At 47.0% G+C, this 141,047-nt stretch overlaps 3 protein-coding genes across 9 annotated transcripts in view; 1 reads left to right on the forward strand and 2 right to left on the reverse strand.

Annotated features, from left to right (window-relative positions):
* Positions 1-9,659: 9,659 nt before the first annotated feature.
* ANKRD16 (ankyrin repeat domain 16) lies at positions 9,660-22,377 on the reverse strand. 3 transcript variants are annotated; one of them, XR_007129380.1, is made up of 8 exons: positions 21,922-22,374; positions 19,113-19,333; positions 17,678-17,720; positions 15,077-15,185; positions 14,603-14,764; positions 13,689-13,767; positions 11,248-12,584; positions 9,660-10,026 (listed from the first exon to the last, which is right to left on the reverse strand). XR_007129380.1 is itself a non-coding variant. In XM_047740973.1 (7 exons), the coding sequence occupies exons 1-7, from the start codon at positions 22,239-22,241 to the stop codon at positions 12,427-12,429; spliced, it is 1,092 nt and encodes a 363-aa protein (XP_047596929.1). In that variant the 5' UTR covers positions 22,242-22,374; the 3' UTR covers positions 9,660-12,426. The 3 variants fall into 3 exon arrangements, 2 of the variants coding, with proteins under 2 accessions (XP_047596929.1, XP_047596930.1); XM_047740973.1 differs by having other exon boundaries at positions 9,660-12,584; XM_047740974.1 differs by lacking the exon at positions 14,603-14,764 and having other exon boundaries at positions 9,660-12,584; positions 21,922-22,377.
* Positions 22,378-22,951: 574 nt separating this feature from the next.
* Positions 22,952-72,203, forward strand: FBH1 (F-box DNA helicase 1). 4 transcript variants are annotated; one of them, XM_047740969.1, is made up of 21 exons: positions 22,955-23,107; positions 33,380-33,535; positions 35,707-36,308; positions 40,189-40,319; positions 40,425-40,560; positions 42,331-42,521; positions 45,021-45,113; positions 45,475-45,566; positions 47,523-47,691; positions 48,381-48,603; positions 49,285-49,372; positions 49,455-49,541; positions 50,250-50,386; positions 52,288-52,387; positions 52,481-52,602; positions 54,524-54,599; positions 55,203-55,400; positions 55,941-56,066; positions 57,943-58,049; positions 70,288-70,419; positions 70,753-71,239. In XM_047740969.1, coding segments are annotated over exons 1-21 (3,138 nt in total). In that variant the 5' UTR covers positions 22,955-23,106; the 3' UTR covers positions 70,924-71,239. The 4 variants fall into 4 exon arrangements, 3 of the variants coding, with proteins under 3 accessions (XP_047596928.1, XP_047596925.1, XP_047596927.1); XM_047740971.1 differs by lacking the exon at positions 22,955-23,107 and adding an exon at positions 31,603-31,621; XR_007129379.1 differs by lacking the exon at positions 22,955-23,107 and adding an exon at positions 71,773-72,203 and having other exon boundaries at positions 33,370-33,535; positions 70,753-71,098.
* Positions 72,204-92,546: 20,343 nt separating this feature from the next.
* Positions 92,547-141,047, reverse strand: part of IL15RA (interleukin 15 receptor subunit alpha) — a 50,881-nt gene continuing 2,380 nt past the window's right edge. Inside the window, exons 2-7 of one of the 2 annotated variants that reach the window (XM_047740980.1) lie at positions 110,657-110,851; positions 106,486-106,578; positions 104,118-104,312; positions 102,508-102,540; positions 96,175-96,247; positions 92,547-93,549 (exon numbers count right to left, since the gene is read on the reverse strand). In XM_047740980.1, coding sequence (XP_047596936.1) covers positions 93,378-93,549; positions 96,175-96,247; positions 102,508-102,540; positions 104,118-104,312; positions 106,486-106,578; positions 110,657-110,851 — 761 coding nt within the window. In that variant the 3' untranslated portion in view covers positions 92,547-93,377. The remainder of the gene's footprint in view (positions 93,550-96,174; positions 96,248-102,507; positions 102,541-104,117; positions 104,313-106,485; positions 106,579-110,656; positions 110,852-141,047) is intronic. The other variant, XM_047740981.1, reaches the window with a different exon arrangement.

The following is a 141,047-nucleotide window of genomic DNA, read 5'->3' on the forward strand; positions in this document are numbered from 1 at the left end:
AGTGTCAAGGAGGAAGGACGTGTTTGGGGCCCCTCTTGTGTGGCAGCAGCGGCAGCTCGGAGAGTCTGTAGGAAGTCACAGTTCGCTTCCTGCCTGGCCTCAGAGAAACGGAGAGAACAGTGGGGTTAGATCACCGCTCAGTGCCATCCTAAACCCACGTGAACCAAGTCAGACCCAGGAGGGACATAAAAGATTCTACCCTTGAGGAAAGCATCTGACAAAAATGAGAGTTTTTTGGTTTTTAGCAAGGTATTTACGCCTTCTACAAAGACTTCTATTTAAATTCAGCGGTAGATGACCAGCTGGACAGGCTTGCAGGGGACATCTTGGCCTGGCCCTTGCTTATCTTGTCATTCTCGCACAAGACCAGCCATGCCTGCTCCTAGCACCTGGCAGGCCCTAGCCCTTGGCAGGAGTGATTCCCAGAAGAGCTCCTGGTTCACAGAACAATGATTCAAACGTATGTGCGGGGCCTGGCTGGCTCAGTCGGTAGAACATCGGACCCTTGATCTCAGGGTCGTGAGTTTGAGCCCCACAAAGGGCGTGGAGCCTACTTAGAAAAATAAATAAATAAAATTAGTTTCAACAGGGGCGCTGGGTGGCTCAGTGGGTTAAGCCTCTGCCTTCGGCTCAGCTCATGATCTCAGGGTCCTGGGATGGAGCCCCGCATCGGACTCTCTGCTCAGCTGGGAACCTGCTTCCCCCTTTCTGTCTGCCTGCCTCTCTGCCTGCTTGTGATCTCTCGCTCTCTGTTAAATAAATAAATAAAATCTTAAAAAAAAAATTAGTTTCAGCAATTAAAAAAAAAAAAAGTGTGTGTGCAGAAGGGCACCGGCAGGGAAACTACACGAAAAAGTGAAAGTCATGAATTCATAGAATGGGAGCACAATTATAGCGAATCCCCTAAAACTGCCTTTCGGTATGATTAGGATGTTGTTGAGTAAAGTGTGGGTTAAAATATTCACCTGCAAGAAACCTCCATAGCAGTTAAAAGGAAAAAAAAAAAAGTACAAATCATGTCTAGAAAGTACTAGCACAGAGGGATGTCCCAGATACTGTGGGACAGTGAACGCCAAAGAGAAAGTATTAATAAATTCATAAAATAAAGTGTTAAAGAACAACCTTTTCTTTTGCAGTGCCCCTCCAGGTATTTGTTTGCATACGGATAAAAATCTAGAAAGCTGTCCACTAAGCCATTAACTCTGGTTGTTTCTGGGAAGAAGGCGAACAGGAACTTTGGCTTCTGTGTTCATGTTTTTATATTACTTGCTGTATTTACATGTATAGATTTCTATTTTAATAAACATTTGAAACCTATTTTTAGGCGTTTCTTCCTTCTTATGTTTTCCTACACTTGATCATATATTAACTTCGTAAATCATTCTTGAAGCTGCGCTCAATTTTTTTTTGTAATTTCATTTTAAAAAGTCTAATTTTTGCAACTTGGGTTCAAGCTGAGGCTTGCACACACCCGATTTCAAACCAGCACCGTAGTTCGTTTTCCAGACGTTCTTTCGCACGATGCAAAGAGCCACTTTTCTGTCAAACTCTCCTCCTCCCTCCCTTGGTGACAAGTGCAATCACCCAGCTATTTGCAGCTGCTGTCACGACGTCCATCCTGTAACCTGCCTTCTCCGTCTTCTGTTTCTCCTGTTTATTGCGGGAAGTTATGCATACTGTCCAGAGGGGACGATCCCATGAGGGGAGCTGGACTTAGTTGCTGACCTATTAAGAGTTATCACAGGGGCACCTGGGTGGCTCAGTGGGTTAAGCCTCTGCCTTCGGCTCGGGTCATGATCCCAGGGTCCTGGGATCAAGCCCCACATCGGGCTCTCTGCTCAGCAGGAAGCCTGCTTCCTCCTCTTTCTCTGTCTGCCTATCTGCCTACTTGTGATCTCTGTCAAATAAATAAATAAAATCTTTTAAAAATTAAAAAAAAAGAGTTATCATGGGAGCCTCTCTCGATGTGTGTTAATTAATTAATTATTTTTTAAAAAAACTATAGTGAGTCTGGTCACTCTAAGAAACCCTCAGTTTTGAGGCCTGGGAGTTGTCCGACCCAGGTGGGTCCCCCAGAGGGTACCACGCACTTTGGGGGGCCTGTTCCTCCCTCCTGGGAGACGGAGCAGACAGGATGCGCTGGTCATTTCTCAGGGAGCACCCAGTCAAATATTTGCTCTAAATCATAAACCTCACTGTACTTTTGTGTCCAAAGGTGTTTTTTGAGCCTTTCTATAGAACGAGGCATTCCATTCATCGCATAGCCTCGAGCGTACTACTTGCCAGTCTTCCGGGGGAACCATCCCTACTGTGTCTGCTCTGTGAAAATGTCCAGACCAGAGAAGGGGATCTTGTTACTTGCTGGAGAGAACCTGTGAAGAAGACCGGGTGTGAGACTTTTTGCAGGTGAACCATTTTGAAGGACGTGATCGGCCTGTGAAGCAAACCTCCTCCTCTTTGGGTTAAGAGGACGGGGGGAGTTATTGTGTATCCCTACGAGCTGGGAGAACGACTGGTTTCAGCCCCTGTCCCATCTTTGGACACTGGCAGATGGATGCGCCAGGCCAGCAAACAGGTCAAGGCCGTGGCAACAGGTCACAGAGCCGGGATTTCTGGGAAACTCACGCAGTCATGATTCTCTCTTTCTGAGCTCACGCTGCCTTGTCTCTGGGAAAACTACGGCAAAGATGAACTTTGGGCCACCCAAGCGGCCCAGGCGTGGCGCTTGGAAGAGCAGATCTGAGGCTCTGCTGCTGGGTCACTGAAAGTTCCGCCTCCTAAGTTCCCTTGCACTGGCAAAATGAAACCAGGTTAAAAACCCAAAAGGAAAGTGGGGGGAACTGTGGTCGGGCTGTTTCATGGTCTGTTGTCATTAGCAACCTGCTTTCCGCGGAGACTAACAGGAGACTAACGTCTGAACGGCTGGGCTGGGCAGGGCGGGCGGGGCCTGCGGAGGGGGACCCCGGCCCGCCCAGCCGTCAGGTGCGGGGCTGAAGCCGGCGAGAGGAGGTCGGAGCGTTTCCCAGGCTCTCCGCCAGATTCCATGGAGGCAACGCGAACGCATGGAGCAGGGACCTGGCCTTCCAGCAGGTTCCAGCCGGCATCCAGCTCTGATACCTGAAAGGGAAAGCACCCAGCTCTCCCGACTGCCGGAGGGAAGGAGCGAATGCAGCCGGACCCCTGCACGCGGAAATGTCCACAGGTGACCGTGTGGACGCGGGTGAGCGCCGCGCCCTGGTTACTGAGAGTGCACGGTGCCGGCTGGAGTTTGAGACACTCGGGGGTGTGAGCTCCGCCGAGTTACCAACGTGACTGAACCTCGGCTTGACTCGATTGGATGGTTTCTCAGATTTAAAACTTTAAGACAGGAAACACTTCGATACTACTGTTCGGCGTCGCTATCGGGAAACCAGCACCGGGCAGCAAGCCGGGCAGATAACTTACCAGGTGGCAAAGTGCCGATGCTCTAGACCGACTCTACCCTCAGAGCTTCTGCACTCGAGCCTCGGGCCTGGACAGCACTGCCGCAAGGGAGGTACCGTGTGGCCTTTCCACCAGTGAGAAAATTCTGGAACTTGATACCGAGTCTCATGCACACAGAAAGGCAGGGCCGTGATGTGAACAGAACCACATCCCTTCCATTATGGGCACTTGGCTTGTCAGCAGTGAGCTCGGGGCCCACGGGAAGACGACGTTTCCGGGCCCTGCTTGGATCTGGGTGGAGCCACCTATCTGGTTTTGCAACTGGGAAGATGCCAGCGTTGATGTGTGCCCTTTGCAAACCTGTCCACGGGAGAGCCACGTGACTCGTCGGGCTGCCCCTTCCCAGTTTGTGAGACCACAAAGGACTCCAGGAGGTGGCGCCACCGCTTAGGGGAAAACTGTCCGCGGTGGGGGGACCTGCCAAGAACACACAGACGATCCGTCAACGAGAAGCACACCTTTTTTCTGTCAAGCTTCTGAGATTTTGAGGTGGATCGTTCAGCAATGGAGGAGACGCTGGGCTCCAAATTCAGCTCACCTCATTTTTTTTGCGTGTTCTGCTAACAAGTCAAGTTCAACAAAACGGATTAAAGGACACGTTGTTTCCCCCTTTATAGAAAGAGGCCAAGTTGATACATGAATTAGCATTTTATTTAGGGTTGCCAAACCCTGCATACGAAAACACAGATGCCCAGTTAAGTCTGAATTTCAAACAAACAACAAATCCCATTTTTAGTGAGTGTGCTCCGTGCAATACTTGGGACACGCTTACACTCAACAGTCATTCATTTACCTGAAATTCCAATTTACTGCACTGCATCTGGCACCCCGGATCTCATTCTATCACATCCTTGCTGTGGACCCTGCTTGGAAAGTCGTTCCTGTCACCTCCACGAGCCAACATTACGCCCACTTCTGGTCCCGGCCCGGATGCCACTGCTTCCTGGAAACAGCCTCCCGCGCTCTGTCCCCGCAGCTCCCGAGTAGCCCTTGCCACCCCTGCGCCCACCATGCAGATCTCTAACAAGGCTTGCTTGTTTTTTTAATTAAAGATTTGTTTATGTATTTTGAGAGAGAGAGAGGAAGAGAGAGTGCGCCCGAGTGTGACTGGGGAGAGGGGCAGAGGGAGAGAGAGAGAATTGCAAGCCAGCTCCCAGCTGAATGTAGAGCCGGACTCGGGGCCCACAAGCCTGAGATCCTGCCCTGAGCCGAATCAAGAGTTGGATGGTTCCCCAGATGCACCACCAGACGCCCCAAGGGGTGTTCTGTTTTCAGATTTTAGATTCTTGAGGGTGGAGGCAGACTGTGGGTGTGAATGGAAATGACACACACACCACCTTAAAAAAGGGGCATGACCTCCCTTCGTCCTTGTCCCCGTCATAGGCGGGTAAGCCGGCCTGGACCCCACACAGGCCGCATGCTCGGGATGGCAGCAGCCCCAGGAGGGGCATCCGGGTCACCGACACCGGGAGTCTGAGCTGAGCTGACTCATCAGTGCTTGGTCTGGCCCAAGCTAAACCTGGGAGAGAAATGAGCTTGCTTTCTTGGCGTTTGGAGTGTGTGTCTCTGCTTGCAGAGGGGTTTCCGTCCACAAGGTCACTTGGGGAGGGAAGGGCACGAGGCCTGGGGCTCTGAGCCCAGGAGGGAGCAGCCCCCAGTCTGGAAATGGCACCAAGGCCTTCCGTGTCCATCCAAACCTTAGCTGAGTGTGGATTTTCGGGAAACGTGGGCCTACCGTGGGCCGCGCTGAGGGAAGCTCTAGAACTCTGGGCGTTGCTCTCACGCGGCCACACGTGGCTGAGGAAGCACAACGTCTCGCGTCCCAGCTGGGCCCCCTCTGCCACCACCCAGTGAGCCTCCATGGGTCCGCACCACGAGAACTGTCGTTTTTTAGACATCCCTTCTGTGGTGCTGCCTGATTCATTTGTCTTTACTTCCAAACATCCAGCCCACATTTTATTGTCACTATCTGCATTTTGTGGGAAGCTACTGCACATAAAAAGACTCTTACAAATCAGCAAGACAGAAAACTAGAAACAAAAGATAACGCAAAAGATTGGTTTCCATAAACGGCCCCCTCAAAGCCGGTCTGCCTTGTGTGTGGGCCGGTGGCCTCGCGCACTCAGGCTGCCCTTGGCTGCTTGGTCGCCGGGCCCGCTTTGGCTGATGTGACAGGGGTGTCTGCACGCACAGAGCAGACGTGAGGAACGCACTGAGTCGTCCTCCCTCCTTTCTTGGATCCCTGCCACTGTCAGGACCCTCAGGTCAGTGAATCCCAGCCAGCCGGCGCGGCCTGGCCTCTGACCCCAAACACATGAGTGAGCCCAGCTCGCAGTGGAGCTCTGCCAGGATCAGCAAAACCGCCCAGTGACCCGTGGAATTTTCTCTCTTTCTTTCCTTTTCTTTCTTTTTTTTTTTTTTTTTTTTTGGTACTAGAGAGAGAGAGAGAGAGAAGTAGAGCTCAGGTGAGCCAGCCGGAGGTGAGGGGAGGGGAGGCAGAGAGAGAATTCCAAGCAGACCCCTACTGAGTGCAGCGCAGAGCCCGACATGGGGCTGGATCTTGTGACCCTGAGATCACTACGTGCACAGAAACCAAGAGTGGGATGCTTAACTGACCGAGGCACCCAGGCACCCCACCTACAGACTCTTGAGAAATAATTAACGGCTGTTGCTTTAAGCCATGGAGCCCAATGTGGGGCTTGAACTCAGAACACTGAGATCATGACCTGAGCTGAGATCAAGAGTCAGATGCTTAACCAGCTGAGCCCCCCAGGGGCCCCTTGATGTAGTTTGTTACCAGGTAATAGCCAACTAATACAGATAAAAAATACAAAAAGTCAATAAGCAGATCTAAAAATCTTTTATCTGACCCATAATTAAACACAAGCCTGAAATAATGAGCTATTAAGCCAGGTTAGAAGAAATCAGGTGTGGTGACCCAGCTTTGCTGGTGGTGTGTTAGACTCAGACACTTTCGTGTGCGGGGGGATTCTGGAAGGTATTTTGGCAAAACCCAGCGTGATGGGTATGTGGCACTCCAGGCCCATCCCAACCTCCTTCTCACGTGACCTCATAGAGCACAGAAGCAGGAAAGTTATAAGCTACATCCCCTGGGCTCCAGTAGAGCCGGATTTCTGGTTGTGAGCTGGATTCTGCTGCTTGAGTTTGGGGAGGAACCGACACTCCTGGGGGCAGACGGTCGTCAGTGATTTGTTTCCAGGAGACTTCTTGACCCCTTCTGCATCCCGATGGTGGCCTAGACAGCACGTCTCTGCAGGGGCCGGTGCGGGGCAGCGGCCCAGCCAGCAAGGATGTGCCTGACGAGAAAGGTAGGACTTCTCGAGGCCCAGGTCTGCAGGATGGCTCTGGAAAGTCATTCCTCATGTTCGACCAAAACCTGTCTTTGAACCTTGCAACGTTCCCGCACAGCAGCCCACAACTGCAGTAAACCTCTAGCTCCTCACACCGGCTGCAACGTGTGCTGCTCTCAGGCCCTGCTACACCCCGCCACACACGACATTCACAACATGTCCTTGACCCACGTCTAGGAATTTATCCTCCACTTATACACAGAAGGACACAGAGATCCGCGATCACCGTGCTGCTGTTTATAACGGCAATTCTCAAAAACCCTGGGTGCCTCCTGAATGTCTATGGGCAAATGACGGAACACTGTGAATGACGCGGTGGGAGAGAGAAGCAGCAGGTCTGCGAGGACACGTGAGAAGCCCCGTCCAGGGTGCGCTGGTACATCACGGAAGTTGCACGACAGTAAGCACAGGGTCTGGTAGGTAGTCAGAAACCCCCGTCAGCCTCCGGTTGGAAAGTCCCCAGTAGCGTTTCCTTCAGGTCAGTGAACAGGGTGGGGGGGGTTATTTGCATTGTCTGGATTCTTTTTCACTAGGTGGGGGCTTGTTACTCTTATCATAAAAACTCATTAAAAATTAAATAAGATGCATGAGTGTTACATCAGATAAACTTATTTCAAATCCACAAAGAATTCCCTGAAGGTGCGACACGGGCCAGGCATGGGGCGCAGTGCTCCTGGGCTGTAGGAGTGAGACAGGCGCCAGGGTCGACTTCAGCAGGCCCGAGCAGAGCACACGCAGCCCCCACACACGGCAAACCACGCGATCGTAGCTACCAAGTGTGGAGCAGAGACGTGGAGGAGAGATGGGAGTCCGGAGGGGCCTGGAAGGACCAATCACTCTGGGAGCTCCCGTGGCCTCCTCTGGCCTTCGAGGACCTCGGACGTCTCCTGTTTGTCTTGCGCTTGGCACGCGCTGAGTGTTACACACAGAGACTCGGTTAAAGTTTCCGACGACTGGGGCACTGGCTCAGTGGGTTAAGCCTCAGCCTTTGGCTCAGGTCATGATCTCAGGGTCCTGGGATCGAGCCCCGAATGGGGCTCTATGCTCAGCAGGGAGCCTGCTTCCCCGCGCTCTCTCTCTGCCTGCCTCTCTGCCTACTCGTGATCTCTCTCTCTCTGTCAAATGAATAAATAAAATATTAAAAAAAAAAAGTTTCCGACAACTCCATGAACTTGGCATGTTATCGCCTCATTTTGCAGAAGGAATGAGTTGGAGAAGTTAAGAAGTGAGGTCAAGGCCATGGCAGGGGCGTGGGCCCTTACCACTGTGTGCAGAGCCGGGAGGGGGCCTCTCTCTGAGGGCGGGGGGCATCCGAAGGCAGGCAGGTGTGGGTACTGACAGGCTGGAGGTGTACACCATGAACTAGATACTGCGCTGAATAATCCTTTGCTCCACTTACCCCCCCACCTTTTTAAAAGATTTTATTTGTCAGAGAGAGAGAGAGAGAGAGAGAGAGAGAGCACAAGCAGGGGGAGCAGAGGCAGAGGGAGAAGCAGATTCCCTGTTGGGCAGAAAGCCCTATGTGGGACTCGATCTTAGGACCCTGGGATCATGACCGGAGCCGAAGGCAGTCACTTAACCAATGAGCCCCCCCCCCCGGAGTCCCCCTCTTAGCCCACCTTGAGAAAACCCAATGTTGTGCCTTCTCTGCAGGACGGGCTGTGACGGGCTTCCATCCTTCACGCCCAGCAAGTCCTTCCCGCCACAGCTGGGCCCTCACTTCCACCTCGTCCCGTCCATGTAAGGACCACATTAGCCTCCAGGCAGTGACGCCTTCCACACCCTTGCTGACTCCGGCAAGCAGTTTTGAAAAGTCCATAGGTACCCCAACTGTAAGTTAACACCAACACACGTGCTCCACCAACGCCACACCTGCCAGATACTGGTGCTACATGAGACACGCACGCAGTTGCCCTGGAAACTTCCCCCTCGTCATCCCGTCTTCTTTCTCGTGTGCACCCGATCCTGATCCTGGCATCCCATGCCCTGGGGCTTTCAGGCTCCCTTCCCCTTCCTTCCCCCCATCCCACAGAGCCTGGATCCATCAATGAACTCAGCCCTTATCTGAGCCTGAAACACTGGGGTCTCACCCTTTCTGAGAAAACCTGTGCTGTTCAACGGTCTTCCTACCTTTCCTTTCTTGTCACCACTCAGCAGCTCCAAGAGCACAGGCCTACTTGGACACAGCAGTCCCCTGTCACCACTGGCCCCTCCGACTCCCAGCCCCACACGGCCCTGACCTGGGATCAGACCTGAGCTATTGTCAGTTCTGACACCCCTGCCTCTGCTCCTGCCAAGTCCAAGGGCTGCACTGATGTCCCAGTTCTGCTCTTACCAAAGCAAAACAAGAATGACAGCATCAGAATAAATATGGCAGCAACACCGAGAAGTGTTAGTGATTAAAATAAAAGGTGTGCAGAGTTTTGCAGAGTATTAGCATATGCTGTTGACCTAAAGTTAGGGGAGACTGTGCACAGCGTCACAGGAGGCAGGAGGAAATAAGGGTTGTTTCTGGGTGGTGGGAAATAGGTGATTTCTGTTTCTCCTTCACCACTGGTACCTTTGGCGAGCCTTGCCAGCGGGCGGGACCCCACGGCCCGCTCTCAGGTCTGCCCCCTGCTGGCGGCCTCCAGCAGCGCGGGGCAGAGCGGGAATCACAAGTGGCCACCTGAGGTCCCTTCATGGAATTCTCCATTTTTGGCCTGACTTGTGTAATTTCTTTTCTGTTTTGAGATCTCCTTTTTATTTTGTCTTGTGAATATTTTCTTGCAAATTTTTTCCCAGTAATATACGTTAGGCTGTGACTATTTTCAAGTGATTACAATTTTTACTTATTTCTATCTCCTTCCAGAGGCTTCTGCCCCGATCGGTCTTAGGAACAAACCCTCACGCTGGGTCAGGGGGGCGTGCAGGACCAGTCAACAGCCCTTGAGGAGATGGGTGGGAAAACACGTCAGTGGTCAGTGCCCCGATCACCTTGGTGAGAGCTCTGGGACAGTCGTGTGGGGGATGGGGTCGAGGAGGGCGGGCCCAGGGGGTGGGGGCACCGTCAGCAGGCCGACACCACCATGGTCTGGATGATGGCCGGAGGGCTTGAACCCGGGAGTCACAGAGAGACGGTGAACTTCAGGGACGTCGATGTGGTGGCCAGTCGGGTTCATGTGCAAGCAGCCTGCGGAGAAAGTCGGTTTGGGATAAACTGGGTGTGGGAGGCCTAGAACGGGCCAGGGTCACAGGGGTGGAGTGTCCCCACAGAGGTGGGCCCCAGAACAGACCAGACGGCCAGGGACCACACAAGCAGGGGCACCCCAGCTTACAGGAAAAGCCAGGAAAACCCAGGCGTGTGTTATCAGCCGTGGCGGGGGCGGGGCTTCTAGAGGGCAGGAGGGATTCAGACCACTGAAGTGAGGGACTGTAACCGAGGGCTACTGATCCACCTGTCGGGTAGCGAGGCCCGGTCACCCCGCAGAGGGGCAGTGTGTGTGAGTTGGGGGCTGGTGCACAAGTCTGTCGGAGAAAGGGTGCCCGAAGTGGAGTCGAAACGGGGGGGTGGGGGGCACAGAGAGAGCATGTGGGTCCAGCACTCAGCACCGTGTCCAGGACACAGCACATGTTCCAGAAATACGAACCCCCACTCACACATCGACCACATAATAACTTAAACCCTGTTCCGTGTCCGGCACCGTCTGGGCCGTGTAGACAGCGAGTGAACGAGGGAGACAGAGTCCCGCCCCGGAGCTCACGCTCCTGTCTCGGAGACAGAGGAAATGAAGAGCAGGACCCAAATGTGTGGCTGGTCAGTGCTAACAAGGAGAAAACAGGCAGGGATGGGGGGGGGTATCAGGGTTTCAGATCGGGTGGCCTGGCGGGGCCTCCCCGGAAGCGCACTCAAGCTCCCACGATTCGGAAGTGATGGTGCAACTTGCTCCTAGCGTGGTGACCCCAGGGCCAGGCTGTTCCTGGACTGTCCCTGCCCCCTTCGCCACAATCAACACCACTGGCGTCAACACTGTGGTCCCTGGTCCTCCAGAAGCTTCAGCAGCCACGGTCTACACCACAGAACGGAGTCGGGAACGTGTGGGGAGCGAAAACGCAGCCTCATGCTGGTTCATGGGGCAGACACGCAGCTGCAGGCGTGCGGGGACCCCGCTCGAGACGCCGCAATGGGAAGCTGCGTGCGTGTGTGAGCGGGGAGGGTGGCCGGCGCCCCCACTGCCCCTCTGTTCCCCCTGCGGGTAGCAGGACCATCTTCAGACCCAAAGGGCAGCGACACGGGGTATCTCCAAAGCAGCAGGAACCGAAGCTCGGACTGGCGTGGGTTGCACTGGACGCCACCCAGAGGTCACGAGACAGAGGACGCCAGCAAGCGCTGGCTGTCGCACTGGGAACCAACCCGTGCTGTCCGCGATGATGGAGAACTGGAAAGTCTCGCTCCTTCCCCTGACCAGCAGGATGATCAGGCTGCGCCAGCGTGCAGTCAGTCCTGACCAGCTCACGACCAACATTAGTTCGAGTCTGGCCTGTGCCCGATGCGTGTCATTTCCAAAGACCACCTGGATTAACTATTCTTTGTGACCCAGAGAAAATGGTTTTTATCACTTTCCCCTAAAAGGAAAAAGGAAAAGAATCCGAAGGTCTGAGCATGCAGCCTCCCTTCGATCTGTTTAAACTGCTCCAGAACTTTTGGTTACAAAGTTAAGTGTCCTCAACACGCCCAGGCTGCAGTGGGCAGGGGCTCCGGATGGGAAGTGCATCTGGGGCTTGCAGAACAAACGCCATTCTTCCACTGGGACTCTCGAAGCTGCGTCTCTTAGGTGTGTTCATTATCTGAAGACAGCCCATGCAGAACCACTAAGTGAAAGTAACCTCGAGATTAAAACATAGCTCAGGGGCGCCTGGGTGGCTCCGTGGGCTAAAGCCTCTGCCTTCAGCTCAGGTCATGATCTCAGGGTCCTGGGATCAAGCCCCATATTGGGGTCTCTGCTCAGCAGGAAGCCTGCTTTCCCCCTTTCTCTCTGTCTGCCTCTGCCTCCTTGTGATCTCTGTCAAATAAATAAAATCTTTAAAAACACAAAACAATAAACATAGCTTAACCAGCAGCGCTTAGAATGTACAAATATTTCCATTATTTCCTTGTGTATGTCTGGGCAGGCGTCCCTTTCAGGCTACAAAACCAAAGCGAAACCACTGTAATGAACCAAGAGGCGAGGAAGGAAGGAAGGAAGGAAGCAGCAGGCCAGCTATGTTTCCGGCCCTTGTACCATTACCATCCTCGCCCTTGCCTCCCCCCACGACATTACTCACAAAACACGTGACATATTTACGTGAATTCATACTCTGTTACAGTCACATGGGCCACCTGCTTCCCAGAGGGCTCCAGACACCGACTCCAAGAACATCCCCTAACTCCCCTCAAAGGGCAGAAAAAGCCAAATCGGGATCACGAAAAGTCTCCGCGTGCGGGTCACCGGGCTTGGGAGTCGGCGTCCTCACGGCCCACTGGCTGGGGATCCTGACGACAGTAGCAGCAGGACGCGGTCACCATGCCTGTCGTCCTCGCTCAGAAGCACCCTCAGGATGCGGGGCAGTGGCCGAAGCACTGGAGGACGTCCGCGCGGTGAGCCAGCTGCCCAGCCAGGGCACCTGAGGCATCCGGAGAGTCGCTCAGCCCAGACTGCAGCAGGAGCCTGACACAGGCCGCGTGCTGGCCAGCGCAGGCCAGGTGCAGGGCTGCGGGGACACAGAAGCCACACGGACTTGGAGCAGGACCCCGTAGCGGTGCCCGCCTGGCGAGCGGCTACAGCCCCAAACCAATCCTCCTCCCATGTTTCTGCGATTCCTCTCTGTGCCCCTGCCTCTACGGGATCAGAGCATTTTCCTTTTTAACCTGACTGGGTTGGAAATGGCTTTAAAAATATCAACCAATGAGAGAATGTAAGAGATTTTTGTCTAAAGCAATGAAGCAGGTTCACGAAAAGGCAACTTTAAATGTCCCAGAAGCCATTTTAAAGGTTTTGTGAATTCTCCGCATCAGTAAAAACATTGCCATGAATGAGAATGACGTAATGAACAAACGGACACTTGCTCCCCTTCGGGAATCAGGGCTCCAGGTTCCTGGTGCTGCAAAGCCTAGGATCCTGCGTCCTGCAGACAGTCTCGTGTCCCTGGACGTAGGGACCGTCCTCGCAGCCTTGGACGGGGCTCCTGAGCATCACAGATGCCTGCCAGATGCCGTGGTGCACCCAACGTTTGCAGAGGCTTATTCTAACCCGAGTCTAAAGAATTAGCTCAGAAAAGCTTTCTGGGCCTCACGTTTAAGAAGTTATAGTGGGGCAGCTGGGCGGCTGAGTTGGTTATGCATCTGCCTTCTGCCCTGGTCATGATCTCAGAGTCCTGGGATCGAGCCCCCCATTGGGCTCACTGCTCAGTGGGGAATCTGCTCGGGATTCTCTCTCCCTCTGCACACTCCCACCACCTAAAATACATAAATAAATCTTGAAAAGAAATCATAGTGATTCTAGTTTTCAAACGCACTCCAAAGACAGACGGCCTCGGGAGAATCTGAACTAGGGGCCACTGAATCCACCAGCCAATGCTTCCAGGCGCACACGTCGTCATGGTGCAAAATGGTCAGAACAGCAGCGACCAGCACAGGCCCCGCCACTGCCATGGCAACAGCGACATTTCCAGTGCTTCGCAAACGCATTGGTTCAAAGACGGGCTGCCGAGCTGCTAGAGGGATCGCCTGAAGCCCGTGTGTTCCACAGCCAAGTCCCTGCGTTGTTCACATCCATCACTAGTCACTCCCCAGCCACACGGGACACGAAGCCGTACCTGATCGCTTCCTTTCATCTCTGGAGTTGATGTCGGCACCCAAGGACAGGAGCTCCTGGACTGTGCTCACGTGTCCTTCCTGAGGGTGAGATACACTTGTTATCCTGGGACGAGGACACCAACGAGCCCTTCAACACCAACTAATGCGTGTCATGTACTTTATGTAAAATACTCAGCTGCTACAATGGAATTTTCGCAACTACAGGAAGACCCATATGGCTCTTAGGTTCAAGTGTAAACTGTTAAATCCAGATCTGGGGGACATGTGGTTATGAAAACGCAGAGGGTCTACTCTGTAGGCCAAATTACTGACGACCAGTCAGCAGCAGACATCCCGAATCATACGGAACACGTGCTTCTAGAATCTCTCCCAGCAAACACACTCTTTGCTGGAATTTCAAAGCAAAGATAAACAGGGAGACCGTGACCCATCCTGGGCACTCGTCACAACACACATCACAGCACGTGTCACCTGACAGGATTCCTGTCCAACCGGCCAGGCTTCGAGGACCGGAGAGACAGGGAATCACGGTTGGGAGTCCCATCCATTCCCTCATGGCCTCTGCCAGGTGTGGGTCCCCTCATCTCTTCACTGCCTTCCTGCGGGACAGGAGAGTGCCACTCACAGGGAAATAACTATTCCTGCTGCTGGGAAAGCCAGTCGGGGCAGCCAGCCAGTGCGGCTGAAGATGACCCACCAAACACTCCTAACACTCCAAGCTGGGCTGTAAGCAGCGAGCGTCCGTGGCCGAAATGCTCCCTTCTGGAATCTAGTGTAAGGACAGAGCAGCAGGACTTTACGTGGGGGGAATCTTAGGGCTGCAAACAACGTTATTCCTGAATACGGAACAAGGGCGTATGCAAACTAAAGCTGGCACATCACGCGGAGGGAAGGTCTTCCCAGGGAGACAAACCTTAGCGGCGAAATGCAGCGGCGTCAGGAGGCTGGGTATGGCCCTGGTGTCCACATCGGCGCCCAGCTCGGACACCAGGAAGCGGAGGGCCTCGTTCTGCCCGGTGACGGCTGCCCTGTGGATGGCCTGCATCCCCAGGGCATCCCGCATGGCCCAGCAAGCCTGGAGGGCCGGGGAGAGGAGGCCATGTGTGAGGAGCGGGACCTTCCAGTGGAGCCCCACAGTCTCTCTGGCCAATCAAGGAGGATGCCACGCTCCGGCCACGGCACCCTTGGCGGGGTGGCCGGCAGTCACTCCTGCGGACCAGCAGCGTGCTGGGCCCTCCTCCTCCTAATTGCTCCCCGCACACCCCACATGGGACCCTCGCAGGGGCCCCAGACAAGGATGTCTGCCTCCTCCTCGCCCACCGTGACACTGACCCCACGTTGGCGGTGCTCCCTGATCTGAGACCCACGGGAAGGGCCGTTTCTGTACCTTGTGCTGTTCGAGCAGCAGCCTGGCCACGGCCGTGTGGCCGCACTGAATTGCGTCCATGAAGGGTGTGCAGCCGCACCTGTCCGCACGGTCGGCTCCGTACAGGCCCCTGCCGCAGGAACCCAAAGCGGCGGGTCAGACGGGTCCCCGCCGTACACACGCGCCATGGAGACCGGAGCGCGGTCCCTGGCTCCCAAACTCAGCCCCTCCTCGGACTTCCTCACTCCGCTTATGGGCATCGTCTCCCCCTCGTGACCAGTCACCAAAATCTCAGCTCTGGGTCCACTTCTCCCGCCATGGCTCCTGCCTTACTAACCCTTCTCACGGCCACCAGACCACCATGGTTACGGCCAGTCCTCCCTGAAACCTTTATCACCCAATCACAGAGGAAAATCTAAACCCTCACAACCCAGGGTCAGGATAATGCGGCATCTACTCGTCTCCCCACGCTCCTCTGGGCCACCTGCCTCCTTCCCGGTCCTCCTCCTCCTCCCACCTCCTTCCCAGTCCTGCTTTTCCCACCTTCCCTGTCCTACCACCCACCTGCCCACCTTCATCTCCATCCTGCCTTTTTCTTTCCCTACCTGCTCCACTGTCCTATCCTTCCTGTTCCTCCTTGTCCTTTTTCCTACTTCAGCCTCCAGTGGGACCGCCTTCCGTTCCTGCCTTCTTCACAGTTGCCCGTCCTGCCATCTCCTGCCATCTCCCTGGTCCTCCTCTCAGTCCCAACTCCACGTGGACCTACCTTCTTCCATTCTACCTCCTGTGAGCCTATCTGTCCTACTTCCTTCTTGGTCCTGCCTCCTACCTGACCTACCTTCTGCCTTTCCTACCTCTCCTCTCTTCTTCTGTTCTTCCCTTCAGGGTCCTATCCATCATACCTTCTGGGTCCCTCTTCCCACCTGTTCTACCTTTGTCATGGTCCTACCTCTCCCACCCTCTTTTTGCTCATTATCTTCTCCTCCAGCTTCCCAGCCTTTTGCTGTCTTTGCATGTGCTGATCCTCTCTGCTTGGAGCACTGTCCCCCACCCTTTTTAAAAAGATTTATTTATTTGACAGAGAGAGAGAGAGATCACAAGTAGGCAGAGAGGCAGGAAGAGAGAGAGGAGGAAGCAGGCTCCCTACTGAGCAGAGAGCCTGATGTGGGGCTCGATCCCAGGACCCTGGGATCATGACCTGAGCCGAAGGCAGAGGCTTAACCCACTGAGCTACCCAGGGGCCCCTGGTTCTCCCTTCTTACTTCAATTACAGCTTTCATATGACCTCATGGAGGCCTGTCTTCTCTCCACCCACATTAGGACCTTTGCTACCTCACAGCACTGCGTGAAGTCCTGTTCTCTTCTTACTACTCAGTATCTGCTCAGATAATCTCTTCTGCTCTCGTGAGTTCAGTCGTCATTTCTAGGTCCATGATGTCCTATGTTTCTAGGTCCATTTGCTTCTCAGCTCATACCCCTCCCGTGGGCTCTCGATCTTGTCTGCAGCTGGGCACTCGACATCTCTACGTGGGGCCTCGCAGGTACACGCAACTCATCGCATCCAAAAGTGAAATTATCATCCTCCCAGCAAACCTGCTCCTCCTCCAGTGCTCTCTGTCCCAGCAAATGGCACCAGCACCATCACTAGTTGCTCAGCGAGAAGCCTGTCATCCTTGACGACTCTTCCCTCATTCCCGTGATCAAATGATTCACCTGAATCCACTGATTCCACTTCTTAAAGACCTCCGCGGCCTTCTCTTCACCCCTACAGTCGGTGTCTTAGCCCAGCTACCGTCATGTCTCTCCTGGTGAACTGCAGCGGCCTCCCGATGTTCACGACACCCACTCCTGCTACCCCCCAATCTACTCTCTCTTTTCCAACCCGAGGATCTCTGAAAAATGCAAAGTTCTTATTACTGTCCGCCCTCCACTCTGCTTAAAACCCTTCCGTGGCACAGCGTATTCTCAACAAAATCTCGAGTCCTCTCATCATCCGGGTCCGCCCTCTGTCGGCCTTTGCTCACGGCGCCCTGTTCATCCTGTTGCTCCGGAGGCGCCCGCACACGCGGACCTTCAGTTTGCTACAGCACAGGCTTTCCCTTGGCTCCGAGCATTCACGGGGACTGTCACCTCTGTCTGGAATGGGGCCCTGCCTCCCCCTCTCAGCCTCCTTCAGATCATAGCTTGACTATCCCAGGGGCCAAGATTCCTCCCTCCCAGTCAAGTTGGGTCATCCTGGCACATGTTCCTGGAGGGAGCCCGTGACTCCTTGTTCTCCTCGGGCTCGCAGGGTGTGAATGCTGACTCCCGTCTGCCAGTGTGCGAGGTCCATGAGGGGACCCGTACCGGCCAGCCTCTCTTGCGGCCCGTGCATCCGGCATAGTGCTTAGTGGGTGCTGAGGCTCTGAGCATATGAAAACTGGCCGAATACACGGGTGATTTTTTCTTGTCTCATGTTACTCAGCGATGTTTGTTTTATATTCGTTGAGTTATGTCCTTTGTTCATCTCTCTTTGGGTGCTTGAGTTTCTTTCTGAGCTATTTTTCTGAGCTTTTCCTGTAGCATCGACATTAACTGTCACAATTAGTGAATCCTTTCGTCCATTTGCTGTTTTGTTCTTACCTCTGGAGAAGCACCTTCACCGCGTCTAAACAGCCATGCATCGCTGGGAGAAGAGAGCGGAGAGTCAGAGCGTTCAGAGTGTTCATAAAACTTCTCTCTCCTCCTCTCTCTGCGTCAGCCTTTTAGCTAGGACTTATGGGAAACAGTAATTAAATCAGGGACACTGTTACCATCCTAGAAAAATAAAAATTTAGCTAGGTAACTGGTAACGATGATGTTTTTACTTAACAGGCACTTAGCCAACACTCAACTATCTTGTCTTTGTGAGCACGTCCATGGCGAATTCTCAGTCCTAAACTCTCCTCCACTGTTGTGCTGCAAATCCTTAGGGCTGGTCAGTTTTTGCCCAGGAAATGTAAAACATATTAATAATGATCCATGGCAAAATAAGGAGGAATGTAATTCTCCTACTAAAGAGAACGACACTCAGTAATAAAGATTTCAACTATCTGTTCTCCACTCTCTTCCGTGAATGGCTAGGGGCTGATGGTTTCTAGGGGAACTGGTCAAACAACTCGTAGCAGAGAAAAGTTCTACTCACCCATCAAGATTTAAAAAGAATTCCTTGGTCCCTAACTGCTCCCTGGAGCTACAATATTTCCTAAACTGTATCATGTCACAGGTAGTGATGCTTTGAGAAACCAAGGCCCTGTACTCTAATTCAACGTACTATCCAGAAGGCTACAGATCACTTTTTATATTTCTTGACCTGGACTCCTGAGGTCTTTATCTGTGTTGTCTTCCATCACAGCACTTTCTGCTTTCCACTAATTTAAAACGATTTATGACTAGATAAATCAGATTTAAGGATAAGTAGTTGTATCCCACATTTTTATTGACATCATCACTAGATAAGTCAAAGACACTCAGGCAGGTACTCAATTACAAGTTCCTAGATTTATTTAAATGGATTAGCACTGTGGTAGGTATCGGTGAAGATACTGGGAAAGACTGTCTCTTTTCCTCCTGCAGGCAACAGTGACAACGTAAACATGATCCTGAAAAGAGCCACACCTGTTTGTTCTGTGCTCAGTGTGTGTCAAGGGACTTCGATACATCGTGTTCCGTAACCTGTACAGCGACCCTGTGACGTGGCATCATTGTCATCACTATTTTGGGGATGAGGACATTTGCTTAAGAGACTCAGTCCCTTGCCCAAGGTCAAAGACAGTGAAGAACAGAATGAGCTTTCCAACAAATTGGGGCGGACAGGACAGAGACACACGAATACGAGAAAGAGCATGTATGGGCCACGTTCCATCAGCCGCAGGAGCAAACTCTGCGCCGAAATACCCCAAAGCTGCTCTTATTCCTGGTCCGCGAGTTCGCAGACCCCTGCTGCCCTGTGGGTGCCCCTAACTAGAAGGCGTTCTGCGGGCTCGGAGGAGCGGCCTGCGCACCTGTGCCTGTGCCCCTGCAGAGCTCCCGGCCATACCTGCCGTGTGCAGTGGCGTTCTCCCGATTTTGCTCTCCGTCTCCCAGGCGGTGGGGCACACGGAGAGCAGGTACTGGAGGATCAGAGGGTCGCCTTCTCGGCTAGCAATGTGGAGACTGTTCCAGCCATCTTTGTTCTTCAGAAGTGGGTTGGCGCCATGTTCCACGAGGTCCTGGATCACCTCCAGATTCTTCCTTGTGCAGGCCATCATCAAAGGAGTCCTGAGGCCAATCAGGAGAAACTGTCAGACGGAAGGGCAGCTGAGACATTACAAGTGCGCGGCTGGGTGTTCAAAAAGGCACACGCCCTTGGCAGAGGTGGAAAACCTAGAGGACTCAGGGGTCTGAGAAGCAGCAAATCTGCGTGGAGCGGCAACTTTTCTGGCCACCATGAGGCTCTGGGAGAAATAAGAAAGGGAAAGAAATTAGGATGTAGGTGTGCCTGCAGGAGAGCATTACTGAGGAGGCGAACCTGCTTCCAGACCAGTTTAAACTATGGGACCAAATTGAGACAGAGACAATCTGAGTTAATGAAAACCATGGACAGTTTGTCCTGAATAATATATTTTTTAAAGATTTTATTTATTTATTTGGGAGAAAGAGAGAGCAGGCACAAGCGGAAGGAGGGGTAGAGGGAGAAGCAGGCTCCCCACTGAGCAGGGAGCCCGAGGTGGGGCTCTATTCAAGGACCCTGGGAACATGACCTGAGGGGAAGGCAGACGCTTCACAGGCTGAGCCCCTAGGCGCCCCGTCTTGAATATTTGTGTAAAAGTTACTCTGCTGCACTTACTCCATTCACTTTAATCAGTAATTGTTTATTAGTTAAAGTGTGCTGAAAAAAGGCTACAAAAGAACATTTGATACAGTGCCTACCCACGAGGAGCATACTTTGGAGACACAAATGGAACAGTGTGATTATAATAAGTTTCTGAACTGTCTTGTGTCCACAATTATGGGAATAAACTACATTAATAACAAGGAAAGTGTCTCTAGCCTTCCTTTTTTCATAAATGATCTTGGGTGAGACATTTCTATACCATGAGCTTCTGGTTTCTCATCTGCATATGTCTCATCCGAGACATAACTCCCGGAAAGCAAGGACAGGTTTTATTTACCTCCTGATTCCTGGGGTTAGAACCTGTGTCAGGCACACAGCAGGAACTCACTATACCTAGGAGACCTCACAGGCCGTATCTAGGATCTGTCTTCTAAGATTTCTATGATATTAACTAATTACCAATATTTTTGGTGGGGGGATGTAGTAAGGAGAGTGAATGCGAAATTAAGAGGGAGGAACCCAGATAAATGAAGGCTGGAATCTTCCAGAAGGACTTCACAGAGGGAATAAATCCTGAGCAAGGCAGGATGGTTAAAAAAACAGGGAAGGTATTGCAGAAAGCCAGAAAGGTGAGAACAGGCAAAAATATCTCACCGCGGGGCGCCTGGGTGTCTCAGTGGGTTAAGGCTCTGCCTTCAGCTCAGGTCATGATCTCAGGGTCCTGGGATTGAGCCCCACATCCGGCTCTCTGCTCAGCAGGGAGCCTGACCCCCCCCCCCCCGCCCCACCTACCTCTCTGCCTACTTGTGATCTCTCTCTCTGTCAAATAAATAAATAAAATCTTAAAAAAAAACCAACTCACTGCAATTACACCTCCCACATGCATACTCCAATGAACGTTGCCTCTTTAATGGTTTTTTGCAGAGGCCAGGCCCTTAGCCACAGAATTGTTCTGAGCCATGTATGAGGTCTTACGTCTGTTGGAATGGTCTTTAGACTAGTTCACCAGCAGCAGAAGAAAACCAGTCTTGTGCTCAATCAAGCGGGCTGACCCCCCATTTCCAGCAGGCAAGACAGCACATTACTTAACTATCTGCGTAGCCACTGGGGTTCATAGTGACATCAGATCAGAAATCACCTGCAGGGGGCGCCTGGGTGGCTCAGTGGGTTAAGCCGCTGCCTTCAGCTCAGGTCATGATCTCAGGGTCCTAGGATCGAGTCCCGCATCGGGCTCTCTGCTCGGCAGGGAGCCTGCTTCTCTCTCTCTCTCTCTCTCTCTCTCTCTCTGCCTGCTTCTCCATCTGCTTGTGATCTCTCTCTGTCAAATAAATAAATAAAATCTTAAAAAAAAAAAAAAAAGAAATCACCTGCAGGCAGGAACTTCATTACGTTATGACTCTTAGGATGTCATCACTTCCAGGAGCCCCACACAGTGGTACTGTCTCCCAAGTGACATCATGTCTCAACAAAAGTCTAACAAAGTGCAGTTGGTTTGCATGATGGTAACCGCGGAACGTCTGGTCTGTGGACCTGCTCACGCAAGGCTATCCGTGAGATAAAACCACACACACGTCCTGGAAGCGGTAAAACACACGGGTTGTGGCGATGTCGGCTCCTTCGTCTTGGTACTGCACTGTAGAGGTGTGAGACGGTAACTTTGGGGGAGACTGAGGGAGGGGCACACGGGGCTTCCCTGAACATTTCTTCGCAACCTTCTCTGAGCCTCTGCTCCAGAGGGACAAGTGAGAACAACGCTACTGGCAGAGTCATGCCCAGCCCGGCGCGGCTCGCTGCAGGCAGCCAGACTATTCACGGTGCGATCGCGTTCCAGACTGTTCCGTAAAGGGAAAGAAAGGGTTTCGAACTGGACTGGGAACAGTTAAACCCGCAAGGGTACCCCGCTGTTCGCAGAGGCTGATCTGTCCTCCAGGGCGAGGTTCAGACGCTCCGGTGTCAAGGCGGAAAAGTCCACGGGGATCCGTGACTCTGTGGGGAACGAGGGGGGGGGTCTTTGGGGAACCCGGCCACCTACCAGTCGGCTTTCTTGAGGCAGTCGACCGCGGCTCCTCTGCCCAGCAGGTAGAGCACGCAGTCCCGGTGGCCCTGCGAGGCGGCCTCGTGCAGCGGCCGCTTGTAGTCTCGGTTGGCGGCCTCGATGTCCATGTCCCAGGTCTCCACCAGATAGGCCAGCACGTCCCGGTGCCCGTGGCGGGCGGCGCAGTGCAGGAGGGTGTCCCCGGCGGGCCCCGCGCAGCCCGCGCGCCCGGCTCCCCGCAGCTCCTCCCGCAGGGCGCACAGCCGGCCTTCCTGCACCAGCCGGTGCAGCCGCCGCGGGTCCCCGCGCGCAGCCATGGGCGCCGGCGCGGGTGTGAGGGGCGGGGGCGTGCGGGCCGCCAGCCCTGCCCCCCGCGGTCCCCGGGACGCCCCGACCCCAGCGGCCCCGTGCGGGGGCGGCCCTCCAGCGGACGACTGGCCTCGCGGGGCGGACCCGGCCGTGCTCACGCGCCCCAGGCTCGTTCGCAGGCGGCCGCCCGCCCGGGCTGCATCTGGGGGCACCACACCAGGGGTGAGGGGTGCTGCCGCCTGGTCTGCCCGGGGCCGCGTCCGCTCCGCGCGGCGGCACGATCCGCCCGGCCCCTACAGACTCCCGCCGCGGGAAGGACGAGGAGGAGGGGGAGCCGGCGCCGGGCGGCACCCGAGAGGGGCCGGAACCGCCGCCCTCAAGTCTCGGGCAGCCGCCGGCCCTCAGGGAGGGGGGTGGGGCCCCGCGCGTCCCCACCCTCTGCCCCTCCCCCGCCCAACCTCCGCCGGCCCCCTCCGCCCCGCCGCGACCCCTCCTCCGGTCCGCGGGAGCTCGGAGGAACTCTGGGAAAGTTTCCACTCGCCTCCTCGGCCCCAGCGGAAGCACGGGCGGGGCGGGGCCCGCTGGCGGTAGCCGCGCCCCCTGGGCGCGCGCGCTCCTATTGGTCGCTGAAGCAGTCCGTCAGCACGCCCCCTCCGCGTGCCGCTCCGATTGGACGTGCGAGCAGTCCGTCTGCCCTGGCGGCGGGCTCTTCCCGGGGCTGCGGCTAGGGCGGAGCTGGCGGAGGAAGCCCGCGGCCTGCTTCGGCTGGCGCTGCCCTGGGGACGCTGGGACTGGGAGGCCGGGCAGCCCGGGCCCTGCGGCGGCGGTGGCGGCGGCGGCGGCGGCGGCGGGAGGCCTGGTTAGGAGCGCCATAGTGCGTGAGGCCGCGGACGTGGCAGGGAGCGCGCGGGCGGGGCCCTGCCGTGTGGACACTTAAGCTCTTGGTGTCCTGAGCGGGGGTCCGGCCTCGCGGGGCGGGAGCAGGTCCGCTGGGGGCGTGAGGGCCCGGGGCGAGCGCAGCGGTGCAGGAGTTCGGGTCAGCCGCGGGCGGCCGGGCAGGAGGGGCTCGGCGGGGCGTGCACGAAGGAGGGCGGGGGGCGCCCCCACACTGCGTCCTGCGGCGGGGGAAGCGGGGAGCGGGTCGTTCCCGGTCGGTTGCAGAAGGAGGCACGGGGGACGTGGCCTCGGTGGCTGACAAGCCGGCATTTCCTTTTCTACCCGGGTGTTTTGACCTTGGGCGAGTCATTTGATCTGTCCTCTTCCGACTCCCTCATCGGAGTCCCCCTTCTCTGACTATTAAGAAAATCAGGGTGATGTGGGAAGGCCTTGAGCTTGGCTTGTGCAGAGAACGTTGAGATCTCAGCAAGCTGAATGGGGTGATGGGAGGGACTAGGGCAGGTGCTGAATTCCTAGCCAGGTGTCACCGGGTGCAAGTCGTTCAGACCTCCTGGTGTTTTCAGTCCCAAAGTTGCTACTGTTGACCAGGCCGGGAAGCAGTTGGGTTTTACATTTTGTGTTGCGCTGTATGGTTTACAGAGTCGGTCATTAATCTGCAAACAGCCCTGCGAGGCATCATTACCGGCAGGGAAATGGATACCTCAAGAAGTTAGTGATTTTCCCATGGAGCTAGAGGTAATAGAGTCCTCTGGAACAAAGGACGGTGGCACCTAGTGAGTGCCTGCTGGGGTCTGGCACTGCGCTCCCGTAAATTAAGGGAGATAAAAGGAAAGGAGGCCTCTGGTGTGGACCCATGCAAACAAGCTCATTTCACTAATGAGCAGACTGAATTTGGCTAATTTACTGAGTAATATAGGTAGGCACTGGAGACAGAAGTGGGTCCAATATCAGCTTTGCCCGAATTATTGTTCCATTATATCTTGCCACTTCAGCGAAGGGTAGGCATAAAAGTATTTTGAAATGCATAGTTTTAGAACATGCCCAACATTGCTCTTACTGTGGCTGTTCGTTTGGTGCCAGTGGAAGCTGAGCATTTTGTAACTTTTTTTTTTTTTTTTTTGCTGCTCATGCCCCCCAACCCCATCCTAATTACAAAAGACCCCACCTTTTTTTTTGCCTTATGTCTCCAGTTCCCCTGTTTTTTAAAAGAAAATGGGGACACATGAGTGCACGATAAAGATATTTCAAATCCAGGTGATTGGTTACTTACCTGGTACCCTCAGTGAAAATCCTCTCCCGTGTTCTTTAGGAACGTAGCTTCTGTATCCCCTTTTAGATAACTAGATGATAACGTATACGCGTCTGACCATGGCCCTTGTGGTTTTTCTAGATCAAAAGCTTGGTGTGGAGCTGTACAGTGAGCTGACAGATGGAGCTGTGCTTGGGTCTTGCTGATTTCCCAGTTGGGCTGCCTCTTTCTTTTCTGCAGGCTTTTGGAATTTGTGGTCTGCCGTTTAGTGTCTCGTGGCTCGTGTAGTCAGTATTGGCATTGGGATTTGCTACGTGGCTGTGTTCTCTCCTTTCTCATACGCTGTATGTTGTGTTCCTGTAGCATTCAGCTACGGTCGTCGGTGTCTTGATTGTTGGTGTGTTTAGTGGTCTGTGAGTGTGTGAACACTGTTGGTATTGGTCATAGAACTGTGAGTTCAGTTTTGCTGCCATCATCTTTTCTCTGCTTATCATATCCCTCTACCCTTCGTAGGTGGATTTTATTTGAAAACTGAATTGGAGTCTGTCTTTGCCCTTCTGGCTTGGAAATCACTGACTCCTAGAAATTTATCTCCCAGCATCTTACATCTTACAGCCTCAGCTGTCACTCATGTGCCTTTTGAGGACCAGTCTCCTATTTCAAAGTTCTTCCTGGAGCTTAACCCGGCATCCCACTGATAAATTTAAAACGAAGCAAAACAAACAACTGCTTTCAAAACAGGGAAACGTTCATCTTCCCCTTCCAGGAAAAAGCAAGTAGAACAAAAACGCTGTCTCTCTTTGACTCCTTAATGTGGTTAATGACATGACCTCTGGGTTCCCGCAAGAAATGTCACTTACCTTTGTCACTCCTCTTCATCGTTCTTTTCAGTCTTGTTGAAGAAGATGTGTTGATCTTCCTGTTCCCCTTCTCTCTATTTCTGCTGCTGCTGCGGCTCTCAGGCCTTTCCCAACTCTTGTTTTGGTCCGGGAAGTGACTTTCTGTCTGATTTTCCTTGCGACCTCTGCGTCCACCCATCCCTTACCCAGCTCCCAGGAAGACCGCTGCAGAGCGTGAGTCTGATTCCTGTGTTAATGCTGCTGGTAAGCTAGGTGATGCCCCGAGTCGCCTACATGGTAAAGCCCACAATGTCTTTAGTGCTCTATTTAAGGACCTTTACAATCTGTGCCTTCAGATTCCTTTTCCAGCCTTGTCCCCGATCTGTGAACCTCTTATTCTAATGAAATTTGACTTTCCACTGCACCAATGCTGTGCTAGTTCTCTGTGTTTTGTACTTAGTGTTTCTTTTGCCTTACTGAACCCTGTTTGTCTTCTGAGGCTAAACTCTTCATGAAGTCTTTTTCAGCGTCCCTAATCTATTGCCTTTACTCTCAGCACTTCCTGTGTGTATCTGTGTAGCACATAGATTGCCTGATGTTTGGTGATTTGTGATTGTTTTGCTTGCCGCCACATGGGCAGGCAAAATCTTTGCCGTTTGGTGTGCGAGTGAGTGTTCAGCATATGACACCAGAGATACCAAGAGAGGAAGCCCTCATGGTGTTTATAATGAATCTACGATATTGTAACAACTTAAAAGTGGAGTGTGGAATTGACAGAAGGACAAGCCTTTCAAATATATAAAAATATACTCTAGGTTGTAAGTAACATTTTCTTGTTTTTCCTTTCTTTTCACCATTCTTATACTTGTGAGAAGCCCGCATTGTCGTCCTTGTGTGCTCTAAGCGAATGCTCTGTCTTCGGGAGGAGCGGGCGTTTGCAGGGGTGAGACGATTTGAGGAAGATCAGGCCTGCGAGGCTAGGCCTTTGGGGTTTCTAGACAAGCAGGATGTGGCCGTGGGAGGCACCTCCATCAAGGGAGCTGGAACCACAGCGTCTTTGTTCTGTGTTTATTTCTTGCAGTGCTAATGGGGACGCGATATTTTGAAGTTTTTCCATTTTGAGCTCACTGGAGTTAGTGGTGATTTTCCTCGCGGTGACGGTTTCGAAATACTCGCTTGTCATTAAGTCTTCGGTTATGACATTTCACAGCGATGAGAAAAAGTTACCTAGAAATTAAGCCTGACGTTTTCAGAGGCTGCGTTAAATAAAGCTTTCTGGATATGGGAGGCGGAATGTTCCAGGAGAAAGAACTCTGCCTGTGGGGAGTCAGAAACGCTGAGTGCCGTCGCCCCCAAGCAGACCTCCGATGAGCTGCGGTTCTAGCGTGGCCCAGTCGTGGGATCCAGTAGGTTCCAGGGAGGGTGTGTGCAGGAGCTCCTGGAGCCATAAGGCACTAAGGAGCTGTCAGGTCATGTAGGGTTTCGAGGCCAAGGAAGAACCCAGCTTCTGTGGAGGGAAGCGGGGGGGCGGTGTGGCGCTCGCTTGTCCGTCTGATCACCAGTGACCCACGGAGCCGAGTGTGTTGGGTGCTGGGCTGAGTGAGTCCCTCACTCCTGCCTCCTGCCGGGTGACAGAGCTTTCAGTCCAGAGTGGAAGACATGTGAATGCCCACACAGACAGTTGACGACAATATAATAACAGTAAAATACGCTCTAGTAATGTAATTTGCATATGGTGCATATTAAATACATAGTTTTGCGGGTAATTGTTACAAGACTCTCAGAGCCAGGCAGGGTGGTTTTGTTACCGCAGAGGGCTTCCCGGCTTGAGTGAATACTTTCTGCAGGGCTAAAGTTGGGAAATAACACACTAACTGGTTAAACTGGGCCCTTAGGTCTTATGGCCTGCGATGCGCCTGGATCCTTGCAGTGTTGGACCACATTGCCCCGCACTGCTGTCTCCATAGGAAACCCAAGAGGGAAAGTGCCCACTCGTCCGTCTTCGCAGAGCCCCTCCGAGAAAAGTGGGAGGCTTGTGGGGAACTAACAAGATGAGGTTAGGTGATTCAGTAAGTAAGTTAGCAAAACTGCCTTCTGAGGTTCTTACTAGGAGCAGTCTGTCTGGTCGGGTACTTTGTCCTAGACAATTACCTTGATTTCTTTCTTTCTTTTCTTCTTCTTCTTCTTTTTTTTTTTTTTTTTTAAGATTTTATTTATTTATTTGACACAGGGAAAGCGAGAGAGCGAGTACAAGCAGGCGGAATGGCAGGCGGGGGGAGAGGCAGACCCCCAGCTGAGCAGGGAACCTGTTGGGGTCCTCATCCCAAGACCCTGGGATCATGACCTGAGTCAAAGGAAGTTGCTTAACGGACTGAGCCCCCCAGGCGCCCCAATTTCTTTTTTTTTTTAAGCAGTTACTTAACAGTCTTTCCGTCTGGGAACTGTACATTCTTAGTGTCTCCATCCTGTCCGCTTAGGTCTGTAACCTGTAAGTTTTAGAGGACGTTTCGTTAGAGATTCTGACTAGCAATGATAGGGGAAGAGAGACATTTACTTGGTACCAATTTCCAGTGATCCTGAAATGCTTAGAGAAGGCTTGGCTATAGTAGCAGATAGATCCAAACATGTAATGACCATCAAAGTTCATGTCTCCACTTCAGGACAATCTAAGGTGGTTCTAGGTTGTGTGTTTGTGTGTGTGTGTGTGTTGGAGAGTAAGGGGGAGTGACCCTCTTTGAAGCAGTAATCCAAGGACCCAAGCGGCTGGAGGTGCTTCCGTTTTGAACGTGGGGCCTCTAAGGATGCCCTGGGGGGTCAAGTTCCCCATTAACTGGAAGGGGGTCAGAGGATGGAGGAACAAGCCCGGGAGGATTTGTGGGCCAGGCCTAAAGCGGCAGACATCCGTTTGTTTGCATGCCACTGGCTCGAGCTCCGTCAGTGACCTCCTAATTCCTCAGGCCAGAGACAGGCCTGCTGTGTGCTGCGGAAGAAGAGAAACACTGTCTTTGCCACAAAACCCAGAGCGCTCCGTTTCATTTTCTGTGACTTGTTTTGTAAGTTGTTTTGCAGTAATGATTCTAGAATGAAGCTGACTGACGAGAACAGAGTCAAGGAATCCTAACTGTGCTTCTCACTCAACCGGTGCCTCAGGCTCTGTGACTTGCAAAGTGTTATCTTAAGAGCTTTGGGGGATAAGGTGGTGAGACACATTCCCAGCCTTCTAGGGCCTTCTGGTCCAGGAGCGCTTGAGAACAGCTGTAGCTCAGGGGAGGCCTGAGCCCGAGGGCCTGCTGAGGCAGGGGTGGCCTGGAGGCCAATGACCGATGACGGCCGGTCATTGGCCGGTCATTCGCTGGTCATCGAGGGGAAGACTCGATGATGCATTACAGGAAATGATCACTGCAGGCGATCACCGTTTGAAGTCAGACAGGGTGGGAACCTGAGGCTCTGCTGGGCTGCTGAGCTGTGGGTTCTTGAAAGGGGGCCCAGCAGAGCGGGGGTCACAGAGACGTCCTGCTGTGAGAAAGCCCACACAGGGAAAGCAGTGTGATAATGGGCACAGTTTTGACCAAATGGCTTTCATGCGTCCTCAGTTTTTTCCAGTCCTGACACGTGAGGGGGATGACGCATTTCTGTTAGTCACTGTGGGACAGTCTCTTATAGGGTACAGAACACCCGCGTGGGTACAGAGGACATTCACGCCTCTGGGCCTCACGCAGCTCAGAAAGTGCACGAGGGACCCTGATCTCTTGCCGTCCCTTTCACCGCATGCTGACCACGGAGCCCGCTTCCCCTTTGCTCCCGAAGGGATCCCGAGAGCTTCCAGCGGCGACAGATGTTCCCCATGAGACTCCGTGCACTTGGCATTTAGGGGAGGGAGGGATGCTCCGTGGTCCAGGTGACTGGGGAGGAGGACGTCGCATTTGCGCATCTTTGTTTTGATGACATTACACTTGAACTGTTGGTTTAAAAGTATGTTCATGAGAGTAGAAGGGTGGTTAGCATGTTGCTGTACTATTTTTTTTTAATTTCACCGGAACATTCATGCTGTTAAGATAAAACTCATGCGCCTTCAAGGAAACACCTAGCCTGGTGGGGTGGACATGTCATTCTGACAGCGTGGCCCCGCGGTTCTCTTAGCCTCGATATGGATGTCATGAAGTATCTTCACCTGTATCGTCTCATTTCCGCCTCAGCCGTCCTGTGAATTCAGTGTGGTGGGTTATGGTCGTCCCCATCTTTAGTGATAAGGGAGTCAAGGCTTTAAGTGTTGAATACACCTGTCGAGCAGAGAACGAATGGAACCACAGTTCCGTGATTTGTGTGACTCCGGAGGCAGACGGACATAGGGCTCTGGCTCCCAGTTGAGTGCACGAAGCACTTCATCTCTCAGAGGTCTGAGACTCAGATAAAATGCAGTCTAGTTTTTCTGATCTCTTGCTGAAGTCGGAAAAGTAATTTTTGATATGGAAATCCAATGAAAGTGGTAGCTCTGCCTCCCAGGTCAGCAGTCACAGGTGGCTGAGGTGACACCACTTCAGGCGACAATACCCAGAAGCCAGATTGCTCAGCCTGGGGACCCCTCCTCCTTCCACTGTTAACCTTAGCTTGTTCCGCGATGGCTGCATGCTGGAATCCGTGGGAATTTACTCAAACACTCTGGAAGCCGAGTACTGTGTTCCGCACACTACTGTTATGCCTTTCTTCTGCTCCTGTGTCTTTGTAAGATTTCTGCAAACATTGCATCTTCTCAACAGAGATTTAAGATTCTGATGTATTTTGCAAAATAAATATGTAAGGAAGAGCCTACTCTGTCCATATAATTACTTTTCCAAAAATAATTCCTTTGGGCTGTTTTTGATGTTCTCTCTCTTGTGGTCTGCCCTTGCCAGTTCCCTGTGAAAGTTCTACAGCAAATTCCTAGCAATCTGGAGCTTAGGGTCCTGTACCACCCAGCCTTACCACGCTCCCTGCTCTCTTCTCATCCTTCTCCTCTCTTAGTGTTGGCTCCGCAGGTGCCATGTGTCCAGTACTGTGCTGTGTTCACAGGGTATAGTCAGAAAAGACAGAATAGTACCTTATCTACTTGGAGGACGCTGGTGGCCGACTGCTGGACTGGTGGGCATGTGGTTAAGACATTCCCACCCGGTTGGTGGTTGTTATCAGGGCCTCCCACGTTTGCATTATGGCTGACTGACAACCATCGCCCTTACGGATGGTTGGCTGAGGGCTGGGATGGGCTGGGATAAAGCCATTCTTACCTACTTTTTACGGAAAAAGTTCTAGAGTACGTGGCATCTCTATGAAGAAGTACTTCTTCTGTACACATCTGCTGTCAGCCACTGTCTTGTTTAATAGTTTGCCACAGCCAAATTTAGGGGTATGTTGTAGATTTGGGTGGGCATCTAAAACCTTGACTGACCCCAGTGTTCCTATTGGTTCTATGTCTCTATTGCCTTTTAGACGTCTTGTGTTCCCTAACTCATCCCAGTAAGCTAAGCAGGTCTGCACGGGCCCCAAGGCCCTGGGATTGTATGAATTTGAGTGGTTTGATGTTAATCTTACTCCTTTGTGATTTTTATCCACAATGGGTTTTCCTCTCCAGGCCAGTTTGGCAATAGACCTTCACCTTCTTTATTTTTTTTTAAAGAGTTTATTTATTTATTTGACAGAGAAAGCATAAGTAGGGGGAGCGGGAGAGGGAGAAGCAGGAGAGGGAGAAGCACGCTCCCCACTGAGCAGGGAGCCCAACGAGGGACTCGATCTCAGGAGCCTGGATCATGACCTGACCCCACCTCGGCGTCTCTAGACCTTCACCTTCCTTAAATAAGTGCCTATTAGTAGCTTTTTGCTATCTCCTGTTCTAATTCTAGATGTTCTGTTTGCCAGTTCTGAAATAGTTGGGGATATTTGAAGAGCCAGAGAAGCAAAGACCAGGCACGTATTTGGGATCTACAGTGTTAGTGGGTTTATTGGTTGGAATCCTGCAGCTGCTGCTGTAAGTTGAACCGCGTGCACTTGGAGCACCCGAATTAGGGGCCGGGATTTGTCGGTATTCTGGAAGGGTCACTGTAGCTCTACCTTATAACTTTTTGCCATTCTGACCTCCAGTCCCCATTCAGGCAAAATAGTTAGGTTGTTGACTTTGTAATACGAGGGGTTTGGAGCAGAAGTGGTAAAGTTGTGTCTTTTATATAAAAAGAGAATAGAGTTTAAGCTTTTTTTTTCAATGTAGAAAATTTCAAATACATTTTATTTTCTAATGTAGACAGAGTGCACATTCATTTTTTGCCTCTTTAAGTGTGAATAAGACTCTTCGTTTTTAGGGTCAAGGAATGTGTTCAACAGCAACAGAAAAATCAGTTACCAACCATTACACTGGAGGGGATATTTTCGGTTCATAGTAAGTAATTAAGATATATTTCCTTTTTTTTTTTTTTTTTTTTTTTTTTTTAAAAGACGTTCCCGGGAATACAGATGTGGCTGTGAGATTGGACTGCTGATGCAATTCATGTCTTCCCATTAGGTGGCATCTTTATAATTTGAAAGTTATTTCAGTGTTTTCTGTAAACAGGTCATATCTAAGTTTTGTTAAGCAGAGTGAGCAGAGGGGTGTATTTGGGTGGGGTTCTATAGTTCAGGGACTGTTGGGTGTATTTTCTCATTTAAGCGTTATAATGCCGCTGAGTCTTGGAGAAGTGAGTGAGCTGGTGGGTCCAGCAGGTGCCGTGTGGTGGGTGAAGGGCTCACACCAGGGCCCCTGCCTCTCGCTCCTCTTGCTGCCTTGATCCCTCTGGCCGTGTTTGTAGAAACAGCTCTGGCCCTGCACGGTTCTGTCTCTGCCTCTAGTTTCTAAATTCACGTAGTAGAAGGGTCTCTAGCATCCTTTTAGAGGGGCTTGTACAACTATTTTTGCATGTAGGAATCATTATTTTAAAGTCTTAAAATATTCATGAAGACTTTTTTTTCTCTACAACTTCTGTTTAAACCTTGAAAGAATGAGCTGAAATTTGGAAGGAGCATTTCTGAAGAAGCTAAGGGCTGAAGGGGTTCATGATTTAAAAAAAAAAAAATGTAAATTGTGCTGGTTATGCTCATCCACGACTTGGTCTTAGACATTTTCGTGTTGAAATGTTGCGTGAGATTCTGGCATCTGACACTAGCGTTGGCTCGAGTATTTTTAGGACTTGCGAAATCGTGGTACTGACAGGAATGGATTTTATTCTTTCTTGACCGTCTTCTGTAAAGGATGACTCGGATTCTGTTATAGCTGTTTTTGTCCTTCTTTACTTTTGCTTTCTTTTTTAAGTGTTTAATGTTCAGAATGTTAAACATGTAGTGTAACCTTTCTGTTTAATGCCATAAGGAGGTAGCTAGATCGTACATGTGTTCCCAGATACAGAAACACGAAGTCTTGGTTAAATATGAGAAGGAATTACCTGATAGAAAATGATGAATATAAAACTACATATGTCGGTACTCTTGAGACAGAATTCTAGGTACAGTTGCTGCTCTAATGTGTTGCCAAGGGAGGGTATGAAAATTCCTCCTCTTGAAGATCCTCGAGAGTGGATTTGATTCTCTTCTACTTGGGGGCATCAGTCCTGTCCCCTTACATCAGTGCCAGTACAGAGATGCCCTGGGGGCTGAGACGCGTACATGGGGGGCCCTCTGGGATTTTATAGGGACTGTTCATTAGTCACTGCGTTGTGCTTCTGAGACCTGGAGAAGCTAGTATATACCAGGGACGATGAAGGAGTTTATTTTTGCAAAGCTAAGCCAACCCTGAAATACTTACAGTTATTGTGGGAACATAAATGGCCTGGATAAAGTCAGAGAAAAGATCTTGGATCCCAGCTTAAGCATTAGTGGTAACCTTTTTTTGAATAAACAGTTCATGATCAGGGCTTCTAGGAGGTTTAGTAAAGAAAAACAATCATTTTAGGATCTTATTTTAGGATTTTTAAATTCTAAGGAGGAAATGCTAAGAGACTAGGAAATGACTAAAAGTGGGTAGGAATTTAGGGAAGAAGGAAAGGGCTGGCTGGGGTGGTCCAGAGTTAGTAGATTCCTGAAAATTAAGTATAAACTGTTGGCTCACTTGGAGAGTTGGTGATGACTAACGAGTGTCCCATTTCTTCTGCCCGTTGGTACCAAACAGTGAGACGGTTTAAGCGGAAGCACCTTACAGCCATCGACTGCCAACATTTGGCTCGGAGTCACTTGGCTGTGACCCAGCCCTTCTGTCAAAGATGGACCAACAGAGACCCGAACCATGGTCTCTATCCTAGACCCAGAACAAAAAGAGGGACTAGGGGTATGTCTTCAAAAATACCTTGCATTTCTGAATCTGTAGTGTGTGTGACCTTTGACTCTCTCCTGGTATTTGTAAGCATTGCTGCTGTGATTTTTAGTCCTCTTGCCATAGTTGGACACGTTTTTCATTATGTGTGAGTTTCCATGAAAATGGCATCCCCTGATAGCAGTTGGCCAAAGCCCCAGGGAAACGTGGCAGAACGAGTTGCATTGGCTTGCTTTACCACAGTGCGGTGGGAGACCTGCGCCAGTGTCATGGTCCTCCCTAGAGCTGTGTGATGTCCCTACTCCAATGGTCTGTCACCGAGCCCAGTAGTTTTCTGTGCCATTAGTTTTCTCCAGAATGCCCCCATGCCGTGCTTTCACGGCGGACTGTGCCCTTTGTCACCTCGTGCCCAGCTGTTGCAGGAACCCTTCTCCTTGTCTTCAGGTGTTACTCCTTCCAAATCAGCTGGAACATCCAGTGTCAAGTTAATATCCTTGCGTTCCGTTTTCTGACCCATCACTCAGGCACCTGCCGGGAAAAGTTTCCCTGTTACTGTTACGGACGCAAGCTTGGGCTTGCTGTCACATGGTATTTATTATTAATTACATGCAAATTCTACTTCTGGGACTTCGGTTTTTCTTATTACCCACTTAGGTGCCAAATGAATTCCTCCTTTTGTTAGTAATACCCATCAGGAGAGTCCTGATTGCCTTAGTTCCCTTTGATATATTTATTTATTTATTTATTTTTTTTTTTTTTTTTTAAAGATTTTATTTATTTATTTGACAGAGAGAAATCACAAGTAGGCAGAGAGGCAGGCAGAGAGAGAGGAGGAAGCAGGCTCCCCGCTGAGCAGAAAGCCCGATGTGGGGATCGAACCCAGGACCTGGGATCATGACCTGAGCCGAAGGCAGCGGCCTAACCCACTGAGCCACCCAGACGCCCCCCCTTTGATATATTTAATTTCAGAATCCAACTCAAATCTTACCTAGTCATCTGTAACTATCGTAATACATGTTTGTCACTTTTTGGAACTACTGTAACCCATGTATGAGGCAGTTTTAAACTCGGTGGTGGTATTTTGTTTGTTCTGTGTATAGAAGGCAGCTTCTCTGTGTCACGAGTTCATTGAAAAGGACTTGGTCAGCGTGTGCACGTTTCCGTGTGGAGTCCCGGCCCGGAGCACATGCAGGCTCCGTGGGTGTCGGTGCCATCGAGTGCCACAATTAGAGGGTATCAGGATCTCACCTGGCCTCTTGCCTTCAAGCCCTGGGTTTCGATCAGATTGCCCTAGAACCAGTTACAGTTTTTTTCCTCTAACATAGGAAAAAAAACTAAATCCTATGAATTCTGTTAGAGGCTAATCCTAGTCTTGTTCCGCTCTCTTATTTTCCGCAGTAAGCATTCCAGCGTAGCCACTTCGGGCAGGAGCCGTGTCTTTTGTTATATATGATAAGGCGCTTAAACACTCGGCTGGCATTGTACAGTAGGGTGTAAGAATACGGTGGTGTTGTGTGAAATCACCACTTGAACTCCCTTGAGTGCCTGAAAGTCTGAGATCAGGGACCGTACAGGCCGTTTCACTTTCAGTTTGTCTCAGAATCCCGGGTGCCGAAGGAAGGCCCATTGAAGGAATGTGTGGACGGGTTAGGTACCACCCGCATCATATGAAGAGAATTCTGACTCCCTTCTTCTTATTTTAAAATCAGTGACTGTGTCAGCTTCACAGGAGGAGATAAAAATAAGTCACAAGGGTTTTGAGGCAAAGAGTAGGTTTTCCTGAATCCTGAGAACCCGAAGCATTTTCGGGTTTAGATTTTGTGTTGTACGAGTAAGGCAGGAGAAGTGAGTTCTCGTAAGTGGGTGTGTCTGTGTGAGGAGTTGTTGACCTTCTGTCTGTCCATCCGGGTGTTCAGTTTGTACAGACTGCAAAGTAGACCGTGCTCCTCAGACCATCTGGAGACTGGTGTCTGTCTCTTCATGCATGTGTCTGAGTACGTGATAGAGCCAAATAGAAATACTTTTTGGATTAAGATATATATATATGAAATTAGTTGACTGGTAGCTATGTCCTTGTCTCTGTTCTCTATTAATGTACATAATTAAAATCAGCGTCCCTCCTGTGGATCAGCGGTGGGTTCATGGTTGTTCCCATCTCATTCACTGTGTTTGGGTTCTCCGTGCAGGTCAAGGATGTCAAGGGTACAACACTGAGTTCTTCGCAGCCGCCCGGCAGCGGCGCATCAATGACATGGCCAAAAGCAGTTCTGTGGGCCAGGACACCTCTAAGGACTCGGAGGGGGACATGATCTTTGCTGCAGAGAGCAACTGCGCCCTGCCTCAGGAGGGTGATGGAGAAGCAAGACTGGGCGCGGCAGGGTCCACTCTGCCTGCAAGGAAGCGGTCTCGGTCCTTTGAGGACGACAGGAATCAAGCTATAGGGACCCGTCAGTGGGATGGGGTTTCTAGAAAGACTCCACGGCATCGCTGGTCCCCGTCGGGCGGAAGACCCAGGGAAGCCAGGCAAGAAACCGAGGACTCTCTGTCATGGCGCTCCGCAGAGTCCGGAGAAGCCAGCCAGGAAGTGGAGGACGTTGGGCCCGATCCCATTCCTGACTCTTACTATGGGCTTCTGGGGACCTCGCCCGGCCAGGAAGCCCAGAGCCACATTTGGAGCCTGCCCAGTGAGGTCCTCCGGCACATCTTCGCCTTCCTCCCCGTGGAGGACCTCTACTGGAACGTGAGCCTGGTGTGTCACCTTTGGAGAGATATCATCAGTGACCCGCTGGTACGTAGGCCGCTCGTGGCTCCGCGGTACCTTCTCGGAAAGCGCCCAGGTTAGCTTCGCTCACAACAGACCTTAATGTTCCTCCAGAAATGGTAGTTTCTGTTCACCTCGGGAATAATACCCGAGTTCCCTGGAGGCCCTTACGGCTTTCCGTGTTTGCCCGAGGATTTGCCGAGAGCCTCCCTGCCCACTCCCCAGCATATCCCTATATTCTGCCCACCACAAGGGATTTTCTGGGTCCCGACCGTAGGCTGCATACCCCTTGCCCTCTGTAGGCTGGTCTAGCTCCCCGCCCCGCCCCATGTAAAGGGCCCCTCGTATCTCCCTTGACGTCTCGTCTTCAAGGCTTCACTCCATTCCTAGGGAAGTGAAGTAGAAATTTCTCCCTTTCTCTTCCTTGCGCTTTTGTAGCAATTTCTACCTCTGTTTGAAGCTTATCCCATTCCGTAATACAGTTTGGAGAATCTTCCGCCTCCTTTTAAAGGTTTTAATGTATTTGAGAGAGAGAAAGGGAAGGCAGTGTGTGCCAGCAGGGGAGGAGGAGAGTGGGAAGGAGAGGGAAGGGGGAAGAATCTCAAGCAGGATCTTGATCTCATGGCCCTGAGATCATGACCTGAGCTGAAACCGAGAGGTAGCCATCCAGGTGCCCACCTTCCTTCTCCTTTTAAATTACTGGCTCATGGACAGAAGGCTGCCGTTCCTATTTGTTTTCGAGTTCTCCATTGTGCCTCATGATCTTTTATAGACAGTAGTTGATTCATAAATGAGTCTTGCATGGAATCACCCTAGGTGTCCCTCTTGCCGTTGATACAGTGGGCAGCTTATGCTCTTGGAAGAGACTTCCTGGGGCGCCTGGGTGGCCCAGTCATTAAGCATCTGTTTTGGGCTCAGGTCATGATCCCAGGGTCCTAGGATTGAGCCCTGCATTGGGCTCCCTGCTCAGCACTGCTTCTCCTTCTCCTACTCCCCTTGCTTATGTTCTTTCTCTCACTGTTTCTTTCCCTCTGTCCATTAAATAAACAAGATCTTCCAAACAAAAAAAAAAAAAAAGAGAGAGACTTCCTGGTGCTGAGTCCATTCCGTCACTGCTCTGGCACCCTGCCCTTCTGTTGGTCTTCGATTACATATCTTCCCTCCCAGCTGCGGGCTCAAGGGTAAACCCACGGGCTGGGAGCACGTTCTGCTTGGCTTACGATATCCCTTAGACTAGCCATTGGGGATAAACCCTAGAAATGAAGATGAACTCTCCCTTCAGATATGGTGAAGTTTAGAAATTTAGGGATGGACGGGCGCCTAGGTGGCTTGGTTGGTTGGGTGTCCAAGACTCCTGGTTCTGGCTCAGATTGTGGTTTCGAAGTCATGGGATCTAGCCGCACATTGGTGTCTGCACTCAGCACAGAGTCTTCTTGGGATTCTCTCTCCTCCTCCTTCCCCCTCTGATCCTCTCTTACATGCTCTCTCTTTCTCTTTCAAATAAATAAATAAAATCTTTAAAAAAAATTTAGGGATGGAGGGCAAGATAGACATATGAAGACTTAATACATTTTTCTTATAAAAATGAAGGGTTTTGGATGAAGTTTCATATCACTCTTGCTTCATCCTTTGCTTGAGGTCTTGTTTTATACTTTCTGAGAACTGCCTTTCTGCCTTTGGTGTGACCTCTGTTTTGTGTCATAGTATTTCTACCCACCGAACTGAGATGCATCCCGTGTGACCTGAGTAGTCACAAATGGGGATAGTGAGTTTTCTCCATTCTGCTTGAGAAGATCTGGGGCAGGTTTTTCCAGCTCATATTTACCTCCTGAAATGTTAGACTGAGGCTGTTTTTCATCATCGCTTAACAAGGATGCGACATACGAATTTCCGGTGATCTGTTGTAGCTCTCATTTCCCTTTCATTGCTCTAGTATCTTTCTCTAACTTTGGTCTAAGGTTATGCTGGCTTCCTAGAATCAGTTTGGAGGTCCTCCGTCCTTGTCAGTTTTTTTGGAGTGTTTAAGAAGGATTGATATTCATTCTTCTGAAGGAATTAATGCTCAGTGGAATTCTCCAGTGAAGCCGTCTGGTCCTGGACTTTCCTTGGTTGGGAGGTCTTTGGTTACCAACTCAAGTCACTTATTATTGGTGTGTTCAGATTTTCTGTTTCCTCATGAGTCAGCCTTGGTAGGTTGTCTTTTCTTCTAGGTTGTCCATTTGGTTCATGTCCTTTTATTTCTGATATCAGTTGTAATGTCCCACCTTTCATTTCTGATTTCAGTTATTTGAATCTCCTCGTTTTTTTCTTAGTCTACCAAAAGGGTTGTCAATTTTGTTGATCTTTTAAGAAAACCAAATCTTAATTTCATTGATTTTTTTTTTTTCTTCTTCTCTCTTCTTGATTTCATTTATCTCTGCTCTGGTCTTTATTATTTCTTTCCTTCTGCTAGCTTTTTTTCTAGTCCCTGTAGCTATAAAGTTAGGTTGTTGATTTGTGGCCTTTCTTCTTCTTTAATATAGGTGTTTACAACTATAAACTTCTCTCTGAGCATGGCTTTCACTTTATCCCATTAAGTTTTGGTGTGCTGTGTTTTTTGTTTTCATTTGTCTCATGGTCTTTTCGAATTTCTTATGATTTCTTTTTTGACCCACTGGTTGTTTTAAGAGCATTGTTTAGTTTCCACGTACTTGTGGGATAGTGATCAAAAAGGATACTTTCTATAATTTTAATGTCTTAAAATTTGTTTTTTTCTTTAAAAAAAATTTTACTTAAATTCAGTTAACATATGATGCATTATTGGTTTCAGAGGTGGAGGTCAGTGACTCATCAGTCTTATGTACTAGCCAGTGTTCACTTCAACACGTGCCCATCACCCAGTTATCCCATCTCCCCAACGACTTCCCCTCCAGCAGCCCTCAGTTTGTTTCCTAGAGTCAAGAGTCTCTTACGGTTTGTCTCCCTCTGATTTCATCTTGTTTTTGTGGCCTAGCATGTTATCTGTCCTGGAGGGTGTTCCATGTTTACTGGAGAAGGCTGTATATGCTGCTGCTGTGGGGTGAAATGTTCCGGATCTGTCTGTTAGGTCCCCTTGGTCCACTGTTGTTTATATCCTCTGCTTCCTTATTGATCTTCTGTCTGATGGCTCTGTTCATTCTTGAAAGTGGAGCATTGAAATCTCCTGGGACTTCATGTCGCTGTCTGCTCCTCTGTTTGGTTTCGTGTCTGCTTCCTTCATTGAGGAGCTCTGATACTTGGTACATTTATACTTAAGATTATTAGACCTTCTTGGTGCGTTGGCCCGTTTATTATTATATAACCTTCTTTCTCTTGGAATAGTTTTTGATGTAGAGCCTTTTTTTGTCTGATGCTTGTATAGCCACAGGGTTTTTGGTTTTTTTTTTGTAATTTAAAAAAATATTTTATTTTTATTTATTTATTTGAGAGAGATAAGAGAGCATGAACCAGGGGGGAGGGGCAGAGGGAGAGGGAGAAGCAGACTCCCTGCTGAGCAGAGAGACTGATGTGGGGCTTGATCCCAGGACCCCAAGTTCATGACTTGAGCCGAAGGCAGACAATTAACTGACTGAGCCCCCCAGGTGCCCCAGCTACGGTTCTCCTATTATTTGATCTTCATTGAAACGCTGAGCTGTCAGTGTCCTGACCAGGGAAATCGCACTAGTTTTTCCCAGATTCTGTGTCAAGTTAGTGTTGGAACCAAAACCAAGACCCAGTTCTCATTTCCGGCCAAAACGTGTGTAATGTTTCTACCCTCCTTGCCCAGCTTTGGAATTGTGAGCTGTAAGTGCGTTTCAAGTGTCAGAAGGTCGTCCATAAGTAGTGGCTTAATCTGTTCTCACAGCCGCTGCCTGCATGTTATTGTGGATTTTTTTTAAAACCTCTTTAGTTCATTCCTTGGAAAAAGCTGTATCATCGCTACCTGATGAATGAGGAGCAAGCTGTGAGCAAAGTGGACGGCATCCTGCTGAGCTACGGGATAGAGAAGGAGTCCGACTTGTGTGTGCTGAACCTCATTCGGTGAGTGGCTTTTCTCCGGGGAGGAAGATGGAGTCTCCAGTCCTTTCCCGCCTTTTAGCACTTGGGGTCAGCTTTCTCACGGACTCTGCTGTGACTGTCGTACAGCTATGCAGCCACCAGTAAATGCTCCCCCAGTGTGGACCCTGGACGGGCCTTGTGGAGTCTGAGGGATCACCTCCTCCTTCCTGAGGCAGAGGCCTGCGTGCGTCAGCACCTCCCAGATCTCTACGTGGCTGCCACGGTGAGTGACTGCAGGCCGACGCCACATCCTTTCTCTTCCAGAAAGCCTAGTGGAGATGAAGTGTGGCTGAAGGTCATTTTAGATCTATTTTCAAATTCTTTCCTTTTTTTTTTGAGAGGGATTTGAGTGTGGCTGAAGGTCATTTTAGATCTATTTTCAAATTCTTTCCTTTTTTTTTTGAGAGGGATTTGGGGGGCAGAGGGAGAGAATCTTAACCAGGCTCCATGCCCAGCGGAGAGCTGGACGCCAGCCTCGATCTCCCCACCCTGAAGTCGTGACCTGAGCCAAAATCAAGAGTCTGGAGGCTTAACTGACTGTGCCACCAGGTGCACCTCAAAATTTTAATCTCTGCTTTGAAGCCTTAATCTCGTCATTGGTCCCGTTATGGAAATAACAGGCCATGTTGTTATAGATTCTTCAGTGTGGAAGGGATTTTAAAAAGCATTTAATCCAATTTCCCATTCTGTGGCGGAATCTTCAACAGAGGATGGTTTTCTAGCCTCTAAAAGCTTTGATTAATAAGGATTTCTTTATACGGTAGCCCATTCCATTGTCAGTAAGTGGGTTGTTTGAAAGAATCAGAGAAATGAAGGTTCTCCTACAGACACTCATGAGTCAGTGGGAAGCTAGAAATAGTCTTCAGTTTCCTGACTCAGCCTCTTTTTTTTTTTTTTTTTTTTTTTACAAAATATACTGCTTATATATAATAGGATGAAAAGATGCTGAAATGCTCACCATTTCCGTATCTTTGGGTGTTGATATGACAGATGACCTTTTATTCTTTTAACTTTTTATTTATTTACTTTAAGTTAAATTTTATTTTATTTAGATTCAATTAATTAACAAACAGTGTGATATTAGCTTCAGAGATGAGGTTCAGTGACTCAGTTGTACCTGACTGGGTCTTGTGGCTCCTTATCTAGATCAGCGATTCTTCCGTTTTGTCTTGGAAGCTCCGTACACCCTCAGCCCGGCTGCTGCCCGCAGAAAACCGGCAGTCCAGCCGTGCGTTTTCCTCTTTCTGCCTTCAATGACGTGATCGCTGGTGGTGGTGGGGTGTCATTTCTTTCACAGGATGGTTGGAGTGAGAGGACCCTGAAATTATAACCGGGATGCTTGTAGTAAAGTGAAGAATGAGAAAGATACTTTTCCAGTATTGGACTATTTCTGTGTTCCTGAACATTTTCTTAGATGCTACTAAACGGAGTATACTAAGCAGAGATCCATAATAAGACATTTTCAGTCATTTACGTAATGTTAGTTAAAACATCGAATTCGTATTAATTAAAAGATTAATTAAATAATAACACAAAGTAAGTAGTAGATTAACGTCTTAATGCCAGGGAATTGTCAGTGTTGGTTTTGTCCCTGAAAGACCACTGTTGTCTTTTGCTTCGCCCCTCCGTTGGCCTCCCAGGCCGGCACAGTTGCCCAGTGATCTTCTCGGACCCTGTCGAGTCGCTGTGGACAGGAGAGCTCACCCCGACCTGGAGAGGAATGCTGGGAGCTAGGTGTTCCTCTAGGCAGGGTGCTCTGTTAGATCCTCCTTTAATGTTTTTTAACTGAAGACAACTAAGGACTCAAATCCAGAAGCGATGAAAGGAAGGAATCCAGGGTGAAGGGAAAGGCTGACGTTTCTGAATGTCGCGTGGGCATTTGGCACTCGGCCCAGGCTGTCCGAGCCTTGGCTCTCTTCGCTGGTTGTCTGATGGGGTTTCATTAATCGTGTTCTGGTCTTTTCTCCCCTCCCCGGTCCGCTGCCCTCCACAGGGTGTCAACGTGTGGGCTCTGGTGGCGGCCATCGTCCTCCTGTCCAGCAGCGTGAACGACATCCGGCAGCTGCTCTTCTGCCTCCGGAGACCCAGCTCCACCGTGACGGTGCCGGACATCACGGAGACGCTGTACTGCCTCGCCGTGCTCCTCTACGCCATGAGGGAGAAGGGGATCAACATCAGCAACCGGTAAAGCGGGGGGAGGAAGAGCCCAGGCCCGGGCAAGGGAACGGCCCGCACTGGCTGCACCGCCCAGCTCTAGCCCCGGGCATGCCGTGGGTCTCCCAGGGCCCCCCGCCCCAAGTCCACAGCGGCAAAAGGCAGGTGCTAGGAGGATCAGACATGCTCTGCGGATATGAAGTGCCACCCCGATGGGAAATAGCGCTGAGGCCGGTGGATGCTCAAGGCTGTTGAAGCCTGACGTGACGTCCCCTCGCTAAAAGGAGCCTTCTGCCTTCCTGTGTGGCCTCATTTTCCTAGGGAAGCATTAAGATTCGGTTCCTCCATTTCTGTTTTGGGGTGGGAGCTAAACACTGTGGCCGAGTCTCGCCTGCCTTACCATCTCTAGGACGGAGGCGGTTTGTTCAGAGTGACTGTCGTGGTTTCACTCGCCAGCGCACGTGCACAGGGCAGCTGGCGGAGGGTCAGCCGCTGGTCCAGGCCTCGTGCACTGAGTTCCAGAGAGAGCAGACAGGGACTGCATAGGTGAGCACGCTGAACAAGAACATTGTAGTGAGCGGGGCGCCTGGGTGCCTCAGTGGGTTAAGCCTCTGCCTTCAGCTCAGGTCATGATCTCAGGGTCCTGGGATCAAGCCCTGCATCGGGTTCTCTGCTCCGTGGGGAGCCTGCTTCCCCCTCTCTCTCTGCCTGCCTCTCTGCCTACTTGTGCTCTCTGTCTGTCAAATAAATAAATAAAATCTTTAAAAAAAATTTAAAAGAACATTGTAGTGAGTGACAAGTGGTTCAGAGAGAAAGAAGGGGGAAGTGGGCAAGGGAGGCGGGGAGCGCTGCCTTAGATTAGGGGAGGAAGGGGCATCTGGGTGGCTCAGTCAGTTAAGTGTCTGCCTTCAGCGCAGGTCGTGATCCCACGTCGGGCTCCCTGCTCAGCTTCTCCCTCTTCTCCTCCGTTATGCTCACTTGTGCTGTTTGTCGCTCTCTCTCTCTCTCTCAAATAAATAAAATCTTAAAAAGATAAATAAAATGACATTTTAAGATTTGAGGGGAGAGCATTTTAGCAGAAGGAGCAGATAATTTCAGGGTCCAAAGACGGGGATGAATTTAATATATCCAAGGAAGAGAAGTGGTCTGTTGTGGCAAGACTGGTGAAGAAGAGGGAGACGATCCACAGTTACGTGAGGCCGGCAGCAGCCAGACGAGGAAAGCTGACGTGGACCATGGGGAGAAGTCAGCATGAAATCCAGGCTGTGGAGGACAGCTGTCAGGGCGCCCTAATCCCCCGCCTGGAGATGGGCAGTGTGCTACTGCAGCTGGTCCTGGGGAAGCAGAAGTCCCAGGGAGGATTTCCTTTCTCTGGAGTCCGTCAGCCCTTGGGGGATGCATGGCTGAGGGCACCCTGTGAGCTGTGGCCCAGTTATCCTTGCTGGAGTTCAAGGATGGAACACGCGTGCTCCAGAAATGTCAGAGTATTTGCTGTGTTTCTGAGTTACGTTTCAGTTTATTAAATGCCAGTTACGTTGTATCCCTACCGTGGCATTGAGGCACAGGACAAGGAGATTTAGGATTAACTGGGACAAGACAGATATACACATGGTGAATAACGTTCTTACGTGCAGATTCCGAACCCACAGGTTCTCTCCATCCAGAGAGGAGGAGTGGAGGGCACGATCTATTGGGTTTTGTTGTGTTGATGAATTTCTTCCTGCTTTACCTGGGAGGTAATATGACCAGAGATGGAAGTGTTGTGTCATTAAAGGAATTTGATGGTGTTCTCAGAGATCACTTTCCCCCTGGGGATGGGAAGCAGTGCGCTAAATGTGGACGGTTGGTGCTGGAGGGGGAAGAGTTTGGGGTCAGTGTGAACACAGAGAGCTTTGAAGTGGCTTGTAGCGGGGCTGTTTTCCCATTTCCGGGGCCTCTGCTGAGTGCCTCGTGTCGTCATGGGCCCCTCTCGGTGGCTTGGAGGCCATTCTGTTTCCAGTCCTTGGTAATCACATCTTGCTCTCTGTGTAACACCCTTCCTTTGGAACCTTTAAAAATAGAATGTTCTTCGTGCTTCTACTCCAGTTATCACCTTACAGGAAGCAGGGAGCAGAGCAAAGGAGTCTGAGAAAGACACGATGACATTAAGGTGATGTCGAACAAGGATCGCACTGCTCCGAGTAGAATTTGCAGTTGTTTTCAGCCGGTCTTGCTGCTTTTGTGATTGTTTGTCTCTTAGGATTACAGCTAGTGCTTTGGTCACCAGACAGCATGTCCTGGTCTCTCTCCTTCGCCATTACACACTGGAGCCAGGCACCTTCCCAGAGCTGGGCTTTCCGAGAGGGCTTTGGTCAGCTCTGGGTGTATTTAACATCTTTTCTTTCTTTCTTTTTTTCTTTTTCCCTTATAAAATGGTGGTAGCTATTTTCTTTTTTAGAAATGGTAAGGAGTCCAAATACATCTGAGAGAAAACAGGATAGAGATTGTTACTTAATTTGAAAATCTCTAAATCTGCTTTTTCCCTATTAGGATTCACTACAACATTTTCTATTGCCTGTATCTTCAGGAGAATTCCTGTCCTCAGGCCCGAGAAGTTAAAGAGGAACCATCGGTTTGGCCAGGGTATGTGTATAGGGTTGTGTGTGTGTGTGTGTGTGTGTTTGTGTGTGTGTCTTTTGTCTTCTGTTCTCAGTTCCTCCTTATACTTAGAGAGGAGGGGTGTTTTGTCTTAACAGTTTCATTGAGGTATAATTTACATGACATAAAATTCACCCATTTTAATTGTATAGTCCAGTGATTTTCGGTACATTTATTGAGTGTGCAACCAACGTCATAAACTAGCTTTGGAACATGTTTATCACCCCAAGGCGAGGCCTTTCGTTGGGTTAATTTCCTCCAGTCTGCCTGTTTGCTTCGTGACAGTCTGTCACCTGGTCTTTGGAATTCCTTTGTTTTTCTGATTTCTCTTCTATAATGATTATAGCAAGAAAACCATCCAGCTTACACATGAACAACAGCTGATTCTGAGCCACAAGATGGAACCTCTCCAGGTGGTAAAGATCATGGCGTTTGCAGGTAAGGGAGCTCACCGTTCCTGCACTGGAGCGACAGGTTCATGCCTCTCATCCCTGCTTCCCTTTTCCCTGCTGCCTGCCAGAATTTCTTTACCTTGGTCTGTTGTCCAAATACTGCAGTTAAATAATTTTATTTTTATTTTTTTAAAAGATTTTATTTTTATTTATTTGTCAGAGAGAGAGAGGGCACAAGGAGGAGGAGCAGCAGGCAGAGGGAAACCAGGTCCCTGCTGAGCAGGGAGCCCCATACGGGACTCGATCCCTGGACCTGGGATCATGACCTGGGCGGAAGGTGGCAGATGCTCAACGGACTGAACCACGCAGGCGCCCCAATTAAATAATTTTAAAAGCAGTTAAGGAATGCTTGATTTTGTTTTTGTTTTTGTTTTTTTGTTTGTTTTGTTTTGTTTTTTTGCCACTCCAGGGAGCATCCACATGGAGTTCCTGGTTGGACAGATGGTTCTTAGGCATTTGTTTGTGGGATGATATCAGCAGGACTGACCCAGCCTGTCATTTATCATTGTAAATGCTCAGGCACCGATTGCGCACGGAGGGGCGGGCCACGTTTCCGGAGCTCCCTGATTTCTGTTGCGTACAGTCTGGGAGTCTCTCCCAGCACCGGGTTCTAACCTGCATTCCTCCATGATGCGAGCTGTAGTTCTCCTGCCTCAGTCAGCTCATTGCACTTGCAGGCTCCCAAAGCACTTGGTTATCCTTTTGTCTGAGCCTTTGCTCATACTCTTTTCTACCTGGAATTCCTTCCTGTTTCTTTTCTGCCTAAATATCCTGCTACAGATCACAGCAAGGATTCGTTCAGTACCTGGCACGGTGCTGAGTGCTAAGGACGTTCTGGAAGGTTGGTTGGTTATCTCTGTTTTATGGATAAGGATTTGACGCTCAGAGAAGTTGTGATGACTTGCCCCAGGTTAGATAAACACGTAAGTGGAGGAGGTAGAATTCACAGCTGGGTCTGTTTCTCTCCAAGAGTAGCCCCCCAACCCCCACCTTCCTCCTCGCCATGCTGTCCCCGACTCATATCGGTGGAGGCTTCTTGAGCCGTTAGAGTCCTATATGACCTCTGAACTCTCGCTGCAACTGATCGTGTGTATGAACTGTTTGGCACCTGATTATTTAATAAGTATAGACAACACACATATTTCATAAACACTTCCGCACTGTGTCATTAGACTTCACAGTAGCCCTGTTAGGGAGGGAAAGAGGTACTATACCATTTTTCTACTTTTAGAGGTGAGATTTTTTTGTTTCCAAACCCGTACTCTTTTTTTGGTTTTCTGCGTTGTCATTATACTCTCATTGTGTTCTAATTGTTTCAGCTGTGTTGGTATTGTATTCCCGAGGAGATTATAGTAAAGGAATCTTCCTTTATGGTTTTTTTTGTTTTGTTTTTAGCATACTCCCAGTGCTTAGCATACAGCTGAGCGTGGAGTAGGTGCTCGTGAGTACTTGTTCAGTGAATGATAACTGAGTAAACGAACGGTGGAGAGGCAGGGCGTGCCGGAGAGCTCAGAATGGGCCAGAAGCATCCTTGAATCTCACCTGCACGCTCTTGCCTTTGGATAGTGACTGATGCGTAGGACAGCAGCAGTTGCTCATACTGAGTTCCCCTGCCGGGTGCCTCCCTGATTGCTTTATCCTGCCAGACCTGCAAGGTCAGCGTTACCCACACATGGCTGAGGGGCACACCCATGGTCAGTGAGGTCCCACAGCTCGGCCTTCATGCTCAGCTGGAGCCGGCTAGAGCTGAGAGCGAAGCCCAGGTTAATCTGGCTTAGAATCTGCTGCTCTTTTCACTGCCCCTTATCAGCATTGAGAAACCTGTCACTGGTCTGGTCTCTATCGGGAGATAAGGTAAGCATGGGTAAGACCTGATTAGAGCATCCTTTGGAACAGTTTTTCCTGGGCAGAGGGTCACCTCCTTTCCTCTTGGCTTCCCCAGGCACTGGGAAGACCTCTACGCTGGTCAAGTATGCTGAAAAGTGGTCCCAGAGCAGGTTTCTGTACGTGACGTTCAACAAGAGCATCGCAAAGCAGGCTGAGCTAGTCTTTCCCGGCAATGTCATCTGCAAGACCTTTCATTCCATGGCCTATGGGCACGTCGGGCGGAAGTGAGCATTGTGCTGCCACCGTCTTTGTCCAATTCCTGGTTTTCCCGTTGTGAGCGTCATGATGACATAGGAACTCAGACACAGCAACACTGGGAATATGGAGTGCTTTCAGCTCCGCTTACAGGCAGGAAACGGAAAGATACGTAGTGATTTGCACTTCTACCCTGTAAAGATGCGTTGTTTGCAGATGGTAGTGTCGTACTGAGGGGGGCGTTCTCATTTCTCTGGAACTGAGGTGCAGAAAGTCCGAAGGACTGGTCTGGTGCACAGGCTCTCACCAGTCTGACGGATGGGCTTCCCTGGGACGAGGTGGGGGGAGACTCGGCGGTCGTGCGCTCGCCCCGGGCTGCTGGGCCCTCTGAGCGGTCCCTTGGAAGGGAGGGCTTCAGGGAACTCGAGTGTCCCCTCAGGGACCTCTTGGAGTCTAGTCCACACTGTGGAGCCGTGGCATTTGCCGTGAGCCTCTTCCTCTTCTGGGCTGTCGTCTGAGAGTCCCTAAAAGCCGGGTGAAGCTGTTTCACATCCTGCATGGACCTTGCTCGACCTGTCTGGCTTTTGTTTTCCCCTAACCTGTTGTGACATTTAACGTGGCCAGGTGGTGTCACTGTAGGGGAAGGGGTTCGAGTTGGGGGAGACCTAAATGCCACGTTGTAACAGCAAATACTGTTCGTTCGGGCTGCGTGTTACAGGTACCAATTAAAGAAGAAATTGAATCTCTTCAAGTTGACCCCCTTCATGGTCAATTCTGTCCTTGCTGAAGGGAAAGGCGGGTTCATACGGGCCAAGCTCGTATGTAAGACCTTAGAGAACTTCTTTGCCTCGGCCGACGAAGAGCTCACCATCGATCACGTGCCGATCTGGTGTAAGAACAGCCGGGGACAGAGGGTCATGGTTGAACAGAGCGAAAAGCTGGTGAGTGCCCGGTCTCCTCCCGGCCAGGGATCGAGGATGGGGGAGAGCCGGCGGGATACTCCGTCCTGCTTGTCTTTCCTTCTTCCAAACTGCCCGCACGTCGCACTCCCGGACCGCAGGCCCGTCGCGCTGGCTGTGAGGCGGCGTGTTTCCTGTGAGGCCGACTCACACACCTTCTACTTAATTTGCACGCTGGTCCTCCTGATTCCACAGACGAGGCTCCTCCTACCCATGGCTTACAGGAGCGTGTCATTGGGTTCGAGTCGAAAAATAAGGGATCTCTTTGCGGATTTTTCTTGTCTTTTCAGTCATTGGCCATTCTTCGTACGGCTTAGTCGTCAGTCGCAAGTCTAGAGAGCGAATCCAGCTTTTCTGGCTCATCATATCTTGTGCTCTTCCCCCCTCCACTCCCCGCCCTCCCCACCCCCGCCCCAGATCTTGTACTCTTTGAGCGATGGTCTGTCCCTGGGCTTGGTACGGCCCCAGCTTCTTACTCATCTCTGCACTTGACATTGTTCTAAGGCTGTCGTGGAGCCGGAGGAAGGCTAGGGAGGTGACTGCCCCTCACCGTGTTGTGATGGTGCCTTTGTTCAGACCTCTGTATATGAGAATGAAAGTGATTTCAGGAGGTGTCTTTTCCAGGGTCTTAAACTGTGACTTGCCATATCACTTGCTTTCTAGAACGGTGTCCTTGAAGCCAGCCGACTCTGGGACAACATGCGGAAGTTGGGGGAATGCAAAGAAGAGGCTTACCAAATGACTCACGATGGTATGCCAGTGCTCCCTTCTTGACACCTGTTAAATGTGACTGCCCTGCCTGCGAGTTCTGACTTGCCGCTCCCCTCTTTTAGGCTACTTGAAACTCTGGCAGCTGAGCAAGCCTCTGCTTGCCTCTTTTGACGCCATCTTTGTGGACGAGGCCCAGGACTGTACCCCAGGTGATAAAGTCTTCCGGACATCAGTAGTCTCAAACACATAGAAGCAACACCATGATTATGGAAGGGGACACACATGTGACATGAGCCGATTATTCTTACTTGTCGTAAGGAAGAGGCACAGATGATAATTTAGTCATACACAAATCCTTTATTATTCGACTGGGAACTTCAGCAGTTGTCCTTCTCACCCCGCCCCCCAACTCAAAGCAGATTTATTTTTCTGTTAATGTTTTGCTTCGGTTACTCTTAAAATGTTGACTAAGCATAGTCCATCCGGAGACTGGGACCTGGACTCAGGTTGAGTGGGAAAAGCTAGTCAACTTAGAGCGGACAGTGTGTGCGTGTTTTTCAAGTGGCTGATAGAAAATAGCGTGCCTCCGTGGGGTCCTTTTTGAGCTTTGAGTTACAATGTTAGAGAAGACAATTTGCCTATGTGGTTTTTTTTTTTTTTTTTAAAGACTCCATCATTTATCCGGGACTAAAAATAATCTGCATTCCTAGGCTCAGAAGTGGTTTCTCTTGTCCCTTATATAGTTGTTTCTTTGCGTTGCCTGCGTATGCCACAGGGAAAGACAACTCCATTGTCCAGCGTGCCCTGGCTTCGTTTCATGAAGCATTTTCATCTTTTTCGGTCGTAAATATGGGTTCTTTGTGCTCTGTGAGTCGGCGTTCCTTCAGCTCTTTCACTGTCCCTCTTATTGGTTGCAGCTATCATGAACATAGTTCTGTCTCAGCCATGTGGGAAAATCTTTGTAGGGGACCCACATCAGCAGATCTATACCTTCCGTGGTGCAGTCAATGCTCTGTTTACAGTCCCTCACACGCACGTCTTCTATCTCACACAGGTAAGAGCTCTCTCTGCTTCCAAGTCCCCAGAACCGTAGAAGCAGGCTTTGCGCTTCCCCGCCCTCGCTTTCCCGCGGTTCCCCTGTGCCAGGCGCCCAGTATGTAGCAGATCCTTGCTTCTAAGCTCTGGTTCTCTGTGGTTCTCGGGGTCTGCAGAGTCACCTCTGTGTTCACAACACCTGCGTGTGCCATTGTCACTGTGCTCGCATTTGCACCGCTGACGCCTTCCCGGGGGTGGGGGCTGTGGCACCGCGTGGTGTGGCCGTCATCGTGCTCTTCCTGCAACGCACGCGGGGTCAGACAGACAGACAAGGGCGGTTTGCTCCGGGACGTCCTGCGGTGACAGCATTCGGACAGCATGGACTGCTGGCCCTTGGGTGCGTCTCTGGGATCCTTGTGAGCAAGCAGCCAGAGTGGCGGAAGCACGTCTGTGCACAGAAGCGTGTGGGCTCCCGGACCAGGGGCGCTCTTGGGTTTGAGCTGGGAGCTCAGCCCGCTGCGCTTGTGTGTCGTTCCTGTTGGTACGTGAAGGAACAGTTGACAGGCTCCGGTCTTTGGCATTTTCTCAAAAATGAAGGAAGTGAGCTGTGACTTCAAGGAAAACAACTGACAAATGTTTGTTGCCAAAGATAAAATTCTTGCTTTCAAGTGAAACGAGAATTTGGAAAACTTGTGTCTGCCACTGAGCGTGACAGCTCGGGGCGTCCTTGGCTGTCTGAGAAAGCTCTCACGATCCTCCCTTTTCCAGTACCTGTCTGTGGGAGGCTGTTGGGGTATCTGCATAAATTATGGAAAAATCCTCTGCAAAGAAGATTTTTATCTTCTCTCGCACTTACTTACTCAACCACTTCTTTATATCAGTGTGGACTCATGGATGTTTTATTTTGTGTTTTGGGTTATGGCTCACTCAGAGTGATCCTATAACCACACAGTACTGTTCATCCAAAGTCTTGTGTTTTCCTGAGTTTTATTGATGTTCACCAAAGCACATGGTAGTTTATTACTTTAAGTCATAAATGCATGGAAAGGGCAATAAGTACCATGAGTTTGGAGACAAATGGTATCTTTCCAGCTGCACTGGTCAAAGAAGTAGGGTATAGGGCCATGCTATGAAGGGTAGGAGACTGTTTGGCCCTGTGCCGAGGTGGGGGAGGGCCGGGAATGTTCAGGAAGGATGCTTGGGGCTGGCTGTGTGGGCAGCGGTTTTAAATTAATGTTGAGGGAGGTCTCTGAGGTGAGGGAAGAAACCCCCAGCCCCCTCCCCCCCCCCCCCCCGTATAATTTACACTTTTTCATTAGGTTTTATTGAGAAGGAAGGGTAGCTTTGCTTAAAAGAGAAGTTTTCCATTGGTCTTGGGGCAGGAGAGGAAACGAGGCTGTCCGGGCTGTGAGGCCTGTTCAGAGGCCGTGCGTCACCTTTTTCCCCCTGTGCTGCTCTTCCTGTCTTGTAGCGAGGGTGCGGCCCCATGAGAGTTTGTGGGAAAGAGTCGTCGGACAGAGGCGTAGAGACGCATCTGGCAGTGGGAGGGAGAGACCGAGCTGGTGAGGCGTGGAGTTCGGGTTGCTGAGCTGGGCTGGTAGCCGTGGTGAGAAAACCAGTCTAGGTCCCGCGGTGGGAGAATTGCCCAGATCAGGATCTGGGGCTAAGGGGTAAAGGAAGGTAGGTATCCCGAAGGTTCCGGGATGGCAGCTGCAGTTCCGAAAGCTTAGGAGTCAAGTCAGTGGTCATTGGATTGTGAGCGGGTTTACAGTGGGGACTTTGCAAATCCCCTTTCCAGATAGGGTGAGTCAGGGATCAGCAGTTGGGTTCGGCAAGGCTGGGACCTCGCAGGGGCAGAAATGTGCTAACCTGCTTCAGGGAGGGGTTGTTGACTCCGTTTGTTTTGTCGTTTTCCCACAGAGTTTCCGATTTGGCGTGGAAATAGCATACGTGGGAGCTACCATCTTGGATGTCTGCAAGAGAGTGAGGAGAAAGACTTTGGTTGGAGGAAACCATCAGAGTAAGGCTTTAGGTTCCTCTTCATTTATTTGTTCCAAAATTAGTTTTCCTGTTTATTGGGATTTGCCACAGAGTTTGTGCTCTCTCCCAAAAGGTGGCATTAGAGGTGATGCCAAGGGCCAGGTAGCCCTGTTGTCCCGGACCAATGCCAACGTGTTTGATGAGGCTGTGCGGGTGACGGAAGGGGAAGTCCCAGCGAGGATCCATCTGATTGGGGTAAGAGCACATTTCCGCCGGCTGCTTCCCGCGCAGACACAGACCTAGCTGGTGACAATAGTCGGCTGCATTCGGGTTGTGACGCAAACAAGCGTTTGGGGTCTGGGGCGCCATCTGCTCCGTGGCTGAAGGCGTTGTCCCGGCCGTTCTGCTGACATTAGCCCAATGTCCCTACAAAGACCCAGTGAGCACTGAGGATCCCTCTTCCACTCTTCGAAAGCACTAGCGCCCTTCTCCTCTTTGGTCTCCCTGGGAGGCTGCTGGCTGGCTGTCTGCGGGTGTGGTGGTGTGCGGTGCTCCTTGGTGTAGGAACGAGGGAGCTGCTCACATGGAGGGCGTGCACACCTGGGTTCTAGCTCTGGTTCTGTCACTAACTTTGTGTGGCTTGAGGCAAGTTACAGCTTCCATGTGCCGCATTCTCTCCATCTCTAAGACAAAAATAATGCCTTTCCTTTACCTGGTTCACGGGGAAGTTAGGAGGAAGTGACGCGTGTATGACACTTCTAACTTTTCAGAGCAAAGCAACACGACCAAAAGACAGTCACTCCTTTTATGAAAAACGGTGGGTTCTGAGGGCTTGCTCTGTGTGGGCACTCAGTGAACACAGTAATCAGAAGGCGGTCGGAGCTTTCTTTGTCTTACCGATGAAGATTATACAGCCAAGTTCCCGAAGTGCTGGAAATTAAAAGGAAAAAAAAATCACCCTTAATCTCAGGATTTCAGATAATAATTTTCCCTTTTGCTATTTATGTCTTTGTTCTTACAGACACACATTTCTGCATCATTGCAGTAACAGGGCACACACACACTTGTGCATTTTTTACTCAACACGTAAGCGTCTTCCCTTTTGCTGCATTCATGACTGCAGTATTTCATGTAGTGACCGTAGTGTAATTCGGGGACCTTTGTCATTGTAAGAAGATAGCACTCTTGGGTATGGTCCGCACCGGGCATGGCAGACAGTAGGCAGTTGTCCCTCCGTCACGCCCATGTGTCATCTGAAGCATGTGTCCACACTCAAGATCACTTCTGCTTTCCAACGCTACCACGTGTGGGCTCCTTTCGGTCTCTGTTTTATGTTAACGGTTTACGTGTCCCTTCCCCAAATGAGGACAAATCCTTGGAGTGTGGCGCCGTGGCGTCGTGGCCCCGGGCCAGGCTCACGCTTGCTTCTGGGTAGAAAGGGCTACACTGTGACCCAGGCAGGCCCCCTCCTGCAGGAGCTAACCTTCCAGAACATACAACAGTCTGGACCTGTAGACATTTTCTAGCGTAGTCCTTTCCTCCAGGGACACCGCGGTAAGTATCACATGCCACACGTTGTGTTCAGGTGTCCTCATGGCCTCCGTCGTGGCCATCGTTCTGTTCCTGGAAGGTGGATGGTTTCAGTTGCCCCTTTCAGGCAAGAAAGCAGCATGCAGTGGGTTCTTGCCACCTCCCCCACCTTTTTTTTTAGACAGAGGAAGAGGGGCGCCTGGGTGGCGCAGTGGGTTAAGCCGCTGCCTTCGGCTCAGGTCATGATCTCAGAGTCTTGGGATCGAGCCCCGCATCGGGCTCTCTGCTCAGCGGGGAGCCTGCTTCCTCCTCTCTCTGCCTCTCTGCCCATTTGTGCTTTCTGTCTGTCAAATAAATAAATTAAAAAGAAAAGAAATGTTTAAACGGAGGAAGAGTTTGAGGTAGCAGCCGAGACTTAGCGTCCGAGGTTCCTGAGCGCTCAGGCCGCGTGGTGGCTAGTGCTTTTGTGCTCGAGGAGGTCGCCTGCTGTGTGCTTTGGGTGCGATTGAGGTCCGTTTCCACGAAAAGACCTCATTTCAGAATCCCACCTCTACGTTTGCTTTACTTTGTTTTGTTAAAACAACAGTAACAAAACAAAATGGAAAACAACAAAAAAACCAAAAATCCCACCAAAAAACTTTTTCAGGGGATTAAATCATTTGGATTGGACAGAATCATTGATATCTGGATCCTTCTTCAGCCGGAGGAAGAACGGAAGAAACGTGAGTAGCCTCCTGGCCGGTGCAGTGGATCGAAGCGCGCTGGTGACAGGGATGGGGGAAGGCTCGGGCTCACCCTGTGTCAGCGATCTTACTTTCCTCCTGGAGGAGCGGGGACCAGTGCAGCTCTCTTCCTATCAAGAGTGGGATGCCCGAGGCCGCCTGTCACAGAGATCCTGAGAGCACTTTCCAGACCCTTCTCTCAGGAGTCTGCGTTTCTTCCTATTGTCAGTCCCTTAGGCTGTCTTCCCTCACCATCTTTCTGCCTGCCTGGGCACCTTTATCCGCCGAAACCTCTGCATGAGCCCCAGATGGTCATTTCTAACATCCTATAGCATAGTTCTTTCCCGCACTGCGCTGTTTCACATCCCTGTGAAGTAGGTAAGGCTGTCGAGGGTTGGGCCCTCGATCCTAAGTTTGGAGACGGAGAGGCTAAAGCACAGGTCCTCTCTGAATTGCCCAGGGTCACACAGCAGGTTAGTGATGCAGTTGGGACTAGAACCTGGATCCCCCGGGGTTTGTGCTGCTCTTGGCTAGGAATGTGGAGCTGCTGCCGCGTAGCTTAGTGTTACCTGTTGTGTTAACCCGAGTGTGTGTTCTCCTCAGAGAACCTCGTTATTAAGGACAGGTTCATTAGAAGATGGGTGCACAAAGAAGGCTTTAGTGGTTTCAAGAGGTACGTGACGGCGGCCGAGGACAAGGAGCTGGAGGCCAAGATTGCAGTCGTGGAGAAATACAACACCAGGATCCCAGACCTCGTGCGAAGGATCGAGAGGTGCCACATAGAAGACCTGGACTTCGCAGGTGAGGAGGACAGGGGTTCCTCACCTCCCGGTGGGAGGGCGGTCCGACGGTCCTCTTCCTGGGGGCCTCCGGGGGGCCCAGCGGGTTAAAACTCAGGCACCCCTGCCTCAGAGCCTGGGGGATGGGGAGCAGAGCTGGCGCTCTTCCTTACGGGCCTTCAGTTCTGTCGTGGGGTCTGCCCCGGGTGGGACTGCGGACAAGTGGCTCAGGGCTCCCGTGGCTCCGTCCCTTTGCATGCAGACTGCAGGGCTGGGCCAGTCCCCGCCAGCTCTGGAACGTGATTCCCCGGTAGTGGCCCGTCTGTGCTGAAGTTGCTCCTTCCCCGTCTTCTCATTTTTCTCTCCCTCTCTTTTTCTTTTCTCCTGTCATTTCCTGTCTCTCTGCCCCCACCGCTGTCCCCAGAGCAACACGTGGGCAAGGAAGGGTCCTGGCTGCGCCATTGCTTTTAGGAGCGTGGCAGGAAGAGCTCGCTTTTCTCTTCCCTCTCCTTCCCTTCCCTGCCACAGCCCCACCTAACCGTGCGCTCTCTTTTGAACACAGAGTACATTTTGGGCACTGTGCACAAGGCCAAAGGCTTGGAGTTTGACACCGTGCACGTGTTGGATGATTTTGTGAAAGTGCCATGTGCCAGGCACAACCTCTCGCAGCTGCCCCACTTCCGAGTCGGTGAGACACGTCCGTGTGCCGCCCGCCCGCGGGGCTCCCCTTGTCGCCTGCTTTCTGCTGGGTGTGGCGGCCTCTTGGCAGGACCCTTCTAGAAGGAAAACAAAGACACCTCCTAGCTCCCAGTTTTTTAACCGTCACACTGTGTGTTTGAGGAAAGCGAGTCTCGTGGGTCCGCCCCTCCCAGGCTGCGGGCGTGGCGGTCCGGTTTCAGCTCTGGGTTTTTCGTCACAGGTGCTGGCTGCCCAGCCTCACAGGAGCTTTGACACAAGTCACCTGCTCCCCACAGGTGTTGCTGTTCAGACTTTATTTATCTGAGAGAGAGAGACAGGCAGTGTGCAGGCACGTGTGCGGGGAGGGGCGGAGGGCCAGAATCTCGAGCAGACTCCCCGCTGAGCACGGCCCCTGACTCGGGGCTCGACCCCAGGACCCTGAGATTGTGACCTGAACTGAAATTAAGAGTCAGACATTTAACCGACTGAGCCACCCAGGCGTCCCCAAAGTGTAGTTTTTTTTTAAAATTAATTAATTTTTAAAAGATTTTATTTATTTGACAGAGATCACAAGCAGGCAGAGAGGCAGGCAGAGAGAGACAGGAGGAGGAGGCAGGCTCCCTGCTGAGCAGAGAGCCCGATGTGGGACTCGATCCCAGGACCCCGGGATCATGACCTGAGCCGAAGGCAGAGGCTTTAACCCACTGAGCCACCCAGGTGCCCCCCCCCCCAAAGTGTAGTTTTTTAAAATTAAATGTCCTTTTTACTTAAAGAGGCCAGGAAGTCATAAAAAAGTAAGCACTTTGTATCATTTGTTTGCTTTTATGTAAGTTTATTCTCAAGGCAAGTTATTATGTTCTGGGCATCTGTGCAGTCATTTTGGTTTTGAATCTTAGAATTAAACCATGTAACGTTTTTCTGCAAACAAACAAACATTCTGCTGACTATGGACTCAGAATTTGGGGTGTAGCCTACATTGGCAGGCTGTGAGTAGAAATGGTACAAACTCCTGGTCTCTGATGAATTTATTCCTAACATAGAGAGATGTGGTGCTGAAGGTAGGTTAGAGCAGAGTGGGGCAGCGGAGTGGCCCGAGGCAACAGCGGCTCCATATTGGAGAAGAAAAGTTTATTTAATACATTACTACCCTTTTTTTTCCCTCGCTGGCCATTGCATGTTTACATATTTTTATATTTTGTTTTATAACCGCTTTATCGGGGTCTGATTCACATACCATAAAATCTGCCCATTTAAAGTGCACAGTCTGGTGGCTTTTAGCATGGTCACCAACGAGTGGCTCAGGGCCACGTTCTCACCACCATGCTGGTGTGGTGACTGTCAGGGGCCAGGCTTCCGGGACACAGTAGAGGGATGTGTGTTTCTTCTCTGCTTGTCATATGACAGCCCAAGACATTTCCAGAGAGAGAGAGACAGAGAGAGTGTCAGGAAAAGGGAAGAACATGGGCTTTGGAGACAAGTAGCCTTGGCTTCTACTCACGGACCCTTGCTCAGCTTCGGCCCGTGTGTCTGTGTCTTGGCCTCTGTGAGCCTCAGTGTCCCCGTCAGTCCCACACAGCTGTCATGAGGAGATCTGGGGGGATGAATGAGAACCTCCCAGGTATCAAACGACCTGTGAACGGGCTCTGGGATTTACCAGTCGCAGCAAAGGTTAAAACTCAGTATTTCGTGCCACTAGTCTATTCGGTTTTGTATGTTTTGGGAGTTGGTGTTTGGAGGAAGAGTTTGTGTGTGCAGCCAGCAGGTCTTGAGAGGTTTTCCTTGGTGGGGGAGGTGGGGGCAGGGAGGGGTAGTGAACGTGTAGAGGAGAACACACATTTTATCAGCAGGCTCTGAGCTGAAACCTTTCTTCCCTTCACTTTCTTTAGAGTCGTTTTCTGAGGATGAATGGAATTTACTGTATGTTGCAGTAACCCGTGCCAAGAAGCGTCTCATCATGACCAAATCCTTGGAGAACATTCTGACTTTAGCTGGGGTAAGAGGAATCAGTAGCACAAGTTACTTCAGCAACATTCAGAGTTCACTGGGTTTGAATAAGGGATCAGTCTGTGACCTGGGAAGGCCTTTGGTTCAGGATCCCAGGCTGGCAGAGAAGGGCTTCTTTTGGGGCTCATGGCTGTTGCAGGAAGCGTTGTGATCAAAGAGACAAAAATGCGGGTTTTCTTAATTCTTTCCTGATTCAGTTTTACAAGTTCTTTTTAAAATCTCCACTGTTGATGTGTTTCTTAATTTCTCCCTTGCTCACTTTGTGCTGAACAGTCTTGGGGAGACACCAGCAAGAATGTTTCCTGTGTCTGCACTCTCTCCCTCCCTTTCCCCAGTTCATTTTGAACCGGCAACTGCTGCTACCACCAACAGACTTCTTCCAAGGAAAATGTCCTTGGGGAGGGGAGAAGGAATATTCAGGCACCAGGCCTCTGGTCAAGAGCTAAGTTATAGGGAAGGGTCGGCGCTCACTCTTTATTCCCTACAAACCAACGTGCTCCCCCCACTTATATCCAGTCCTCTCCTGCCCTTCACAGGTCGGGATGTAAGCCGGTTAGTCTTTTCAGTTTTGTTGGAAACGAGAACAGAAGTCTGAGCTTACAGTGGCTACTTGGTCCATCTTTCCCTGAACCAAAAATACTTAAGCCAAAAACAAAAAACTTCAGTGTAAAAGTTACTGTAAATACTCTTTCTTTCTTTGTTGTCTTGAGAACAGAAAAGACTGTGCAGCCGAAGCACTATATTTCATGCTCTCAAGGAGGTGGGACTGTTGGGAGCTGTGGAGTCTGAGCCGTGAACGCCAACAGCTTTGCACCTCGGGGCGGGCTGCTGGTGTGGGGCAGTAATGGGTTTTTAGTACATGGTCTGGAAGTCCTAGCGTTGTTCAGTGGTGGTGACACAGAACCCTGATGCTCAGAACAGAACAGCGCCCGTTTCTAGGCCCCGGAGGTGACATGGCGGCCAGAGAACGCCTGCCCTCCCCCAGCCTCCATTCCAGGCGCAGAGCTGGACGATGACCGAGACAACACACAGGATTTCTCTTCCCATATTTGAGGAAGATGGTCTGAGAGCCTCCCAAGGGGAAGCTTTGCGGACCAGTACTCCAGGACCCGTCCCAAAGCAAAAGCTTCTTGCATGAGACTGACTTCCCTGCGTGTTGGTAGCACTTTTTTCTTCTAAGCTGCTCTTAGACGGGCCCATCTGACCATAGGTTGTTTCTGGAACTTGAAATCAGCTACGTGTTTCGCCTGGAAGCTTTGCTTTGCTGGGGCCTCACCATGGGCGATGGCTTTTGTGTCAGATCCCAGAGCCAGAGCCCCTTCTTTGGGTTGTGTCCTTACTGGCACCTGGGTCACCCAGCGGTTTCCAGAGAGGACTTAGAGCAGAGCTTTGCAGGCTTTTTCTTGAAAGGGCCAGACAGTAAATGTGTCAGGTCTCTGTTGCAGGCCGTATGGCCTCTGGTGCATTGGCTTAACGCTGCCCCAAGAGTGTGAGAGCAGCCGCAGGCAAGTCGTTAATGCGTGAGTGTGGCTGTATCCCAATAAAACTTTAGTGACAGCGGCAGGGGCTGGTCTGGACTTGGCCCCATGGTTTAGAGATAAGAGTAGCTGTTCTCAATCTCTGAGCTAGGACCCCAGGGTGGGGGGAAGTAGAAATACAGTTGACCGTTGAACATCGGGGTGAGGAGCCCTGAACCACACCCACCCCCTCCCATACCGTACCTCACCGTTGACAGCCGGTAGCTCTTGACTCCCCTAAAACTTAACTAGTAGCTGACTGTTGTCTAGAAGCCTCACCGATAGCACAAACAGTCGATTAACACATGTTCCGTATGTTGGATGTATTCTGTCTGGTATTCTTATGATAAAGTAAGCTAGAAAGGGAAAATCATAAGGAAGAGAAAATACATTTACAGCATTGCACTATAAAAAAAAAATCCGTGTGTAAGTAGACCCATGCATTTCAAAATTGTTTGAGGGTCAACTATAATTTTTACGCATGAACAGTCTCTAGGTAGAGATTACATGAGTTTTGTATAAACTTTGACCGCAAGTATCTTTTTAGAACCTGGAGTGTGGTTTTCTCTAGACTTGGTGCTGCTCTGGGGGCTGGATTCATCACAGAACCGAGCTGCCGCATTGGTGACTTGTAGCTGAGGTATTGCGGAGCAGCGTTCCGCTTGGCTCAATGGGACTTTTTCTAACTTGGGAAAATTCTGAGATATTTAAAAGTCAAGAAAAGAATAAATTGAATTACTACATACAAATAATACCTATATACAGTTGGAATATATATCTCTAAAAAAAGGGGGACTCCACCCCATAATTACAGTGCCGTTACGCTGTAAAATTTATAATAGTTCCATGTGGCCTCTGCTACCCAGTCCATATTCATACTTTTGTGATTGTCTCAAAAATGCCTTTTTTGAGTTGTTTTGTTTAAGTCAGGGTCCAAACAGAATTGTGAAGTCTTGTAAGTTTCTTAATAGAGAGCAGTGTAAGACCCCCCCTCCTTCCTTCTAATGCGCTCGTGGTGGAGTGAGTGTGCTACAGAATGCACCACGCTAGATTTGCTTTCTTACGTGGTTGTGTAGATCTCGGTTCCTAACGGTACTTATTGATCACTTATTTACACTCTTCTACTGAAGAAGTAGTTACAAAGTAGTACCAGTATTCCTGTAAGCAGAGTACTGAGTGCAATTTGAGATTTCCTGACAGCCCCGTTTCTCCATATTCCACTAGGACGTGTTGTACGAGTACCATGTTCTGAGGGCTCTTGAAGTAAGTTCTTTTTCCTCTGGGGTTAGATCCGCCAGTGTAATTAAAGAAGATAGATCTGGGGCGCCTGGGTGGCTCAGTGGATTAAGCCGCTGCCTTCGGCTCAGGTCATGATCTCAGGGTCCTGGGATCGAGTCCCACATCGGGCTCTCTGCTCAGCAGGGAGCCTGCTTCCCTTCCTCTCTCTCTGCCTGCCTCTCTGCCTACTTGTGATCTCTGTCTGTCAAATAAATAAAAATCTAAAAAAAAAAAAAAAAAAAGAAGGTAGATCTGTTTGTTTGCTGTCTCTACAGGGATTGCTTTGCTTCTTTGTGACTTAATTATCTTTTTTGAATGTATAAGATTTATGTTTATTTATGTTATTTATTTATGTTATTATGTTTTCAACGTCAGAACTTTGTATCTCATTCTGTCTTTGTCCCCTTCAGACTCTCTCCCTGCACCATTGAGAGCTATTTTTTAAAAATTTGTGTTCAATGTATCCTTCAGTATTTCTTTTTGCAAGTATCAGCAGATACGTATAAATTTTCCTATGCTCCTTTTTCGTGAAAGGTGACATTCCCTAGCTAGCATTCTGAACCTCGCTTTGTCACTGGGAAACGTGTGTGGAGATCACTCCCTGTTAGTCTCGCGTGCAGCTCTTTCTCATCCCTTCGGACCGCTGTGGAGTCGTCACTGGGTCCGTGTATCATGGCTGGTGTAGCCCCTCCCTGATGGCCGCTGGGCCCTGTCCAGTCTCTTGCCTTGAGGAGTAATGCCACGAGGCATCACAAGGCACACATCGTTTTCTGGTTCGCCAGTGCGTCCTGGGGTATACGTTCTAGAATCTCAGTTTCTAGGTAGAGGATAAATGGGTACGTGATCTTTCTAGATGCTGCCAGGTTTTCCACGGAGATTGTCTACCTGAGAGTCCCACCCCACTAGTTACATAGAAGCGTCTGAAAGGCTTTTTAAAGCTAGTTGGAAGCTCATCAGTGGGTGATCACCTACATTTTATGGGGAACATGAATTTTCCCCCATGTAGAAAAGGGTACGGAATTGAGAGAAATACTTCCCCCTTGCTGAGGCTGGGTTGGAAAACATCTGTTGCTCCCATAAGGGCCCTGAGGGAGCCCCGGAAACGTGGCCCGTCCGTGTGAGCTGAAGTTTGGGTCCGAACGCCCTTGCGTGAGAGGAAATACTTCTGCTTTTTGTCACGGCCAAGGCCTCTGTTTGGAGACATCCTCTTTGGAAGTGGCCAAGCCCCCGCTCTGCTGGGAGAGGAAGGCTGTGGGGTGTTGAAGGCTCCGGGCAGGGGACTAGGATAATGAAGTGGAGAACATGAAAACACGTGAATGGGGCAGCCCTGCATGCTGAGGCTTTCGAACAAAAGGAAGCCATTGTTCCTGCAACCCAGAGTGAGAAGCCACTGTGGTGTCTGTGACCAGGAGCAGGTCAGGCAGCCTCCTTCTCTCTCACCGCCTTAGAACATCTAGCGAATCCCCAGAAGCCCTTTGGTTCCTTTGTTTCCTTAAGTTTTGAGGAAGTGAAGAGAATCACTGCATTGTTGAATGCAGTGTCGGGAAGTCATGTGGTTTCTCAGAGACAGCTTCTCGGCCTCCCAGAATCCACGAGTCTTAATCCACGTGGCACAGGTGTATCCTCAGCACAGTGCCTAGCACACTGTTGGCGCTCGGGAAGGGTTTGTCCCTGGATGAGGGCGGCCCCCGTCCCGGCCTGGGGCTGGACCAGGCCCGATTCTGGAGGCCCTGGTGGTCCTCGGCGCACAGCTCAGTTCTCCCGGCTGGACAGTTTGTGGACAGGTCACTCATCACTCTGTGCACCTGTGTCCTCATCTGTGATGCTGGCGCGGGCTGGGGGTGCAGCTGGGGCTGCACCTGCACCGAGAGGAGGGGTTAGGGAAGGGTCCGGGTGGCTTGACGGGGTAACTGTCGGTGCGTTGGGAGAATGCGGGCTGGGGGTCCTCTGAGGTGGTTACTGGTCTCGAGGTTACTGGTCGTCGAGATGTTCGGCTCTAGGAGGGAGGTATGGGGGAGGGGGGCTGGCACCCGAGGAAGACGTGGGGTCGTGGCTCGCATGCACTCATTCATTCGGCACCTCTCGTGGCGAAGCTCTGTCGTCATGTGCCTGCTTGTCCTGGAATCCTGCAGATTGTGGGAGAGGGGGAGCCTCACTGTTGCTTGGTGGTGAGAGAGCGCAGGTTCTGGACTTAAACCCAGGTTGGAGCCCCGTATCTCCTGTGGTCCCATCTCTCGGACGTTTGCATAAGTGGCCTCTTTCTCAACTCTTGTGCTCTCCTCTGTGCAACAGGGACGAGGACAGGATCGCCCCCAGGAGGTGGTGGGTGAGGACTTAGGAGCTGGGGACTTGACGGCTGGTGAGGACCAGAGCAGCCTAGAAACGGTTAAGGAAGGGATGCAGAGGTAGTGGTGTCAGGTGCCTTTGGGTTCCTGAAGCCTGAGGGTTCAAGCGAAGCTTTGGGGTAGGTTTTGTTTTCCTTCCTTGGGATAGCGTTTGCTGTGGCTATGTGGGTCCTCCTGCTCACACTTGACTATGACACGAGCCCTTTGGCAGTTCCCTGGACGATGGTGTTTCCCAGCGGCTCCTGTCTTCACACCTGTGGCACTAGCGGACCCCCAGGACGTCAGGGAAGAGTGGAGGTGGCTTGATTAATTGTCTGTTCCTTCCGTTGGCAGCCCCTGTGCCGCGCCTAGCACTGTAGTTAGCGCTGGGCAGTACAGGTGACTAGACAAGTAACACGCTCCATGGCCTTGTGGAATTTAGAGTCTGGGGGGGAAGCTATTAGGCAGTTTTGGATCCACCAGCAGGGTTTTGGGGACTGGGAGAGTCTGCCACTTTGACACGTGCTGTATAATCGTGCCTTGGGCCAGGTGGCTGGTCGTCTCAATGGCCAGGGCAACTGAACAGTTGTCTCAACTGTCCTCTCACTGCACCAGTGCCTGATTGTCTTCAAGCTAATTGTAAAGGAAAACTTATTTTTCCCATGATGTTTGGGGTTTTAAAGGTGTGGTTGGTTGGTTTTTAGCTTTCAGAAACTGTTAGACCGTGAAATGATTCATTTGCCCAGTGGGAATCCGTCCGCATCTTAAAGATCCTGGTTACAGCACGGGGCCTTAAGCAGAGTCCCTTCCAAGGGCCGCTCTTACTGGAGGCAGAGCGGCCAGCACGGCTTCAGTCCGGCTGAACAGGCAAACTGATCGCTCAAAGACTGTTCATTCAGAACTAGAATCTAACACCCACGAAGGTGTGTTACTGGAACAGTTTTTCTAAAATCGCCCTCATTTTCAAAGGTAGCCAAATGAAGACTCATTTGTTTGTAAAATAAGGCCAGTTTTAACAGAGTTGGCCTAATTGTTCACATAAGCATGGCAAGAATACTAATTGCCCCTCCCCGCGCCCTTTTTGGATGAATTTGCTCTGCTGGGACTGTTCGTAAGCAATTTCACATTCACCTTCTAACAGCCTCTTGAGGCGAAGAAGACAAAGCGAACAGTTGGCACCAGACATTACCTACAATACTACAGATTTCGGTGAATTCCTACCTTCGAGGTCCCCAAAATATCTTGAGGTCCCTGCACGTGCTGGGAGGTGACCTCCTTTACTCCTCTGGTAAGGCTGCTGGGAACCGTATAAGCAAGGTACCAGACTGATTTTTCCAAGGGGTTTCGTTGGTTCCATAAAGTCATCCTTAGTTCCTTGAAACTGTCTGGTCATATCTGAGCCTATGCACGTGTCCCTCAAATAGGACATTCCTGTCAAAGCCTTGGTAACATAACCACTGTTTCCAGTTGTGTTCTGTATAAGACCAGATTCTCACCAAACTTATGCAAATACATACAGTTCTATAAAAATAAGAATAGTCAGAGTTTCTGAATTCTGGAGGGATCAGATTGGGAGAAGAAGGTAAGTGTTCGATATTTGTTTCCAAAGGAATATTTTACCAAATTTCTCTAAGTCATAGCCTTAAATCTGGAAGAGCAAACAGAGAACCAGGGATGGTTCAAGCAAGAATCTGTTGGAATGCACTCTTCGCCTTAGTTGAAAGTCTTCGTCAGGAATGAGGGACTCCCAGCGGCAGGAGCGCTGCCCATGGTCCTGCCTCATAGGACCATCAGGGATTGCCTTGACCGAAGACAACTCCCTTGCCAAGGGCATGCCCTCGACGCACATGGTCACAAACCAGGACTCTTGCCCCCGTGTAGGATGCCCTAAAGAGTAATCCAACTTTTGGAACTCCGCAGAGAACCAGCTGAGGTTCCTGTTGATACCGAGTCACTGTTCAACTCGTGTCTGATCCCGCGCGCTTTCACTCCCTTCCCTTCCCCACACATCAGTCGCTCCCTAATAGACTCTTTATATAGTAAGTCTTCGTAATCTTAGTCCTGACCGCGCACAAAACTCCTTTCCAAAGAGTCCCTTCTCACAAAACTTCTACAGCTTTACAGACTTGGTTCCCTTATTTCTAGTAAACCAACAACCTTAAATTAGCTTTTAATTCCAAGTATTTTCCAAGGTCACAGGAACTTAAACATTTGGATTTCTATCTTTCTGAATTTTATAATTGTAAAAGATTTTATGTATTTGTGAGGCAGTGTGAGTAGAGATCACAAGTGGTGGGTGGGTAGAGGGGCTCAATCCCAGGACCCCGGGATCATGACCTGAGCCAAAGAAGACGCTTAACCAACTGAGCCACCCAGGCGCCCTATCTTTCCGAGTTTTAGAATGCCCAGTTTTTACAAGTTCTTGCCTTTAAACTAGAGCTCTTTTATAAATTAACTTTAGCAATATCACACAAACAAGATGGAAACAAAATCTTAAAGGCCCAACTTCCAAAGATCTCCCTTTTACAAAACCCAGTTGCAAGATGGTATTGTCTAATTTATGGATTTGTTAGTTGGTCATTTCTGTCCAGAGTCTAATGACTATTGTGGCCAAGCAGTGTTGCCAAAAGTGTTTGCCCAGTTTTGGAGAATGGTCCAGAAGGTTGCATGTGGGAGAATCAAAGTGTCATTTCCCAGTTTCCAAGTAGAACGTGTCTGGTTTTACTCAAAGATATCAAAAGCTATAGCAACAGACAAACCAAACTAAGCCAAGAGTGACTCTGTGACCATTGGTTCCTCCCTGGAAATCAGGGCGGGGAGTTGCGGGGGGAGTTGCTTCACGGACTGAACCAGACAGCTTCCCTGCCAGCCTTTTCTGAAGCAAGAAAGGAGGCTAAGAGGCAGCTGAACAGGAGGAAGAAATCTGAGAGCCAAACCAAATGGGAGGAAGAAATGAGCTCTTGTGCATTCAGCTAGGTACTCACCAAGAGACGTCTGCCCCAATCGAACCCCAAAACTGTTTCCTGCCACAGGAGTTAAATTAAGCCCCGAAGGTTGGCTGCACCCAAGCAGAAAGGGGCTCCAGGGACAGACCCTGCGACAGCCCAGGCTGTCGGCTGGGACTGACCACAGGCCCTCAGGAAGGAGCCCCTGGCTGGCTCACTGGATCTGACCCGAACCGAGCTCATCTGCCTAGAGCACAGCGAAGACCGAGACATCAAGTATGATCAAGTTTATGCCACAGGAAAGGGTTTGTTGGGGGCAAGCCTCAGATCCACCTCCCGGACGGAGGAGAGTCAGACAAATTGAAGGGCGCATGAAGAGAGCCTGCGTAAAGAGTTGCAGCCGTGTTTCTTAGTTCTGTTTAGACCTTGGCTGCCGTGCTCTGTGCTATGTAGGACACCAGGATGTCATCCGCCCTTCTCAGTGCTCTGAGAAGCGCACGGGGGGAGTTTTCTAGAGGCCACGGGACATGTGTTGTCACCACAGGCTGAATGCAGAAGCAGTTGTCTTCCAGCAAGCCAGACATGGAAGCAATGTTACTCTTCCAAGTCTTTTTTTTTTCTGAAAATACAGTTGTTTTTGATAAAAACATTAACATGTGATAGGTTTAATTGTTATTAAGAAGAGTAAGCGTTTTTACTTCTAAGATTCATGAGTTGTCCTTTTGTATGTCAGGGCGTCAGTCTGTTGTCATTGATCTTGGGAGAGGTCCTCTCTGCCTCTCGGACACGAATGCGTTTCCTTCCCCAGATAGGGAAGTTCGCAGCCATGATTTGCTCAACTATGTCTTCTAGACGCCCCCTCTCTCTGTCCACCCCCTCAGGGATCCCAATAGACATCCATTCAGACATTGGAATGTTTCATGGCATCATTTATCTCTCTCAGTCTGATCTCTTGGGCTTTAAGCTGTTTTTCCCATGCCTCCTCGGTTTCCTTCTTTTCTGTCGTCTTCTGTCTCACTAATTTGTTCTTCTGCCTCCTTTACCCTGGCAGTATCTAGTTTAGACTGCATTTTGTTGATACCATTTTTAAGTTCGGCCTGATTTGATCTCATTTCTGCCCTTAGAGACTCTGTATTGTCACTAATACTTTTCTCAAGTCTAGAGATCAGCTTCATAATTGCTGCTCTAAAGTCTACCTCTTACATCTTGCTTATATCCATATCCCCTTAGGTCTGTGTCAGAGGCCTCTTCTCTATTGAGGGGTGGTTGAGGGGATGTACACATGCGAAAGTATTAACCACGACCCAAGCAAGATGCACCTGTTTTATAGGGAGAAGATAGTCGCAAATGACACTACAGATAAAGGGCTGATACCCAAGATCTGTAAAGAACTTCTCAAACTCAACACCCAAAAAACAAATAAGTCAAATGGGCAGATGATATGAGCAGACACTTCTCCAAAGAACACATACAAATGGCTAACAGACACGTGAAGAAATGTTCATCATCACTAGCCATCAGGAAGATTTGAATCAAAACCACATTGAGATACCACCTTACACCAGTTAGAATGGCCAAAATCAACAAGATAGGAAACAACATGTTTAGGGAGGATGTGACACTGTTGGTGGGAATGCAAGTTGGTGCAGCCACTTTGGAAAACAGTGTGGAGATTCCTCAAGAAATTAAAAATAGAGCTTCCCTATGACTCTGTAATTGCACTGCTGGGTATTTACCCCAAAGATACAGATGTAGTGAAAAGAAGGGTCACGTGCACCCCAGTGTTCAGAGCAGCAGTGTCCCCAATAGCCAAACTGGAAGTAGCTAAGAAGCCCTTCACCAGACAAATGGCTGAAGAAGATATGGTCCATATATACAATGGAATATTACGCAACCATCAGAAAAGATGAATACCCGCCATCTGCGTCAACATGGATGGAACTGGAGGGGATTGTGCTGAGTGAAAGAAGTCAAGTAGAGAAAGGCAATTATCATATGGTTTCATTCATATGTGGAACATGAGGAATAGCACGGAGGACATTAGGAGAAGGAAGGGAGAACTGAAGGGGAAATTGGAGGGGGAGATGAACCACGAGAGACTATGGACTCCAGGAAAGAATCTGAGGGTTTCAGAGGGGAGGGGGATGGGGGATGAGGTACCTGGTAATGGGTATTAAGTAGGGCACATGTTGTAATGACTACTGGATGTTATACACACACAATGAATCATGGAACACTACATCAGAAACTAGTGGTCTGCTACTGTATGGTGACTAACATAATGATAAAAAAAAGAAAAGCATTCTAGAATTTCTTGGCTTAAATTTCTTTTTTTTTTTTTTTAAAGATTTTATTTACTTATTTGACAGATAGAGATCACAAGTAGGCAGAGAGGCAGGCAGAGAGAGAGGAGGAAGCAAGGTTGCCTCTGAGCAGAGAGCCTGATGTGGGGCTCGATCCCAGGACCCTGAGATCATGACCTAAGCTGAAGGCAGAGGTTTTAACCCACTGAGCCACCCAGGCGCCCCTTTCTTATGTAGTAAATAGTAACAGATCAGACTCACGTAAACAAACCTCCTTTGGAACCTGTCATGTTTAGTAGTGTCAAGGGGTTCCAAGACCAATGTGTTTGAGAACCGCTACTTTGGAGCTGTGCTTTTCCAAGTGTTGGTCGCAAGCCATTCATGATTTATGAAACGAATTTAGTGGGCTACGACAAGTTTTTTAAAAGCGAGGTAGAAATAAAATCTGAAAGAGAAAGACTGCGCTGCACTTAAGGTTAAATTCTGTTTTATGAACCTGTTCTTTCAGCCTTTGATGTACGCACGTACGTGTGTATAGAATTGTAGCGCTAAGTGAATTTCTTGGTGTGCATTGTGCTCAGAAAGTTTGTAAACGCAGGAACCCTTGCGTGTGTGGGTGGGAAGCTGTGTACAAGCACGTTGGTTGCTGCCTTGTGGACAGTAATTTAGAAACAACCTGAGTGTCTGCTCGGAGGGAACGGCTGAATCAGACGTGAAAAGAGCAATGCGGTCCTACCCGGTGTGGCACTTCTGTGAACTAGGTGGGAAGCAGCCCAAAGTATAACATTTATGTCAGCAAATACCTATAAAATGATACCTAGCCTTCTGGGTTGTATGTGTAAACTTAAAGCCCTTCTAGGATGGATCAAAATGGGTGCACACCAAATTCACGGCACTGGCTACCCCGGGGGATGGGAGTAGAGAGGACAGAAAAAGGGAATTGCAGCAGAAGCCGTTGTTCTGTTTTGGAAGGATTTCCTGGTTTCATTGTCCCTCGGTTATTGGTGGGAACACGAGTGTTTATGTATTTTCTGTTCCGTTCTGCAGCGGGCAGACAGATCCTGTAAGAGAGAAAGCCAGATCCGTCCAGACACTGGATACAGGTTTTGCCACAATTAGATCAATAGCCCGTTGGGATCCAGAAAACAGGAAATCATGATTCCTCGGTCAGCAGATATTTGTGGTTTTACTTGTCTGCCACAACTGTGTTAAATTCCGGGCACAGCAGACCCGACACTGGTCCCCGTGCCTCCGGCTTTTCTGGTCTGGGAGGTTGTTAGCGTTTGGCTTGGTGTTCCCTGCCTGCCGGACCCTGAGCACTTAGCGTGTGTGTGTCTCCTCCTCCCAACAGTCAGACCAACCGGGCGCTGCTGCCGCATCTGACAGGTGAAGAGACAGGCTCGAAGAGGCCAAGCGTTTGCTCACTCGCTTAGCCACAAGCCCGGGAGGAGGGGTCAGGCTGGTCCCTGTGGGCACATCTTTTAAGGCCACCTATTTCAGCTCGCCTGGCTTGCAAAGGCGAATGCAAATGATTTTTAGTGGTTCTGGGATGGCTCGGCGTGAGATAAAAGTCCAGATGCAGTCCTGAAATGTCATTATTTCCTGTTTGCCCATTAAGCCCTTTTTTTTAAACTGCCCATTCTGTCAAGACTCTGGCCAAGCCGCTCTAAGCATCCGGTCTTGCTGACGGCCTGACCGGCAGGGGACAGCCAAAGAGCCGAGGGCACTCGGACGGTTGGTGCTTGTCTCCCGTGAGGACTCTTCCGTGTCCGAACCGCATTTTCTGCTCCGGCACCGGCGGAGTTTCCGAGCTGAGTGCGGTGGAGACAGGCGGTGACCCTCTTCCCCCTTTGTGCGCAGGAGTACTTCCTGCAGGCGGAGCTGACCAGCGCCGTTTTGAAGGCCGGAGTGGTGCGCTGCTGCGTGGGGCAGTGCAACAACGCCATCCCCGTGGACACCGTGCTCACCATGAGGAAGCTCCCCATCACTTACGTATGTGGTCTCAGCAGCCTGGGCTTTCTGTCGCGTTCCATTCGGTCGTGGGCGTCTTCTTAGGTGCGAGATGGCCTGGCAGGTGGGGCTGTGGCCCGGCACTGACAGGACCACGGTTTCCCTGGAGGGCCCGCTCCAGTTCTCCTCGGCTCTCCTCCCCGTGCCTCGATCAGTTCAGGTTGCTGCCCCCCGGGAATCTGATAGAGTCGAGTTGACCCTAGATGGCTGTGTTGCATGTCTGCAAACATCAGAATGCTAACGCTTCGTCTCTTGGGGGAGAGTCCCTGCTGTCTGATCGTCCCCCTGACCTCTTTTTCTTCCCCCTCCCTGCAGAGCAACAGGAAGGAAAACAAGGGAGGCTACCTCTGCCACTCGTGTGCGGAGCAGCGCATCGGGCCCTTGGCCTTCTTGACGGCCTCCCCCGAGCAGGTGCACGCCATGGAACGCACTGTCGAGAACATAGTGCTTCCCAGACACGAAGCCCTGCTCTTCCTGGTCTTCTGACAGCCGAGAGGCGCTTTCTCCCCAGTACCGAATGCCTTGTGTGGACTCGAGTTGCCTGAAGAAAGCCCGTGTGGGGTAGGGTCGTCACTCACCTGGGACTCTGAATTCACGCACAGAGCATCTTCAGAGGAGGACGAAGCCGAAGAGAGTTGGACGTGCCGTTTCTCCATTCCCTGTAGGTAGCCAGTTTCCGCTGCCCCTGCTCTGTGCACATCAGGCTGGGGGCGTGGGGGATGTTCTTTTGATAAAAAAAACATTTTATGTATTTAAACTTTTATTACAAGGTTTCAATTAAACAGGCACTATAGCACTGGCATACCTCTGTGTGACCCCTGGCCGCAGCCCTGTGGTTTTTGAACCTTCTCTGACTTTCTCTCTTTCCTGCTCACTCTTTCCCACACTGGGTCCCTGCTCACATGGTACACCAAGCAGAGTGTGAGACTTCATGGCCGGGCCATGAGTGACGGATGGAAACACAAGGGACTTCTGTGCCGTAGGGATTCACACATGAAGAGACATAGCATGTGCCTTCCTCGTTACACGGGGGGGCACAGTCTCAGTGGGGGAGCAACATAGTACACGAAATGACAAGTGCAGAGTGACAGCAGCCAGACTTCTGTGTTTCCCAGCCGTAGAACTGGGGATCAGAAATGCTTGACGGAGAAGTGGAGCTGTCTGGCCCCTGTGGGGGGGAGGGTGGGGCCTAGGGAGAGATGGGGGCTTGGAACCTGGTTCGCTGCCCGGGGATGCCGGGTGGATGTAGTAAGACAATTCTTACAGAAACCGATGACAGAACTGCCATCGTCCAGATGTACATGGATCTGGTATTTCTACGTTTTTGCCACACAGCACGTCAGGGACGCAGATGGCAGGTGGGGGAGTTGGCGCGGCATTGCCCAAAGAGCTCTGCACATCTAGGCCCTGAGCCCACCAAGCGGCGTCCAGGAGCGGGCCTCGTAGCTCCCGTTGTCACAGCCTCCCCTTAGCCTCCTCCGGCAGCCTGGTGGAGCTCAGAGTGCTGGCCGGTGAGTAGAGCAGCGCTGTCGGGGGGGCCAGGGGTGCTCTCAAGGGCGAAGGCCGAGTTCAGGTCTGCGCATCGAGGAGCGAGGAGCGTTCACACGATGGGAATCCGAAGGTGGACGGGGCAGACTTTAATGGTGGTGGGATGGGGCTGTTTCATCCGCTCAGCCAGGATTCCTGGCCTCGCCTTACGTAATGCTCAGTGGATGACCCAGAGTAAGAGAGCGAGTGGAAGGAATGTGAATCTGGGTTGGTCACAGTTTTCACTGTCCTTCCAAAGCGGGCGTGGGGGGAGGGGTAGTAAACAAGGGTTCACCCACGTGTTTTCTGGAAACGAAGTTGTGCCGCCAGAGGGGAACCGTGCATTTGCTGGAGAAGTCATCAGGTCTCCGAACCGTCCCGGACCGCTGGCTCTGGGGCACATGCTGTGTGTGGCCCCGCTCCCGGAGACCGCAAGCGCGATGGTAGCGGAGGTGAACCGGGTGCGGGGGGAGGGCTGCACCGGCGCCAGGGACGGCCGTGCGTGCTGAGCCCCAGGGCAGGTCGGAGGGCTGCCCCATAGCAGTGATGCTGGAGCTGCGTTTACCAACAGGACAGGCAGCTACCTGGCAGTTCAAGACTGGGAAGCTTTTCTAGGAGGAAGGGACAGCAGGAAGGACAAAAGGATGGCATGGCCAGAGCACAGGGTCAGGACTAGCATTTTGGTACTAGTTTTAAAAAATAACAAAATCTAGGACTGGTAATACTGGTAATTTCATTTTTCAAGTGTTAAGGTGTTTGGTTTTTTTTTTTTTTTGAGAGCATGCCTGAGTGTGGTGGGGGGAGGGGCAGAGGGAAGGGGAGAGGGAATCTTGGTTTTTAAATTTTTTAAAAGATTTTATTTATTTATTTGATAGAGATCACAAGCAGGCAGAGAGGCAGGTAGAGAGAGTGGAGGAAGCAGGCTCCCCGCTGAGCAGAGAGCCCGATGTGGGGCTCGATCCCAGGACCCTGAGATCATGACCTGAGCTGAAGGCAGAGGCTTTAACCCACTGAGCCACCCAGGTGCCCTGGGGAGAGGAGATCTTAAGCAGACTCCCTCCTGACTGTGGAGTCCCATTAAGGGTCTTGATCTCATGACCTTGAGATTGTGACCTGAGCCGAAATCAAGAGTCAGACGCTCAAGCGACTGTGCCACCCAGGCACTTCTCAAGTGTTAAGAATTTTTTAATAAAGGAGTGAAGCTAAATATTTGGTGTGTTTCAAATAGAAAAAGAATTTTTACATGGCAGTAAAAATATAAGTTTAAAAAATACATTAAATATCCATCATCATTTCAGTAGGAGTGATTGGATGAGAAAAATAAATGCATTACTCAAAAACATAAAACACCACATGAAAATGAAAATACATTCAGTTTCTTTAAAAGTGGAGTCTTTAAAATAAGAGGCTTTCATGATTTTATTGAGTTGTGAATGGTTTTTTGTGGTCTTTTTTTTTTTTTTTTGACCCACAATAACTGGGTAAAGAGTAAGAATTTTTTTTTTTTTGGCTCATTAATTTTTTGTTAATTTCTCTTATTCGATACTCAGGGGAGATCTTTTTGACTTTTTTAAGAATCTTCAGTCTGTTGCTAGCCAGCTCTAGCGTTTCGTTTCAAAGAAAGCTTCGGATTCGTCTCCACCTTCTCTGTGTTGATCGTGTGTGTAGAGATTCTGACGTAGTTGCGGATATAAACACGAATGCTGTCATGTGTGGAAGGTATTTGAAATAAAATAAAAATTATTCTTGCACTATAAGTATCAAAATACCTCAGCGTATCCTAGCCTGGGCGTTAATTTGTTCTTCTCATAATTACTCTCAAGACATATATCAGATTTTAAATTTCTAAGAAGATAATGAGGTGATGGTATTGGGGTAACCTATAATACTTCTTGATAGGTGTTTTCAAATATCGCATCATAGCAACAGCTGGACGTGCCTGTGAAGGTGTGAGGCAGTGGGACGTGCTTGGGTCAAGAGGATAGTGTGTATGGCTGGGGTCCAGTGCGCTCACAGTAGCCCCGGGCTTGCAGGGGGCCAGGCCGGCCGTCCAGGGCCTCGAACGGCAGGCCAGGGCATCTGAGTGTGATTTGGAAAAATTCTGGGGAATCATTGAAGATTTTAAGACCCCAGATTGTCTTTTGAGGAAGAGAGCATGGCAGTTGTAGATGGGAGGACGTTGTACAAAGGTCGGGCAGATTAAGGTGTTAGAAGCTCACCATGGGGGTTGTTGCTGGACTGGGGGAACCGCAGTGGATGGTTAGGAGCGCTGGCGACTAGACTAGTGGTTCTCGGAGTGTGGTCCCAGATGAGCAGCGCCGACGTCACCTGGGAACTTGTCAAAAGCCAGATTCTCAGCCTGGATCACACAATGACATCGAGGCCCAGCCGTTGGTGCTTGACAAGCCCCATGAGCGATCCTGTGGCACGTGAAAATTTTGAGAACTCTTGTTCCTGATGTTAAGAAGGTAGAACCACCGGGACCGTGAAAGTGCTGAGATGAGGGTGGACAGTGACAGGATCTCAGCGGGACCCCCGGTCGTGTGGCTTGTCGGCCACAGGGTCTGCGTGGGGCTTCTGTTGTCTGGCTTCTCGCAGGGTAGGCGAGGGCACCGTCCACGGAGGCGGACCAGGGGGGATTTCATAGACTTGTGAACGCAGGGATGACCTCAGTGTTTCCCATGTTGAATTTGGGGTGTCAGTGTGGCGTGTCGAATTTGGGGTGTCAGTGTGGCGTGTTGAATTTGGGGTGTCAGTGTGGCGTGTGAATTTGGGTCGCTTAATTCCAAGTAGATTTGTCCTGGAGGCTGTTGGGGAAACGCATCCATACTTCGGCATGCTGCTTCGGGCTGCAAATAGAGGTCTTAGGGTTGCGAGTATGTAAGCAGCGGTTAAGGTCGTTCAGTTTAAGGGTCTTGTGCTTTTTCCAGTGGAATAACAGGAATGAGAAGAGCAGAGGCATAAGAAGGCGCCGGAAGCCCAGACTTGCGGTGGAGTAAGGGAGAGGATTTGTGAAGCGAGTGACAACGGATTCCGGGAGATTGAGTTGCCACTGAGGAGGAGAGGAAGGAGCTTAAACGGAAGTGGTCGTCAGCACCCAAGTCAAGTGAGGGTGGAACGGTGTTCGTCTCTCGGACCCTCTGAAGTCCGCGGCGGCTTAGTGCGCGCTGGTTCAGTGAGGCCAGAAGCCAGTGGGCGGTCGGGGGTGGGTGGGGGACTCCAGGTGACTGGGTGGACAAAACATGTCTTCTGAAACCCCACGAAAGCGACAGTAAAAGGCTATATTTTATTTTTATTTTTTTTTATTTTTTTTTTTTTTTCTCTGTCATTTATTTATTTTATTTTTTTTTTAATTTTTTTTATTTTTTTTTCAGCATAACAGTATTCATTATTTTTGCACCACACCCAGTGCTCCATGCAATTCGTGCCCTCTACAATACCCACCACCTGGTGCCCCCAACCTCCCACCCCCCACCCCTTCAAAATTCTCAGATCATTTTTCAGAGTCCATAGTCTCTCATGGTTCACCTCCCCTTCCAATTTCCCTCAACTCCCTTCTCCTCTCCAACTCCCCTTGTCCTCCATGCTATTTGTTATGCTCCACAAATAAGTGAAACCATATAATAATTGACTCTCTCTGCTTGACTTATTTCACTCAGCATAATCTCTTCCAGTCCCGTCCATGTTGCTACAAAACTTGGGGATTCATCCTTTCTTTCTTTCTTTTTTTTTTTTTTACAGCTTTATAAACATATATTTTTATCCCCAGGGTCTGCGAATCGCCAGGTTTACACACTTCACAACACTCACCATAGCATACACCCTCCCCGATATCCATAACCCCACCCCCTCTCCCAACACCCTCCCCCCATCAACCCTCAGTTTGTTTTGTGAGATTAAGAGTCACTTATGGTTTGTCTCCCTCCCAATCCCATCTTGTTTCATTTACTCTTCTCCTACCCCCTCGACCCCCCATGTTGCATCTCCTCTCCCTCATATCAAGGAGATCATATGATAGTTGTCTTTCTCCGATTGACTTATTTCGCTAAGCATGATACCCTCTAGTTCCATCCACGTCGTTGCAAATGGCAAGATTTCATTTCTTTTGATGGCTGCATAGTATTCCATTGTGTATATATACCACATCTTCTTTATCCATTCGTCTGTTGATGGACATCTAGGTTCTTTCCATAGTTTGGCTATTGTAGACATTGCTGCTATAAACATTCGGGTGCATGTGCCCCTTCGGATCACTATGTTTGTATCTTTAGGGTAAATACCCAGCAGTGCAATTGCAGGGTCATAGGGTAGTTCTATTTTCAACATTTTGAGGAACCTCCATGCTGTTTTCCAGAGTGGTTGCACCAGCTTGCATTCCCACCAACAGTGTAGGAGGGTTCCCCTTTCTCCGCATCCTCGCCAGCATCTGTCATTTCCTGACTTGTTAATTTTAGCCATTCTGACTGGTGTGAGGTGATATCTCATGGTGGTTTTGATTTGTATTTCCCTGATGCCGAGTGATATGGAGCACTTTTTCATGTGTCTGTTGGCCATCTGGATGTCTTCTTTGCAGAAATGTCTGTTCATGTCCTCTGCCCATTTCTTGATTGGATTATTTGTTCTTTGGGTGTTGAGTTTGCTAAGTTCTTTATAGATTTTGGACACTAGCCCTTTATCTGATATGTCGTTTGCAAATATCTTCTCCCATTCTGTCAGTTGTCTTTTGGTTTTGTTCACTGTTTCCTTTGCTGTGCAAAAGCTTTTGATCTTGATAAAATCCCAAAAGTTCATTTTTGCCCTTGCTTCCCTTGCCTTTGGTGATGTTCCTAGGAAGATGTTGCTGCGGCTGACGTCGAAGAGGTTGCTGCCTGTGTTTTCCTCGAGGATTTTGATGGATTCCTTTCTCACATTGAGATCCTTTATCCATTTTGAGTCTATTTTCGTATGTGGTGTAAGGAAATGATCCAATTTCATTTTTCTGCATGTGGCTGTCCAATTTTCCCAACACCATTTATTGAAGAGGCTGTCTTTGTTCCATTGGACATTCTTTCCTGCTTTGTCGAAGATGAGTTGACCATAGAGTTGAGGGTCCATTTCTGGGCTCTCTATTCTGTTCCATTGATCTATGTGTCTGTTTTTGTGCCAGTACCATGCTGTCTTGATGATGACAGCTTTGTAATAGAGCTTGAAGTCCGGAATTGTGATGCCACCAACTTTGGCTTTCTTTTTCAATATTCCTTTGGCTATTCGAGGTCTTTTCTGGTTCCATATAAATTTTAGGATTATTTGTTCCATTTCTTTGAAAAAAATGGATGGCACTTTGATAGGAATTGCATTAAATGTGTAGATTGCTTTAGGTAGCATAGACATTTTCACAATATTTATTCTTCCAATCCAAGAGCATGGAACATTTTTCCATTTCTTTGTGTCTTCCTCAATTTCTTTCATGAGTACTTTATAGTTTTCTGAGTATAGATTCTTAGTCTCTTTGGTTAGGTTTATTCCTAGGTATCTTATAGTTTTGGGTGCAATTGTAAATGGGATGGACTCCTTAATTTCTCTTTCTTCTGTCTTGTTGTTGGTGTAGAGAAGTGCAACTGATTTCTGTGCATTGATTTTATATCCTGACACTTTACTGAATTCCTGTACAAGTTCTAGCAGTTTTGGAGTGGAGTCTTTTGGGTTTTCCACATAGAGTATCATATCATCTGCGAAGAGTGATAGTTTGACTTCTTCTTTGCCGATTTGGATGCCTTTAATTTCCTTTTGTTGTCTGATTGCTGAGGCTAGGACTTCTAGTACTATGTTGAATAGCAGTGGTGATAACGGACATCCCTGCCGTGTTCCTGACCTTAGCGGAAAAGCTTTCAGTTTTTCTCCATTGAGAATGATATTTGCGGTGGGTTTGTCATAGATGGCTTTGATAATATTGAGGTATGTGCCGTCTATCCCTACACTTTGAAGAGTTTTGATCAGGAAGGGATGCTGTACTTTGTCAAATGCTTTTTCAGCATCTATGGAGAGTATCATATGGTTCTTGTTCTTTCTTTTATTAATGTGTTGTATCACATTGATTGATTTGCGGATGTTGAACCAACCTTGCAGCCCTGGAATAAATCCCACTTGGTCGTGGTGAATAATCCTTTTAACGTACTGTTGAATCCTATTGGCTAGTATTTTGGCGAGAATTTTTGCATCTGTGTTCATCAAGGATATTGGTCTGTAGTTCTCTTTTTTGTTGGGATCCTTGTCTGGTTTTGGGATCAAGGTGATGCTGGCCTCATAAAATGAGTTTGGAAGTTTTCCTTCTATTGCTATTTTTTGGAACAGTTTCAGGAGAATAGGAATTAGTTCTTCTTTAAATGTTTGGTAGAATTCCCCCGGGAAGCCGTCTGGCCCTGGGCTTTTGTTTGTTTGGAGATTTTTGATGACTGTTTCAATCTCCTTACTGGTTATGGGTCTGTTCAGGCTTTCTATTTCTTCCTGGTTCAGTTGTGGTAGTTTATATGTCTCTAGGAATGCATCCATTTCTTCCAGATTGTCCAATTTGTTGGCGTAGAGTTGCTCATAGTATGTTCTTATAATTGTCTGTATTTCTTTGGTGTTCGTTGTGATCTCTCCTCTTTCATTCATGATTTTATTTATTTGGGTCCTCTCTCTTTTCTTTTTGATAAGTCTGGCCAGGGGTTTATCAATCTTATTAATTCTTTCAAAGAACCAGCTCCTAGTTTCGTTGATTTGTTCTATTGTTTTTTTGGTTTCTATTTCATTGATTTCTGCTCTGATCTTTATGATTTCTCTTCTCCTGCTGGGTTTAGGGTTTCTTTCTTGTTCTTTCTCCAGCTCCTTTAGGTGTAGGGTTAGGTTGTGTACCTGAGACCTTTCTTGTTTCTTGAGAAAGGCTTGTACCGCTATATATTTTCCTCTCAGGACTGCCTTTGTTGTGTCCCACAGATTCTGAACTGTTGTGTTTTCATTATCATTTGTTTCCATAATTTTTTTCAATTCTTCTTTGATTTCCTGGTTGACCCATTCATTCTTTAGAAGGATGCTGTTTAGTCTCCATGTATTTGGGTTCTTTCCAAATTTCCTCTTGTTATTGAGTTCTAGCTTTAGAGCATTGTGGTCTGAAAATATGCAGGGAATGATCCCAATCTTTTGATACCGGTTGAGACTTGATTTAGGACCAAGAATGTGATCTATTCTGGAGAACGTTCCATGTGCACTAGAGAAGAATGTGTATTCTGTTGCTTTGGGATGAAATGTTCTGAATATATCTGTGATGTCCATCTGGTCCAGTGTGTCATTTAAGGCCTTGATTTCCTTGTTGATCTTTTGCTTGGATGATCTGTCCATTTCAGTGAGGGGAGTGTTAAAATCCCCTACTATTATTGTATTCTTGTCAATGTGTTTCTTTGATTTTGTTATTAATTGGTTTATATAGTTGGCTGCTCCCACGTTAGGGGCATAGATATTTAAAATTGTTAGATCTTCTTGTTGGACAGTTCCTTTGAGTATGATATAGTGTCCTTCCTCATCTCTTATTATAATCTTTGGCTTAAAATCTAATTGATCTGATATAAGGATTGCCACTCCTGCTTTCTTCTGATGTCCATTAGCATGGTAAATTCTTTTCCACCCCCTCACTTTAAACCTGGAGGTGTCTTCGGGTGTAAGATGAGTTTCTTGTAGGCAACATATAGATGGTTTTTGTTTTTTGATCCATTCTGATACCCTGTGTCTTTTGATTGGGGCATTTAGCCCATTAACATTCAGGGTAAGTATTGAGAGATATGAATTTAGTGCCATTGTATTGCCTGTAAGGTGACTGTTATTGTATATTGTCTCTGTTTCTTTCTGATCTACTACTTTGAGGGTCTCTCTTTGCTTAGAGGACCCCTTTCAATATTTCCTGTAGAGCTGGTTTGGTATTTGCAAATTCTTTCAGTTTTTGTTTGTCCTGGAAGCTTTTAATCTCTCCGTCTATTTTCAATGATAGCCTAGCTGGATATAGTATTCTTGGCTGCATGTTTTTCTCATTTAGTACTCTGAATATATCATGCCAGCTCTTTCTGGCCTGCCAGGTCTCTGTGGATAAGTCTGCTGCCAATCTAATATTTTTACCATTGTACGTTACAGACTTCTTTTCCCGGGCTGCTTTCAGGATCTTTTCTTTGTCACTAAGACTTGTCAATTTTACTATTAGGTGACGGGGTGTAGACCTATTCTTATTGATTTTGAGGGGGGTTCTCTGAACCTCCTGGATTTTGATGCTTGTTCCCTTTGCCATATTGGGGAAATTCTCTCCAATAATTCTCTCCAATATACCTTCTGCTCCCCTCTCTGTTTCCTCTTCTTCTGGAATCCCAATTATTCTAATGTTGTTTCGTCTTATGGTGTCACTTATCTCTCGAATTCTCCCCTCGTGGTCCAGTAGCTGTTTGTCCCTCTTTTGCTCAGCTTCTTTATTCTCTGTCATTTGGTCTTCTATATCGCTAATTCTTTCTTCTGCCTCATTTATCCTAGCAGTGAGAGCCTCCATTTTTGATTGCACCTCATTAATAGCTTTTTTGATTTCAACTTGGTTAGATTTTAGTTCTTTTATTTCTCCAGAAAGGGCTTTTATATCTCCCGAGAGGGTTGCTTTAATATCTTCCATGCCTTTTTCAAGTCCGGCTAGAACCTTGAGTATCATCATTCTGAACTCTATATCTGACATATTACCAATGTCTGTATTGATTAGGTCCCTAGCCTTTGGTATTGCCTCTTGTTCTTTTTTTTGTTGTGAATTTTTCCGCCTTGTCATTTTGTCCAGATAAGAGTTTATGAAGGAGCAAGTAAAATACTAAAAGGGTGGCAACAACCCCAGGAAAATATGCTTTAGCCAAATCAGAAGAGATCCTGAATTGTGAGGGGGGAGAAAGGGGATAAAAAGGGGTTCAGAAAGAAAGAAAAAAAAAAAACTATTAAAAAAAAGAAAGCCGATAAAGAAAAAAATATAAAAAGAGGAAAAAATATATATATATTAGATAAACTATTTAAAAAACGTTAAAAAAATGGTAAAAGTTAAAAAAAATTTAGCAGAAGAAGAGAAAAAGAAAAAAAAATTGAAAAAGAAAAAAAAATTAAATTAACTGCAAGGCTAAAAAATCATGGGGAGAAAGCCATGAGTTCCGTGCTTTGCTTTCTTCTCCTCTGGAATTCCGCCGCTCTCCTTGGTAGGTGAACTTGGTCCTGGCTGGGTTTCCTGTAGATCTTCTGGGGGAGGGGCCCGTTGTAGTGATTCTCAAGCGTCTTTGCCCCAGGCGGAGTTGCACCGCCCTTACCCGGGGCCGCGCTGAGTCATCCGCTCGGGTTCGCTTTCGGGAGCTTTTGTTCCCTGAGCGCTTTCCGTAGAGTCCGGAGGACGGGAATAAAGATGGCGGCCTCCCGGTCTCCGGCCCGGAGGAGCCGAGAGCCCGGGGCCCCACTCCTCAGTGCGCCCTCAGAGAACAGTGCCAAATGACTCTCGTCACCCTGGCCTCCGGCCGCGCTCCGAGCCGACCGAGCCTGCGACCGGTTCAAGGCAACCCCGAGCTGTGAGTCTCTCCTCGGCTCTGTCTCTGCAGCCGGCTTCCCCGTTCTAATACCGGTAAGCTCTGCGACACTGAGACACCCCCGATCCTTCTGCGACCCTGCGGGACCTGAGGCCGCGCTTACCCCGCCTGGGCTTCACCCCAGTTAAGCCTCTGGAGCGATGTCCCTCAGCAGAACAGACTTTTAAAAGTCCTGATTTTGCTCCGTTGCTCCGCCGCTCGCCGGGAGCCGGCCCCTCCCCCCGCGGTCTATCTTCCCGTCGCTTTGGATTCACTTCTCCGCCAGTCCTACCTTGCAGAAAGTGGTTGATTTTCTGTTTCTGGAATTGCTGTTCTTCTTCTCTTCAATCTCCCGTTGGATTTGTAGGTGTTTGCAATCTTTAGATAAGCTATTTAGCTGATCTCCCGCTACCCGAAGTAGTCTCAGCCTGCTACTTCTCCGCCATCTTGACTCCTCCCTCCCAAAGGCTATATTTTAAAGGCATAAACCTGTAAGGGCAAAGAAAACAAAATGGAGGTAAAATTGTAAAATTTTATAAAAGTTATAAAATTTTGGAAGTTGGAAAGAGGTAAGTGAGTGGTAACTGACTTAGCTCATCGAGTAAATGGAGTCCTAAGCCCAGGAACTGTCAGAAGATGTGGGGACTGGTGGGGACTGGTGGGGACTGATGGGGACTGGTGGGGACTGGTGGGCACTGGTGGGCACTGATGGCGCTGGGTTTTTCTGGAAGAAGAGTGTAAAGGTGGAGCAAGACCCAGAAGACTGGTAGAAACGTTTATTTAAAAGTTTATTTAAGGGCGCCTGGGTGGCTCAGGCGGTTAAGCGTCTGCCTTCGGCTCAGATCATGATCTCAGGGTCCTGGGATCGAGCCCTGTGTAGGGCTCCCTGCTCAGCACGGAGTCTGCTTCTCCCTCTCCTTCTCCTCCTCCCCCTGCTCATGCTGTCTCTCAAATAATAAAAAGTCTTTTAAAAAAGAATTTCTAAAAGCCAGCTAAGGAGCATCTGGGTGGCTCGGTTGGTTAAATGTCCAACTCTTGATCTCAGCCCAGGTCTTGATCTCAGCTCAGGTCTTGATCTCAGGGTCACGAGTTAGAGCCCTGTGTTGGGCTCTACGCTGGGAATGGAGCCTAGTTTTAAAAAAAGAAGAAGAAGAAAAGGAAAAGAATTAAAAATCGTTTAAGTCCTCAGATTTCTGGGAAGCTTTTCATGCTTGACCGTAGCAGAAGACCAGAGGCTTCACCTCTGGGTGGACCGTTGTCACGTAAGAGACTCGGAGTAGCTGAGGGCAGGGCCAGAGTGAAAACAAGGCCATTGTTGCCTCACTGTGCTGGGGTGGCTATAGCAGGAGGCCACGGCTGGGAGGCTCATGAACAGACGTGTATTCCTCAGGGTTCTGGGGGCTGGAGGTCCGAGATCAAGGTGTCAGCAGATCCCAGGTCTGGTGACATCCTGCTTCTTGGTTCATAGATGTCCATCTTCTTGCTGTGCCCTCATCTGGTGGGAGGGGCAAGGGCGCTCTCCGGGGTCTCTTATAAATACTAACCCCCTTCGTGAGGGCCCCGCCATCATGACCTAATGACCTCCCAGAGGCCCCAGCTCCTGATACCATCCCTTTTGGGGTTAGAATCTCAACATACGAAGTTTACACACACACGAAAACATGCACGTGCGGGCACACCTAGGCTCCGTGGGAGGGGGCCGGTTCCTTCACTGGGGCGTGTAACCCGCTTGAGCAGAGATGCTGACAGTGACATCAGGGCTCCCTAAGGACATTGGCCAGCCAGATTACCCAGTACCAAGAGCTTACGGTCTTCAAACCACCCAAGTCCTCAGATTTTCAAACACATTTTTAGCGTCTCACTCTTTTATAGTAATAAACCAAGACTTGCCAAACATCTGAAAATTTGTAAGGTGAAGGTTGGATTCAGTTTGTTTTGATATCCAACCTTCATATGAAAACAAACCGAATCAGCTTGGAGAAAACAGCATATGCAGGGAAAAGGAACCAGCTAAATTTCTTAAGTGTATTCAGAGAATAAAAGAAGACAGTGCGTCCATGAAACAATAGGCTCAAGATATATACACACAGACATCTGTGAATATTTGAACATCATTGAAAGTAAAAAAACCCAATAGAATTGTTGGAAAGATAGAGAAAATATCCAGAAAGCAGAGCAAAAACAAACTGAAAAAACAGGAAATACGTAGTCAGAACCAATGTAAGCAGCTGAGTGTCTGAATAATAGAAGTTTCAGGAAGAAAGAGACAGAGGTTGGGAAATTTTTTTAAAAATCATCAAAATTGCCCACAGCCAAATACACGAGTTTCCAGATTCACGTGCTCAGTAAATGGTCGCCAAAATGGATGAAAACAGACCTACAGTGAGTTTGTTATAGTGAGATTTTAGGAACAGCAGAGGCAAAGATCCTACAAGCTCCCAGAAAGAAAAAAATCATCTGCAAATCAAATGTCTTCCGATTCCATGGCCAGCAGCACGTGGAGCTCGCCCTGCAGAACTGACGGGAAATGATTTCCAGCGCAGAATTCTGAACCGAGCCAAATGAGCAGTAGCTAAGGGCACGTTGGCATAGACATTTTGTCTACCAAGAAGCTTCTAGAGGATCGAATTGTACAAAGTCAAGAGCAAACCAAGCAGGAGGAGGGCTCCCTTCCAGGAAACAAGCCATTGGAGGCGGAAGGGAGCAGAGGGCACCCCTCCTGTTCCGGAACCTTGGGAAGTACTTCACAGAAACGGGCAGAGTGTTCAGGCTGGAGTTGGTGATAAACACCCTGAAAACTAAACCTGTGGGGCAGAGGAACAAGGACATGATTAACTCTAATAATTAAAGCAGCAGGTTGTGTAGACGGGAATAAGGAAGGCAGGTAGTTTACTGCCTCGCTCAGTTGCGCACGGGTGTGTTTGCGTAGGCTTCCTCGCCTTGGCAGGGGGTCCGAGGTGGGGGACGTGGGTTCAGAGGGGGGTGTGTTTGACCTTCAGCTTCCATTGTAGGACGTTGGCTACCATGCCTAGAACGGAGAAATGGAAGTAGATGTCACTAAGAGCGTATCTAGAGATACAGGACACACACCAAACATCAGCTCAAAGATTCTCAAACAGCCTACTCCCCGCGGGGGGTGCCTTTCGCGAAAGGTCTCTCATGTCGCGATTGGCGTGGACTCTGCCCGTATGACAGACCTTTAGAGTAGGGGTGGGAAGTGAAAACCAGACACTGTGCATATAGACGAGGCTCCAGTGAGGCTGGGAATGGGGAGGACAGTGGATGGGGGGTGACATGGCATCAGGGGAGGTCGTCTCAAAAGTGCAAAACACATGAGCGCGCCTCCGTGTTGGGTGGGAGATCGCAGAGGGGCTGGTGGAGGGAGGACCCAGGCGAGAGGTGGCTGGTGGGGGTGGCAGGGAGGGCGGGGTTGGAGGGAGACAGGAAAGCCCCTCTAATGGCTAAGGAGGAAGTTTCAGGTGCTGTCACTCAGTCATTTTAGCATGTTTGTAGTGAAGTCGCCATGCGGGTCCCCCAGAGAGTGTGGAATGTTTGAGGCTGATGTGAGGGGACACGCAGAGGTGGACAGCACAGGCTCGACCTCAACACCACGCTTCTAGTGGCTGTGTACCCTTCCCCCAGCTGCCTGCGCGACAGCAGAGAAGGCCAACGGTTAGACCCACACGCAGTTATAGGCCCTGAACACACCAGTACCAGGGCCTGGGGCGGGGGGGGGGGGGGGGGTAGGGGAGCTCCCCCTGCCGGGAAAGCCCCGTCCGCAGCCTGTGTGGCAGGTCCTGCTGTCCTGTGGTGGGACCGGTCTGCCTCTGGGCCGGCTGCCTGCATCGGAAGGGGCTTGGACGCCCCTGGAGACCCCTTGCTGTCTGATGCTTTTCCTCCAGCCGGGTCTTTGCCACCCGTCCTTCCCAGCCCCCCTGCCCCGCTGGGCTTGAGGAATGCGGGGTACACCGGGGACTGCGAGCCGACTGCTTTGCATTGCCAGCGAATGGGTGCGGTAAAGCCGGTCCCAAATGAGGTGGCCGGAGTCCCTCCAGACCCTGCCCCTGACAGATGAAGACCTCCCCTGAGGTCTTTCAATAAAGGCCTTCCCCTTAGGCTGCGAGGGGCTTCGGAGCCTCTGGAGGGAGCTGCCTTCCTCCCGGGGCTGCTTAATTGCGGATTCTCCGAGTGAGCCCGGTGGTGTTGGCCCCCACATTCCCCACCACCCGTGGTTTCCCGTTCCTAGTGGTTTGGACTGAGAGGTGGAGAGAGAAGAGTTTCAACCCTAAGTGCCTCGGCCTGCTGACTCCATGGGACGGTTTGGTTCTGTCTCAAACATCCAAAGCCGCTCTTGATTTCCTCCCCCGCCCGGCTGGCTCCTCCCTGCGCCTTTCCCCACATCAGGAAAGAACCAATGAGCATGACCTCCACGAATCTGAGTCCCTGCATTTCTCTCATCATCCGCGCTCTTGAACCGGCGCTCCCGTCTGGCCCGGCCTGTGGCCGCTCTGTGCTTTTGCCGCTTCATCTGCTACTGTCCACGAGGGAAGCACACAGTGTCTTCTTCGGCAGAAGAGACGTCTGGTCTACCTCCAACCCAAGCTCATGTTCTAAGGGCCTTACTGAAGGCCCGAGAAGTAGCCAACACAGTATCAGCACCCCAGTTTCGTGTTCCTTTCCTAAATGTCCAGCTCAGCGGTTCTGGATCTTTTTAAGTCATCACTTTCCTCACAGTATGTTTTCCTAATCTGGACCCCCAGTAAAACAGGTGACATTTTAATCCGTTGCTTTACGACCACGTAACAGAGGGGCCCCGGCATCCTAGCCGAAAGCCGTAGGGACCTTACCACCTACCCTCTGTTCTACTGCCTCTGCCCAGCCAGTTCCCCATTTTAGGGTCTGTTAGGATGTCTCCCATTTTCTCTTAACAAATTCAGTATCAGATTTTGTATCACTTTTTTGGCCGTAACCCAAAACAAAAACTCCAAAGGGCATTGAACGATAAACGCTACGATTTTCCCTAGGAGTGCGAGGGGGACAGACTGTAGGGCAGTGACAGCGGCCGCTCGGCACTGCTGTGGAGAAGCTGGGTTCTTTTGCCTCTGCCCTTTGCCTGGCTGACTTCCCAGCTACAGCTGTTGGCAGAAGTTTGGGGCACGGCATCCAGAAGCGCAGTGGCAGTGAGAAGCCCGTCTTCTGCGGCTCTTAAGAGCCAGGACACTTTCCTAGAAGCTTCCCCACCTCCACGGTGACAGTTGGGTCCTCTGTCCATTCCTAAGCCAGGCGCTGGTGAGGGCTTGGGTTCAGTTACTCAGAGTCTCCTTTCCTGGAGCTTGGGTGTCCACTTCCTCTGATGTGCATGGCTGCGTGGAAGAGAAGAAACGCCCAAGTGTTGGGACTTGTTTGAGAAGGAAGGGGAGGGGCAGGTAGCCGCTGGTGGCCGATTCTCCAGTATATAAACAGATCTCATTTTGGAAATGCCTCCTACACAGTAGACACACTTAGCACTTCATGTCCCTTACGCCATGTGGTTCCCCCAACAGAGCTGGAGAAGCAGGTAGTAGAAGGCTCTAGAGTGGTGGGCCCAGGCCACTGTGCTCGACAGCACGTAGATCAGAGCTCGGGCCCCACCTCCCGTGCCATCTCCAGACCCACGGTATTTGCACTGCCCCCATGGGAACCCTTAGAACAACGACTCTGCAAATAAACAAAAAACAACTGCATTTCTTAGGAACTGAGTGCATAGAAGGCTTTCAGATGTTCTTAGCCGTGACATTCTTCACACATGACTCCTAATTCAAGAGCGAGGCAGCTCTAATTAGTCGGGACTCAGGGCAGCAACTAGAGATCCTTCTCAGCTCCCCACCCTGGATAGCACCCAAGTGCTTCTGGGAGCGAAGGCTTCTCGGAACACGCTGGCAACATGGACAGCCACGTACAGCCATGTGGCCCCGGACCACTGGGTGCAGAGCCACTTGCGTGCCTTCTAGATCCCCTTTCTCTCAAAGGGGATTTTGAAGACGACACGCTTCTTTTGTACTTTGTGCTTTTGGTCCTCTGCCCAAGGACTGAAGAAAGAGCCCTGGGAAGGTGACCATCTCGGTTCGTGGTGACGGCACCTATCGGGCTGTTGGTTGGAGCCAGGGATGTGGCAGAAGAGCCTAGGTCCAGTCCCTGTGAGACCTTTGCTCTTGAAGCCTCGCTCATTTTGGTCTGTTTGACATGCAGTTACCAAGCAGTCATGCTGCGGCCCCAGCTCGCAGCCTGCCATCTGCCTTACTCTCCTGTCCGTGTCCTTGCCTCTGTCATTGTCCCTTGGAGAACCCTCCCTGCCTGTTTCTGTTTGCTTCGATCTCAGCCATGCTTCTTTGTAAGTCCCACCACATCAGAAAGGACTCCCCACATATCTAGGCCGTTTAGTGGTTTCTTCCCTCCTTTCCCAGACTTCTGCGACATTCCTTTGTTCATGACCCCGGTGGCATTTGTATTGACTAGACTGGTCATAAGAGCTCTTTGTTTTGAAAGGTTCTTTTTTTGGCCGGGCTGTAAGCACCTCAAGGATAAGTCCCAGGTCTTCAGTTTCAGCATCTCCAGTGTCTAGAGAGAGAGGAGAGACACATACATGCCAGTCACGGAGCACTTTCAAGTATCCCTCTTGTTCCTCACCTCGGTGGGAGGGACCATCCATCTGTCACTTCCTCTTTAAAGATGGAATGCCAGGGTGTGTGACTTCAGGGATTCTTCCAAGCTGACGAGGCCAGAAGGAAAGCTTCTAAGCTTTCCCAGGTCTTCTAAGTCCTGCGCTCCTTCCACTGCACAAAGGTAGTTGTGAGCAAATGCCACAGTTCCAGCGCACACAGCGAATGTTCTGGGAGCTCAGAGCCAGAGGATTTTGTACTTTGGAATAGTTACTGAAGGCCGCCCGGAGAAGGTAGAAACCAAGCTGCCTCTTGGAGAGTGGACTGGGTGCGGAGAGGATGGCACAGAAAGGACCCATGAGCTGATCAGGAGCAAAGTGCTTGGCCCGCACAAGACAACAGGATAGTCCCTGGGAGGCAAAGGCAAGTGCAGTGAGGGAGGCAGCACGGAGTGAGGCTCTGGACGGCCTCTGTGGGAGCCGAGTCTCTTTCTTCCCTTGCGGACCCCGAGTCCGGAGGTGGGTCACTAGGAGAGCAGGCTTCCTCTTGCGAAATTACTCCTGAACCCAGGAAATAGTATTACCTCGAAGGGAGGAGCTGCATTACCAGACAAAACTGGAGGCTGATTCTGAGGACAAGGTTGGGTAAATGTGGGAGAGGGGATCCTTGTGAGCCCTGCACATTTTCCCCTGGATCTTCATTCCAATATTGCCCAGTCAGTGTCAGCTACGAAATCTGGCAGGCTGTGAACTCGGTAATGTGACTCAACAGCGGGAGGACTCAGACTCTCAGTCTGGGTTTGCAGCCCTCTTGGCTCTGCTCTCCAAAGGATGAGCTTCAGCCTTGGGCTTAGAAGTCTCTAGGCTTCCATCTGTGGCTTGAATTGAGACCTTCAGGATTTGAGCTTGTTACTCTCTTTTCTAAATTGTTCACTGCCGTTAATAGCAGCCACCCATCTACGGCCTGGACTTTCCTTACCCGTGATATTTTAGGATGGCGCAGTGCTGTCTCCCAGAGCTGGGCCTTCACAGTGGGCGTGCCGTTCCAGGTAACTTTCAGGGAACTAATTCCCAGCCTGCCATGGGCTGCTGGGTTCCCATCTCAGAGTATTAGCTGGACTGTCACTGCTTCCTACCCTCTCCCTCAGACTATCACAGCTAGTCCCCATTTCCCTACTTCTCTCATTTGCAATATGCTCTCCTAGCTCCAAATTCCCTGCCAGTTGGGAACTTTTCAGTGACAAGTAATGGAAACTGGGTGGAAACTGGAAAAAGAAAATGTTCTGAAAGAATGTTGGGAGCTCACAGAATCATGGGGAGTTGGAGGATTCGGTTTGGATGACGGAGACAAACCAGAGCCAAGAAACAGTATGACAACCTTCTGATGGTTTTGAAGCATTGCTGGGTGCTGCCGTATCAGTTCCGTTGTGTTCATTCATTCCAGAGCCACAGCATAGCTTCTGAGTTCTAACTGGGTGAGGGTATCTGATGGGTCAGGTAAAATAACGAGAGAGCGGAATGGCTGGATTTTCAGAGAGGCTCGTAGGGGAGAAAGGAGCCAGAATTCCATATAAAGGTAGTGTTGTAACTTTATAAATTCTAGGAAAATAGCTGCACATTGAATTCCTGTACTGTTTGAATCTGGCCTGGTCTTCAAGGAGCATAGGTTTGTGGGAAAACAAACAAACTCAGGATTCTCTTTTATATTCTCGACATTCTGAGGCTAATAGTAAAAGGTCATTCCTTGAGGAAGAAAATGGATTGGATGGTTAGAAACACGGAGAGACCCCTAAATGCGTCTCTTCGGTGTCTGCTCCTTTCCTAATGTCCGAAAGATTGAAAAAGATGATAATTAAGTGTTACTTATGAGGCAAGGGAAAAAGCAGACCAAAAAGACAAAGAGCTATTGGGGAGGGTATGTGCTATGGTGAGTGCTGTGAAGTGTGTAAACCTGGCGATTCGCAGACCTGTACCCCTGGGGATAAAAATATATGTTTATAAAGCTGTAAAGAAAAAAAAAAAAGAAAAAGAAAAAAGAAAGGATGAATACCCAAGTTTTGTAGCAACATGGACGGGACTGGAAGAGATTATGCTGAGTGAAATAAGTCAAGCAGAGAGAGTCAATTATCATATGGTTTCACTTATTTGTGGAGCATAACAAATAGCATGGAGGACAAGGGGAGATGGAGAGGAGAAGGGAGTTGAGGGAAATTGGAAGGGGAGGTGAACCATGAGAGACTATGGACTCTGAAAAACGATCTGAGAATTTTGAAGGGGTGGGGGGTGGGAGGTTGGGGGCACCAGGTGGTGGGTATTGTAGAGGGCACGGATTGCATGGAGCACTGGGTGTGGTGCAAAAATAATGAATACTGTTATGCTGAAAAAATAAAAAATTAATAAAAAAAAAAAGACAAAGAGCAATCAGTTTTCTTTGTGGCAGATGTTGTGGATGACGGGAAACGAAGTGGAGAAAACAGTGTGAATTATGTAGCTCTCAGCCAGCTGACAGATGCGGGCTAAAGGTGTATCCGCAGAAGAACTTTCAAATCCTTATCCACGAAAAGAATAAAAAGATGGACCCAGTCGCCCCCACAGGCACCCCGGGATCATTTTGCTCATTCAGCTGTCGGGACTTTATTGGCATTTACCGAGGGCCAAAGATCGGAGCACAAATTGCGTTTCTCTGATGGCCCCAGAAAGTACTGTGGTAGAGAGTCTCCAGAGATAGTTTCCACTGATGCCTTTTGTTGTTCCCCCTCCCCTTGTATCCGGCTGCCTGGGGACTTGCGTGGACCAATAAAATGCAACAGAAGTGACGTGTGGCGGTCCCTCCCCAAGCCTTCAAGGGGCCCGGGAAGCCCAGGCTCGCTCAGAGGCTGCTGAGCCATGGGAAGAGCCCGGGAAGCCTTCTCAGACCTTCGGCTCAGCCCAGCCACGCTGGATGCAGTGCCTGTTTGCTTCCAGGTAGACACAGCCGCCCGGCTGAGCCCAGCTGGGCCGCCGAGACCCTAAACAGTGGAGTTTCAAGCTGCTGTGTCCATGGTGGGGTCTGCAGCAGCAGACAACTAGAGCAAGGAGCGTCGCTCCGGCTCAGTCGGCAGGACCCTGCCTGGGCTGAAGAATCAGAGGCTTTCAGGTAGGAGAGGGGAAGGCGGTGATTCTGGAAAAACTCTGGCGCGCAGCCTCCTGAGAGCAGGGAGACAGGAGGGCCGAGGAAGGGGCCGGGGTGCAGCCGGAGCGTGTGCCTCCCACCCCTGCCTGCTGCTCACTTGCCCGTGGAACGCACACCCGCCTTCCCCCTGTGGCTCGTCCCTGCTCTCCGCGCCCTCCTCCTCACTTCCGGGCCCTGTGTCCCCCCAACAAGACCCTTTGGCATCAGCAAGTACTGATGGGGACAGAATGCGAGGTAGTGCTTGGAATTGTCAAGGCAGCCCCGAAGTGGGCCCCCCCAGGTTGTCATATTAGTTTTCCAAAGATGATGGTAAACTAGACGCTCGAGTCCGTGAAGTACCCCTATGACTTAACACTTTGACACCCAGGAGAAGCCTTGCAAAATTCTGGTTTTACTGGACGCATTTGTGTGTGTGTGTGTGTGTGTGTGTGTGCCGAGTTGTGTCTTCTGTGAAATTAGTTTTTGAAATCACAAGGGCCAAACTTTTAAAACTTATAAAGAACAAAATGGATCCAGTTAATGGTAAACTCTAGAAACGTAGGAGCAAACAGCTGAAGAGGGAAGCAAGACATTTAGCTCATCAGGCAGGTTCAGGTTAATGGAGTGATTAAACCCACAAATACAGCGGCTCCGCTCATGTGTCAGCAATGAGTTTCCTCTCGTTGGGCAAGAATTTGCAGGCAGGGAAAGTGGGCGTCGTTCTAAACGCCCAACACCGGCCGCGGGAAATTCGTACCCTTCCTCCGATTTTGATGAAACCGTAGAGATTGATGATGTGAAGAAGTTAGTAGGGAATGGCCCTTGGCGAGCTGAGCCTGCTGGTGGCATGTGGATGGTCGCCGAGCCGGGGTCCCACTTTGCAAAGGCCTGTGAGGGGCCCTGACCATCCCCCGTCCCCGGCTGTGCGCGAGGCAGCTCACGGCTGGGTTCTGGCTGGGGCTGCGCCTCTCCCGCCCCATCGCCCTTCCTAAATATTGCCCAGCCCCGCATTAACTGAGCCGTGTGACCCTGGGCAAGTCAACCTCCATAGACCTCAGCTTCCTCATCTATAAAATGAGGAGGTGGGATGAGGCCCCGATTTTGTAAATAAATGTTATTTAAAAAAAGAAAGAACAGTGCAGGGAAAGAGACGGTGTGTGTGCGAGGCACCCCTCACCCTGCTACTTGTTGCTTCTCACGTGGAAATCTTATGAGAGATTCTCCAAAACTGTGATCGGATCCAGTTTTAGGCAAGATTCTTATTTTATTATTTTATTTTTTAAATTATTTTTCTCCTTTTAGAAAAAGAGCCAAACTCAGCCATTTTGGGACTCTGCATTCCCACGCTTTCTTCTTTTTTATTTGTCACACATTTCTTCTCAGTGATTCTTTCAGTGATTTTTTTTTGTATTGAAAATAGATATTTTGTTTATACAAGGCAGAGTTTCAAAATAACAGTTATGTAAAATATGTAGATATAATGGATAGGGAGTATAAATAGAAATGCATATACATGGGAAATGTCCCCGTGTTCCATTTCCTTCCTTCTGGATCCTTAAATTGAGTGGATTCACACAGCACGATACCTCTCTGCTTCCTTCCAGTTCATGCTCGCACCTCAATAGGGGGATAGCGTTTTGGAGCTGCCAATGCTCTTGTCATCCTTGTAGACCTCTCTTAAGCCAGTAGGAGGGACCTAACTGTCTTAGCGTCTCAGGCGTTTTTCTTTTCTCTGTAAACTTCAAGTCAGGATGAGGGGCAGAATGGTCAGGCTGCTCAGCTATCCTGCATAAATGTCACATGAAAGAAAGGGAAAGCCGAGGCTTTCAGCCACTGCCAGGAGAGCTTCAGCTGCTGGGATCAGGGGACGTCAGCCCTGCACCCGAGGCTGGGCTGGGTGGGTCCCGAGCATCCATCCTGAGACTGGACAGCCTAGGAGGTGTCTTGGCTGGGTGCCATCGATACAATGATGCCAAGACGTCTGCCTTGTCATCCCGACGGGCTCTCTGCTGGCACCCAAGATCTTGAGTTGTTTCCAGGTCCTCTTTGGCTAAGGCAGGGTCGGTGCCTTCGCTCCAGCCTCTGCTGCCCTCAGTCTCTCCCTGGAGTGTCCTAGGTCGTGTGGGTAGTTTTCTGCGTCCTCCTCTCTGCCATTGGTTCCCCTAGTCATTGGCATCTCTTCCATGCTTTCCATTTCAACACTGGGTGTCTGCACAGTGTGCCTGTAAAGCAGATCATTCACAGGTTTTGAAAAGAGAGGGTCGCCCTCAACACGAGTGAACAGACGGTTCCTGTTGAACACTCAGATGGGGAAAGCCTAGCTCACCTCCATTCAGGGCTGGCATTGAAATCTTACTTTAGTATTTTAAGCCACTCATCCATCAAAGATTCCCCGTGCTGTCGGAGCAGCATACCCCCTCTTTCCCAGTCCTCTGCTAAAAAGCAGTAGTTCAAATGGTAGGAACAAAAAGGAGAGAGTAACCGGGAGCCCGGCAAAGCCAGACACGACCATCTTGCTTTAGCATGATGTAATGGTCATAAAGCTTTTAAAACAGTTCTTGGTACTTGGTATGTGTTTAAAGAAACCAGTTTATTAACCAGTCCCTGAGCAACCAAGGTGGTGAAGGCAGAGCATCTTAATACCATGTGTCTCCCTGTCACTGAAGGACTCGTGCTTTTAGGCCCCAAGTATCTGGGTCAGCAGTTTCTTCCTTGGGTTTTGTCATCTACCTCTTGAGTACAGACAACTCTTTAAGACATTTCAAAGTAAATACTTTGAAGCCCAAGAAAACAAAACCACCAATTGGAAGAGAGAGCCGCTCCCCCATGTTCACTGCAGAGTTATTTGCCCCAGCCGAGATGTGGAAGCAAACTAAGTGTCCATCAATAGAGAAATGGATTAAAAAAAAGAAGTATATATACAAGATAGAATATTACTCAGCCATAAAAAATAATGAGATCTTGCCACTTGCAACAACATGAATTGACCTAGAGGGTAGAGTCCTAAGTTAAATAAGTCAGACAGAGAAAGACAAATAGCATATGCTCTCACTCATTTGTGGAACTAAAAAAAGAAAAATGAACAAACAAAACAAGCCATACAGAGAACAAACTGGTGATTGCTAGAGGGGCGGGGCTGGGGGGCAGATGAAATGGGGGAGGGATTCAGAGGCACAAACTTCTGGTTGCAAAATAAGTAAGCCACGAAGCTATCATGTACGTCACAGGGAATATAGTCAATCGTGGTGTAATAACTTTGTGTGGCATCTGGCAGTAATTAGCCTTCTCATGGGGATCATTTCGTGATGCATGAAAATGCTGAATCAGTGGGATTTACACCTGAAACTAATATGCTCCTTGGTGTCAGCCCCCGTCAGTTACCATGTACATAAACTCCTTGAGCTTCAGGGAGAGAGAGCTGAACTATAGTCGGGACTCTAGGCCAGTGTACTGAAAATGATTCGCTGAAAGCCAATCTTTTGAATGACCAACCTACCTAATAACCCATCTGTAAAAAAGAAGTTTACAGCAAAGAATCGATTCACCAAATGACCAAGTACTGCTTTTCAGGTTTACGAATTCTTAAGGGTATATTTATCAATATTTCTTTACTATAGTCAGTGAATATTGTTATTTTCATCTTATCAGCATATTTATTGGCCAAACATACCAAATTTACAAATTCTTGTAAGATGCTACTTTTAACATCTCGTGCTTAAGAAAGATGGTGTGCGTTTTTTTAAAATCAATGAATATAGTCACTATAATCTCTTAAGAACATAACTCCAAATACAACATCTCATGTGGAAATTTAGTCAAATTTAGTCAAATGACACTTTGAAAGTCCTTATAAAAGCCATTTTTTAATTTTGCTAACATTTTAGCATTTGGGGGACTGTTTTCACAGATTTCCAAGTCACACATCAACCTTAGTGTGTTTGTTTCTAAATGATCTATGAGGTTTATGGCATGTCTTTCAGTTGGGATGGAATTAACAGTTTTCAAAAGGGGATGTGAATTTTTAGATGACTTTTTCATTTCGGCTTCACAGTGGCATTTCATGGAACATTCATTTTGCCGAAGTGAGGCTTGAAGAAGGGTATCATCCTTATACTGGTATGTTTAGAAAAAACTTCTTTATAACTAGCAACTAAAAGTTTTGTTTCAACAAATCGGATTTCTGCTGTTCATTGTACGATGCTGAGAACGGATCCGGAACAGCCATATGGACACAGAATGCTGGTTACTGGTTTCTAATTGGTACAAGCATGAAATTAAGGCTAATATGTCATTTAAGGCTTTAATGAAAATGATAAAAATGCCTCAAGATTAGAAAAATAACAAAAACTGAAATTTTAGCAAGTGGCGGACACGGTCTTCTCATCACCAGTGGTGAAGGAAGAATTTCAACGATTAGAAATACAAAAGTCAGGCCGACATGAATGAGTGCATAAATAAGAAAGTATCCCTATCTTTAATGATGAGTACGTTCAAGAAAATATATTGATGGTTGTACTGTAGCAATTGCATATCCATCACATTGGTTATTGGGTAGGTTCTTTCCTTCTGAAAAGGAAAGAAAATTTGGTTCATTCTTTTCTTTCCTTGAGGTAGAGCAGCCCCTTGTCACCAGTTAGGTTCTGGCTGCCCTGTCTCCAGGGGGTGGCCTTGGAGGGCCTCCCAGGGCCGGCTCTCCCTTTGGTCAGTACAGGAGAGGGCGAGCCTGACAGCCAGCCTCAGAAGCCAGGAAAGAGGGTCTTGCTTCGGTGGGACAGCGGAATCATGATGATGCTCTTTTCTGGGAAGGAAGGAAGACTCCCATCCAGTGTGATTCTCGCACTACTCACCTCAATTTTCGGTAACAGACCACAATTACCACCACCACTGCACAGACCACAGCGAGTATGCTCCCGATCACCTCTGCAAGAGAACAGAACTGAGCTGTCACGCAGGTGGAGAGTCCCAGCAGCAGGAGTGAGAATGTCTAAGAATCTGAAAACTCTTCACAGCTGACAGTCTTGCAGAGCGATCCACAGGCCCTCCCAGCCAGCTGACTGTTATTAACATTTCTGGAGGTCCACACAGTCCCACTTACTACTTCTGGGCAGAAAGCTCATTCTTCTCCCACCGATACCGCCAGTTCAAACCATCCCCTTTCAGGTCATACCACGTCCCACCCTCCTAATCCATCCTTCCTGGCCAGGGTGACACGGGGAAGGGACAAGAGGGGAAAGTAAAGGTCTCGGAGTTCACAGGCTGGGGTTGGGAGTGTGTGGATGGGAAACCAGGTCCGCTGCTAAATCCAAAGTCAGAAAATAATTGTCCGTGGTCAGCCTCCCCCTTTCCTTCAACTTCACAGAGTCTCGATTGAGAAACAATAGCATTCGGTGCCATGTTTCTTCCGATTTCATCTTTTTTGTTTCGTTTTGTTTTTTTTTTAAGTAGGCTTCATGCCCAGCATGGAGCCCAATGCAGGGCTTGAACTCATGACTCTGAGATCAAGACCTTAGCTGAGATCAAGGGTAGGATGCCTAACCGACTGAGCCACCCAGGCATCCCCATCATTATTAGTTTTTTACTGGCCACTATTTATGGCGGAGGAAGAGTGGTAAGAAGAGAGAGGAAGTAAAAGGTGTTAGGGATAAGAGGAGAGTAAGGCAGTGTGGCTTAGGAGAGGGGAAAGATTCTGTTTGGGTTCAGTTGAAAGGAACAGCCTGGGGGTGCCTGGCCGGCTCAGTGGGTTAAGCCTCTGCCTTCAGCTCAGGTCATGGTCTCAGGGTCCTGGGATCGAGCCCTGCATTGGGCTCTCTGCTCAGCAGGGAGCCGCTTCCCCCTCTCTCTGCCTATTTGTGATCTCTCTCTCTTTCTGTCAAATAAATAAAATCTTAAAAAAAAAAAAAAAAAAGGAAGAAAGGAACCGCCTGGAGGGGTGGGAGTACTTGCATGTAGGAGGCCAGCAGCTGCAGGGCATTTGAGATTAGACAGGACAGGAAGCATCTCTGTGTGGAAGCCAGAGGGCTAGCCTGCAGGCATGGTGAACCTATTTCGAAAACATTTGCATCCTAATGAGCTCCAGGCAGAGTTGGCCAATTTGCCTCCCTATTGTGAAATCTCCTTGCAGACAAACAGCCACCTGCTCTACGCGAGAGATGATGACCCTGAACATCTGGGGACTGGGGTCTGACTGTGGTATAGTTTTTCTCAAGGGCAGTTGACAACATAAACCGACAGCTTCCGAGAAGACCACACCCATTGACTCTCTAGTCCCACTTCTAGGGATGGATTCCAAGGAAATGGGCAAATACACCAGGCGTTTTCACGGAAGTATTGTTTCAAACAATTCTTAAAATGTTAATCTCAATCTCTTATTAATAGAAAATTAATTAAACTGTAGTCTGCCCATACATTGGACTATCATCCAACTTTTAAAAATTATAAAATGAATATATTTATTAACACAGATGTCTCCAATATCTTAAGTGAAAAAAAAAAAAACTGAGAGAAACATGAACCAAAAAATAATCTCCAGTAAACCATGCGTGTGCCCGTAGCACAGGGCAGCCTTGAAGAATAGATACCAATGTATTAAGTAATGGTGGGCTTGTAGATAATCTTTATTTTCTCTTTTAGAAAGTTTGCTCTTTCTCTGATATTTTTGAAGTGGTGCTGTCACCAGAGGAAAGAGTAGAGTTGTCAAGATGAAACTACCTGTGCCTAAGAAAATATAAACACGAATAGAAAAGTCCCAAAGGAAATAACAAGGAAGCATGGCAAATTAGTGAAGAATGTTTTTGAGTTTTTAGACTTAACATTAGTGATCATTATGACTAAAAAACAGAAATACTTCCTAGGAATGGTGTACCCTTGGGTAAACAGTATCTTCCATTGACTAATCAGCTTGGTATGCGTTTACTGTTCATGGAGGGATTTATTGGAAAAGGCTGGTTCCTGTCAACTATAGTTTTGCTTTCATAATGCCTCTTCCTGTTTCTCCTGAATGAGAACCAAGCCTGCAGGCTCCCGACTCCAGAGAGAGGAGGGTTCCTGAGCCAGTGATGTGAGGGAGCACTTTGAACCCAGGGGCAAGCTCATACCTTGGCCTCCTCCTCCATTACATCCAGGCAAACTGAATAAAGACGCTGAAACCAAAATCACTAAGATACCAGGTGAACAAATCAACTGGCAAGTTCCCCACCCCTTTGTGTTTCCCAGGGGAGGCATGGGTTGGAGAAGGAGGAAGAGAGAGAGGTTTGGTGAGCCAGAGGAGAACATAGGAGGATTCGAGTCTGGGGGGAGGAAGGAGAAAAAATGGATTATTGCTCAGGAGGGCGAGAAAGGTCAGTAGCTCTCCACCTGGACTTCAACCCGCCATATGTGTTGGGTCTAAAGCAAAGAAAGTGGCCGAGTCAGTTAGTGGCCACTGTTCAGTGTGAACGATGAAAAGGTCCTCTGAGAACATGGCGGCGGGGGTGGAGTGGGGTGGGGGTTGGTGACCATTTCTTAGCAGTACTGTAAACTAGGTCAGCCAGGGAGTGCTGTTTCTGAGTGCTGGAGTGCCTGCCTCTGGAGAGGCCGGTTTTGAAGTAAGAGTATTGCTGTTCCTGGGCAGTATTTCTTGTCTGTCTCTTACAGCACTAAGCACATCGTAAGTGCTGGGTTCTGAGTAGGTACTCGGTAAATACCTAACTGATTGAGCGAAACCATTCACAGCCCATAAGTTAAAGTACATTTGATGGGCCATTTGCTTCTCAATGAGAAATCTTCATTTTGTTGCAATTTAGAACCAACCTGGCCCAGAGTGAGAACTCTACTGAATAAACAGATGAATGATATAACATAGAACTAGCTCCTATTAAAGACTGAGCATATCAACTGCAGCAAATTTATTTCAGATATGAAAGATGAGAAGTATAACACAGTTTGAAGAATTAACTCTCCTCTCCTAGTGTCTTAAATGAACATGGCAATGTAAACACTGTCACAGGTGACTTTCTGGCCTTTTACTTTACAGCCAGGAGTCCTCAGGAGTAGCTCTAGTCAAAGATCAGAGAGCGGATATTGGAATCGTGGAATGAAATTATTGATTAAAGGGGCTGCCAGGGACACTGGGTGGCTTGGTTGGTTAGGCATCTGACTCTTGGTTTCGGCTCAGGTCATGAGCTCAGGGTCATGAGTTCGAGCCCTGTATGGGGCTCTGCACTCTGTGGGAGTCTCTTCCGATTCTTTCCCTCTCCCTCTCCTCTCTGTTCCTCCCCCTGCTCATGCTCTCGCTCTCTAAAATAAATAAATAAAATCTTCAAGAAAAAAAAAAAGGCTGGCAAGCAAGCCTGTAGATACTGAAGACATCGAAATGATGAATCATACTTCCTAAACCTTTATTAAAATGTTGAAGTCCTCAAATTGATGTATTCATTCGCATGCTCATTTACTATTTATTGAGCATCTACTATATACCATTTTCTGTTGAACTAAAAAAAAAACAACTTTTAGTAGTTGCGATAATCATTCATGTGACTCATTTTAAGAAATTACATCAGTAGTTATCAATGGGCTGATGAAAATATTAAGTTAATTAACATTTGCTGAGTGATCACTATGGTAAAGTATCTATATTTGCTTACAAACATGGTCCACTGATTGCTTATTTATGCAGAAATGGCAGCACCTGCAGATGCCCAAGGAGCCAGCCCATGTCTCTGCTGCTTGTACCCAACAGGGGCAAACTCTTGGGTCTCAGGTAGCCAGGACTGTTATGACATAGTTGGCAGACACTATCCCTAAGTGTTTGTAGAAAACTAGCATGATTTTAATTTCAGTTTACACCTTCCTCGCTGATAAAACTTAAAATAACACCTAATGAAATATAACTCATCTTTATTTTTTATTTCTTTGCTAACAATGACTTGATCTGTCTTTTAAGGTAGGTACTAACATGTTTACCTTGAAGCACCCTGGAGAAAGGAAATCTTATTTATGTAACAGGAAAGATTTAAAGTTTTTTGTTTTTGTTTTTTAATCTTCATATTTCTAGTTTCTTGCACAGAACTATCTTTGCCTACTGCAGGTGTTGAGTTAATGTTTATGACATCATACTTCAGAATTTGGGAGAGAGTTTCTGATATTTTAATCTAGTGAAAGTCATGAGCTGGAGAAACATTATAAGATGATATCCCGTAATAAAGTCGTTGTTTAAATCTATTTAGAAAATGTGGCCCTCCAGATTTCAGGTGTAGAATTTTATCCTACAGATATACTTGCACACAGAAAAATGATAGGTGTTCCAATTAATCACTGGAACATAGTCTGTATGTCTGTATGTTTACACAGAATGTAAAGAGTCACATGTCCAAAGAGGGGGTTACATAAATTGTGGCAAATCCATCTGGTAAGATATTTTGTAGCTATTTTAAAGAATGAAGTGGTTTTAATGTATCAATAAGGAAGGATTTCCAAGAGATACCACTAGGTGAAAATGAACAAAGTACAAAACAGTGAAAACAATACCCCTCTAGCATCATGTATCCTCTGTGAGCTGTTTGCTGCTTGACTCTGAAAGGATACACAGAAATCTGGTAGAAGAGGTTGCTTTCTGCCTGCAAGCGGATTTTCAGTCTGAGATGGGGCTTTTCGCTCTATATCTTTTTGTAATTTGTAATTTTTAAACCCTGTGCAAATATTACCAATTCAAAAAAATGAATAAAAAATGCAAACCTTTGTAGAAAGCTGAATGTAATATGCGACATAAGGAGAAAAATTAGGTCAGCTACTGTATTCGCTGGTTGCCTCTTTTTTTTTTTAAGATTTTTTATTTATTTATTTGAGAGAGAGACAGTGAGAGAGAGCATGAGTGAGGAGAAGGTCAGAGGGAGAAGCAGACTCCCCATGGAGCTGGGAGCCCGATGCGGGACTCGATCCCGGGACTCCGGGATCATGACCTGAGCCGAAGGCAGTCGTCCAACCAACTGAGCCACCCAGGCGTCCCCGCTGGTTGCCTCTTAAGTGATAAACATATTAGAGTTTCAGTGTCCTTGTCATTAAATCCCACAGTTTCTCCATGAAAATACTCTCCAGAGGGGCTTTTTTTTTTTTTTTAATGTCTTGCCTTTGCATATACATTTTGATCATTTAAAAACCGTTCTAATCAACTAGCGGCTGAAATGACCGAACCCACTTGGTTGACTTTTTTTTTTTTTTTTTAGAGAGAGCGAGAGAGCGCGAGAGCATGAACACGCACATGGCGGGGGGGGGGGGGTGTGCGTGGTGCAGAGGAAGAGGGAGAGAATGTTGAGCAGGCTCCCTGCTCAGCACAAAGCCTGATGTGGGGCTCCATCCTGTGGCCCTGAGATCATGACTTGACCTGAAACAGTCGGACGCTTAACCGACTGAGCCACCCAGGTGCCCCTAGATGACACATGATGCAGATCAAATATAGCCACAAAATGAGTTATTCTTCAGTAGGAAAACTAGTAAATAGAAAATAGATATGATTTTTGTCTGTACAAAGTTATGGTGGTTTTTTGGTTTTGTTTTGTTTTGTTTTGTTTGCTTATTGAAAACTTATCAGACCAAAGTCTTAGATTCTTTCTTACGATTGCATTTCCCTTTCCCTTCTTTCTCTTTCCTTCCTCTCTCCTCCCCTCTCTTCCTCTCTTTCTTTAATTCTTGCGAATCCTCCTCACACTCCCTGGCCATTCACCTTCTCTCCAAGCCTTAGTGTTGTGTACATCTTCTGTAAAAAGAAGCGTTTTCAACTGAGAGCTCTGACAGTCTTGCTTGAAGCGTGTCGTGCTAACACCATGTGAAAGCTGAATGCAATTTGTGACAGAATGACAGCATCATTGCAATGACAGCAGTATGTGCTCGTGGCTCTCTGGTAAGTGTGGGATGCAAGTCTAGCCTGGCTTTGTGGAAGGAGGCCCTTTTGTGATGCGCCAGCTCTCTGGTTCCCACATCAGCAGCCTGACAGTGAAGAGCTCCCAACAGTGAGATAAGCAGTCATGTTAGAATCCCATACATAGGAGGATCCTATAACTTACTACCTAAACCAAGACACCCTTTAGAGTGGCCAGGCTGGGGCAGCATATAAACCAGGACGGTCCCACCCCCTGCAATGGAGGTCCTCTGGGCATAAACACTGCTAGGACAAGAAAACAAACAAACAAACAAACAAACATACTTACCAGTCATACTTCGAGAGTGGTATGAATATGTACCTGCAGAGAGGAGATTACAGCTCAGTTATTGCTGTAGTCCTAAAGGCATTAATATCTCATTAAGCAGGAAGAATTTGGGGCAGTTTGGCTTCCATCCTAAAGCCTTGAGAGATGCATGGCTGGCAAAACCAAATTCCCTTTAGCAGAGAACAAGGGTAATTTATTTAGATGCTGGGTCATGCTTAAGAAGCAAATATGCCCTTTCTTTGCACAGCGAAGGAAACCATCCACAAAACAAAAAGGTGACCTACTAAATGGGAGAAGATATTTGCAAGTGACATATCTGATAAGGGGTTAATATCCAAAATGTGTAAAGAACTTATACAACTCAACACACACGAACACACACACACAAGCAAATAATCCAATGAAAAATGGGCAGAGGACCAGATAGACATTTTTCCAAAGAAGGCACACAGATGGCCAACAGGCACACGAAACATCAGGGAAAGGCAAATGTAAAACCACAATGAGATATTTATTACCGTACACCTGTGAGAATGTCTAGAATCAAAAAGACAAGAAACAACAATTGTTACGGAGGATGTGGAGAAAAGGGAACCTCGTGTACTATTGGTGGGAGTGCAAGCTGGTGCAGCTGCTGAGGAAAACGGTATGGGGGCTCCTCAAAATACTAAAAATGGAAATAGCTATAGATTCAGTAATTCTGCTGAGTACTTACCCAAAGAAAACAAAAACACTAATCTGAACAGATACATGCCCTCTATGTTTATGGCAGCATTATTTATAGTAGGCAAGACATGGAAGCAGCCCAGGTGTCCATCAGGAGATGAACGGGTAAAGATGTGGTGTGTATGTACACAGTATTACTCAGACACAAGAAAGAATGAAATCTTGCCCTTTGAGATAACAATGGATGGACACAGAGTGTATTATGTGAAGTGAAATGAGTCCAACAGAGGAAGACAAATGCCACATGATTTCACTTAGATGTGGAATCTAAAATATGAAATCGATGAACAAACAGACAAAAGCAGAAACAGACCCAGAAACGCAGAGAACAAACTGAGACAGCCTGAGAGGGGAGGAGAGTGGGGGGATGGGCAAAAAGGGGGAAGGAGGGTGGGAGGTCCAGGCTTCCAGGGACGGAATGATCGAGACACGGGGATGAAAGGTACAGCATGGACGATATATCAGTGGTATCGCAGCAGAGAAAAACATGCCACAAAGAATCCGATAGGCCTTTCGGGAAGATGTGGATTACCGAGAGCTTTTCCATCCCATAGATTGTGATTCCAGATTGCAGAAGGCTTCCGCTGTCCCCCATATTGGGAGAAAGCAGGTGCTACTCAGATTGGCAAAGCCTCTGCCATGTAGGTCAAGACAGTGAGCCTTGTCCCATCCGGGAGATGGACTTTCTTTTCCAGCTGGGCTGAGCCAGGGCAGAGGACAGAGGTTAGAGAGCAGAGCAGCAGGCAGAGGGTTAACTGAGTCGTCCGGACTTTGGATCCAATGGTATAATGCCGTGCAGTCCGCGTCCTCCAGGTCTCTACCCGCCTCCAGAAGCAGCCCAAGGCCGGGTGACTTCTCCTAGTGCACACAAAGCCGGTGCTAACCTGGCGTCTCCTGGGAGGCAGAGGGACTGTGCTCCAAGGCCTCTGCCGTTGTCTGAGGTGGGGCTTGGGAGGGCTCAGGACTGATCGGCCCCGTGGTTCCTGCCGCAGGAGACTTTGATGGCGTCAGCCCGGAGCCCGGCACCATAGTGGACTTTGTGGCCACTGTGGTGTCTGACTTGGAAGTGAAAGCGGGCTCTGTAGAAAAGTGCAAGATATGGAGAACATAAATGTTTAGAATCATGTCTCTGCTCAGCTCCAGAAGAGAGCGGGCTTAATACTTGCTCTAGTGAAGTCCTTCATGGACCAGCCCTCCCCCAGCGAACTCCTCCGTGGCTTTTTGGGAAAAATCCCTTATGTGGGTAAAACCTACTCATCCTCCTGGAATGGCCACAGGACTTTCCAGAATGCTAGAGGCTCTACCGCTGTTTATCGTGGTGCACCTGAGTTAAAGACGCCATGGGTTTGAGTAGATCCGGGCTTGTGTTGTAGAGAAGGCTCTGGAGGCACCGTGAGAGGCTGTTCTCAAAACCCGAGTGTAACTGTATTTGCCAAAGACATCCGGGGTGCCAATTTTCTTTATTTTTTTGCATGTTTGCACACGACTTCTGAATAAGGGGAAGCCTGAGGTTCGGCCCGACCGAATCTTAGCACACTTGAAGGAAGGGTCCCCCAGAGCATTTCCGCCCACGTGCCCCTGGCCACGTCACCCCGAGTCAGAGACTACACTCCCACGCCTGAGATCCTGACTGCACAGTTTCACCTCATCAAGTGTTCGATGCACAAAGGCAAGGCTGGGAGAGACCACTTGATCATTCTCATCAGTTGGTGAACAAACCGTAACTTGGGTCAAAGGGGTTTTGGAATTACCCCAAACTTAAATGTAGCCAGCACTCAACCACATCTTCCTGTCTGTAGTCAACGAACTACCTAACTAAGCATGAGGAAACCTCCTTCTGGCCTCGTCATCTCCCCTTCAGTGTTGGTTCTCAGCTTTGGCTCCCTAAGAGTTACTTGGGGAGATTCTAGAACCCTAATTCCCAGACTGCTCCCCAGATCACCAGAGTTCCAGGGAGATCCCCGTGTGCATCCATGGTTCGGAAGCCGTGCCGTAAGGAAGGTGAGCGGGAGCAGTGCAGCCCGTGGCCGCAGGGTGACTGTGACTGCACAGGAAGGGAAAGACGGGGCAGGGGAAACGCCACACTGGATAATGGGACACAAAAGATCAGGAGGTCAGTGTGAAGTAAGGGTTTCCTAGGATGTAGGGCACACTGTCCCAAGATATTAGCATCTACTACTTCAAATTTTCTTAACATGAGGTCAGTGCTGAGGCAATGGGGATAGAAGATTAGCTGAGACCCTGGAAATGGGTAACATTGGCAGCGTTGCCCAATGCTTCTGTACCAGAGCGATCACAGTTGGGACCGTTGGGGGAACAGTTCTGCGTGGGTCTCTCATGCTTCTGTACACCTTGTCAGCAGAGGCACTGGCAGCCCTTCCTGGGACTATCTTTTCAAAGATGCTCCTATAGCCTTGGAAAGCGGAGACAGCACCTCTCCTTGGAGCAAAGGGCAGACATGGTCAGTTAGTTATAAAAGACTCCAGTGTCTTGGGGCAGCTGGGTGGCTCAGGTGGTTAAGCGTCTGGCTCTTGATTTTTGGCCCGGGTGGTGACCTCAGGGTCCTGGGATGGAGCCCGTCATTGGGCTCTGTGCTCAGCATGGAGTCTGCTTGAGATTCTCTCTCTCCCTCTGCCTCTCCCCCACTCAGGAGCTTTCCCCTCTCTCAAATAAATAAATAAATAAGTAAATAATTCTTGAAAAAAAAAAAAAAAAAAGACACGAGTTCCTTGAACTCAGCCTTCCTCTGCTAGGAAGCAGCCCGCTGGATGTGTGGGCATCTTGGAGACCCACCCCATTGCCCCTGTGGGGCACAGAGATGAGGGAATTGAGGCAAACATGCCGACTAAGTCAGTAAGCAAGCAAGTAAGAACATCCTTGGTCTCTGGAGGAGGAATGCCCTGTTTTCCACTGGCACCCATGAATGTTGGCAGGCTAACGTGCAGGGCAAGCAAATCTGCAAATCCTCCCCAGTGTTGATGAGGAAGTGCGTCTGAGGCTGATCCGGTATATTTGGAGTGGATTTTGAGTCATCATTAATTGTGTGCAACTGAAACCTAGCTATCAAGCAACTTTGATTTAAAAGAGAAAATTAAGCTAATGTAAAATTTAATGTTGATGTTAATAAAAAGTGGGTTCTGTTGCTTAAGTTGGCCATGGAACTCCAGCAGTGGTCCAAGAATCTGAGGGACTCAGAGGGACCCGTGTGGTCGCAGGGAATGGGAGTCCTTAAAAAGTTTCCAACATCCCTACCTTTTCCAGAAAGGGAGGTGCTCTCTGGCTCTGGGGTCACCCCTGCCGGCACTTCTGTGGAGAACGGCCTTAGGTGAGTCAGGGAGGGGTCTCCTAGAGAGAGGATAACCACATGGCACTCATGAGCCTGGGGGTGGAAACTGGAGTGCTTCACAACCACATGTAAATAAAAGAAAATATATAAATTTAAAATAGAGCTATCTGGCTTCCCAGGATAGGTCAGAAGCATAAGAAGTAAGAAACAGTGTTTCCCAATCTGTAATTCCCATGCAAATGCAAACAGACAGCAAACTTTTTCTAGCCTTTCGAAAAGACTGCACACATATCTAATGTCTTGTTATTTTCAGTTAGAATAATATCAATGAGATTAACTCAGTTATAGAATACTGTCTTTTACATGGGAAAATAAATGATTACTCAGTACATTCCGTTGTTTTGTAAGGGGGAAAAAAAAAACAAAAACGCATTCCAAGCACAGGAGGTTAGGAAAAGTAATAGAGGGAGTTATAAATGGTAGAAGGTGAGGAATCTTTGGGCTACACAAAACCTAAAGATCTCTAGTCTTTAGGTTCTAAAAGTCTAAAAGTTCTAAAAGATCCAAGGTCTCTCCCCTTTGCTTCCCCCCACCCCCAACCCAATTTATTCAGAGCCTCCAACTCTTCTATATTTTGGATTCGTTCACCCAAAGGAATTGGGACTTTGAAGAAACAGTCACTTTGCCGCTGCTGGAAAGTCCTTATTTTTGCCCCTGGATTACGGGTACCAGTGGGTGTCCAGACTGGACAGAATAAGATGTCCACTGTGTGTCTTTGCCAGAGTGTTATTGCTCATACCTGTCCTCACCCGGCTAGCTCGTCACTTCAATCCCACTTGATGTCATGTGGCTCTGTGTCCCCCAGCTGAGCGATTCCTTTGCAACAAACAGAAGGCTTCTTCCTTGCCCTGCCTCTGATGTCTGCATGATGTCATCCAGGTGCGGGAGACAGGTGCACAAAATCAATGAGAAAGTCTGGCTCTTCAAGGAATCTTACAGCAGAGTGAGTTTGCTCTAGAACAACCCCTTTTGTCCACTTCCCCAGTGAGGAGTTGAGAATTTTCACATATATGAGAAAGTATCTAGCTTGCAGTTGGACACGAACCAAGTATGCAATAAACCATGAGTTAATCTTTATTTTACTAGACTAAGGGGCTTAGTATTCCTAGAAATAACTATTGACTTCCACTCCAAGATTGCTGGCTTCTGACATAGTCATCCAGTTGTGGCTGGTTCAAAGAAAAAATAGATTCTGAAAACCATCCCTCACGTGGGCTCTGGAGTGCTGGCTGGACACCGGACATGGGTGACCAAGTTAGGTAGCCCCCATTCCCCTGGGTAGATAACAACAAAGAACACTAATAATTTCCGTAAAGTCTTCTAGGGAGAAACTGGGAAGCTCTCTGGGAAGCAAGCATGCTGTGAGCACACACCCTTTGTAGCCAAATTCTTGCTACCATAATCTTAGAGGCATACTTCAGAGATATTGTGCGTTCAGTTCTAGACCACCACAATGAAGTAGATGTGGCAATAAAGCAGGTCGAATGAATATTTTTATTTCTAAGTGCATAGTAAAGCTATGTTTGCACCATACTATAGTCTATGAAGTGGGCAATAGCCTAGTGTCTAAATAAATCTCTATAATTATATACCTTAATTTAAAAAATAGTGCTAAAAAACGCGAACCATCATTTGAGCTTTCAGTGAATCATAATCTTTGCTGGTGGAGGATCTTGCCTCGATATTGATGACCGCTGACTGATGAGGGGAGTGGCTGCTGAAGCTGGGGGTGGCTGTGACAATTCCTTAAAATAAGACACTGATGAAGTTTGTTGCAGTGACTGACCCTTTCACAAATGATTTCTGTGTAGCAGGTGGTGCTGTTTGATAGCATTTTACCCATAGTAGGACTTCTTTCAGAACTGGAGTCCGTCCTCTCAAACCCTGTCTCTGCTTTATCAACTGAGTTCATGTGATATCCTAAATCCTTTGTTGTTAACTTAACCAGGAGTAGATTCCATCTCAAGAACCCACTTTCTTTGCTTGTCCATAAGAAGCAACTCCTCATCTGTTTGAGTTTGATCATGAGATCACAGCAGTTCAGTCCCATCCTCAGGCTCCACTTCTAATTCTGGGTCTCTGGCTCTTTCCGCCTCCTCTGCAGTGACTTGCTCCACTGAAGCCTTGAGCCCCTCAAGGTCACCCATGAGGGCTGGAATCAACTTCTCCAAAACTCCTGTGAAGGTGTGTATTTTGACCTCTTCCCATGAATCATGAATGCTCTTAATGGCATCTGGAATGGTGACTCCTTTCCAGAAGGTTCTTAATTTACTTTGCCCAGATCCATCAGAAGAATCACTCTCTCTGGCAACCATAGCCTTATGGGATTTCTTAAATACGAAGACTTGAAAGTTGGAATGACTCCTTGATCCAGGGACTGCAGCAGGGATATTTTTTTTTAGCGGGCGTGAGAACAATATTAATTTCGTTTTCATCTCCATCAGAGTTCTTGGGTGACTGGGTTCATTGTCAATGAGCAGCCATATTTTGAAAGGAACCCTTTTTTCTGAGCAGTGGTTCTCAACAGTGGACTTGAAATATTCAGTAATTCATGTTGTAAACAGATGTGCCGTCATCCAGGCTTTGTTGTTCCCTTTATAGGGCACAGGCAGAGTAGATTTGGCATCATTCTTAAGGTTCCTGGGATTTTCTGAATGGTCAGTGAGCCCTGGCTTCAGCTTCAAGTCATCAGCAGCATTATCATTAGCCCCTAACAAGACAGTCAGCTTGTCCTTTGAAGCTTTGAAGCCAGACACTGACTTCTCTTCTCCAACTGGGAAAGTCCTAGATGGGCTCTTCTTCCACACTAAGGCTGTTTTGTCTACGTTGAGGGTCTGTTGTTTAGTGTAGCAACTTTCACTAATTACCTTAGCCAGATCTTCTGGACAACTGACTGTTTCACTTTGCACTCACGTTATGGAGATGGCTTCTTTCCTTGAAGTGCATGAGCCAACCTCCATGAGCTTCAAGAGTTTCTTCTGCATCTCCCCACCTCTCTCAGCCTTCATGGTACTGAGGAGAGGGCCTTGCTCTGGATGAGGCATTGGCCTGTGGGAGTGTCAAGGCTGGTTTGATCTTCCATCCAACCACTCAAACTTTCTCCATATCACCAGCAAGTCTGTTTTGCTTACTTACCTTTTGTGTTTTCTCTAGAGTAGCAGCTTCAATTTTCTTCAAGGACTTTTCCTTTGCAGTCATAACTTGGAACAAGAGGCCCATTTTTTGGCCTATCTTGACTTGACATGCTTTTTTTCTCTAACCTATTCATTCCTAGTTTTGATTTGAAGAGGAAGATGTGATTCTTCCTTTCACACAAACCTTTAGAAGCCATCGTAAGGCTATGAATTAGCCTAATTTCAATATTGTTCTGTCTCAGGGGATAGGGAGGTCCGAGAGGGGAGAGAGAGAGAGAGAGACAGGGGGACGGCCGTGGAGCAGTCAGGATACATATACAATATCCATCGATTCAGTTAACCGTCTTATGTGGGTGTGGTTTGTGGTACCCCAAGGGAATGACAGCAGTAACATCAAAGGTCACTGATCCCAGCTTCCACAACAAATATGAGAAAGTTTTAAATGCTGTGAGAATTACTAAAATGTGACACAGAGACACAAAGTGAGCAAATACTATTGGGAAAATGGCGTATGTAGACTCGCATGAGGCAGGATTGCCACCAACCTTCAATTCATAAAAAACACAGTTATCTGTAAAGTACAGTAAAGCAAAATGCAACAAAATGAGGGATGGCTGGACTTAATATTGACCAGGTTTCACTTTACACAGTGTTCATGTTGGGTTCATTTTCTAGATGAGGGACAAAGACATCCAAGATGGTAAGACCCTTGCTCAAGGAAGCCAAAATGGTGTGACCCTAAAGCCTACGTACGTCCAGCTCCCAGGGATGTTGTTTAGAGGCTACACAACATTTTGAGTCGTTTAGAGGTCTGTTTAGTTTCAGACCTTAACACAAATATCTTGTCCCCCAGAGATGGGCTCACTGGGCTTCCCACACTATAGTTGGGCTCTGTGTGGCTTTGGGAAGGGGCATGGAGAGACTTGCAGGGATAGCTACTTACTGATGCACTTGAGATTGGGAATTGTCCAGTGGGCAATGTTCGTGGTCTTGTTGAACACGCATTGCGTCAGGCTGGATGTTCCTGCTTTACGCTTGAAGCCAGAGTTACACGTGTACCGCTCCCGGGATTTCAGGCTGTAACTCTTGACCCGGATGTCTGCATGTTCGACCGACGTGGGAGGAGGGCATGTGACGCCTGCAAGGGTGCAGATAAGACGGGGATGAGCACATTTCAGCTCGTTCAGAAGGCGTTCTCCAGGGCGACCTGGGCGGCACTCGGTGCCTTTTGTAGCCAGGGTCTGGCTTTGTGAGGTGCCCCTTAGGATACACCCCAGATTCTAAGCATGTGGAAAATGTTCAGTAGGGGCTCTCATCATTTAGAAGCCTTCCAGGATTCTTATCTTAAGTGCTCACCATCCAGCACGGCTAGGGACTGTGCAGCCATCCATGGAAATCCCTCTCCCTTCCCTTCCCTCCCCTCTCCATCAGTCTCTCACCATCTCTATCTCTTTGGAGCCACCCGGCCCGGCTTCTGCGCTCTCTTGCCTGAAAGCAGCAATAGCCTTTGAATTGGTCTCCCCTGCCTGTTCTCCCCAAAGCCTTTGATTTACTTCCTTAATACAGCCGGTCATCTTCAGAAATGTGCACTGGATGACTCACTCCTTCCTGGTTGCCTGCTGCTCTTAGAATAAAAGCTAAACTCCTCAAGAAGTCTTCAAGGCTCTGCTGGACCTGCCCCTGCCCCCCAGCTACTCTTCCCCTGGTCACTCTGGTCTTCAGTGCCCCCCTCCCCGCCACCTGTGCCGCTCACCATGCCCACTGCTCTCCCCAGCCCATCTCCTGTCATCCTTCCTAACGTGAACATGACTTGCTCAGGAAAGCCTTACCCCCCTCCCCTCCCCACCCAGTCAGCCAGGTCCCATAGCTCTGTGTTCTCTCCCTGTGCAGTCAGCCACTCTCGTGGTTGCGTATGAAGACAATGAGATGCTGCGGTGGCTGTGTTCGATCATTGGCACTTTGAGTGGTGGAGGGTGGGGACCACATCTGTCTCACCCAACACTGGATTCTCTGAGCCTTGTACAATAGCTGGCAAGTGAAGGTGTCCAAGAAAGAGTTGTTCAGACAATGATGCTTATTTTGAATGTGCCCTTTGCCCCAGCAATTTCATTTCTAGGAACTTACCTTACAGATACACTGGTGTATTTATGGAGTGCGTATGTACAAAGTAATAGCCAGTACAATCGTAATAGCCAGAACCTGTAAATTACCTTGTATGTGGTCAGTGGAGACTAATTCAGTAAATTACAATACAGCTACCCCGCGAAGAAGTACCACCAGCTCTTTACAGAGGAAGAAACCTCTCTGTGCACCGGAGTGGAAAGATCTCCAAGATGCACGGTTAAGTTAGGAAGAAAAGGGACAGAACCCTATGTTTTACATGATACACTCAGTGAAGAAAGAAGAAATGGTTCTTGTACACAGTGTTTGTCTATACATAACATCTCTGGAAGGACTCAAGAGACCATTAACACAGGAGATGAGGCAGCTAGGAATACACTGCGAAAAACTTGTTACTGAATGCCTTTTCATACTTTCTGAATTTCTCATGGTGCAAATGTTTTACCTGTTAAAAATGCTTTCGAAGGGCGCCTGGGTGGCTCAGTTGGTTAACGTCTGCCTTTGGCTCAGGTCATGATCCCAGGGTCCTGGGATCGAGCCCCGCATCAGGCTCCCTGCTCAGCAGGAAGCCTGCTTCTCCATCTCTGTCTCCCCTCCCTTCCCTGCTTGTGCTCTCTCTCGTACTTAACAAGCAGATGCTGACCGGTCAGAACAGTTGAAGGTGATAATTGGGACGGGGTATGGGGGGGATGACCACTGGCCCCAGATGAAAGGCCACACGGAGGAAGCCGGCAGAATATTAGTTGTGCCTGTATGTTATACACTGGTTTAAATATACGAAATACTGCATAATAGAAAGGCAGGGGATGGGAGATTTTTTTTTTTTTAAGATTTTATTTATTTATTTGACAGATGGAGATCACAAGTAGGCAGAGAGGCAGGCAGAGAGAGAGGAGAAAGCAGGATCCCTGCTGAGCAGAGAGCCTGATGCGGGGCTTGATCCCAGGACCCTGAGATCATGACCTGCGCTGAAGGGAGAGGCCTTAACCCACTGAGCCACCCAGGCACCCCAGGATGGGAGATTTTAAAGGACCCCACCACAGGAACTCCGAAATCTTGGGTGAGCCAGCACAGGAGAGGGAAAAATCCTGCCGAGTACGGTTGTTCAGTGCCTTGGCCATACCACGTTGCCTGCTACATGAATGTGAGAAACGCAGGATATTCTGGAATTAGGAATTTTTGCCTTTCTCTGAGCAAGTGAAGGCAGCTTGGGGAAAAACCAAAGGCGAGAAGACCTTGAAGACAAGGTCATCTGGGAGGATTCTGGACACCCCTTTGGGAGACAGCCTCCTGCCCCAGTCACTCCCAGCAGACTGTGGGCATGACAAAGTGCATGCCAAGTGATACCTTTTCTCAGGCAAATGTCACCAACAGAAGGTAAGAGCCAGAGCTAGAACGATTCGAGTTTTCTCTAACTTGGACAGCTGTGTTAAAAATGTCCCTCTTTTTATAATTAGAATCTGAAAGATTTGAGCAAATTTAGACCCCACGACTTTCCTCACTATGAAACTCTCTGGCTGCAGGCAACTTCCTGGGACATGCCTGCTCGTGCACATTCATCTCATTTTGGTGGCATTTCTACAGACAGGTGCTCAGTAGATCTGCAGGATAAGCTGGTCTCATGGCTTGGGGACTTGACACCTGGTGAAGTTCTCTATCCTCACGTCTGGGTTTTGGAATGTACCAGCAGCAGAGAGTTCTAGTCTGAACGTCTGACGACTGAGCTACCTGCGTGTGCTGTAAACTGTCCGGACCCCAAGTGGTTGAGGTGAGCTCAGTCACTACCCGGATTTGACCTTGGTGCTAGGTCTCAGGGGGACGGATTCTGGAAAACGTGACCATCTTCGGCAGCTCCGCATGTCACAGTGAGGATTCTGGCTTCCAGAACATGAATCCCCACCCGTCCTAGCAAATGTAATGTTTCTGATCTTAAGCTGGGTGTTCTAAGTGGGGCTGGTTTCCTTCTGTCTTCCACAAGTGAGCCACTCTTGTCTGATTTACTCAAATAGTCCCTGTGAGTGCTTTCCAGCAAGCTGAGCCGTCTTTGGGTTAGGCAGGATCTGGGGTCCGCTTTGACTGGCCATGGGCCCCCAAATGGCAGCTTTCTCCTTCCTTCTTACCGGCTCCCTGTGGGTTGGCCTGTCTCTGCCTAGAAACCCTGGCTTTTGGGACTAGGGCCCTGACCACCCAGGTCTTGCCCATCTTTCCTCCAGAGAGCAGTCCTGGATTGTCACATGGCCCAGCCGCTGGCTTAGGTTTGGATGTCAAGGAACAGCTACTGGAATTGGCCAGGACACATACTCACCCCCTGGACTCCTAATGCAATGTCCCCCTGGCCAGGTAGGCCTCCTCAGACACTAGATCAGAGGGATCCCCCTGCAAATTCAGAATGTGGTCAGAACAATCTCCTGGAAGGGCCTGGCAGCCTACAGATAGACCAGCCCACCAGCGGGTCAGCGGTCAGACTCTCCCCTCCTCCTTCAGGAAGGCCTCCCTGTGGGCTTTCCTGGCGGAGGTCCCAGCATATCTCCCACCCGAGCCCACTGAGCTATGACAGCCCCATGGGTGAGGAAAGCCCAGGCCTTACTTTCATCTTCCTGGTCTCAAGAAAGGGAAATGGATTGTTTGATTTTTGTTTTTAATCCAATCACTGACTTTTCTTTTCAAATCCCATTGGCATAGAATCTTACATTTTGCACAATACAGTATACCACTGTGCTGTTCTAATAGTCAGTGTTCTCTCCTCACTCACGTGGCCTCGAGAGTGGACGCGAACATTTCCTCTTCAGTGAGGTCATAAGATAATCTTCATTCTCACTTACCAGTTTTCTGAAAGCATTATTTTCTTACTATTTCTAGAAACAAAGTCAGTAGAAGACAGAAGAAATCTATCTGCTGAGACTTATGCCCTTCACCATCCCGGCCTCTCTCTCTCCCATCTGCCTGGTCTTTGGGTTGTGTCCTGTTTGCCCAAATCCTTTCCAAAACATTTTTATTCACCAGGTAGTGCTTGAGCTCCATTTTAATTTCAAATAATGTTCTGAATCTATTTATCTTCTCTCTCGCTCACCTTTTTTTTTTCCCCCCAGTCTCTGCTGTTTTCTGTGTTGTTTCCAGATTTGGGATTTTCATCAGCAAATTCTTCTACCTCTCCTAAGTCTTGAAAATACTCTCCTCCATTTAGAATGGTGGTTTTCAACTTTCAGCGTTTGTGGCACACTTTGAGTTAAAACACTTGTGACCTGTCACTCAGGAGGATTTACGTGGCGACTGTGTCAGCCAGAGTTATAAAGAATCATGGCTACCACAGAAGGCAGCCGTGCTAACGTGTGACTCATGAGGCAGTCCTTTGGAGCTGGTGGCTGTGTGTGGGGGACAGTGTGCTGAGTACATGAGAACTCAGGGTTCTTACATGTTTCTGTGACTCTGCAGCCTTCTCTGTGGTAGCGTGACTTACTCCCCTGGCTCAGATTCACAGCACATAGTACCCCTCTCAGCCCAACCCTTCCACCCCAGCCAAACTCTGTGTCCTTGCAGGTGTATTCACGTCAGTGACAGTGAAGGTGACACAGCAAACAGGAAAGTGTTCACAGGAGGCACGCTGTCTGCACACTTGGGAACCACTGTTCTAGAAGGAAAAGCAAGCTGGGACAGATACTCAGTAAACAGTGACAGGCTTAAAGCTGCTGCAGATTCTCCTCCGAAGCCCGTTTCTGCTGTTAAGTCTGAGGGCAAAGGTCTAAAGTCACTGTCAATGCTTCCCTTCTTCTTGATAATCTGTAGGAATCAGTTGTCATCAATGAGAAAGACAAATTCAGTCCAGGTTTCTCGCCATTGGAGGAAGAAGTTGTGACTATGGAACGGGGAAAGGATGACTAGAATGTACCCTGTGGTGTCAGAAGAGAACTGGGTTGGAGATATCCGTATGTAATCATCTGTGTGTGTTCGTGTGTGTGTACATATGTCTGTATGTGCAATGTGTCATGCAAGTGTGTGTCTGTGTCTGTGTCTGTGTGTGAGTGTGTGCATGCTCTAGCTCCTCTGTCCTCTACCTAGAAGCAATGACACATTAACAGTGAGCATACTTGGTGCCCAGATCTTGGTCTTCACTGAAAGAAACCATGACTACTTGGAAAAAAGGCTGATTCCAGGGCTAGGATGGGGAAAACATTTTTTACTCTTTTATTCTTAAAATAATTTTTAATAATTTTATTATTTATCTTTTTAAATTTCTTTTTTAAAAGGATTTTATTTATTTATTTATTTGAGAGAGAGAGAGAGATTGAGAGAGAAAGCATGGTGGGGGAGGGTCAGAGGGAGAAGCAGACTCCCTGCCGAGCAGGTAGCCCAATAAGGGACTCGGTCCCAGGACTCCAGGATCATGACCTGAGCCAAAGGCAGTTAGTTGCCCAACCAACTGAGCCACCCAGGTGCCCAGTATTTTTTAAATTTCTTTCTTTATTTTTAAAGATTGTATTTACTGAGAGAGAGACCACACACGGGGAGGAGCAGAAGGAGATGGAGAGAGAGAATCTTAAGCAGGTCTCACGCCCAGCATAGAGCCTGACCTGGGGCTCAATCTCGTGGCCCTGAGATCATGACCTGAGCTTAAATCAAGAGTCAGATGCTTAACTGATTGAGCCACCCAGGGGCCCCGCATTTTGATCTTTTAAAAGATCAAAAGATGAGCCTGAATATCTTGTTGTACCGGAAAGTAAGGAAATAGTCAAAGGAAGAAGGCAACATCATCAAAAAGATATAGTGGGATGTCTGAACTGGCTCTCACTGGCCACATCTGGGACCATTTGAGTATCAAAGCAAATAAAGAGACTAACAGATTATGGAACAAAATAAAACAAAATTCCATAAGTCTATACTAATATAAGTAAATGAATAAATAAGTAAGCAGGGGAGAAGAGAAAGCCTTCCTTACAGCTAGCTTTACAGTATAAAGCTAACTAATATAGAAGGAATGATGGAGTAAGAGAAGAAACAATGGAAGCTAGAATGAGAGGATTGAAGTTGATAAGGGACAGATGTTTATACAGGTGGCACACTGCACTAGGTCAGTTTAGCTAAGCTGGACACACATTCCCTGAATCCCCTTCCCTGCATGGTGCCCAGTTAACCTGTGGTACAACCAGTGATCTTGGGACAAGTTAATCTCACGTGCCTCCTGATATGATTCACTGAGGAGGACACAACATCACACCTGTGGTAATTCTCCCCCAGATCCAAAATCTGAATCTAATCATGAGGAAACACTAGATGAACCTAAATTGAGGGACATTCTGAAAAACAGCCTGTATTTAAGATCAAGAAAGTTAAGGCAGGGCGCCTGGGTGGCTGCATCAGTTGTGTCTGGCTCTTTTTTTTTTTTTTTTTTTTTTTTAGATTTTACTGATTTATGAGAGAGGGAGAGGGAAAGAGGAAAGAAGGTCGAGAAGGTCGGGGGAGGAACAGAGGGAGAGGGACAAGCCGACTCCTCATTGAGCATAGAGCTGGACCTGGGGCTCAATCTCAGGACCTGAGATCATGACCTGAGCTGAAACCTAGAGTCAAACGCTTAACTGACTGAGCCACCCAGACACCCCAAGGGTCTGACTCTTGATTTTAGCTGGGTCATGATCTCAGGGTTGCAGGACTACGCCCCATGTCAGGCTCCATGCTGGGTGTGGAGCCTGCTTGGGATTTTCTCTCTCCCTGTCCCTCTGCCCCTCCCCTCCCCACCTCACGGGCATGCAGGCTCACTCTCTCAAGAAAGAAAGAAAGAGAAAAAGAAAAAAGAAAGATAAAGAAAGGCAGAGGCAATATTCCAGACTGAGAGAGACTAAAGAGACATGACATGGCAATGATTAGATCCAGACTTAGGGAGAAAATGGTGAGCAAGGGCATTTTGGTGATAACGGACAATATCTGACTATGACCTGAGTGTTAGATAATAATATTGTGTCAAAATTAAATTTTCTGAATTTTGATAATTGTTCTGTGATTACGTGAGAGTGTTGTGTTTTAGAAAGTTATGCTAGAGAATGTATTCTTAGGAAATATATACTGTGGATTTAGGCATAAAGGGGCATAATGTCTCCAACTTACCTTCAAATGCTGTAGAAGAAAAGGCACATGTGTAGTAAGTATCTGTGGTTAGAGATGGGGATGTTAAAGCACTAGGGCAATATGTAAACAGGCAATGAATCTGGGTCAAGGGTATTCAGAGGTCTCTTCCGTTTTTGTGGTTTTACTCTAAGTTTGAGGTTGCATCAGAATAAATAAGTTAAAAAATAAGCAAAGTAAGTAACTAAACAAAAACCACTTGGTGAATCGTGCTTCGGTCCTTTGAGGACTGCTCTTTTAAAAAAAAATTTTATCTATTTATTTGACAGAGAGAAAGAGAAAGAGAGTAAGAGAGACAGGGAGAGGCACAAGCACAGGGAGCTGCAGGCAGAGGGAGAGGGAGAAGCAGGCTCCCCGCTGAGCTGAGCTGAGCTGAAGGCAGACGCATGACCGACTGGGCCACCTGGGTTCTGAGGATTGCTCTTGAAGGACTCTAAGAGCCTTGGACAACTCAAGCCAAGATTACAGTTTAGTCAGGAAAACGTTCTTGAATTATTTTCCTACTTGTGATTTCCAAAGTGCTGACTTTCCCTCTTGCCTTGTCCCCTAGTCACACTGTTTCGTGTTCCTCCTTCCATTTCCAGGATCTAAAGTAATGTTTGCGCTCTCGCCACATTCGGTATTCTGACTGCGGCTTTGGTTTGGTGTGTGAGTTCCTCATGGCCGTGTTTGAGTCCTTGTTCTGCTACATCCACTCTGCTCCTTACTGCCTTCATCTTCGTCTTGGGCCCTCTATGTCAGCGATTCCCAAATGTGAGCATACAGTAGAACCACCTGGAGGGTTTGTTAAAACCCAGAGGGCTGGAACCCTCTCCCAGAGCTCCTGAGTCAATAAGTCTGGGGCTGGGCCTGAGAATCTGCATTTCTAACGAGTTCCAGGTGCTGGTGATGCTGCGGGAAGCGTGCCCCATGCCCCATATAGAACCATGCTATCTGGCATTCACAGGTGTGGAGTCTCCCTGCATCACATCAAGTTACTTTCTAGTGTGGATTTAAAGCTTCTCTTGAACTTAAGAATCACTGCTTGTTCATACCTTTCGTTGGTATCGATACCATCAATGAAGATTTCTTTTACAGGTTGCTCCTGATGTGCTCTCCTGAATATCTAGTCTAATAGTTTTTAATTGGACCCAATCCCCCCACCTCCATCTAAAAAAAGTACCCACCCACCGTGCACATGAGTGTACAGACATGTGTTTAGTTTGGTAGTACCATGGGTTTGGCTCCATGCGGCCAAAAATCTTAAATTTGTGTCGTTGATGCTTTGCTCTATGTTAACATAGGTGGGAAAATACTTAGAGCTGGAGGGTGGGGTGGAACAGGGAGGAATGATCATAAAACACTCCACTCTAGAAATATTTAACAGGAGACCGGAGCACATAGTCCCGTAAAAATACTAGACTCTGCTCTATGATAAAATGTTCCTTCCTCTTGAGGAAGTCTGGATCGACCATAGACCTTTGGACCTCTCAGGTAATATTACATTATTGGTGACCAGACAGTCTCCATTCAGCCACAAATCAGTGATACCAGAGGACACGAGAGACAAGAAGTCCCCAGAGGGGAAGGCTAGGCAAAGACTGGATTTAGCTGGTAGGAGTGTGTTTAACTGGTTTTTCCTTACCTACCCCTTTCCTTCCTTATGCCAAGTTTGCTCTTCGATGCTGACAGCATTATTGTCTTGGGTGTAGAGGAACTTGTGAAATCACAGAGTCAAGCTCTCAGCCTTGGCCCCTACCATGGGTTATTCTGAAACTTTGGAAGGGAGGGACAATCTAAGAACCCTTACCTCACCCCAAACACCACACATACAGTTACTTCCAAAACAAGTCCATTTTGGGGAGGATTGCAAAGACATCTGGCATGAAACTATATTTGTCCTTTTGTGTCTGATTATTTCACTTCAGAATATTGTCCTTCGCGCAATTCATATATGCCACAGATATTACATAATTTCCTCTCTTTTAAAGGCTGAATAATATTCCATTGTTATGCATATCATATTTCGGTTATCCATCATTCATTTGTTAGTGGGTACTTGGATTGATAACATGTTCTAGCTGTTGTGAATAAGGCTGCTGGTAGCATGGATGTAAAAATACCTCCCTGAGACCCTACTTTTAAATTGTTTGGGTGTATACCCACGGTGGAATTGCTGGATCATAGGGTAATTCTGTTTTTAACTTTTTGAGGAACTTTCATACTGTTTTCCACAGTGGCTGCACCAGGTTGCATTCCCACCAGTGGTGCACAAAGGATCCTTTTCTCTACATCCTCTTGTTTTGGTTGTTGACAGTCGTCGTCTTAATGGGTCTGAGATGTATCTCATTGCAGTTTTGACCTGCATCCCCCCAGTGACTAGAATCTTTTCACGTATCTACCTCCATTCTTATATCTTTGGGGATATAAGAAGCTCTTTGCCCATAGTTGAATTGGGGTGTTTGGTTTTTCTTGTTGAGTGTTAGAGGTTTTCCCTGCATTCTGGATGTTAATCCTTTATCAGATATATGACTTATCATATATCTTATATGATCCTTAATCTTTTATCAGCTATATGACTTGCCGATGTTTTCTCCCATTCCGTGGCTTGATTTTACTCTCTGAATAGGGTCTTTTGGTGCACGAAATTTAAAAATTTTCATGAAGTCCAATTTGTCTTTTTTCCTGTTTCCTGTGCCTTTCGTGTTATATCCAGGTAATCATTGCAAATCCAATGTCATGAAGCTTTAGTCCTATGTTTTCTTCTAAGAGTTTTATTTTTTTTTAGGTCTTATATTTCCATCATTTATTGATTCTTGTTAATTCTTTTATATGGTATTATGTAAGGTACCAACCTCATTATTTTTTTTTAAAGATTTTATCTATTTATTTGACAGGGATCACAAGTAGGCAGAGAGGCAGGCAGAGAGAGAGAGGGGGAAGCAGGCTCCCCATGGAGCAGAGAGCCCGATGCGGGGCTCAATCCCAGGACCCTGGGATCATGACCTGAGCCGAAGGCAGAGGCTTAACCCACTGAGCCACCCAGGCACCCCACCAACCTCATTATTTTGCATGTGGATGTCCAGCTTCCCTGCACTGTTTGTTCAAAAACTGTCCTTTCCCGATTGAATGGTCTTGACACCCTTGTCAAAAATCATTTTGTCATACACGTGGTGGTTTGTTTTGGGGCTTTCTATTCTATTTCATTCATTTGTATGTCTTTCTTAATGCTTATACCACACTGTCGTGATTACTATTGCTGTGTAGTAAGTTTTGAAATCCGGGTGTGTGAGTCCTCCAGTTTTGTTTTTCAAAATTGTTTTGACTATTTGGGGTTCTTGTGATTCCATATGAATTTTAGGATGGGTTTTTCTATTTGGTAAAAGACATCTTTGGGATTTTGGTAGGAATTGCATTCGATCTGTAGATCACTTTGGGTAGTATTGACATTTTAAGAACATTACATCTTTCAGTCTGTGACCACGGGATGTGTTTCCATTGATTTGTGTCTTCTTTCATTTCTGTCTGCAGTGACTGGTAGTTTTTATTGTACAGGTCTTTCAGCTCCTTGGTTAAGTGTATTCCTAAGTATTTTAATTTTTTAGATGCTATCGAAAATGGAATTGTTTTTGTAATCTTCTTTTAGATTATTCACTGTAAGTGTATAGAAATGCAACTGATTTTTGTAGGTTGACTTTGTGTCCTGCTACTTTTCTGAATTCATGCATTAGTTCTAACAGTTTTTTTGTGGAATTTTAAAGAACGTACCATCTGCAAACAGAAGTTATTTTACTTCTTCCTTTCTGATTTGGGTGCCCTTTATTTCTTTTCCTTGCCTACCTGCTGTGCTAGAACTTTCAGTGCTATCTTGAGTAAACATGGTGAAAGCAGACATCCTTGCCTTGTTCCTGATCTTAGAGGAAATGTTGTCAGCCTTTCACCACTGAATGTCACGTTCACTGTTTTTTATGTATGACTTTTATTATGTTAATGACGTTTCCTTCTATTCCTAGTATTTTGAGTATTTTTCTTTAATCATGAAAGGTTGTTGAACTTTTGTCAGATGCTTTTTCTGCATAGTTGTGATGCCCATGTGTTTTCCCCCCTTCATGCTGTTAATGGGGTATATTATACTGATCAATTTTCATATGTTGAACCATCTTTGCATTCCTGGAATAAATCCCACTTGGTCATGATGTATGATCCTTTTAAAATGCTGTTGAATTCAGTTTGCTAGTATTTTGTTAAGGATTTTTACATGAATATTCATAAAGGATACTGGTCTGTAATGTTCTGTTCTTACAGTTTCCTTATCTTGCCCTGTTATCAGGGTAATGCTGGCCTCAGGCTAAGTTAGGAAATGTTCTCTCTTCTTTAATTTTTTTCTACCTTCTGGTAGGTTTTGTGTCTCTAGGGATTTGTCTGTTTCATCTAGGTTATCCAATTATTTGTACAAAATTATCCATAGTACTCTCTTATAATCCTTTTTCAGTTATATAGAATTGGTAGTAATGTCTACACTTTCATTTCTGATTGCATAATATAACTTATCTCTCTTTTTTTCTTAGTTCATCTAGCTAAAAGTTAGTCATTTTGGTTGATCTTTTTGAAGAACCAACTTTTGGTTTTATTGATTTTCTTGTATTTCTGTTCTCTACTTCATTTATCTCTGCTCTAAGCTTTGTTATTTCCTTCCTTTTGCTTTGGGTTTCGTTTTCTCCTTTTTCTAGTGCCCTGAGGTATAAAGTTAAGTTGTTGACTTTAGATCTTTCTTACTTTTTAATGTAAGCATGGATAGCTATAAATTTCCCCCTCAGCTCCATTTTCACTATGTCCCATAAGTTTTGGTATGCATGTTTTCATTTTCATTCATCTCTAAGTATTTTCTAATTTTCCTATGATTTCTTCTTTGACCTTTTGGTTGTTTAAAAGTGTGTTGTCTGGGACACCTGGGTGGCTCAGTTGGTTAAGCGGCTGCCTTCAGCTCAGGTCATGGTCCCAGTGTCCTGGGATCAAGTCCCACATCGGGCTCCTTGCTTGACAGCGAGCCTGCTTCTCTCTCTCTCTCTGCCTGCCACTCTGTCTGCCTGTGCTTGCTCTCTCTCTCTCTCTGACAAATAAATAAATAAAAAGTTTTTAAAAAGTGTGTTGCCTAATTTCCACAAGTTTTCTAGTTTTCTTTCTGTTATTGATTTCTTACTTTGTCCTGCTATGATCAGATTAGATACTTTGTATGATATCTGTCTTTTTAAATCTATTGAGACTTAATTTGTGGCCTAATATATGGTCCATCCTGGAAAATGTCCTATGTGGATTGAGAAGAATGTATATTTTGGCGGTCTGTTATTAGATACATAATTATTTATCTTCTTGCTATCTCAAACTTTTTATTAATATATAATGTCCTTTTTTGTGTCTAAACTTTTTTGATTTAAAGTCTGTTTTGCCTGATATTAGTTAGTACAGCCATCCCTACTCTCTTTTGATTACTATTTTCATAGAATATCTTTTTACATCTTTTCACCTTTAATCTATTTGTGTCTTAGGATCTTAAGTTTGTCTCTTATAGACAGTATATAATCAGATCATGTATATGTGTGTTTTGCCAATCTCCATTTCCATTAAAGAGTTTAATCCATTTACATTTAAAGTAATACCAATAAGGAGGGACTGACTTCTGTCATTTTGCTCTAGCATGTTTAGCATGTTGCTCTTTGTTTTCTCTGTGCCTTATAGCTTTATTGCCCCTCATTTTCTGTATTACTGTCTTTTTTTTAATGTTTAGCCTATTTGATGTCATGAAATGTTTAAATTTCTTAATTTCTTTTATGTCTATTCTATAGCTATTTTATTTGTGGGTACCATGGGGATTACACTTAACATCCTAAAGTTATCACACTCTAATTTGCATTCACACCAACTTAACTTCAATGACATAAAAACTCTGCTCTTTTATAGCTCTATCACTATTGTTAGTGTCACAAAATCACATCTTTATACATTGTGTGCCCCAAGACAGAAGTTAATAATTCTTCAAAATGCATTAGTCTGTTAAACAAGATTTGTTTAAGAAAACAAGCTTTGGAGTTGTAAACCAAAGTTACACTAATGTTACCTTTTACACGAATTTTTTCTTTCTTTAAATATATTAGGCTCTTAAATCATGTAGAAAACAAAAAGTACAGTTACAAACCATTGTTCAGTAATACCAGCTTCAGTAATCGTCCATGAATTTACCTTGACTGAGATATTTGTTTCTCCACACAGCTTCAAGCTATGTCCCAGTGTCCTTCTGTTTGGCCTTGGAGGACTCTGAGGTTGGGTTCAGTGGTAGTGAACTCCCTCAGCTTTTGCTGGTCTATAATGTCTTAATTTCTCCCTGACTTTTGAAGGATAGTTTTTCTGGACACAGGATTCTTAGTTGGCAGTTCTTTTCTTTTAGCATTGTGACTAGATTGGCCTACTTCCTTCTAGCCTCTAAAGTTTTTGATGAGAAATATACTGATTATCTTATTGGGGAATCCCTTGTAAATGATGATTTGCTTCTCTCTTGCTGCTTTCAAGATTTTCTCTTTGGCTCTGGCTTTTGAAAGTTGGGTTCAATTGTGTCATGGTGAAGCTCTCTGAGTTAATCTTGCTTGATGTTACTTGAGTTTCGTGGAGGTTTATATTCATGTCTTTCATCAAATTTGGGAAATTTACAACCTTTATTTCTTCAAATATTCTCTCTGCTTCTTTCTTACTTCTTTTAAGACGCACACAATGTGGGTTTCTTGATGGTGTCCCACAGGCCCCTCAGGCTGTATTTACCTTTTTTCAATTTTTTTCTTTCTGTTTCTCAGACTTGATCATTTCTGTGGTTTCCATCTTCAAATTTGTTAATTCTTTTTTCTAACTGTTCAAATCTGCCTTTGAATCTCTCTATGAACTTGTTATTTGAGTTATTGTATTTTTCAGCTCCAGAATTTATTTTTGGTTTCTTTATAGGTTTTCCCTCTCTTTATTAATATTTCCATTTTGTTCATACATTTTCTTTGACTTTCTCCAGTTTTGCCATATCTCATGGTTTGCAGTGATTTATTTGTTTATTGTTTTGATTGTTGTAGGCTGTGATTTTGCCAGGGGTCATCCTGAGATGTGATCTTAAGGTCTTCTCACATCTTTTCTAAATTTTTCCTCTGAGCTTGCATGCTCACTTGCTGTTTTTCCCTAAATACATAGTTGTTTATGAATGTCTTAGTCTTTAATGTCTGGCTCCCAAAAGGAAAGAATAGGAAAAAGAAGTGGTGAGGGAAAAGAAGGATCTCTAAATTCCCCTGGAAGTCCTATCAACTGGTTTGGGAGGGGCTTGCAACAACAGGGAGAAGTGCAGAACAATGGCTTTCCACCTCTTTGGCAACAAGTCTGTGCTCAGAAGCACCAATCAGCAGTCACAGCACAGATCCCTGGTATTTGTAGGACAGGTTCCCTTTTGCCCTACCCTGGCTCCTGCAAGCTGTGTGCAGGCTGCTCCAGGAACACACACACAGCTGCCTGCCATGTGGCTGGTGGTGGCAGATGGGTGGCGGCTCCTTAGAGCTGAAACTGACCACTGTTCACCTTCCAAGTCTCCCCTGGAAGTTGCAAGCTTTCAATATAACCCAGAGTCCCAAAATAGTTCTATCAGACAGATTCTGCCAGTGCAACTGTTGTTCAGGACAGTAAACAGATTCCTCATATTTCCTACTCTACACCTTCCCTGAATCCTACTTCAGCCTACTGTTAGGAATAAATGTTTCCCTGGGTAGACAACTCTATGCAGATGGTTTTTGTCCTCAGCACTTTGATACTTTGAAGCTTTTAGTGTTGATGTTTTACTAAAAAGCCAAATTATTGTTTCTTTGTTAGCAATTTTTTACCAGTTTGTCTTTTCTCTCAGGATACTTAAGATCTTCTCTGTTTTGGTGCTCTGCAGATTCATCACAGTGGTTCTTGGAATGGGTTTATTTTTGTTTCTCTCTCTACTTATTTAGATTTCTTTCAAAAAGTTTTATGATTTTCTGTATAAGGGAGTGATGTATCTTTTGATTTATTCCTCGGTAATTAATTTGGGGCAGGAAGGTGTGCTTTGTAAATGTCATCTTTTAGAAATATGTATTATCAAAATGCTTTTTTGCAGGTGCACAGAAAGAATATTGATTCTTGAATATTGACTTTTAATTCAGCGATCTAGCTCAATCCTTACTAATTTATCTGCAAATTATTATAATGAAATAACAATCATATGTCTGAAAATAATGAGAGCTTGAAAAGTTCTCTTCCAATCTGTACAATGTTTGTTTTTCTTGTCTTACTATATTGGTTGGGACTTCTTGTATAAGGTTGAAGAGGAGGGGTTATACTGTGAAATGTTGCCTTGTTCATGTTTTGAAAGGGAATCTTCAGGTTTATCTATCCTATTTCTTCTTGAGTTAGTTTTGCTAAATTGTTTTTTGTTTGTTTGTTTGTTTGTTTTTAGAGGGGGGAGGAGCAGAGGGAGAAGGAGAGAGAACCTTAAGTAGGATCCATGCTGGGCCTGGAGCCCAATGCAGGCTTCATCATGACCTGAGTGGAAATCAAGAGTTGGACACTTAACCACCCAGGCATCTCAGTAAATTGTTTTTAAATAAGGATTTGTCAAAAAAAAAAAAAAAAAAGATAAGGATTTGTCATCTATACTTGCAAACTTTTTAGCATGAAAGTATTTTAAATGTTGTATTTATGACCTCTTTTACATGCCTAATTTTGTTTGTTTATGCATTCTCTCTTATTCTCAATTAATTCTGCTAGAGGTTTATTTATTTTAGTAGATTTTTCAAAATCCAACTTTTGGATTTCTTGCCATCTCTCTAATGTACATCTGTTTTCAGTATTACGTATATCTGCTTTTATCCTTATTTTTTTCTCCTTCTACTTCTTTTGGACCTATTCTGCTTAAAAAAAAAAAAAGATTTTATTTATTTATTTGACAGAGAGAGAGAGAGAGAGAGAGATAACCTGAGTTGCGGGGCGGGGTGGTGGGGAGGGCCAGAGGCAGAGTGAGAAGCAGACTCCCTGTTGAGCAGGGAGCCCAGTGCAGGACTCAAATAAAGGACTCTGGGATCATGACCTGAGCCGAAGGCAGACACTTGACTGACTGAGCCACCCTGGCACTACCCCTATTCTGCTTTTTTATAATATAGAGTAGGATGCTTACCTCATAATGTGAAGCTTTCCTTATTTTCTAATGTAGGCACTTATGGCTCTAAGTTTCCAGAAGATGGTGTTTGGTGCTTTTGTGTTGTTTTGTCCAAGTCAAATTTTTTTTTTCTGACTTGTATTCCTTGTGGTCAGAGAAGTTGGTCTATATGATAACTATCATTTGAAATGTATTGAGGCTGACTTTATGGCCTGGGCAACACATAGTCTTTTTATAAATGTTCTCTGTGTGTTGGAAAAGAATCTGTGTTATTCAGTTGATAGACAATTCAATAAGCCTGTTAATTGTTTTCACTTTTGTATTTTTACTGATTTATTTTCACATTTGAGCCATCAAATACTTAGAGGTACGTTAAAATTTTCCATCATGATTGTATACTTGCTAATATATATTATATATAATAGTTCTGACCATTTTTTCTTTTTCAAAATAATTTCTATGTCTTTCTTGATATTCCCTGTAGGATGTAACACTCTCACATACTTTCCTTTGTTTCATTTTTTGTCCTCAAATATAATTCTTTTATTTTTAATTTTATTTATTATTTTATTTTTTTAATTTTTAATTTTATTTTTATTTTACTTTTTTAAATTAAATTTAATTTTTTCACTGTTCCAGGATTCATTGTTTATGCACCACACCCAGTGCTTTGACTCATATAGTTCGAGACTGTGTTTTATAATTGCTACCATCCCATGTTAAGCAGCCTGTCTCTGTGTAGTGGTTAGACTGACCTTTTTAATGTGTGTCCTTAATAACATGGAAAAGGGGATCGATATCTACAGCCTTCTCCCCAGCTATACAAGAACCTTAGAGATGCTTCAATGCCATCACCTGTTATTATTTTCTCTTCCTTTGAGTTTTTATTTCACTGTCTTTCTTAAATGACAGTTTTGTGCAGCATGGACTTCTGTGTTAGCAAGAAGTTATACCTTCCTTCCATAGTCCCCTGCTGTTGTTGAGGATTTAGCCATCACTCAAATTTGCATATCTTTGTTGATTTTTTTTTTTTTTTAAAGAATTAGCCAATGAAGCCATCTGGGTCTGGAATTTTTTGCTGGAGTTGTTTTAAACTACAACTCTAACTCTCTAAGGTATAAGACAACTCGGGTTATTCCTGAATGGGCTTTCATATTGTTTCAATGAATTTGTCCATTTTACCTAAGTTGTCATATTTATAGCCATAAAGTAATTCATAATAAAACTTTATGACCCATCAGATATTTCTAGGACCTGCAGTGATGTTCCTTTTCATTCCCAGTGTAATTCATGTTTATTCATTTTTCTTCTTGATCAGTCTGGCTAGAGATTTACAATGTTGTTGATTTTTTAGTTTGATCAACTAAAGTTGATCTTTAGTTTAATTGCTATTCTCTATTGTTTTTCTGTATTCAGTTTCATTTATTTCTGCTCTTATCATTACCATTTCCTTCCTTTTGCTTGGGGTTAATTTGCTCATTGTTGTCTGGTTTCTTCAGGTAGAAGCTTACATCATTGATTTGAGACTTCTTCTCTAATACAAGCACTTAATATGATTAATTTCTTTCTAAGATCTCTTTTAACTGATTCCACAAATTATAACTCATTTAAATGTATTTTTATTATCATTCAACTAAAGACATTTTCTATTTTCCTCTTATAATTTCTTCTTTGACCCACAGGTTATTTATATGTGCTTTGTTGAATTTTGATATACCTGAGGATTTTCCAGATAGTTCTCTGTTAAGGCATTCTAATTTAATTCCATTGTGGTTACAGAACATATTTTGTGTAATTTCATTGATCTGGAATTTGTTGAGGCTTGCTTAATGGCCCACGGTATAGTCTCTCTTGGTGAATGTTCCATATGTATTTGAAAAGAATGGGTCGCCTGTTTGTTGGACAGGGGTGTTCTGTAAATGCCACTTAGATGAAAGTTTTAATCTTCTATATATTTACTGGTTTTTTTTTTTTTTCCTATTAGTTTTTTTTTTTTTTAATTACTGAAGGAATAGTGTTAAAGTCTCTGACTATAATCCTGGATTTGTGTTTTACTTCTTTCAGTTCTACCAGATTTGCTTTATGAATTTTGAAACTCCATTGTGTAGATGCAAACACAAGTAGGATTTTTATGTCTTCTTGGTGAATTATCCCTGGTAATATTCCTTCTTCTGATGTCTCCTTTGTTTGCTATGAATACAAATACTCCAGATTTCTTCTGATTACTGTTTGCATGTTATATATTTTCCCATCCATTTTCTTCTAACCTATCTTTATCTGTGTACTCAAAGTTGCTATTTTGTAGTCAGCATATAGTGGAGGAGTTTTTAAAAAATTTAATTGAAGAATCTCTGTTTTTTAATTGGTATGGTTAGATCACTTATATTTAATGTAATTATTGATGTGGCTGGATGTAAGCCTACCATTTTGCTAGCTGTTTTCTATTTGTTCCATCTGCTCTTTGCTCACTTTTCCTCTTTCTTGATTGCTTTTGGATTGACTATTATTTATTATCCCACTTTATCTTCACCATTGCTTATTTTATGTACCACTTCAGATTATTTTTAGAGGTTTCACTAAGGTACACAATACATTTTTATTTTATCAAAGGCTACCTTCACATAATACTGTATCACCTCACATATAGTTAAGAACTCTACCAAGGCATAGTTAGAATCACCCTTTCATTTTTTGCAGTCATACATTTTACTGTTACATATTTTATAAATGCAATACTTTGCTATTTTTGCTTTAGAGAGTCAAATATTTTTTAGAGTGATTTTAAAGAACAAATATGTCTTATTTGCTTCCATTTTGACCATTTCCAGTGTTTTTCTTTTTAGAGATCCAAGTTTCTGTTTAGGATTCTATGCCTTTTGTCTAAAGAATGTTTTTCAGTGTTTCTTAGAGTGTAGATCTGCAGGTGATGAATCCTTTCACTTTTTGTTTGTCAGAGTCTTTCTTTTGCTTTTGGTTTTCAAAAGATAACTGGTTATTCTGGCTATAGAACCCTGGCTTGACGGGGTGTTTATGGTTTGTTTTACTTTAGCATTTTAAGGATGTTGATCCATTTTCTTATGGCTTGAATAATTTCTGGTAAGAAGTCTGCTCTAATTCTTATCTTCATTCTTCTGTGTGTAATGTATCTTTAGCCACTTTGTCACAGTTTTTCTTCATCTTTGCTTTTCAGTGATTTGAATACAATGTTTTTAGATGTGAGGGGGTCTTGGATGGGAGAGGGGTGGGCGTTTATCCTACTTGATGTTCTCTGATCTTCCTGGATCCAATATCTTACATTCTCAACTGTTATCTCTTCAAATACTTCTTCTGCTCCATTCTCTTTTTTTTCTGGAATTCTTGTTACACATACATTAGATCATTTTCTGTTGTCTGATAGCTCTTGGATACATTGTCTCACATTTTTTTTCTCTCTCATTTTTTCTTGTTGTGTTTCTGTCAGAGTAATTTCTACTGACCCGTATTCAAATTTACTCATTCTTTCCTTGGATGCATCTGGTGTTCCAATAAGCCTGTTGAAACCTTTCTTCATGTCTATTACTATTTGTTTGGTTTCTTTCTAATTTCTAACATTTCCATTTGACACTTTCCTACGGTTTCTACCTCTCAGCTAAAACTTCCCATTTGTTCAGAAATAACTGTCCATCCTTTCCACCAGAGCCTTTAACAGGTTAGTGATATTTATTTCAACTTCCAGTCTCATAGTTCTGATTTTTGGGTCATCTCTGAATCTTTTTATTTCTTGTCCCTTGATAATGGGATTGTGGTGTTGTTGCGTTTTTGTGTGTCACATAATTTTTGATTGACTGCTGGACTATGTGTATAGAACTGAGGTAAAATAGTATTTATACCTGAAAATGGGAAAACTCCTTTGGCTAGACTGATGGTATGGGGGAACTAAGTTGGGCTAGTCATTTGTTGAATTAGGTTCGGATTTTGTTGTGCTGAGGTTGCCTTCAGAACACCACTGGGTTCTTAAAATCTTTTTAAAAAAGTATAAAAAAGGGCGCCTGAGTGGCTCAGTGGGTTAAAGCCTCTGCCTTCAGCTCGGGTTATGATCTCAGGGTACTGGGATCGAGCCCCGCATCAGGCTTTCTACTCAGCAGGGAACCTGCTACCTCCTCTGTCTCTCTCTGCCTGCCTCTCTGCCTACTTGTGATCTCTGTCAAATAAGTAAATAAAATCTTTAAAAAAATGTATAAAAGAACACCACTGGGTTCAAATTCCTCTAGTGTTATCTTGGGCATAGGGTGGGTGCTGGAGGGCCAGAGGGATCTTCTGTGTTCCTAATCCACCCTCCTCCCTCATCCTTTTCTGTGTATCTAAACCGCAAGAGGGTATCTCCTCACTCTCACCCACCATACTCTCAGGGGTTGACTGCTGTGCTGGTAGTCGGTGTGTGCTGGCCTGGAGTCAAGAGAATTTTTCTGCTGACTGTGTCCCATCAGTTTTCTCAGGCAGGCCTTGTGTGTCTGGCTCTTGGACTTGGAGCTGTCAATCATATTGCTCCTTACTTCCTTGTCATCAGCTTCTCCCCTGTATCTTTACAGGTTTTGTGTAGGAAAAAGCCTCCTTCCCCTTGTTCCACAGTAGTGGACCTCCAGCAGTATTGGGATAGGATCCTGAGCCAGGACTAAGTATGAATGGGCTTATTTCTGGACTTACTATTCTGTTCCATCAATATATTTGTCTGTTTGTTAATCGGACCCCAATACCACATTGTCTTGATTACTGTAGCTTTATAATAAATCTGTTAATCATTTTCAGAGTTTGGTCCCTTACTGAATTTTAGAATCAGTATATCAGTTTCTATATATAAAAAAAAAAAACCTGTTGAAAGTTTGATTGAAATTGCATGAAATCAAACCAATTAAAAACAAAATCAAAGAAACACATCAACAATAATACAATAATAGTAGGGGACTTTAACACTCCCCCCACTGAAATGGACAGATCATCCAAGCAAAAGATCAACAAGGAAATAAAGGCCTTGAATGACACACTGGACCAGATGGACATCACAGATATATTCAGAACATTTCATCCCAAAGCAACAGAATACACATTCTTCTCTAGTGCACATGGAACATTCTCCAGAATAGATCACACCCTGGGTCCTAAATCAGGTCCCAACCGGTATCAAAAGATTGGGATCATTCCCTGCATATTTTCAGACCACAATGCTCTGAAGCTAGAACTCAATCACAAGAGGAAATTTGAAAAGAACCCAAATACATGCATCCTTCTAGAGAATGAATGGGTCAACCAGGAAATTAAAGAAGAATTGAAAAAATTCATGGAAACAAATGATAATGAAAACACAACAGTTCAAAATCTGTGGGACACAGCAAAGGCAGTCCTGAGAGGAAAATATATAGTGGTACAAGCCTTTCTCAAGAAACAAGAAAGGTCTCAAAAGCACAACCTAACCCGACACCTAAAGGAGCTGGAGAAAGAACAAGAAAGAAACCCTAAACCCAGCAGGAGAAGAGAAATCATAAAGATCAGAGCAGAAATCAATGAAATAGAAACCAAAAAAACAATAGAATAAATCAAGGAAACTAGGAGATGGTTCTTTGAAAGAATTAATAAGATTGATAAACCCCTGGCCAGACTTATCAAAAAGAAAAGAGAAAGGACCCAAATAAATAAAATCATGAACGAAAGAGGAGAGATCACAACTAACACCAAAGAAATACAGACAATTATAAGAACATACTATGAGCAACTCTACGCCAACAAATTTGACAATCTGGAAGAAATGGATGCATTCCTAGAGACATATAAACTACCACAACTGAACCAGGAAGAAATAGAAAACCTGAACAGACCCATAACCAGTACGGAGATTGAAATCATCATCAAAAATCTCCAAACAAACAAAAGCCCAGGGCCAGATGGCTTCCCAGGGGAATTCTACCAAACATTTAAAGAAGAACTAATTCCTATTCTCCTGAAACTGTTCCAAAAAATAGAAATGGAAGGAAAACTTCCAAACTCATTTTATGAGGCCAACATCACCTTGATCCCAAAACCAGACAAGGATCCCATCAAAAAAGAGAACTACAGACCGATATCCTTGATGAACACAGATGCAAAAATTCTCACCAAAATACTAGCCAATAAGATTCAACAGTACATTAAAAGGATTATTCACCACGACCAAGTGGGATTTATTCCAGGGCTGCAAGGTTGGTTCAACATCTGCAAATCAACCAATGTGATACAACACATTAATAAAAGAAAGAACAAGACCATATGATACTCTCCATAGATGCTGAAAAAGCATTTGACAAAGTACAGCATCCCTTCCTGATCAAAACTCTTCAAAGTGTAGGGATAGAGGGCACATACCTCAATATTATCAAAGCCATCTATGAAAAACCCACCGCAAATATCATTCTCAATGGAGAAAAACTGAAAGGTTTTCCGCTAAGGTCAGGAACACGGCAGGGATGTCCATATCACCACTGCTATTCAACATAGTACTAGAAGTCCTAGGCTCAGCAATCGGACAACAAAAGGAAATTAAAGGCATCCAAATCGGCAAAGAAGAAGTCCAACTATCACTCTTTGCAGATGATATGATACTATATGTGGAAAAACCAAAAGACTCCACTCCAAAACTGCTAGAACTTGTATAGGAATTCAGTAAAGTGTCAGGATATAAAATCAGTGCACAGAAATCAGTTGCATTTCTCTACACCAACAAGATAGAAGAAAGAGAAATTAAGGAGTTGATCCCATTTACAATTGCACCCAAAACTATAAGATACCTAGGAATAAACCTAACCAAAGAGACTAAGAATCTATACTCAGAAAACTATAAAGTACTCATGAAAGAAATTGAGGAAGACACAAAGAAATGGAAAAAATGTTCCATGCTCCTGGATTCGAAGAATAAATATTGTGAAAATGTCAATGCTACCTAAAGCAATCTACACATTTAATGCAATTCCTATCAAAATGCCATCCATTTTTTTCAAAGAAATGGAACAAATAATCCTAAAATTTATATGGAACCAGAAAAGACCTCGAATAGCCAAAGGAATATTGAAAAAGAAAGCCAAAGTCAGTGGCATCACAATTCCGGACTTCAAGCTCTATTACAAAGCTGTCATCATCAAGACAGCATGGTACTGGCACAAAAACAGACACATAGATCAATGGAACAGAATAGAGAGCCCAGAAATGGACCCTCAACTCTATGGTCAACTCATCTTCGACAAAGCAGGAAAGAATGTCCAATGGAACAAAGACAGCCTCTTCAATAAATGGTGTTGGGAAAATTGGACAGCTACATGCAGAAAAATGAAATTGGACCATTTGCTTACACCACACACGAAAATAGACTCAAAATGGATGAAGGACCTCAATGTGAGAAAGGAATCCATCAAAATCCTTGAGGAGAACACAGGCAGCAACCTCTTCGCCCTCAGCCGCAGCAACATCTTCCTAGGAACATCACCAAAGGCAAGGGAAGCAAGGGCAAAAATGAAGTATTGGGACTTCATCAAGATCAAAAGCTTTTGCACAGCAAAGGAAACAGTTAACAAAACCAAAAGACAACTGACAGAATGGGAGAAGATATTTGCAAATGACATATCAGATAAAGGGCTAGTGTCCAAAATCTATAAAGAACTTAGCAAACTCAACACCCAAAGAACAAATAATCCAATCAAGAAATGGGCAGAAGACATGAACAGACATTTCTGCAAAGAAGACATCCAGATGGCCAACAGACACATGAAAAAGTGCTCCACATCACTCGGCATCAGGGAAATACAAATCAAAACCACCATGAGATATCACCTCACACCAGTCAGAATGGCTAAAATTAACAAGTCAGCAAATGACAGATGCTGGCGAGGATGCAGAGAAAGGGGAACCCTCCTACACTGTTGGTGGGAATTTAAGCTGGTGCAGCCACTCTGGAAAACAGCATGGAGGTTCCTCAAAATGTTGAAAATAGAACTACCCTATGACCCAGCGATTGCACTACTGGGTATTTATCCTAAAGATACTAACATAGTGATCCGAAAGGGCACGTGCACCTGAATGTTTATAGCAGCAATGTCCACAATAGCCAAACTATGGAAAGAACCTAGATGTCCATCAACAGACGAATGGATAAAGAAGAAGTGGTATATATACACAATGGAATACTATGCAGCCATCAAAAGAAATGAAATCTTGCCATTTGCGACGACGTGGATGGAACTAGAGGGTATCATGCTTAGCGAAATAAGTCAATCGGAGAAAGACAACTATCATATGATCTCCCTGATATGAGGGAGAGGAGATGCAACATGGGGGGTTAAGGGGGTAGGAGAAGAATAAATGAAACAAGATGGGATTGGGAGGGAGACAAACCATAAGTCACTCTTAATCTCACAAAACAAACTGAGGGTTGCTGGAGGGAGGGGGGTTGGGAGAAGGGTGGTGGGGTTATGGACATTGGGGAGGGTTTGTGCTATGGTGAGTGCTGTGAAGTGTGTAAACCTGGCAATTCACAGACCTGTACCCCTGGGGATAAAAATATATGTTTATAAAAAATAAAAATAAATTTAAAAATTGCATTAAATCTATAGATCAAGTTGGGAAAGAAGTGATATCTTAATAATATTGAATCTTCTCAATATCTATAAACACAGTATCTCTCTCAATTTATTTAAATCTTCAGTAATTCATCTCAGAAATGTTTTGTAGTTTTTGGTTACTGATTTTATACATTTTTTTTTGTCAGATGTATTCCTAAATATTTCTTGTGGTTTTTTTTTTATGTTAACACAAATGGTTTTTTTCAAATTTTTTCCAATTTCTGACTGCTTGTTGCTGGTATGTTATATATTGATATTTGTAAGTTAATTGTGTATTCTGCAATTTTGCTAAACTCACTTATTCTAAGAGCATTTTTATAGATTCCATAGGATTTTCTATAGAGATGATCATGTCATGAGATTATTTGAGTATATTTCATGATTCCATTCTATCCACTCTGTTGGCTCACTAACTGTGATCCTTTCAATCATACGATTTTGGTGGTTGCTTTAGGGTTAATGGTATATGTCTTTATCTCATCACAGTTCACCTTCAAGTGACATTATACTGCTTCACATATACAGTATATGAACCTTAAGCACTATCCTTCCATTTCTCTTCTCACAGCCTTTGTGCTCTTGTGGTCATACATTTTGCTTCTACATATATTATAAACACCAAAACAGATTTTTTTTTTGCTTTAAATACTTGATTACATATTTTATTGGGTCTGTATTTTAATAGATATTTACTCTCTATTTATTACTCATCATTTCCGGGTGTTTTGTGGCAAGAGGATTTTTCAGAATATCTAACTTTCTGCTGAAAAAGGAAATCTACTAGTGGTCTAGTAGATTGTAAACGGGCCTCAAAGAATGATAATAATTGATAATAATAATTGATATATGAATGCACAAGGATGTCCATATACTGAAGCCAGCCCCCTCAGTCACATGATGGCCCCTTATTTACCCTCCAAAGCTGGGCTCTCCAAAACGGCACTGGAGTGGGAGCCTGGGTGGCTCAGTGGGTTGAAGCCTCTGCTTTCAGCTCAGGTCATGATTCCAGGGTTCTGGGATCGAGTTCTGCATCGGGCTCTCTGCTCAGCGGGGAGCCTACTTCTCCATCTCTCTCTGCCTGCCTCTCTGCCTACTTGTGATCTCTCTCTCTCTCTGTCAAATAAATAAATAAAATCTTAAAAAAAAGGGCACTGGAGACAGTACATTTGATTGTATCAGTAGCCTTTCTTCCTAGAGACCCTGATCACATCTTTTGACACTTCAGTGATCATTTCTCTATATATTTTCCCATAACATTATTCCTTAGATATTGCACATAAGCAAGTGTTGCCTTATTTACAATCTTGTGAGCTCTTTGGAAGCGGTGAATGTCTCTCAGCATTCTCCGGTGCTCCCACAGTGCTAAGCCTAGTATGTGATAGGTGCCTTCTGGGGCTAGTGGCTTATGAATATCAGAGAGGAATGGATGAAGTAATGTCAATAGTTATAAATACAAGATTCTGGAATTTTAGAAACTCTTAAGTAGCCAAAAAAAAAAAAAAATCATATACAAGTCCCAGTGATCATAAATGAAGTCACCAAAATAGTGTGCTGGGCCACACCTTTCTCTACTTTGTAGAACTCATGAATCAGACTTCTTTATCAAGTTGGCTTACGTAGTCTAATATAATGAGATTCCTTGGCCTACTCTCACATCTGGAGTTCAAACGGTATTGTTAGCATGCCCCTCCCACTCTTTGAGTAGACTCAGAATCCGCTCCAATATTTTTTTTTGGGTCTTATTCTGCCATTCATATGTCTACAGTATTCTCAGTGTGGTAGGAAGTATCAGATGTAAGTTCCCCCTCACGAAGCTCACTGTGACACTGAGGCATCGAAAACATAAAGGCCTCTACGTTCGCAGCAATGCATTTGCCTTCATTATTTTTCTAGCCGAAATGCCAGCCAAGCCAAGCCAGCATGTTCATTTCCTTTTGGCACTCCCTGTAAGTAGGCACTCTTCCCAGGTCATTATCTTTAACTCATCAGTTCTGTTCTTTCTCTCTCAGGCTCCTTAACTGAAATTCCCAGCCCACATTTTGTGCGGTAGATGAATTCATCTTGGTTGGGGTCCTTAAAGATTGATTCGCGAGGGCCTGAAACAGCTGTGTGGCCCTAGGCTGAAGGGCAAGCAAAAGGGAAAGTAGAAATACAGTCCGCGCCTGCAGGGCTCCAGAGGAGATCCGCCCCCTCTTCTCTCCCTTCCTGAGACAGCCTCGGTTCAGAATTTCACCATTTACAAGAACTGGTGCAAAAGTCTCTAACTTGGCTGTCTGCCCCCAGACCTTCCTGACTACAGTTCACTCTTCACATGCTTTATGACAGTCATCTTTCCCCCATGCCGGTCCAGGAATGTCCCTCCTGCCCAGAGACCTTCAGGGGCTCCCTACTTCTCAGAAGAAAATCAAGTCTTTCCTAGTAGAAAACATTCAGATAACATCAACTGAGCATGATGAGTAACAGGAGTATGACTCCAAGTGTATATGTTCGGGGATTTTTATACATTTATTTACACGGTTACACACTATATAGTAAAATCAATTTGGCAAAAGTGCTTTAGCCCAAGACAAGTTAGTTGAAGTGATGATTTGATTAAAAAAGAATATCCCCAGAAGCATTTCTGCCACTTTATTTTAGACTTTGAGTTTTCCCTTGTCCTTTTTGCTCTATATAGCTTATTTTCATCCAATTGTTCCTACGCTGTGCTTTTTAGAATATCAAACATTTTGAAATAACCTAAATATCCAATCTACACATTGTAAGGAACTGTTTAAACAAATTGTAAAATATTGTAAAATGTATGCATAAAATATAAATGTATAAAATGTATGCATAAATGTTATCTATGGTAACTTTATAGTTCTATAACCCCAAATTGGTTCCAATTTATAAAGTCATGGAAAAATTACCAAACAAGATCTGCTGTAATTACTTAAAAATGATTCTGAAAAAACCTCCAAATTCTATAGCCTTTTTGAGCTACTTCTTTTTTAGTTTTATTTCCTTTTTACAAAGTCAATTCAAGGGGCGCCTGGGTGGCTCAGTGGTTAAAGCTTCTGCCTTCGGCTCAGGTCATGATCTCAGGGTCCTGGGTCGGGCTCTCTGCTCAGCAGGGAACCTGCCTCCTCCTCCTCTCTCACTGCCTGCCTCTCTGCCTACTTGTGATCCGTCTGTCGAATAAATAAAAAAAAAATCTTAAAACAAAACAAAACAATGTCAATTCAAATTATGACAAAAATGAGAAAAGGCAGACCATTACAGACATACACACACACACAACTCATAGTGTCTCCCTACTCAGTGATAGCTACTTCTAGATCTTCTGGTAAAAATGGAATAATATGATGCATATTACTTGAAAACAACTGCATTTAATTCCTGCAGTCCTCCACTGTTGAACATTCAGGTTGAGTTCAAGAAATCCCATATTTTGTGCATTTAAGTTTTTATGACTTTTTTTTTTTTTTGCTATGAGTAGCAGTACAAAACAATAATAACTAGATAAAATTGATCTGAAACAGAAAATGAAAGGTTTGGGCAAAACTCCCCAGAATTCTGAAAAATGGTTTTACACAAAAATTGTAAAACCACCTCAAAGCATACTAATACCCCGTGTAACAGAACCCAAGATGGTATATTTATCTTCAAACAAATCCTCATCTTTAGCTGCTTTTGGCAAATCATCTGCAGCCTTTCAGGTAGTGAGGATCTTTAAGAAGTAAATTCCTTCCTGCCCAAGATGATCAGTTTTCCCTCCAAGAAATGCCTTTTGACTAAGAACAGGTGACAGCAATTTGTTCTATCTGTTAGAATGGTAAACTTGCAGGAACTTATCTGAGACTTCACTATTTGTTCTGCTCATGAGAAGAAATGGGCTTCTCTCTGTAATTTCTGATCAGGATCTTAGCACCAAGTAGCAAATTTAATAATTTGTATCCACCTCCCTTCTAAGCTCATTTAAAAACATTAGATGCAGGCTCTTCTGCTAGCCCTTTGTTCATCTTTACCCCATAACCACGCTGTCTGGATTATTGTAACCTTATAATAAGTCTCAAAATCAGAAGTGTTACTTCTCCAACTTAGAGAAAGTCGCTTTTCAAAGTTGTTTTGGCTATACTGGGTCTTAGGCATTTCCATGCGAATTTTGGAATCAGTTTGTTAATTTTTGCAAGAAATTTGGATGTGGGGGAGGAATATGGTTACCTTAGCAATACTGATTTGTCCAGTCCATGAGCATGGTATATGTCTCCATTTGTTTAGGTCTGCTTTATTTTCTCTCAGCAGTGGTTTGTGGTTTTTAGCATACAGGTCTTTCTCATCTTTTGTCACATTTATCCATAAGTGGTTCATACATTTTGATGCTATTGCAAATGATACATATATTTTAAAATTTCAACCAATTGCTAATGGATAGAGATACAATTGATTTTCACGGACTGATGTTTTGTCTATGGCGATCAACCCTTATATGAACATCTGATGTTCAAAATAAGTGTAAGAGCAATTCAGTTGAGATCATCTTTCAACAAATTGTACTGGGACGATTGGATATCCATATGCAAAGATCCCCAAACCGGGGCGCCTGGGGGTCTCAGTGGGTTAAGCCGCTGCCTTTGGCTCAGGTCATGATCTCGGGGTCCTGGGATCGAGTCCCACATCGGGCTCTCTGCTCAGCAGGGAGCCTGCTTCCCTCTCTCTCTCTCTCTGCCTGCCTCTCTGTCTACTTGTGATCTCTCTCTGTCAAATAAATAAATAAAATCTTTAAAAAAAATCCCCAAACCAAGCCAATACGGAACTTTAAATCTGCACTTTGTATTATATAAAAAATTAACTCAAAATAATTCACAGACAGAAATGTAAAATCTTAAGGCTATAAAACATCTAGAAGTAAGACCTTGAGTTAGCAAAGATTTCTTAGAGAGGACACTGAAAGTATAATACATAAAAGAAAGAGACTGAACTTCATTAAAATGAAAACTTTCTGTTCTTTATCAGACACTGTTAAGAGAATGAAAGGACAAGCCACAGACTCTGAGAAAATATTTGCAGATCATATTTGATAAAGGTCTTGTGTCCCAAATATATAAAGAACTTTTGAAATTCACCATAATAATTCAACAACTCAATTTTTAAAAGAGCAAAAGGTATAACCAGATGCTTTACCAAATAAGATGTATTTGATGGCAAATAAGCAAATGGAAAGAAGCTCAACATCACCGGTTATTAGGAAAATGCAAATTTAAAACTATGAGAAAAAAATACGAGAGTCCACTACACACCTATTAGAATGGATACAATTAAAGAGA

Source organism: Lutra lutra, chromosome 8, assembly GCF_902655055.1.
Source record: "Lutra lutra chromosome 8, mLutLut1.2, whole genome shotgun sequence".
Classification (NCBI taxonomy): Eukaryota; Metazoa; Chordata; class Mammalia; order Carnivora; family Mustelidae; genus Lutra; species Lutra lutra.

Excerpts from the sequence above, each read along its gene's own strand:
- ANKRD16 (XM_047740973.1), bottom strand. The coding sequence starts at position 22,241 with ATGGCTGCGCGCGGGGACCCGCGGCGGCTGCACCGGCTGGTGCAGGAA. Across the intron at positions 14,765-15,076 it reads TGCTGCTCGAACAGCACAAG|GCTTGCTGGGCCATGCGGGA; the intron begins GTACAGAAACGG and ends CCGGCCCTCCAG. Across the intron at positions 13,768-14,602 it reads CGCTGCATTTCGCCGCTAAG|GAAGGACACGTGAGCACAGT; the intron begins GTTTGTCTCCCT and ends TCTCACCCTCAG.
- FBH1 (XM_047740969.1), top strand. Across the intron at positions 40,320-40,424 it reads TGTGTGCTGAACCTCATTCG|CTATGCAGCCACCAGTAAAT; the intron begins GTGAGTGGCTTT and ends ACTGTCGTACAG. Across the intron at positions 52,388-52,480 it reads GGTTGGAGGAAACCATCAGA|GTGGCATTAGAGGTGATGCC; the intron begins GTAAGGCTTTAG and ends CTCTCCCAAAAG.